The following is a 123,895-nucleotide window of genomic DNA, read 5'->3' on the forward strand; positions in this document are numbered from 1 at the left end:
TATATTCACTGACGAGGAAATAGATTTATTTCCGTTTTTCACCTTCATTAAACTTAGTGATGATTTCAAGATTTCCCCCGCGTAGTCTTATCATACGTCCTAGATTCAAGCCCGATCCGGAAAATTGTCTGGGATTAACTAATGCCCGAAATTTTAGGGAAAATGGAAGACTGGGAAATTTCGCTATGTTTGGTCAATTGCTTGGCTTGCAATTCTGTCTTGTGCTGATATTTATGAAAAAATCAGTAACGATAAGGTGTTCTTCGCAAGAATACTTTACACAGGAAGATAATTAAGACAATAATATATAAAAAAAATATTTTTTAAGTATAGAAAATGAGCATAATCATTTTAGGAAGTTAAGATTAGACTTTTCTTAACTTCTCAATAAACACACACACCATTCTTTAAAATATCCAGAAATTATGGTAATCCTACCCCGGGAGATTTTTGAATACACGGAGGGTGAAAGTAGCAAAAATACTGGTAAGCCACCGTGAACATGATCAGAGATATGTTTGTGGGGAAATACTCCTCCTAAACAACCCCTGAAATCACCACTGATTTGACTAACATTTATTTTACTGAAAGGCTAAAGGAGGAGTTTGCGCCCAAAGCATCATCATATGTGATTGCGACAATGTGTGAACTAGTGACCATTAAGAGAAAGCAAACACGACAGAAGATAATACATTTGGCTTAAAAATAAAATTTTGCTATAACATTTTAGCAATACCGTGGGTGATTAATATGGTTGAGGTGTCGGGCGTATACTATATCGTATGAAGAGCAAATTACCCTATTTGTACGTTTAAGAGCGTATCTCTGGCAACACTAATACACTAGTTGTTAGCAAATAACAAACAAGAGATAAAATTCAGGGAAAAATGAACGCTTTCTGTGTGGGGGGGGACCAAAAAGCAATCCATTTGTGCACGCTTTCCTTTCTCCTCACAAGTATAACTTTGCAATAACTTATCAGATAAAAAAAAAAGTTGTTTGACTAGTTTGGCTGAAAGAAGGAATCATTGGAGAGGTGAAGGAACCGAACTGTCCATCACTACTTTTGATAATACCCGAAACTTCGATAATACTCGAAATGTCGATAATACCCGAAACTTCGATAATACTCGAAATTTCGATAATACCCGAAACTTCGATAATACTCGAAATTTCAATAATACCCGAAACTTCGATAATTTCAAATACTCGAAAAGTTTCGAGTAACCGATGACAACTCGATAAATTTTCAGTCCCGAAGTTCGATAGGTCCTCAGCCTTATCGAACACCCCTAATCGGAACAAGATGATTGTTAATGATGATATGAAATTACACGTTGAAAGTGAAGTAACTTGTGAAACGTGTTATTTACATTAATAACTTGAGTTGTTCTTAAACCGCTGGTTTACAAGTTTGTTTTTTCTCCACACGAAACTACAAATATGACAGAATTCTCATATTCCCTATTTCTTTCAAAGCAGTCGCCATTACCTGGTCAAAGACTTATTTCCACCACGATTCATATTAACCAAAATAAATGCATTTTTCGGAAACGGAACTTTCACTTTCCGGGTTTCTGAAAATTGTGGAATTCAGTTAGACTCCGGAATTCAGAAGAATCCGGAATTCAGAAAATTCCGGAATTGAGAAAAACTCCGGATTTTTCCGAATTCTGGAATGTTAACGAAATCAGAAATTTCTAAATTCCGGATTTTTCCGAATTCCGGAATTATTCCAAAATCGGAATTTTTCGAATTCCGGAATTTGCCCGGTTTTACTTTTGGGAGTCCGGAAAGTAATAATTCCGGAATTTGCTATTCCTAGTTTATACACAACCTTTCAGAATCTAAGCTAGTAGCTGTCTACAAACAAACAAGTAATGCAAAGCATTTTGTATCCTGCAATATGTCATGTATTAAAATCCGACAGCAGTTTCAGTATCTAACCAGAAATTGCATGTATCTAGCTTCTGGAAGCTGAGGCATGAAGAATTGTATTGTGCCTTATACAACCCAGCAAACCACTGAATATCTAAACGGCTTTCGTTAAATCCAAGTTGTAGTACTCACAGTTACATCCATTTGTGTCTATATGATCGTATTACTAAAGCTTACTGTAGGATAGCGTTAGTAAGTCTTCCTCTGCTCTCCCGTAAAGTTGTGATACGATCTACTATAGAATAAAGAACCAATTATCAATTTAACCAAGTTGTTGTATTACTACACATCTGCTTCCGCCTCTGTCAACTCTGGTCGATCTCGTTGACGCGACATATTTGTTTTATACCCTTCGTTTTCTGAAATATACTACTGCACATGCCTCGTAGATAAATATTTCTGATGCCAATAGTTACCGTTTTGTCCAAGGAATGTTCCTTTTCTTATTCCCAGCATGGCCCTCTTATTACATTATATGAAGAGCATGTAGTTCTAAATACCTCATGTATTACATAGAATGTAGGTTTAACTCTTCCAGCGAAGAAGAAACATGTGATCATAGTATACAACCCACAGAAGTGATAGCTGGCAATACAGTGGTCGGAATCCCTAATGACACAGGGAGTAACGGTGCCCTTCCCGCTGGTCTAGTGGCTAGCACGTGCGCCTTTGGTGTATGGTGTCCCGGGTTCGATTCCCGGCGGGAGAGCATCTATTTTTAACTGTTCTCGATGTTTCTGTGTTCGTGTCCCTGTCGTTATAAGTTATTAGAAAAAGCAAGTTAAACGAGTGAAGGAAGTAAAATTAGCAATAAGTAAGTTACTGAAACACGTTCGGTGAGTCAGTTAAAAAAAGTGGACAAAGCACTGGCTTTTTGCGCCGTCCATGCGAGTTCGAATCTATCTCGGCTTGATTTTTTATCCATTTGAGAGAAAGTATTTTTTCTTTTCGCTACAGGTAGTCACTCTTTTCGTATTTTTCGCTGTCGTTCACAGTTAAAGTAACTGACTATTCTTATTCTTTCTACAAATGATGGATCTTCTCTTTGGCTTCATATCAAACATGCACACGTAATGAAAAGGCACTGTCGATAATAATAATAATAATATGAAATATTTCTAGCTAACTCGTGTGTGTATTTCGACAATATAATTTTATATTATTATGTGGAAATAAGTAAGGCTGGCTGGCGCCCCCCCCTAATTTTTTCGATGCGCCTTATGGGTCCACGGTGTCCAACGTTGGTTCCATCCCACTATCACCTCCTGTTCTCTCGATATAAGTTATCGACATTTTGCCTAAAGAGGGCTCTGCCGTGGCCCCATGACTACCCATGACAATGACTCTTCATTCATTTTGCATTGAAATCGCTTACTCTTCTGAGTACTATGAGTGCTTACTGTCCAACGTTGCTCCCATCACTCTACAATTTCCCGTTCTCTCGATATAAATTGCTAATATTTTGTTTGTAAGGGAGATATGGCGTTACAATCATTACGTTTGAAGAAGAATTGAGGAAGATATTGCCTTGCCACAAACAACGCCTATTATTATTATTATTATTATTTTACTTACCACTAATGTTGCCTACCTTTATTTGTAATGCAATGTGTTACTAAAAAGCAAATTAAATAACACTCCTCGCCATTCAGGCTCCCGAACTCGAAATACATGATTTACAGTTCTCTGTGTTAGGGGAAAGCACATTTATTATATTATTCTTTCAAATAACACGTTTCACAAGTTACTTCACTTTCAATGTGTAAATCCATATCATCACTAATAATCATCTTGTTCCGATACGAAAATAACCTCCTCCTGAAAAAAAAAAAGCCTGACCGTAGCGGAAGCGCGTGAACCTTCTTTAGGCGATTAATCGGGTCAAATATTTCATTAAGTCCCTGCACACAAATATTTCAGTAAAAGAGGAAAAGTTATTCAAACTTTCTGAATAAATATTTATGGGCGAAATTTGGTTCCCTTGGAAGTTTTGTAAGAGTTTGAAGGGCCGCCATTTTGAACATTTTCATCTGATTAATCTGGTTAACGAACTCTCAAGATATTTCAACAATTAATGTTTGTGTCAAGTTTTGTCTCAATCCGCTGAAAATTAGGGTGGTTATGGCATTCACAAATAGCGTTATATATATATGCAGATAGATAGATAGATAGATAGACACACAGAGGGAGAGAGTAAAAGTTTTTGCTCCCTTCTCGCACCTGTGGTGCGTCAGAGGTAAACCAGGCCCCTTTGCAAAACGTATTGACCAGCCTAACCTAAACACAAACCTCTTACTTGCTAACGTAGAAACGTGGTCGGAAGGTGTAAGGCACGTAGAAATTGTATTTTTAATAACCATGAGTATGGATTCGAACTCTCCACTTCCGTTTTTTTTTTTTTTTTTTTTTACTTTTAGCAGCTACATCGGAACGTTCAATTTTTATTCTTTATTAATTGCAAATGGCGTTTACATTCAAAATATGAGGAATTTTGGTGGCATTTGTTCGGATATTCTTCTCTTTCGAAATGAAGACAAGAATAAAAGCAATACGCAAAGACAAAAAGTATTATCAGTATTAAACATTACCAATGATAATTGCTACGAAAAACTAAATACCTCTTTTACCATCTCTCATGAGCTGTATGTATTAACATTTTTTTTTAAAAACGTCCTTGACGGAGATTCGAACTGGTGTCCTTGGCATTTGTATGCCAGCACCTTAACCACTACATCAAGATCTTGACATGGTGAACGTTTAGTTGTCGGCGTATTTATTGTATTTGTGTTCCCACTTCGACAATTTTTACTCTTTTTTTCTAAGTTTAACAGCTGTTTCTGGCTTTCTCTTTCGGTGTTGTCCTTTATTTATACTATGCACTGTTCGTATTCACAGCTTGTGCCCCTCTGCAATGTCTTATTCAGATTAAATTTTTCTTTTTGCCCCTCAGTAAACATTTGATTGATTTAATTCTCATAGTCTCCACGGATGGAGCGCAGGAATGCCACACTCGAAAAATAGGTGTACATTTACTTTCCTGACAGATAATACATAAACGTGTATATATCACTTGGGTAATATGTTTGTGCATATTTAGATAGAAACTTCTTTGAAATCCTTATGCGTAAAATTCCAGAGTTGCTATTAGTTTTTCCGCGCGCGCGTGTGTGATTATTATTAATTACAAAGGTAAATTCGCATCAGAGGAAACAGCATAAAGAATTTCAAAACTATAAAATCAGGTTTAAAGTGGATTTCGTTTGTATGATTCATCCGTGCTGAAATAAGGAAATCCTCAGGGAGGAAAATCTTTAAACCAAATACAGCAACAAAATGCAAACTATCATACGATGGCGATAGTAGGATGGAAAGGACGATGTGCTTTTAACAGTTCTAATGATATACATTAAAAGAATTAATTTAGTTCATATTCACATTTCCAGCATGGACAGTGAATATTTTAATTTTTGTTGGAAGAACACCTTTTAAAAGAGTCCGCAATCCGATAACGCTGCGCTAAATATCGCGTGCCAATGGCCACTGCTCCTGTTTCTCATCTGAAAAGAGCTGTAAGATCTATTTAATTAATCTTAAAACAAAATGTCCCTTTCCTCCTGCAGTTGTTTTCGAAGTACGCTCCCTTTTGCCAGCGACCTCGTATATAGTGTCAGTCTGAAAAAGGACACTTCCCCATTTCTGTCTCAGCAACTGCCTCCAGTGCTCTAAAACTATTTTTCATATGGTTTTGTTGTGAGGAAAAATAAAACTTAGCCACGACCTGTTGGATAACAAGATATGAGTAATTACTGGGTTATTTCAATTCTCACTGGGATTTTAAATATTAACCCTGCTGTTCTGTTCGGGTCTATTTGACCCGAAATGGATTTTGATTTCTCATAAAATTTATGATAATTTTCGTACTGCGGGTAAAGTTTGTGACTGTTTTATTCAATGCAAATTATATTTTCTGAAAATCTCAAACTTTTATTATTAACGGTTTTTGAAATTTTCCTATATATTACAAATATACTGTTCGGGTCAATATGACCCGAAGTTTTTCTGTGGTATGTAATTGAATTTTCACTGCTGTCTTATATTTCTCGCAGAACTCGTGTATCTACTTTCGTGATTTATGGGAAAAGTGGATGGAAGTTCTTCTTAAGCTATATTATCCTGATGAAAACGTCACTGTTGATGAACAATTATTAGAATTTCGAGGGCGTTGCCCTTTCAAGTAATATATACCTAGTAAACCGGCAAGATACAGTATAAAAATCTGGACGGTATATGATCGCAAAACATCTTACGTACTCAAGCAACATGTATATATATATATATATATATATATATATATATATATATATATATATATGTAAACAATCCGGTGTATATGCTGAGATGAACCAAGGTATGCGTCTTGTAAGTGATCTTGTTTCCTAACTAAGGGGATGCGGCACAGGATCGACATGGCACAGGATCGACACGGCATACGACCGACAATTCAGCTCAGAAACCTGTTTCGGTCCTGTGCCGTGTCGATCCTGTGCCGTTTCGGTCCTATGCCGTGTCGATCCTATGCCGTGTCGATCCTATGCCGTGTCGATCCTGTGCCGTTTTGCTCTCACGCCGCTGCTCTGAAATAATTTAACTTTTAACCATGTGCCTAAAAAAATAATATTTTTATTATCTGTTTAATCTTTGCTCTTACAAATTATAAACTCCTGTCGATTCTATGCCTGTGCAAGTTATATGCATAGAATACGTACGATCGAAACGGCATAGAGCCGACACGGCATAGGAACGAAACGGCACAGGATCGACACGGCACAGGATCGACACGGCATAGGATCGACACGGCATAGGAACGAAACGGCACAGGATCGACACGGCACAGGATCGACACGGCGCAGGACCGAAACGGCATAGGACCGAAACGACGCACGATCATCCCCACTGCGTAGTATCTATAAAACCAAATATTTATTTCTCATAAAAGCAATCAGAGACCTGTCAATTGATTTTAAAATATAAGAATTATAAGATATTTACTATATGAATATTAATAATTGTGAGTGACAAAAGAATGATAGTGCTAAATGGACAAAATATAATTTCTTGTGTGCTTGGTCAAAAGCATTTCTATATGTATGGAATACTTATATTTATTATTATTATTATTATTATTATTATTATTATTATTATTACGTTTTAACTCGTTTTGAAATCATGGCCTGATTCCACTAGAAAGCGAAAGCCATGAGAAATGTAAGCTAAGTAGTAATAGGGAATACTTTTAATGTTGCTCACTAGAGGAAACATGCTCGCATGTCTTCTCGTCTCGATATCGAGACCACAAGAGACTTTTTTAATAAGAAGCTCAGTTGGGAAGTAATAACTGAGCCGATGGCTCGAGCCGGTTCGCTTGGGGTGAACCATCGGCTCGAGCTGGCTTGGTTGGATGAACCATCTGCTCGGTTCGGCTCATCTGGGCCGAAGGCTCTTGCTGACACGGTTCGGTGAGCTGTTGGCTCGGCTCACTTCTCGGTTCGGGTCCATAGTGAGTGAGCTGTGAGCCCAGCTGCTCAAGTTGTTTACAATTGTAAACCCGGGCCGAACAGTTTTGAAGATATTTGGCCAGTGCCCTATAACTTTTAACAATGTTTGGCTCGAGCCCGAATACTCAACCTAAACCCTCAACCCAAATTCACAAGCTCGTGAACAATATCCTTGACTCCTAGAATTCACGACTACCGAGGTTAGCAATCAACTAGTTTTTTAGTATTCAAACACAGACCGCGTTTCTTTCATGTTTAAACACAGTGTTGTTATAATTATAATTATAATTATTATTTATTATTATTAATAATAATAATAAAAGTTGTACTAGTAGTAGTACTAGTATCATTGATAACCTATATTGTCTATGCAAGATACTTGAAGAGAATACTCGAAACTACAAACCAGATTTGTTTCGACTCGACCCGAATTCGAGTCGAGTTGGAGGAAATTTTTCTAATCGCGTTCAAAGATGTCTGTTTTTAGTCGAATCGAGTTTCAAAGAATACTCGCTCGTACTCACTCGTGCCCATCGTAGGATGACCACATTCTAACAATCGAAAAGTAGGACACAAGTATAATAGTACTGTATATGATATCTTACTGCGTCGGCAATACGCATATCATTATTTCAATTAATGTTAACCTTAAGTTAATGAACATTTTTGTTAAGAAGAAGCACTGAACAAAATTATTAAAGGAATTAAACACAACTCCAAATGCTTTGATGAATAACAAATTGGTTTATTTTATGAACGTACAGTCAAAGCTCGTGTTGGGCTAACTAATAATAATAATAATAATAATAATAATAATAATAATAATTATAATAATAATAATAATAATAATAGTAGGGTGGGGTCACTTGGTGCTGTTTTTTTTCCTACTGCGCATGCGCAAACCCTGGACGCTGATTGGCTGGCGCAGGTCACGTGACCCCGCCACGCCCCCTGACGCTGATTGGCTGGCCACGCCCCCGGCCACGCCCCTTCACGCTGATTGGTCGGTGCAGGCCACGCCCCCAGCCACGCCCCTTGACGCTGATTGGTCGGTGCAGGCCACGCCCCCGGCCACGCTCTTTTACGACCTCCTATCTACTGCGCCGATTGGCTGGCGCAGGACTCCCTTCCGATTGGCTGGCAGCGGACCCCGCCCCGTACGCACCGATTGGCTGGCGCAGGACCCTCCCTCTTTACGCTGATTGGTCGGCCACGCGCACGCTCTGCTGCGCCGCACACCGCACACATGCCACGCGCCACATAAGACTCGTCCCCTTTTATGAGCACTTTACGAACACAGAGCAGAGCAGATATCACATTCTCCATCCACCTATTTAACATAGCTCATATTACATAGCAGGGGTGTATCCGTTCCCTTTTATGACCACTTTGAACATAGCAGATATTACACAGAGACTACGAACACAGCAGATCGATAACACATTCTCCATCCGCCTATTTAACACAGCACATATAGCATAGCAGGGGTGTATTCGTTCCCTTTTATGAGCACTTTTTTTCAACATAGCAGAGAATAATGGGGGTGTATTCGCCCTCCATTTTGAGACCAATTTTTGACCTACTGCGCATATGCGCAAAACTGTTTCGATTTCGTCGTTAAAAAAAATAACAACACACACAGCAGACCGCAGACTGTTCCAGTTCAGGAGCAGATTACGGCTATGCGCAGAAACATAAAATAAGACATAACATCCCCGTTCCCTTTTATGAGCACTTTACGAACACATAGCAGAGCACATATAACATAAGACTCGTTCCCTTTTATGAGCACTCTTTTTAAACATAGCAGAGAATAATGGGGGTGTATTCGCCCTCCATTTTGAGACCAATTTTTGACCTACTGCGCATATGCGCAAAACTGTTTCGATTTCGTCGTTAAAAAAATAACAACACACACACACACACACACACTTGATTGCTTATGCGCAGTAAATTTAAATTTCCAATTAATTACACATTGCACGCATGCGCAGAAACATAAAATAAGACATAACATCCCCGTTCTCTTTTACGAGCACTTTATAGCAACATAATAGAGCAGAGAATAAAAAAATAACAACCACACACACACACACACACACACACTTGATTGCTTATGCGCAGTAAAATTAAATTTCCAATTAATTACACATTGCACGTATGTGCAGAAAAATTACACTAGACTACAGCCTGTTAAAGTTGCAGTGCTGGTCCCGGTTCAATAGAGCAGACTACGTGCAACAAGCAGGTCATAAAAGACTATGACCTATTTTTCAGCCCCTAAATAACATAGTATACACCCACACTTGGAAATAACACGCATGCGCAGAAACATTTACATTTCCGATTCGACCATGCTGGTAAAGAATACCACACTTATTTCTACCAGGGTCTTATAGTTTATGTGGCATATGCCCTTTCTATGACAATTTTAACCGATTTGGATGAAACTCGGTATATGGGGGTTTTCGACCATGCTGATTACCAATACCACACCTACTTTTACCTGGGTCTTATGGTTCATGTGGGATATGTCCTTTCCATGACAATTTTAACCGATTTGGATGAAACTCAGCATATGGGGGTTTTCGACCATGCTGATTACCAAAACCACACCTACTTTTACCTGGACGTCGTTTGTATGACAATTAAAACCTAATAACTCGAAAACGGAGCCACACATTGAGATGGTGTTTCCAAATCTAGTAATAGGTCATCAGGTACTACAAGTTCCAAAATAATGACCATCGAAGTCAAAGGTCAACACACTTAAAAACTAATCACTCGAAAACAGGTCCACATATTGAGCTGGTGTTTCCACGTTTAGTAATTGGTCATCAGGTACTACAAGTTCCAAAAAAATGACCATCGAAGTCAAAGGTCAACATACTTAAAACCAAATAACACGAAAACGGAGCTACATATTGAGATGGTGTTTCCAAGTCTGGTAATTGGTCATCAGGTACTACATGTTCCAAAATAATGACCATCGAGGTCAAAGGTCAACATACTTAAAACCTAATCACTCGAAAACGGACCCACACATTGAGATGGTGTTTCCAAGTCTGGTAATTGGTCATCAGGTACTACAAGATCCAAAACATTGACCATCGAGGTCAAAGGTCAACCTACTTAAAACCTAATCACTCGGAAACTGAGCCACATATTGAGGTCGTGTTTCCACATTTAGTAGTTGGTCACCAGGTACTACAAGTTCCAAAATAATGACCATCAATGTCAAAGGTCAACATACTTAAAACCTAATAACACGAAAACTGAGCCACATATTGAGATGCTGTTTCCAAATCTAGTAATTGGTCATCAGGTACTACAAGATCCAAAATAATGACCATCGAGGTCAAAGGTCAACATACTTAAAACCTAATCACTCGAAAACGGATCCACATATTGAGATGGTGTTTCCAAATCTAGTAATAGGTCATCAGATACTACAAGTTCCAAAATAATGACCATCGAGGTCAAAGGTCAACATACTTAAAACCTAATCACTCGAAAACGAATCCATATATTAAGATGGTGTTTCCAAATCTAGTAACTGGTCATCAACTACTACAAGTTCCAAAATAATGACCATCGAGGTCAAAGGTCAACATACTTAAAACCTAATCACCCGAAAACGGATCCATATATTAAGATGCTGTTTCCAAATCTGGTAATTGGCCATCAGGTACTACAAGATCCAAAACATTGACCATCGATGTCAAAGGTCAACATACTTAAAACCTAATAACACGAAAACTGAGCCACATATTGAGATGCTGTTTCCAAATCTAGTAATTGGTCATCAGGTACTACAAGATCCAAAATAATGACCATCGAGGTCAAAGGTCAACATACTTAAAACCTAATCACTCGAAAACGGAGCCACATATTGAGATGCTGTTTCCAAATCTAGTAATTAGTCACCAGGTACTACAAGTTCCGAAATAATGACCATCGAGGTCAAAGGTCAACATACTTAAAACCTAATCACTCGAAAACGGACCCACACATTGAGATGGTGTTTCCAAATCTAGTAATAGGTCATCAGGTACTACATGCTCCAAAATAATGACCATCGAGGTCAAAGGTCAACATACTTAAAACCTAATAACTCGAAAACGGAGCCACATATTGAGATGTTGTTTCCAAATCTAGTAATTGGTCATCAGGTACTACATGCTCCAAAATAACGACCATCGATGTCAAAGGTTAACATACTTAAAACCTAATAACTCGACAACTGAGACACATATTGAGATGGTGTTTCCAAATCTAGTAACTGGTCATCAATTACTACAAGTTCCAAAATAATGACTATCGAGGTCAAAGGTTAACATACTTAAAACCTAATAACTCGACAACTGAGGCACATATTGAGATGGTGTTTCCAAATCTAGTAACTGGTCATCAACTACTACAAGTTCCAAAATAATGACCATCGAGGTCAAAGGTCAACATACTTAAAACCTAATAACTCGAAACGGAGCCGTATATTGAGGTGCTGTTTCCAAATCTAGTAATTGGTCATCAGGTACCACATGTCCCAAAATAATGTCCACCGAGGTCAAAGGTCAAAATGCTTAGCAAAGATATGCCATTTTAGCTAGATGAGAATTTAAAGAAACAGAGGGAACCTACTCAATTTTCTATCAACGAGAAATGCCATTTCATCTACCTCAGAATTTATGTGCCGTTTTGTGCTAAGGTCTGTTTTAACTCCTCTTGACTAATTAAATAAACGAAGGAATATTGTACCAATGAGAAATACCATTTTTTCTAGACCATGTTCTAATATTTAAACAAACGAAGGGGTGAATTTGATTGAGCTATTCAATTTTGCGCTAATGAGAAATAACGTCCTATTTTAAATAAACAAACAATCGGATGAATTTAACCGGCTCAGAAGTGTACTATTTAAACAAACGAAGGTCTCTTGAGTGAGATTTCCAATTTTGTAGCAAAAAGGACTATTTTCTAATTAACTCAAATTTGGATGGAGTGTTTAGTTTTGTTCGAACCAGAAAATTTTGATTGGATTATTTCCTTATGTACCAACTGGAAAAAAGTGAAGGAATAAATTTGGGTAGAATATCTAGTTTTGTACCTAGCAAAATAAGAAAAAGAAGTGAAGAACGAATAAAATCTGGATGGGCTATTTTCTTATGTACCAACAAACAAAATGGAGCACCAGCGACTAAAAAGAAACCGAAGAAGGAATAAATTTGGGTGACCTATTCAGTTTGCAGAATCAGCATTCTATACTTTTTCTGCCATTCATTGGGGCTGTCCTATTTCTTTTTGTGACAACGAGACCATTTTTAACCGACATCGAGTTTGTACCAAACAGAAAAGAGGAGCTACACGATTAAACAGAGCAATCAATTTTAACTAGCTCAGAATTTATGTGTCTTTTGTAACGAAGAAACAAATTTGAAGGAGGTTCATTTTAACTAATCCTGCTGCGAGTAGATCGATTAGTACATAGTAAAAAAATAAAACAATGTGGCATTATTGCGACTTTCATTTTCGAATACATACGAATTATGCCACTATGGCAAAAAATTCTACTCTCTCCTTATGCTTTAGAAACCCGCTAGTAGGGCGTCGATTCAGTAAACTCTACATCTAGTAAAAGAAAACGAATAGATAATTTTGAGACAGTTCCATATGGGTAAATACAGTATTAGTAGAGATAAGGAGAGAGTGAAAAAAAATGGAAAATTAAATTTTAAATCATTATTATTATTATTATTTTAGAGGTCAAAAGGAAGAATAAATGAATTTGAGTGGCATATGTACGGAATTTAGTTTTGTACCGGGCAAAAAAAAATTTGAATGGAATATTTTATTTTGTACCAGCTGGGAATTTAGTGTTGTACCATTGTATCAATTTAAGTATTTTTGTACTATTTAGTACCACCGAGAAGGTGTAGAATATTTAGTTTTGTACCAAGCGGAAATTTGTTGGCTTCTTTATTTTGTATTAACGACTAAAACCTTTAACACATACTTGGTTGTGTGCATTATAATGGCCGATGTTTTTCATTTCCCCGTGGTACAACGTAATGGTCGCCCCGCTTATTCTAGGTCTACAGTTAGATATTTTCGATTGGATAATGGTATAAAGCCATGTTTTGTTGAGCACAATGCCCACTATAACGATGTGGTAGACAATTATTTGATGGATAGATACTTGTTTAATACTCGCTATAACAAATGGTATATGATAGAATCTGTTAAGCATTTATCGCAGGTAGAGGGTAATAGTTATACTGTGATAGCTTTCTTTCGCTATGGGGGAACGCAGGACACTTTGGATGAGTTATTAAAGTTTTGGAATCATGTGTGCGAGTTCAGGCAAAGTATCCAGATTGCGGATTTACTTGGTTGCTTTACACGGTGTGGTAAAACTGCCCTTTTTGCGGTATCTCCTGATACCTATCTGTTGGACCTCGCGGTATTTGGAAACTTGGTGAAAAAGAATAACAAATGGTTTTTCTCACAATAAAGCTATACATACAGAATTATCCATTATGGCAAAAAAAATACTACTTTCTCCTTATGCTTAGTTGGAGTAGACTTCGATACATTGTGTAAGAATTTCCAATTAATAGCGGTATTGCACTGTACTTAAAATAGTCTGTAATAGTGCAGTTTATTGTAGTCTACCAGCAATAATGATCTCTAAGAGAGTTATTAGGTAAAGATAACAATTACACCGCCATTCTGCGAACACATTTATAAGACCATATTCTGCTACTCAAACAAACGAAGGAATAAGCTCAGAATTTCTATACCTTTTTGTGCTATTCAAATAAACGAAGGAATAAACCTATTCACTTTTAGTTTTGTACCAACCACAAAAAAGGGAAGAAGGACCATTATAACAAGCTCACTATTTTTACTCTAATAAATTTGGGAGGTCTATTTTGATTTTTGTAACAACCAGAAGAAAAGTGAAGATGATACATTTTATACCTTCGTGACGGGTTAAAAAACGAGTGGTTCATTTAGTTGTGGTGCTACATTTTGTCACCAGAGAACAATTTAAATTGCCTCTCCCGTCACTATATGGGTATTGACGTGTGTTTAGCGAATTAGGTTTACAAAATACTAACGGCGACGCTAACGTCCAAAGTTTCCCAGTCACTAACTAAATTGCGTCATAATTCAATTATAACTTAATCCATAGCAATTAGCGTACTAAAGAAAACTGATGAAGGACGACGAATCATAACAGCATGCATGACCATTTTTGATCACAGTGGTGCTAGAGGAGAAAAGCAGAAGGAATCATATCAAAGTAAGAATCAGCTCATCAAGGAAAACAAAAATTTCATGTTCCACACCATCTATAAAGAGTGCGAAATTATTCATTCTGTTGCTGCAGATATTTAAGCAGCGTTACGAATGCGTTACCTAACACTTGTATTGCTAAGGTACTGCCTATTGCTCAACGATTCAATTATCTTTTAAACTTTCTTTCCTCGTCTAAGTCCAAAAAGACAAATATATATTTTCGCAGTTATGTATTTTATTATAATGGAATATAAGATTATGGAGTATATTTGGAAATAAACATACATCATGACGTTATATTAACGAATTATTTTGCATTGCCCTGAAACATATTATTAAACACGGAGAATGCATAGAATGCTTTTATTGTAGGTATATAAGTAGATATGTCACACTTGATTTGTTTTTGCGGAAGAGTAGAAAAATGACTAGCATGGAAATTGCTTATGTTTCACCTAGAGAAAAAGAAATTCAGTGTGAAAACGAGAAACCAATACTGTTAATCCAGCCATCCGACCCCGATTTGCCAGATGAATTACGTGATAAAGTGAGAATCATATATCCAACACAAGAAATAGAAGAAGTGTATTATTTTAGACGCTATAATAGATATAATGATGAAATACTCCCGGAAAGTGATGATGACAGTGTTTCAGATATTACCTGTTTTGAACTGGAAGCTAATGAGTGCGAGTGTACTAGTGAAAGTATTAGTCATACATGTGTTATACAATTATTTAAAGAGTATACACCAAATTCAGTATTATTATGTGAAGCATGTTCTAAACATAATGAGAATGAAAAAGATCACAACTGTTTGCTGCAGTATGATTACGAATTATTGCAAAAGGTGTGGACGATCTTAATTAAATGTGAAATGAGAGAGAAAATCTATAAACTCTATTTAAAGAAGCATTTTAAAGGTTGTAATATTAAGAACACTTATACTTTGGAGAAAAAATTTAATCTGGTATATGAATACATTACAGAGTGTGATTATTATATCAACAAAATAGTAGAAATGTTTTTAGAGAAAGATAAACAATTATTTAATTCTGTAAATGAACACTGAGCCCCCTGTTGCATATGCATTTGATTGTGTAAGAATAGAAGAACTCGAACTGTTAACTGGATCAATTTGTAGTACAGTAATATTAACAATTTAATACATAACTAACATTGGACTCTGGCAACTGAATTGTCAGGGAGAGTCAATTTAATTTGTTCTCTGGATGACACAAAATATACAAAATGTAACTCCACAAAGGTATAAAATTCTGAGCTGTTTTCTTCTGATTGTTACAAAAATCAAAATAGACCTCCCAAATTTATTAGAGTAAAAATAGTGAGCTTGTTATAATGGTCCTTTTTCCCTTTTTTTGTGGTTGGTACAAAACTAAAAGTGAATAGGTTTATTCCTTCGTTTATTTGAATAGCACAAAAAGGTATAGAAATTCTGAGCTTATTCCTTCGTTTGTTTGAGTAGCAGAATATGGTCTTATAAATGTGTTCGCAGAATGGCGGTGTAATTGTTATCTTTACCTAATAACTCTCTTAGAGATCATTATTGCTGGTAGACTACAATAAACTGCACTATTACAGACTATTTTAAGTACAGTGCAATACCGCTATTAATTGGAAATTCTTACACAATGTATCGAAGTCTACTCCAACTAAGCATAAGGAGAAAGTAGTATTTTTTGCCATAATGGATAATTCTGTATGTATAGCTTTATTGTGAGAAAAACCATTTGTTATTCTTTTTCACCAAGTTTCCAAATACCGCGAGGTCCAACAGATAGGTATCAGGAGATACCGCAAAAAGGGCAGTTTTACCACACCGTGTAAAGCAACCAAGTAAATCCGCAATCTGGATACTTTGCCTGAACTCGCACACATGATTCCAAAACTTTAATAACTCATCCAAAGTGTCCTGCGTTCCCCCATAGCGAAAGAAAGCTATCACAGTATAACTATTACCCTTAGTTTTCATGGCAAAAAAGGTAGCTGATTGGAAAAGAGTAACCAACGACAAAAAAGTCTATCTTAATATCTACCTGCGATAAATGCTTAACAGATTCTATCATATACCATTTGTTATAGCGAGTATTAAACAAGTATCTATCCATCAAATAATTGTCTACCACATCGTTATAGTGGGCATTGTGCTTAACAAAACATGGCTTTATACCATTATCCAATCGAAAATATCTAACTGTAGACCTAGAATAAGCGGGGCGACCATTACGTTGTACCACGGGGAAATGAAAAACATCGGCCATTATAATGCACACAACCAAGTATGTGTTAAAGGTTTTAGTCGTTAATACAAAATAAAGAAGCCAACAAATTTCCGCTTGGTACAAAACTAAATATTCTACACCTTCTCGGTGGTACTAAATAGTACAAAAATACTTAAATTGATACAATGGTACAACACTAAATTCCCAGCTGGTACAAAATAAAATATTCCATTCAAATTTTTTTTGCCCGGTACAAAACTAAATTCCGTACATATGCCACTCAAATTCATTTATTCTTCCTTTTGACCTCTAAAATAATAATAATAATAATGATTTAAAATTTAATTTTCCATTTTTTTTCACTCTCTCCTTATCTCTACTAATACTGTATTTACCCATATGGAACTGTCTCAAAATTATCTATTCGTTTTCTTTTACTAGATGTAGAGTTTACTGAATCGACGCCCTACTAGCGGGTTTCTAAAGCATAAGGAGAGAGTAGAATTTTTTGCCATAGTGGCATAATTCGTATGTATTCGAAAATGAAAGTCGCAATAATGCCACATTGTTTTATTTTTTTACTATGTACTAATCGATCTACTCGCAGCAGGATTAGTTAAAATGAACCTCCTTCAAATTTGTTTCTTCGTTACAAAAGGCACATAAATTCTGAGCTAGTTAAAATTGATTGCTCTGTTTAATCGTGTAGCTCCTCTTTTCTGTTTGGTACAAACTCGATGTCGGTTAAAAATGGTCTCGTTGTCACAAAAAGAAATAGGACAGCCCCAATGAATGGCAGAAAAAGTATAGAATGCTGATTCTGCAAACTGAATAGGTCACCCAAATTTATTCCTTCTTCGGTTTCTTTTTAGTCGCTGGTGCTCCATTTTGTTTGTTGGTACATAAGAAAATAGCCCATCCAGATTTTATTCGTTCTTCACTTCTTTTTCTTATTTTGCTAGGTACAAAACTAGATATTCTACCCAAATTTATTCCTTCACTTTTTTCCAGTTTGTACATAAGGAAATAATCCAATCAAAATTTTCTGGTTCGAACAAAACTAAACACTCCATCCAAATTTGAGTTAATTAGAAAATAGTCCTTTTTGCTACAAAATTGGAAATCTCACTCAAGAGACCTTCGTTTGTTTAAATAGTACACTTCTGAGCCGGTTAAATTCATCCGATTGTTTGTTTATTTAAAATAGGACGTTATTTCTCATTAGCGCAAAATTGAATAGCTCAATCAAATTCACCCCTTCGTTTGTTTAAATATTAGAACATGGTCTAGAAAAAATGGTATTTCTCATTGGTACAATATTCCTTCGTTTATTTAATTAGTCAAGAGGAGTTAAAACAGACCTTAGCACAAAACGGCACATAAATTCTGAGGTAGATGAAATGGCATTTCTCGTTGATAGAAAATTGAGTAGGTTCCCTCTGTTTCTTTAAATTCTCATCTAGCTAAAATGGCATATCTTTGCTAAGCATTTTGACCTTTGACCTCGGTGGTCATTATTTTGGAACTTGTAGTACCTGATGTCCAATTACTAAATGTGGAAACACCATCTCAATATATGGATCCGTTTTCGAGTGATTAGGTTTTAAGTAGGTTGACCTTTGACCTCGATGGTCAATGTTTTGGATCTTGTAGTACCTGATGACCAATTACTAGATTTGGAAACAGCACCTCAATATATGGCTCAGTTGTCAAGTTATTAGGTTTTAAGTATGTTGACCTTTGACCTCGATGGTCAATGTTTTGGATCTTGTAGTACCTGATGGCCTATTACTAGATTTGGAAACAGCATCTCAATATGTGGCTCCGTTTTCGAGTGATTAGGTTTTAAGTATGTTGACCTTTGACTTCGATGGTCATTATTTTGGAACTTGTAGTAGTTGATGACCAATTACTAAATGTGGAGACACGACCTCGATATGCGGCTCCGTTTACGAGTGATTGGGTTTTTAAGTGTCATACAAAGGGCGTATCCCACATAAACTATAAGACCCAGGTAGAAATAAGTGTGGTATTCTTTACCAGCATGGTCGAATCGGAAATGTAAATGTTTCTGCGCATGCGTGTTATTTTTTTCTTCTCTGCTCTATTATGTTGCTATAAAGTGCTCGTAAAAGAGAACGGGGGTGTTATGTCCTATTTTATGTTTCTGCGCATATGCTCATAAAAGTGCTCATAAAAGGGGACGGATACACTCCTGCTATGTTGTATGTGCTATGTTATGTGTTCGTATTCTACACAGCAATGTGGCATGTGCGCGGTACGTGAGTCCAGTGGGTGGGGGTCGGCGCCGACCAATCAGCGCGGTACTCCTAAGCGTGACCAATCGGAGTGAACGGGGCGGGGTCCGCTGCCAGCCAATCGGCGGGGGTCCCGCGCCAGCCAATCAGCGCGGTACTCCTAAGCGTGACCAATCGGAGTGAACGGGGCGGGGTCCGCTGCCAGCCAATCAGCGGGGGTCCCGCGCCAGCCAATCGGTGTGTACGGGGCGGGGTCCGCTGCCAGCCAGTCAGCGCAGTAGATAGGAGGTCGTAAAAGAGTATGACCAATCAGCGTCAGGGGGCGTGGCCGGCACCGACCAATCAGCGTCAGGGGGCGTGGCCTTCACCGACCAATCAGCGTGAAGGGGCGTGGCCAGCCAATCAGCGTCAGGGGGCGTGGCCAAGGGGGCGGGTCACGTGACCTGCCCCAGCCAATCAGCGTCCAGGGTTTGCGCATGCGCAGTAGGAAAAAAAACAGCACCAAGTGACCCCACTCTACTACTACTACTACTACTACTACTACTACTACTACTAATAATAATAATAATAATAATAATAATAATAATAATAATAATAATAATAATAATAATAATAATAATAATAATAAAAAATTTCGAAGCGTGGTATTATTTTAAGAAATGAAAGAAAATTTAGACCGGCACAAAGGAACTTCTATTTAACTTGGTTAGCATCACTGTCATAAGTTCAATAAGAAACCTTTCCTACTTTACCGATATCTTAACAAGGCCTTCTCAGTAAAAGCGATGTATTGTAAAAAATGGTTTGTTGATTGTTCTCCATCCCTAGTCTTCTGAGGAGTGTTAAAAAACACAGCGGTTCATCATTCAGGAAAAGAGTGTGTTTGATTCAAAATATTGTGAATAAAGAATGAAACATTAAGATATTGCAAATAAATTAACTCTGGACATTTCGCAGGACATTTTAAAGAAGAAGGATATTTCTCGATTTCCTAGACATCTTCGCAACACGCAGGACAGCTCTTTGAAAAAACAGTACTGTACTGCGAAAATCAGTACGTCTGGTTACCCTAGCCCATCCGTACGAGTAACGCAGTATGGCATTTTAGCCAATGTTACCTTATATGAAAATATTCATAACTTATAGCTGTCAAGTAAAAATGTGTCCTTGCATTTACATAAAGCAATTCAGAAAGGGCAATAATAATAATAATAATAATAATAATAATAATAATAATAATAATAATAATAATAATAATAAAAGCGATAGTAATAGTAGTACGGAAAATTGAAGTGATAACATTTGTTCACATATTCTAAGTTTCAGACCTAAAAGTAACGCGTTACTTTCGAAGTAAAGTAACAGTTACTTTTTGGGGGCAAGTAACGCGTTACATTTTAGGAAAAAGTAAAGTAACTTGTAACGCGTTACTTTTTTACATGTAACTTACCCAAAACTGTCCATGGGAAAATTGTTCACTGCTCGGGCCAAGATTGTTTCTGACTGTCGACAGATGGATGCCGTTTATGGCAGACCTTTGCCTGAAGTACTGCCCAAAGTTTGTAGTCCAACGGGTTAAGATCCGGGCTGCTAGAAGGCCAATCAATGGTAGAAATGAAGTGAGGGACGTTCCGCGACAGCCAGTCCTAAGTTGGTTTCGCTGTGTGGCCTGGAGCGGAATCCTGTTGGAAGGCCCACCTTTCTCCAGGGAACATGGTAGCAGATAGTGGTTACACTATAGGTGTTAGCACTGTGTTCTGGTATACCTTGGCAGATGTTTTAACACCTTGTTCGCAAAAATACAGCTGGGTTGTGCTTGAGTAGCTCACTCCCCACCAAACCATCACTGAGGCAGCATGATGTGTTGGGTGTCATCCAGAAGTCCTAAACGGCAGAACTCCTAAAAATATAGGCACTAGACCTGAATTTTAGTACTTCTGCAGTTTAGGACTTGTGGCACGGTATGATTTTTAGGATTTCTGCCGTTTAGGACTTGTGCCACGATATGATTTTTAGGACTTCTGGCGTTTAGGACTTCTGCCTTTTAGGACTTGTGCCGTTTAGGTCTTGTGCCTTTTTCATTCACTTGCTTTAGTTCTGAAATTCGCCACCACCCCACGAAATTGCGACGATGCAGCAACTAGTTGGCAATAATGTCACGAACGTAGCTAATTCCAACAATAACAGCTATATTTGTACTACTAAGATTATTATTATCACTATCTGTTCTGCACTTATACGTGAATTACATAATACAACTTATTTCATTCTAAGAATTAATTACATAATTAGTTAAGAAATTCGTTTCTTTCGAATGGAGATACGAGAATCCCAAGACAAATTCCTAAAACAAAAATAAATAAATAAAAACTTGAAAAAATGTTTAAAAAGCATATTTTACCAGACTTCTGAAAGAAAGAAAACATTCAGAATTTCAATATATACTGTGTGGAGCGAATTTTATTAAGAGTAAGACAAAAATCCACCAAAGTTTACTTAATTAAGACAAAAGCTCACTAGACATTTCACGAGTGAACATTAAATACCAACGATCAGTGGCGTATTTAGGGGGTGGCTTCCGGGCTTAAGCCCCCTCCGAAATCTTAGTTACTATAGTAAAATAAATGAAATATCTTGCAGAATTTTCACATTTCCAGGCAAAGCCCCCCCTGAAAGTTAGCAAAGCCCCTCCCGAAACAAAATCGTAAATACGCCACTGCCAACGATATACATAAAGAACGCAGTAGATTTAAAATTGAACAAAGAACATTTACTATGCAATACATTGGGTGACATTCATAAGTTCTAAACGGCACAAGTCCTAAAAATATAGGCACTAGACCTAAATTTTAGGTCCTGTGCCATTTTTGCAGAAATTACTACATAGTCATTTAGGGGTGTAGCCTGCAATTTTTTCTAGGGGAGCTTGATTTTTATATATTAAAAGCAAATCAAAAGTTTATTTTCAGATTACAAAAGCTTCAATAAGACAATAAATTTATACATATTACACATGTACATAAATACATAATATTATTGTATTTCCAGTTACTTCCTTTTTGAAACCTGGACCTTGACAGAGCGTAAATTTAAAACCACAGCTTGTGGGAAATGTACGAATAAGTTAGTTATAAGAAATCGGAAACTGTTCATGGAAGTCCATTTGTTTGACTGTATTTATCTTCTGTACTCTTATATAAAAGAGTAAAGATGAGTGATTTTTGGGCATACTACTACAAGTAGAGTCGATAAATTTTAGTTATAAAATATAATTTTCTTATGAAAGCAGTACATAAGAAAGAATTTTTGGAAATAAGTATCGTAAAAAGGATGGAGTAAGATTTTTTTAAAGGGTAGTGTATCTCGCAAGTTTCTAAAGCTAGTAAAATAAAACTTGGCATATAAGCTTTCCTATTAAAAAAAAAACAAACTGAAAATTGAAAATTGAAAATTGAACATATAAAAGGGAAAGATTAAAGGGAGCACATTTTTTTATGTTCGATTTCCCCATTACTTACTCAGAAAATATGTAAATAAATTAAGGAAGGATTTGTTTAAGCTAGTGCGTGAAACTCGGCATTTGAACTTTTAACTAAAAGTAATAAAATACTATATGTTTCAGCGTCTTGAAAATTACACTTCTAAGCGAAAGGAGGGTCAGTTTCTATAATATTAAAATATCCCACTGCTTATGAGATTTGGGCAGAAAACTCTTTTTCCTTTAGGCCTCGGTTCATCCAGTTAAGCAAACGAGAGTACAAAGTGGCTGATTAATTAGGTTCTTTTAATTATTTTAACATGTTGACGTAGTTTAATTCTTTTAAAACTGTATTCTTTCACATTCTATTATAAACATATTTCATTTGCTGTAATTATTAAACACGTTTAATAAACATAAAACAGACTAACCTCCGGAATGTGTTTTTGGTGTTCAGCCATCATTTGCCGTCCGTAACATAACCTTTGATTTAAACTTCACGTACTATCAAGACTCAAGTCTCAGAAATGTAGCATATATGAAATATACTACTTCTACTACTACTACTATACTACTACTACTACTACATATTATTATTATTAATAATAATAATAATATAATAATAATAATAATAATAATAATAATAATAATAATAATAATAATAATAATAATAATATGTACTTCTGAAATACATATGTATCTATGTGTTATTAATTCTTTCATAATCTTGAAAGAAACTTTTGATTTGTTTTTAGTTTGTAAAAATGAAGGCCCTCTAGAAAAACTTGCTGGCTATACCCTGAATGACTATGTATTGGTTTCTGTACACGTATTGTGTTATCACTTACTAGTCTAGTGTTATTTTTAGAACAAGACAATGGTTCTTGTCTTGGAATATTACTAGTTTGGTTTGGTAGTACAGTGATAGAGTGTGACCTATGATTTTATTTCCCTGTAGGGTATGCTATCTGCAATGCAATAAACTGTATATGCTTCTTCTTCCTAACAAGGCTGGGCGATAAGCCCCTGCAATTCCATTACAAATAAGGACGATATTATTTTATAAACTACTTGGTGAACCTTTGTTAATATAACGCTATTAGTTCTTACAACCTTTTGTTAATCTTATTTAACAATTGCAAAATGGAATAAGAGAGAAAATATATAATGATGATGATAGTTTATTTACATAAGGTATACATACAACAAAAGGGAATCTGTTAGTCACTACTGTGTATCTGCTAAACCAGGGTCAAACTCTGTGTGTCACAAAGGTTAGTTTAACAGAGTTTAAAATAATAATAGATATTTTGTTTGACTTACAAAGATTATCATATTAGCAAAATGATTTGAAATAACACGCCAGACATAGGATAAGCCTTGGGCTACATCGCTTAGAATTGTTTTAAGAGTAAATATATCATTTATGCATTAAATTTCATTACTGGCTACTTACACGTTTCGGCCTCGTATTGAAAGTCAGCTTCTCGTGTTCTTTTCATATTCCACGATAACTGTTTTAATTGCACACTCCGCCAAATTACCTTTCCGACCTTACAATACTTTCTTGGAAAACTTCGGCTAACATATATCACCAGACGTTTGGAAAACCGACATCCTTTACTTCAGGATACAATGCGTTATTTAGCATTTCACCCAACACCTCACCGTTACTATCATTCTCCACTTTCGCTCCTATAATCTACCACCGTTAGATCCCTCTTTACTTATCATCGCCGATTACGTCATTCATGAACATCTTCCTCTCATTCATCCATCATTTCCAGCACAGTGATTACCATTATTTACTAACATGGGACTCATTCATTTTCATCATTGAATAGAGCAGCCTCTAGGCTAAAGATAAGCTCATTTGTCTAACTAATATCACCCACGTGTTGTCCTGTGTATGCATCTCGCCACATCATTCACGCCCATTACTATATCATACGTATCGTGCATTCTATACCTAATCCTTCGTTATGATCATTAATGTTCTTTCCTTATAATATACTGCCTGATTATTTTCTTATTTATCTTCTTACTAATAACAATCATATATATGTAAAGTGGGTTCTTCCCAGTTGCGGACGTCTCAGTTGCGGACGCTGCTCTTATCTGTTAAAATCTTTCCCAGTTGCGGACGCACAGGTGTTGCTTGGAATTTCCATGACTCGATTACGAAGCAACCAGAATTATTAGTCCCAATTGCGGACGCGTGCGGGAAAAGAGGTAAGATATATTGATAACAAGCAGCAACGTTGCCACATTATTCAATTCATTACATTTACTACCCTGCCCTCAGCAACGAGAAGGACTTTTTGTTGCAAGAATACAATTTACTGAAAAGAGATTAATTCAGGGGTGTAGCTAGTAAGTTCTTATAGGGGCATGACTTGTTTAGGGGATTTAGCCTTTTTACAATGTCGAAATAAAATTCAATTGAACTGAAATATTCAATTTATTTCAAAACTTCAATTTATTTCAGATCAACTGAAATATAGTTTGACATAGTCTGTAGTACAGATTGGCTTTGCTAAGAGAATAATAATTATAATAATCTCTCCCATGGTTGAAATATGCTATCATAAAATCACGTTTCAGTGGTTTTAATGAATCTTCGGGGTGAGCTCTATCTGATTAAGCAGAATTATGAAAATGGGAGCGTTTTGGGTAGAATCATACACGGTGTAGTATAAAGTAGTCGTTTCTGCATAGCCGCCTCGTTCATCTATTTGGGTTATATTTTGTTCAAAAGGAAACATATTTTAGAGGTTCTCCTATTCGCGTTAGTGGATTTTTTTAACGTCACATTTCCGGAGGCACTATTTTTTCTTCCATTTTTTGTTACTTTACATGTAGAATGAGCCTACAGTTGAAGCTATTACGTTGTGTGTTGTTCAGTTTTTCATGGAAATGAACCTTTCCACTAAATTTCATTTTATTACTCTCCTTTTATTATTCATTATAAGATTTTGATTCTACATTAATATGCATAATTATGTCTCATATATACATGTATTTCATATGTAATTAATGGATAAACTAGGTTAGCAGTATCTCTAATATTACATAGCTTTATAATTATAGATGCTCGTATACTGACAGATTTGAATTCTTTATATCGAGGCAGGGTAGTAAATGTAATGAAATGAAAAATGTGGCAACGTTGCTGCTTGTTATCAATAGATCTTATCTCTTCTCCTGCACGCGTCCGTAATTGGGACTAACAAGTCTGGTTGCATCGTAATCGAGGAATGGAAATTCCAAGCAACACCTGTGCGTCCGCAACTGGGAATGATTTTAAGAGATAAGAGCAGCGTCCGCAACTGGGACGTCCGCAACTGGCACGGATTCATGTAAAGTAACTTGGCTTCAGTTATCGCATCCTTATTGGTATGCAACCGTGCACATTACATGGCATCAGTTTGAGGGAATATTATTGATGAATTGGCAATGGCTTTCATGTTCTTGACGCTAATCCTTACACTTCCGACGATTTGAACTCACGTTTACTGAGTATGAGTGCATTCTGGGGATTTTTCGTAAAGTGTTTCCACACATTTGAATCACCCTGCTTCACTGTTATGCTCTACCGACATTGCAGATGTCTTTCTAGAGCATTTGAGTACAAATTCGCTATACTTAATACTCAGAACATCACTGTTGTCCGGCATCCATACAAGCTTATCAATTCATATCCATTTAGACCAAGTTTCACTTGGAAGATTATCCGGGACTCCCTACGTTCCTTTGGGGAACCCTTGCGCGTGCATGGTAGGATTGTGAAACATGCAAAATTCAATGGAGCAGGTATGACTTCTTCAGTGAATTTTTTACCCACCCTCTTTATGTTGGTTAGTTTCCGAACTATTGGCGTCCGAAACTCATTTTTCCACGCTTTGTAGATCCGAAACTATGTCCGATAGCCGAAAGTTCAAGAGAACTTTTTTTCTTGTCTCAGTGGTAGGAGTCACCTCTCAAGAGTTGTAACACTTATTTTGCAACACTCGATATCTATCTATCTATCTATCTATCGGTTCATTCCCGTTGTGCCTACTTCCCGTTCTGCCTACAGACCCTCCAGCACTTTAAAGAAAATATTTTTAATTATCTTATCTCTAGGCAGAACGGTAATTCCCGTTGTGCCTACTTCCCGTTGTGCCTACTCTTTCGAGACGGGGAATTATGTGCAGGGAGGAATTTTTGTAGGGAATATTTCTTTAGTATTTCTAAAAGCTTCTGTAAAAACAACCACCACCTCTACAAGTTTCATCATACATGGAAAATTGGTTGACTCAGTTGCAAGAATGTTAGACATTGTATGTGAAACAAACATTAAAAAAAAAAAAAAAGATCTAATATCAAGCAATTTCAGAACAAAATTTTATTTGGGTTTCCAGTAGTTTACCTCCAGCATGCTAAGACTTGCAGTACTAAAAAATGCCACAGTTCACATCCCCAAGACATGTCTGGCCAACTATTAAACAAACAACGCAAGAGGATGCATAAGGCGGCCTTTAAAAAGAGTGTTTGTCTCCATCATATCTCTTTCCTCGAATTGATTGATTCAGTTGCCAGTAACCCGTTTGACATTGTATCTGTTGACATTGCCAGTAACCCGTTTGAGTTGAAACTCTACAAAAACATTCAATTATGATATTTGTATTTTGTATTCCTGCTATTTACATTGACAATATAAATATGAAAATAGAAGTATGTATGATATTATGGCATATAGTATAGAATCACGTATAGAAGACAAATCAGCTGATAAGGTGATGCCGAAAAAGTAATTTTAATGTAGGAGACTAAGACCCTTTCTTAAGGGCCCCCTTATGCATCCTGTTGCATTAGCCCTATTTGTTTAATATATGGCCATCAAACATGTCTTAAGGATGTGAACTGTGGCACATTTTACGTACTATGAGTCGTAGCACGTTGGAGATGAAATACTGGAAAACCGAATAAATTTTTTTTGTGAAATGACTTGATATTAGACCGAAGAAACTTCGTTTTATGTTCGTTTTCGTTTCAGTTTCAATGTCAAACTGTTTTTTTTTTTTTTTTTTCAACTGAATCAATTTTCCATTTTCCTGTAGGAATTAAAAAGAAATAATATTCATATTTACTAAAGTAGATGCAAACAACCCTGCTAATAACAGAACTATATCCCAGCAATTTTTCCCAGAAGAAAAAGTAGAATAACATCTAAAATTTATGATGAAACTTGAAGAAATGAAATGAAATGAAATTTTTAAGTTTTACGTCCTACGGTAATGCTGGCTAGGCTAAAGGAGACGGTGATGATGAGAAATGAATGAAATAGTGGAAAGTAGGAGAAAACGGTAGAACACCGAGAAAACCAACGCACACGGTGTTTGTCCACCACAAAGCTCACCTGGCTCGAGCTGGGATCGAACCATGGACCCCATGCACCAGAGGTGAACGCTCTACCCCTGAGCCATTGCGGTCCCATTTTTTTCTTTTTTTACAATATAAGTACGACATATTGCGTGTAATACAGAATCATGTATAGAGGACAAAGCACCTGATCATATATAGAGGTGATGCCGGAAAAAGATCTGTGATGTAGAAGACAAAGGCTTTTTTTAGAAAAAGAAAAGAGACCGAATTATGCATCTTCTTGCATTGTTTGGTTAATATATGGCCAAATATATTTTGAGGATGTGAACTGTAGCACCTATTACGTACTGCGAGCCTTAGAATGTTGGAGATGAACTACTGGAAAACTGAATAAAATTTTGTTGTGAAATGACTTGATATTAGAGCGAAATAAGTTTATTTTCTTGTAACTGAATCAATTAATTTTCCATTTCTCTGTAAGTATTAAAAAAACACATCTCTACTAAAGTAGACGTGAATAACGCTGCTAATAACAAAACTGTACCTAGTCATTTTTTCTGAGAAGAGCAAGTAAGATAACATTTAAAATATATGATGAAATTTAAAGGAATAGTTATTCTTCTTACAGAATCTATTAGAATTACTAAAGAAAAAATCCCTAGAAAAGATCCCTCCCTGCACAGAATTCCCCGTCTCGAAAGAGTAGGCAGAACGGGAAGTAGGCACAACGGGAATTACCGTTCTGCCTACAGATAAGATCATTAAAAATATTTTCTACAAAGTGCTGGAGGGCCTGTAGGCATAACGGGAAGTAGGCACAACGGGAAGACATCTATCTATCTATCTATCTATCTATCTATCTATATATATATATATATATATATATATATATATATATATATATATATATATATAGTAAGTAAAGATCTAAGGGTTTACTTGTCCCTACCATAAATCCTTCATTGTAACCAGATTCCGGCGTTGCCGCTCTAACTCAGGTAGAACTGTATAAAGCTCTCAGTATGGCTAGCCCCATTACGGTTATCATAGTAGCCCGAGCCCGTGCAGATCTATAAACATATTACCCCACAGAAATGAGTGCCATAAGTCCATGCCTTCTAAAGGCTGTTGCGCCATGAATTTAGTTATCATTATTATTATTGCTAATATTAATATGTAATATTAGTAATAGGCTTAATAAAGATTCTGCCTGTTTATGTGCTCTGCTTGTAAGTATATTATTTCTAACTTTAAGATATAGTTATAGAGGTCATTATATAATTGATCAGTTTCTTTCTAATGTGATTCGTCACGTATATAAAAACTGGACAAACTACAAATTAGGATACTGTACACAGGAAATTAATAATGATAGCTTTATTACTCAGATATTAACCTGCATACATTAATACATATGAGATTTAGATACTTAATAGAATGCTTTTTAATCATTTCTTTCTTTAAAAATAAAGTTTTAAATTGTCATTATAGACAGATGGCCTGTCGAATAATAATAATAATAATAATAATAATAATAATAATAATAATGTTTTCCCAGGACATTGAACAAAGTTACCGTGTCTTGCAAAATATTTTTGTTGGAGACAAAGATCATGTTGTCATCGAGATAGTTCAATCGTCCTCAGAAACTGAGGAAAACGAAAACGAGGACATGTTTTGAACTCTTGAAGTGTTAAGTTCCAATTGTTAATTTTATCTATTTATATGAGAATTTTCAAAATAATGTTCAATCAGGTCTGATATAGTACTTTATGTGAGATTGATTCTAAGTTGCATGAAGGGCATAAACAAATAATAATAATAATAATAATAATAATAATAATAATAATAATAACATTTATAAGACTAATATTAGTGCATCACGCTAACTCCTAATAGTAAATCACGTTGATGCTCATTGCAATCTTATATATAAAAGAGAACGCACAAATCCTTTGTTCCCTCATCACGCTAATACGGCTGAACCAATTTCTTTCATTTTTGGGGGGTTATTAGGATTTGGACCCTAGATGGTTTTTATCATATCACTTTAATTTTTAATTACCAGTGTCTTGAGATAATTGACCATTCAAGTGTGCATAACGTACAAATCCTTTGTTAGTTCATCATAGGTAAAAATAAACGTATTTATATGCAACCCGCATGACCGTGTCACTCGGCGGGTTAACATAAATGACAGGCGATATAATGTTAACATTTACTGCAATCTTCTATGGTTTTTATCATATCACTTGAAAGCGAAAAAGTAAAAATTATCTAAGTAACAAAGTTTATTGCGTTCCGGGGTGACCGCAGCGAAGCGGGGTGAACGCTGCTAGTAATATAATACAATAATTTAGATTTGAGCATTTATATTTATGTATCCTCAAGTTCGTTGGTCGGCTACCTAAAAAAAGAAAGAAAAAAGTGAATGCAAACAATTAGAGCTCTTAAGTATTGACTTTAACCTATAATTAGTGCTTGAACTTTTCGGGTAAACTGTATCCGCCCGATACCCATTGCGTTTGGTATACTCGATCCTTAGACCTGATAAACCCGTTTGACCCGTGTTTGTCCTGTTTGGACCGTTTGTACCGACAGACTCGTTATGAGTTCGTACATGATAATTAGAACAATTTGTGTTATGATAATAAAGTGAAACAACACATCATTTACCATAATGACAGACTAAGCTTGTTTTCATAAAAACGGGATTATCAGGTCATCCCTATTCATACGGTTCAATCGGGCAAACCCGATTCATACGGGTAAAAATATAATATCGGTCCAACGTGCGGTCCAGTTTCTATTCTATTTTCCGAGCATTACCGCAAATGCACAGTACCCGAAATGGCTCATATTATTATTATTATTATTATTATTATTATTATTATTATTATAGGACAACAGTGATGGCTTATTGCTTGCAGTGCCTAGTAGTAGTTGTTTCCTTTCATCTTCTCAGTTAGAACTTCAGACTGCAGGTCAAAGTGAGCTTCATGGATCACCTGCAAATGCATCTAAGAAGATAGTGTAGAATCCTTCAGATGATCTCCTGAACATGTATGGTTCTATCCAAAATCTGGAACTAGAAAACTGACAGCTCGGAAAAGGAAGAGATGTGCTATTCTTACAGACACTCTAGAAAAAAGTACTTTCGAAATGAAAAAGAAGCATCTAAAAGCAACCGAAAACGTAAAATCATCAGCTGAGAAGAATTTATTCTCAAGTCGTCTGTTTGGTTTCTGAAGAACCGTACGAAGAACAGGATACAGAAGAAGACTGGGTACAGTGTTTATGTTGTGAGAAGTGGTCTCATTGGTCGTGTTCCGAGAGAAATCCGTACTACATCTGTATAGATTATAGACATTGACTGCCACAGTGAAAATGAGTGAAGCGATGTTCAAGCTGTAGATTTGATAGCATTAAATTTCTGAATCAAGTCCGATTGTTGCAACTTAGCCCAGATGATGTTGCAATTTACCCCATGGGTGGGGCAAGTGTCAACAGTCGGACTTAGTTCAAAAAGTGGATGCTATCAAAACTGCCGTTCGATGTTTTGCACTTCTCTTTTTTTGGTATGTAGTTAAGGCATGTACCTTTTAGTACACTCAATATAGTTTTTATATCTATAATAATTTTCGAGTAAAAAAACAGACCTGAAAATTGTTGCAACTAGCCCCATCTTCCCCTACAATCACTTTTTCAAAAAAAAAAATGTATAAAGCCAGTAAAGCAATTAACATGTAGGTCTATTTTCGAATATAGGAATTTTTCGTGCTGCTAATTATTTATTTTTAAAAAATCAGATGCTGAAACCAATCGATATAGCGCAGTTTAAGCAATTCAGTTTGTTTTATTTAAAAAGAAAACTCTCTATTTACAAATTTGATTGTTCCTATGTATTAGAGCAGTCTTCGAAAAATCAGTGCCTATTGTATTTCTAAAATATAGCTGGAGCCGCGGTGGGTCAGAGGTAAAGCGTTCACCCCTGGTGCATGGGGTCTCGGGTTCAAACCCTGCTCCCGCCAAGTGAACTTTGTGGTCGATAAACTCAGTGTGCGTGGATATTCTCGGGGTTCTCCCGTTTCCTCCCACTTTCTTCATTCCACCATTTCATTCATTTCTCATAATCACCGTCTCCTTCAGCCTAACCGGCATAACCGTGGGACGTAAAACTCAAAGATTTCATTTCATTTTCTAAAATATAGCTGTATTGATTTATTGGTATATATTTACCTTCAGTTTGTTTGAGAGAAAATTATTACAAGAACTAAAAAGTGTTTCTCTAGTAAATACGTTTTCATAGTTTAGCTATTTACGTTACTAAACAAATTTGGTTTTTTTAATACATAAAATGGCGCCCGTATATATATAGGGTGTAACTTAATTAATATAACAAACGTCGTTAGGTGATTCCTGACACCGAAATAAAACAAAAACTATACAACAACCTGGGTGTAACACCCGAAAATTTGTCGGAAAAATGTATAAACCGCCATAACTCATGAACGAAACGTCGGATTGAAGTCGGGCAAAAGAATGTCCATTGTTTTTAGTCGTAGATTCGATTAGTGTACAGTGACGATGCAAGGATGACTTCCAAAGAAACTGGAGTATTCCTTTGAGTATTTTATCAAACGTTGAATGAAGAAATGATCAATCAAGTACAAGATTTAACATTAAAAAATAATAGTGCATCGTTCAAGTTAGAAGAACACTCAGAATTCGAAAGAAAGAGAGATACACATGTGTGATTCATCTATTTTGTCTCAGTACATAATGACGTCTCGGAAGAAGATTTTAAATGGAACGAAGTCTTTAACGTATCACACTTATATCTTCTAGGCTAATGGTAACGGATGATAAATGAACGGCTTCCTGTCCAAGAGTGTATGAAAAAGGAAAAATAACTTTGATCCAGATTAGGTTTAAAACGATTGTGCATAGGACAGTCAGGCGGCATGTAAATAAATATAACATCGAAAAATGCAAAGATCATATGTGATGAACGAGTGTACAAGGAATTCTCCACATGACCCAGGGATTCCAAATATTGTGTGAATAGATATGGGGCAAAAGTAAGCTGCATTAAACGGTTTCTTCCTCGTAATATGTAATTCCGTGGAATATGGTACTTCTGTGCACAGAAGCAACAAAAGTGGGGAAACAAGGGATGTTGTACACGTTGCATAACGATACCAAGAAGTGCGCTGGAATAGTATACTTGATTTATCCGTTAGATGAATCTTCTCCCAGGAATACTTTTGATGGCGTTTTCCCCTTCCTTCGAGTTGGCAAACCTCAACTTTTCCCTGAGCTATGAAAAACTTCATTGCTATTGTGAATATACCAAAATACTATCCTAGTGTAGACCACTTACATTTTGATTTCATCATTACCGGAGAAATTTTCTCAAAGGAAGCTCGTTGAAAGTACATTTTAAAAAAAAGGATAGTCTTTTTTCGACATTCTAATGTACATACCTTAGAGCTGTATGGAATACCTACACGGAGGAATACCTACGGAACTATCGTCCCTTGTGTGCCAATTGCGAGTGGCTTACAGAAGGCTGTCTTGAAGTTTTATTGTGGAATGGCTTCAGTTAGCATGGCTGAGTTGTAATAAGCATCTACGCAACTTGTGAGTGATATACATAGTCAGATGCTCTACTGTTACACGTGTAATTGCTGTATAACAGGATGGGAAATCTTGTGTTCAACGGTAGAGGGTTGTGTCCAGGTATTTAAGGTCGTGTAAAAGTGTAGACGTTGGTGTTTAAGTAAAATTGATTTTGTTAACCTGTCCACGAGCTGGCAGATATGCAACTCATTTATGGAGTAGCAAAGGGCAATAGCCCAGAAGTGAGGCGTTTATATCGTGACCGTCGCCCTCAAAAGAGAGTAACTTTCCTTGTATTTTTCCACGCCTCCATATTCGACTTCGAGAGAGGGGTCCCTTCGGTTTCTCGTACGTGAAATCGGAGGAAATAGCCCCATATGGACAGCTGAACTTGAAGACAGCGTACGTCGAATGATCAAAACCGTCTTGAAACTATCATGTGTATGGCGTAAAAACCCACATGCAACTCTAGTAAACGATCAGCAGCAGAAATTTGGTGTGGTGTGGTGGATAATTTTGTGGTAGGATCTTATTTATTATCGGTCTGCCTGTGTGGGAGTACGTATCTTTTATTTTTACGTAATTGTCTCCCAAAATTGATAGAACATGTGCCCTTGAACATAAGACAGCAGATGTGATTTCAGTATGATAGTACACCTGCACATTTTGACAGGAATATGCAGACTTACCTAAATGAAACATTCCCAGATTGGGAGAGAAAAACCTGTGTTATGACAACCTCGTTTATTCTACCTCACGCTGCTTGATTTTTTATTTCGGGGATACGTATGAAACTCCGGCCACGACAGTCGAAGAACTTGTAGCTCGATGTAATATAGCTGCGGCAATCATCTACGAAATTTCAGATGTGCTTGATCACAGGCGGAAAAATTTGCTTCGCCGATGTCATCTTTGCAATGCGGTCAACGGTCGACAATATCAGACTGTGAACTGTTATTCTTCATAGCTGTCTCGTGTACACATACTGCATTGCGCAAATACTGTACAAGGTACCTCTGAGTATTTCACAGTTATCCTACCTTGTACGAAACAGAATAAATCGATAATTTGAAATTGTATTTCTTTCTTTCCTTGTGCAACACGCGCAACACCTTGAGTATCGTCGAATTTCATTCCTTCTGTACTCGTAGTTATTATCTTCCACGGATTTACGCATTACGGGGAGGAAATCTTTTAATCTAGCTTACTTCGGCTCAAATTATATTCACATAATTTGTGGGAATCACTGTTGTTATGTGAAGAATCCCTTATACTCTAGTTCATCGTACATGATCTTTTGCCCCTGACTGTCTTATGCACAGTCGTTATAAACCTACTCTGGATCAAAGTTATTTTTTTCTCATTTTTACACACTCTTAAGTTGAACAGGAAGCCGTTGATTGATCATCCGTTACCATTGGCATAGAAGTTATAATTATGATAAGCTAAAGACTTCGTTTCATTTAAATTCTTCTTCCGAGTCCAGGAATCACCTCCAGACGTTCATTACATTAATGAAGTTACACACTATATATATAAAATGATAAAAAATAATACCGATATTAGTGTCGATGAAATAGTATTTGGAGTCACTCAGACGAACAGTAACACTCCCGATGCAGTTTAAATCCATACTCAGATTCCATTGCCCTTTATGCTCAAAATGAAACTATTCTCCCCGTGCGAAGAACGGGTATTCTGTTAATAATTTATTATTAAACATCACACCATAAAATACAAAGTGTATCACGTAATGTACACGTTATACTGTTACTTGCTTAATGTATAAATGGAGGATGAAGGACTATTATTGGATCAAAAGATCCAATATATTTCAGACAATAAATTTCTTGTAGGCTTTATATCTGGAGAACAACATATAGTGTACCCAAACCTAAACTATGACTGAACTCAGTATGATGTGCTTAGTGCCTGAATAAAACGAAAGCTCGATTTAGGGGCCATTCAAAAATTCTGTTGCCCTTGATCCAAAAAATCTAATATATTTCATTCAATAAAAAAAAAAATCTTGTACGTCTTATATCTGTAGAACTACATATAGTGCAGCCAAACCAAAACTATCACTTAACTCAGCATGATGTGCTTATTCCGAAAGTAATACGAAACCTTGATTTAGGGACCGTCCAAACGTTTGTAGCCCCTGATCCAAAAAGTCCAATATATTTCATTCAATCAATAATTTTATTGTATGTCTTATATATGGAGAACTACATATAGTGTAACCCAACCCAAGATATCACTTAACTCAGTGTGATATGCTTATTGCGTAAAAAATATGAAAAGTCGATTTAGGGACCGTCCAAAAATTTTGTGGCCCGTTATAAAAAAAATCCAAAATATTTAATTAATCGAAATTTTTCTTGTACTCCTTATACCTGGAGAACTACATATCTGGAGAAAACTCGATTTAGAGACCGTTCGAATATTTTATGGTAACTGATCCAAAAATTAATATTAGCCAAGATCATAATACTTTGATCCATTTTTTAGATCATTCCTAAAATTCTTGTTTTTATCCAATCTTTCTTTTAAACAGTATCACTCTCTTTGTTCTCAATTTGAAATTTATCAAGCAATTATAAAGCATTGCTTATTATCCAATTTGTATTCGGTGTAGAGCTTCAATTTTCTCAAAGGTTCAAATAAGATAATAAAATATGATTTACTATCGGAATTCGTGTCAGGTATTATTATTACTTTTATTGGTGTTTTCCTTTCTTTCAATTGTTAAAACAAGAAACTTCCTTGCACTGTCATAAAATATGTGCTCTTTTCCAATAGCATAATAAGTGCTCATATAATTTTGAACTTAAAATTAAGGATTGAATCAGTACAAGAAGTACAATTTGGATAACGAATGACTTATAATTGATGTTTAGTGGCGTACTGAAGTAAAGGGATTAAGGACTTTGAAACCCCCCTTGAGCAAGGTATTATGCAAAATTAAGCACGTTTATCATATTAGCACGTTTATATATATAAACACTTGATATTATATAAACTTGTGTTCCTAAAGCCCCTGAACCCCCTAAACATTTGCGTAGAGTACTGATTGTGTTTCTCTTATTATTTTAACCGTTTTATGCTTTGAACGAAATTTGAAGTGCAGGAACCCTGTGAAGGTGACCACCTTTACTATAAAAATTTCTTTAATGGTTCTTAATTTTTCTTCAAAACAATCAATAACGAACGAAAAATAAATGATTGAGTTTGATTTTAAATCGAAATTTGAAATACCACCAAAAAGTTGGCCCACCCAACCTTATTTTGTAAATGACTCTTAATAATTTTCAAAACAAACTATTTCCTCTTCAAACCAATCAATAAGAAAGGAAAACATGTTATTAGCTTGAGTATTGAATCGATATTTAAAAGCAGAAAAAACAGTATGAAGTTGACCACCAAATGTATCCTGGAAATAGATACATTTTACTGGTTGTTTTGAAACAAGTGATTTTTTCTTCAAAATAAGCAAACCGCCCCGAAACAAATCACCTTCATCAACATTATTTCTTAATTATATTCTTATGTTTTTCGAATCAAATTACTTTTCTTCCAAACAAGCAACAACAAATCCATATCAAACGATTGATTTTGGTCTTGAATCGAAATTTGTAAGTAAAGGAATCAGATTGAATTTGATCACATTCTAAATTTATTTTGTAAATCTCTTTCTCTATTTTTTCGAAACAAGCGATTTGCTCTTAAAAACAACCAATAAGAAACGCTTGGCTTCGGTTTTGATTCGAGACTTTAAAGTGGAGCCAATATGAAATTCCATCACCCATTTCTCTTGAAAAGACTCTTTATGTTTTTCGAAACAGACTATTCTTTTTCAAAATAATTAGTAGCATACGCATATCAAACAATTGATTTTGATTTTCAATCAAAATGTTAAGTGGAGGAACAAGGGTAAATTTGGCCATATACCAACTTTATTTTGTAAACATCTCTTTATGTTTTAAGAAAGATACGATTTTTAATATTTTTCTTCAAAAAAGTCAATAACAAACGAAAAACAAACGATTGGCTTCCGATTTCAATTCGAAATTTGAAAGGAGGCAACTTAACATAGGTGCATTGCTTCGCTTAAAAAAAAGAAAAATCCAAACGCAAATTCTAAGCCTACAGTTTTAAAATTGCAGTTACATGTACATACTTCAACTTAGTATACATAAAAAATTACAGCATTATAAAAATATCAGACAAATAATATTTTTTATTCGGTATTGAAAACCTCGAATCAACTATTGGAGTTATTTAGCGTATTTTTTTTTAATATCACAAAATTAAAGGTGTATTTATTACGGCATGGATATATTACGCACAATATTTTTATACAATTTGTATATATATATATTTTTTTTAAAAAATAGACCATTTAGAATTATTTATCCTTACAATTTTTTATATCCACAAATTCAAGGTGAGGGATATGCGATATTGATATTTTCAGAAAGTGTTGACCACCCTACAGAATGTCGATCCTGTGCCGTGTCGATCCTATGCCGTTTCGGTCCTGTGCCGTGTCGGCCCTGTGCCGTTTCGGTCCTATGCCGTGTCGATCCTACGCCGTTTCGTTCCTATGCCGTTTCGATCGTATGACGGTTCTCTCCTATATATCCTTGAGAAAATAATTGTTACTTAATATTGCGTAATTATAAAATAATGTATTTTTTATTATTTTGATCGTATGAAAGTTCTGCTGTCGATCCTATGCCGTGTTGATCCTGTGCCGTGTCGATCCTACACCGTGTCGGTCCTGTGCATGTAACCCCTAACTAATAGGTCATAATGTAATCTGTGTAATTTTTTCATCTCGTTCACTTTAGGACAGAATCTTCTTGGAAAGAAAATAACTATGCTTGGGACAAAAACAAACTGAACTTCTGAAAATTTTGTCGAACAAAGAACTGCATTCACCGTCGTTTTATTTTGCTAACAATACAACCGTTGTACATTATATCCCTAAGAAAATTAGAAATGTTGTGCTGATGAGTACTCCTTACACAGAAGAAATCAGCAACCGAGTTGACAAGAAACCCAACATATAATTGGATTGTAATTCAACTAAAAGAGCTGTAGACACTTTATATCAACTTGTGAACACATGTAAACGCAAAATCAACAGATGGCCCATGATATTGTTGTATAATATGATCGATGTATCAGCTTACAATGGATTTATTTTGTGGACTTATATCAATCCAAGCTGGTAGCAAGGTAAGCTATTTAAAAAAAAAAAAAAAAAAAAAAGATTGTATTTGGCAGCACTTGGAAAATCTTCATAATATATGGCGAGAAGTGACGAGTCTCAAAGGATTGTAATCAGAGCACAAGGAAGTGGTGAATCTGAAGCTACAGTGATAACACCTGAAACAGGTATTCCTATCAAGTGTGCAAGGTGCAGATACTGTCATTCATCTAACGACATCAAGACAGATTTGGTTTGCTTTATTTGCAAGAAACGTATCTCTAAATCTCGCGGTGTTTATCACTATCCGCGCCGTAAATAGAGTGGTATGATCGCGTCTAACGCTTACCAAATTGTTTCATGGAAGCTTATCAATTGCACCGCTTACCAAATTTACCAACAAGTATTATGCGTGTCTAATGTGTTATATTCTCTTTACTAATTACCAATCTTGTAAAGACTAAAAACAGTAAAGCAATGCAGAGACATGTGGGTTTTATGAACAGTTGCATAGTAATAAAATTCTTACTACCATAAGCCATCTTATTTTAGGCGAAAATAACTAATGTTCCAATTTAAAATACGGTAAACCATTAGCAAGTGTCCAATGTTTGTATCTAATTCAAAATTTCCTGCCCGAAGGCGGGTCTTGACCCGAAGGTTCCTGTGCAAGGTGAACCCACGACGGATTGCTATTGCCTTCCATGGGATGATGAAACATCCTAATGACGGGACCTACAGTTCAAAATGGGATCCCAACCACTTGTGTCCCTACCGGGAATCGAAGCCGACACCCCTTGATTATAAGGCAACGAGTGTAACCATTCATCCACCTGAGAAATTATGTACACTCATGTCCATAATTATTGTCGCATGCCTATAAATATGTTGTAAGAATATAATTTGATAACGAATTCACCCGGTATTTCTTAAAATGTTAGTATGTGCATAATTGGCAAAGGCATGTATGTGGCAATTTTCATGTCGAAAGAGCAGTAAATAAGAACAATAAAACGAAAATAAAACTTTCTTGTCCATTAAGTACGTGTATAGTAAATGGGAACAGAGCAGCAGGGTTAATATTGAAACAGCTGTGATCAAGGGCGCCGATCCCAGGCCCCCCCAAAGCTCATGTGGACCCCCTTATTATATTTAAGAATATACAGTATTTGGCAGAATTTCAATGCAATGGAGTGTTTTAAAAATCCTCATATATGCCTTCTATATCTGAAATATGCCCCTCCCCCGCAAAAAAAAAAAAAAAATCTGCGCCCTTGGCTGTGATATATAGCAAATTTATTCATGTAGAAACTTGGCAGAATTTCAAGATTCTTCCATAGTTGAGGAATGTTTAATATGAGTACTTCCTCGCAGTGTTTCTTCCAGACATGTTTTTGGGGATTCACTGCACTCCAGACAACACCAATATGTCTATAATATAAAATAGTACCAAAGTGCCCCCCGGAACATTTTTCTGAAAGAACGACTGTTTCCTTGTATCTCAGCACACAACAATCCTGGCCACTTAATTTTGCATCTCATAGATAACCAGTTTCCTAGAACATCTTAAACCGAACATTAATTGACTTGCCTATAGGAACTTCAATGCGGTATTTGGCATAAAATGGTCGTTGCATTCTCACAACTTACTCGCATTTAGCGAAGTCTAAGACGCAACAAGTCTTCTTTTTACCAGTGAATGCCACCAGCTTTGTTGTTTCCCGCTCTCTACTGATTAAATCTACAACCACTCCATGTCGCTCTTCGTTGATGCGAAGTGAGAGATTCTGCAACTTTCTACATGAACCAACTTGCTGTGTCACGGTTATAATCTGCTGGATAAAGATGAGTGAATATAATATGCAGGCTTGCCAGCGACCTGGAAATGTTAGGGAAATCGATTTGTCAGGGACATCCTGGAAATGTCAGGGAATTCTGTATACTAATGACATTAGTAAAAAATAAAATAAAAAAATAAAAATTGAAAAATGCCCATTAAAACACAAAATAGTGTGAAATCTGTCATGTCTATTTCTAAATAAAATTTGTACTAACCAAAGTGTAAGCGAAGGGAAGGTGTATAATGTTCTTGAGTAACTCTATAACAAGAATATAGTTGTAGCTGCCAAAGCTGAAAAGGTAAAACATCAATTTCCAAGAAAGAATTCGAACCATTTAATGTATACACAGATAGATTAAATGTCTTTTATTGCAATCTACTAGATAATTGTGAATTCATTGATTTGTGGGACATAATTACAATGTTACTTGTCCTTTCCCATGTAAATACTTCCGTTGAGGATTTCTCAGTTAACAATGACATGCTGGTGGAAAATATGCATGAAGAATCTGGTGGGTGAGTTTACGAGTTGTTCATGATACTATAAAATGTGCTGGAAGGCCCTTGGTATTTATATAGACAAAAATGCTTCAGTACGTACGTGGATCATATGCACGTTATGAAGAAACCATGCAAAGGAAAAAAAGCACCACAAACGAATTAAAAAAGGAAATTTTAGAAAAAAAAAAAGAAGCAAAACTTTGATTAGAGACTTCCATTAAATGCAAAACTTGGAACATGAAATTGAGACCTTCAAAGCATCTGTCTATAGGTAAAGAATTGTGGAAACTAAGGAAATATGCAGTAGTAATTTTAGTGTGAAGTTCAAAAATTATTTATGTACACTACAATCATAAGTACGGTACTGTAATTTTATTGTAATGAAAGAGATGTATCAAAGATCTAAAACTTATTGTGTATTTACAGAAAGGAAAAAGTGAATGGAAGGCAGTGAGTGCATGTTGTGGAAAGCTTTCCATTCATTCATTCATTCTTTGGAGGAAGAAATTATGTCTGGAAAATAATAGATCTTGCCTGGAAAACCTGGAATTGACAGGGAAAATTGATCTAAAAAATTCCTGGCAACCCTGAATATATCTACCTTTAAACCTTTAAAAGTGCACGTAGTACATAGGCAGTGGCTCCCATTTCCTGACTTGTCAACTCCACAATGTTCACGTTCTGCACAGGGTTACCAACATTATCGATTTCCTCTCAAATCATGCAGTTACTTCTCTCAATCACTTTCGCAAAATTCTACAGAGTACGCCACTTAACATTATTAATTTGAGTTAACAGCCTTGCTTGTGTGGGTTTGTAAGAGGGGTCCACTACAGTGGTGGTTGAATTCCGTATGGCTTTGAAGTCTGTAAATAAAAGTGAAAAAAGCAATATCATACTTTGTACGGAATAGTTCGTGTTAAGTAGGATTACCGGATTTTTAAGAAAAGAAAAAAGGAAGATTTTACAATTTTCAGGATTAAAAAAAGAAAAGGTGAGATTTACAATTTTACATATTACAAGCACAAACACACATGATTTCAAATACGGGGTGTGCACCAAACATTGGTACATTTTTTTTTTTTTTTTTTTTTGTCATTTCAGGAAAAACAACTGCGGCGTCAGAGTGTACCATCCTTCGTCTCTAAGCAGCGTAGGTTTTGTTTACTAGATGACAGCAGTTGAGTTATGGTGCCTGAACGAGTATAACGTGTTCCCAAGGACATGGAATTTTCGGTTGAAGAGCAACGGATAGTTGTGAAAATCCTCGCAGCTGGATACTACGCAGCCGATATTCAACCGCCAATTGGAGGATATGTGTAGTGACAGCGCTCTTGCAAAGAACACTTAAGAAGTGAGTGCATGAGTACAAAGCAGGACAAACGAAAATGAAATCTTTCTGTTTTACGTCCCACAATTATGTCGGTTAGGCTAAAGGAGACTGTGATTGAGAAATTAATGAATGGTGGAATGAAGAAAGTGGGAGGAAACGGAAGAACTCCGAGAAAACTCACGAGCACGGTGTTCGTCCACCACAAATTCCACACGGCGCAAGCTGGGATCGAACCAGGGACCCCAAGCACCGGAGGTGAACGCTCTACAACTGAGCCACCGTGGCCCCAGCAGGGCAAACGAATGTGAAAGATGAACAGAGGTTGGACAAAAACAGCATCAACTGACGCTAACATTGCCCGTGCTGAAAATTTCATTATGAAAGATAGACGTGTAACCATGCAGGAGATTTGTGATACACTCAGGCTAACAATGGAAACAGTAAAAGGAATAATTACAAACTAACTGGACTTGTTTCTTTTCGCTGAGTTTCACGAATGCTTAATGATAATCAAAGAGGGGCAAGGATTAGATCAAGTCTTGCACATTTGACACGTCTCAGAAGAGATACGTCATTTCCTGAGATAATGGATGAATCACACATTTCATTATTCAACCCATAAACAAAAAGGCAATGGAAACACGGATTCACCACTCCAAAAAACTTAGTCAGGTGCTATCCAATGAGAAGTGCTGTACATTATCTTCTGGGATTCCCAGGTAGTGATACTGTCCCTCCCTGTTCGGAAAGGCGCCACAATTACGGGTGAGTATTTTCGCACTTTTCGATACAGAATTTTCGCCAATATTGACTGAGAAATTACTGCAAATGGCAATTGCATCCTTCACATGAACAATGAACCGCCACACCGTGCTAATATTGACCTCATTCTTGGCCGACCACTCACCAAGTTTAGCCTCGAGTGACTTCTAGTTGTTCCTAAATCTCCAAGATTCTCTTCGTGAATGCAGTATTGCCGGTAGATCATCCCTGCGAAGTCCAATTTTCCAGTATCTGAAACGTATCCCCAAACATGATTCATACTAAACAGTAATGGCAACTGTGGATCAATAAAGAGGGAGAATTTGTTGAGAAATAGACACAAGTTAATTCCCTTTATTTCCTTGTTCTTGGAAATTAGAGCGAAACGGCTTTTGGTGTGCGGTGTGGTGTCCCCCTCGTACTAACGTAGAGCAACTTTAATTGGAAACTGGGACAGTTTCATTAAAAATAACTGCAAAACACAGAATATAAAAAATATATTTTAACTCCCGGTGGAGGAAGCTTACACCCTCCATTCCAAAAGAAACCGAACTTTTGAAAATAAATAGTACCACTAGTGCCATCTGTTGTAATATTTTACCGGTAGATGGCGTAGTCCCTCATTGACAACTGGTATAAATGTCATGACATTTGGATGCACGGCAACAAAGTTATTGCGTTTCAACTGTCAGTGTGTTGTGTACATCGGTCGGAAAATGAGTTTCAAACAACGAGCTGCAATTGAGTTTTGTGTTAAACTGGGTAAAACTTTTAGTGAAACGCACCAAATGCTACAAAATGCATATGGTGATGAGTGTCTATCCCGTACGCAACTTTACGAGTGGTTCAGGCGATTCAAATCGGGTAGAGAGACGCTGGATGATGGCGAAAGATCAGGCCGTCCCAGAACCGGATTATCGGAAGAAAACATCGAAAAAGTGAGTGAATTCATCAAACATAACAAAAAATCGTCGGTGAAAGTTATTGAAATGGAATTAGGCATTCCTCAAACAACCGCATACCGCATTTTGGGCCTTAAGAAGGTTAATTCGCGGTTTGTACCACACAAATTCACCGAAGACCAAAAAGTTGATCGAATTGCGCATTGCAAAGACATCGTTAAAAGTGCTCGGCAGGATCGAAACTTCTTGAAATCGATTGTAACTGGTGACGAGACGTGGTGTTTTGAATATGAGCCCGAAACAAAGCGGCAAAGTGCTGAATGGAGAGCGCCGGATGAAGGAACACCCAAAAAAAGTCGCTTGGTGAAGTCAAAAGTTAAGGTGATGCTGATTTGTTTTTACGATTCAAAAGGAATTATCCACAAAGAATTTGTTCAGCCCGGCCAGACAGTCACTGGAGAGTTTTACTTAGGCGTCATGAAGCGTTTGCTGGCAAGAATTCGTCGTATTCGGCCCGAATATCGCGAAGTCGGCAGTTGGACTCTTTTGGACGATAATGCACCATCACATCGTTCGCGACTTGTAACAATTTTTGGTCAAAAATCACATTATTCGGTTGCATCATCCGCCCTATTCACCAGATCTCGCTCCGTGCGATTTCTATCTGTTCCCGAAACTGCATTTCGCGATGAAAGGAAAGTGGCACGCATCGATTGATGCCATTGAGAAGGCGACGACCGCCGTCCTAAAGACCATTCCAATAAAGGACATGGAGAAGTCGTTTGACAAGTTGTTGGAGCGTGCAAATGTGTGTATCGATGCAGAAGGGGAATACATTGATTAATAAAAATGATTTGTTCCAAAATGTACATTGCTTTTTTGTTTTTCGGTTTCTTTTGGAATGGAGGGTGTATGTAGTTCGGATTCCACGTTAAGCTGTAGATCCAGGGACAATAAAGAAAATCGAATCAAATCACATAAAAATATTCAATGTCAAAGATTTAATTTCGTTGAACATTTGGTGATTATCGGCAACGTGGAACCTCATATTCAAGAAAAATAATTGGTCAGTGGGTTATGAATCTTAAGCACGACACACTACGTGACATCATGACTAGGATAGCTGGAGAGGTAGGGATGGTTTGACTGACATGCAGAAAATCTCCAAGATGTATTCAAGATTTAGAGCCTGTTCTGTGAACCTAAGACACTTATTACCTGTTCAGATGTATTAATTTCTGTGTACGATAGATGTGCTACCATACTTTTAAAATTAGTAATGTTAAATACCGCACCCTGTATTTTGTTCCAAATATTTCTTTATGAAAAATGAAAGTGTACAGACAAGTACTCCAATCTAGTTCGGTAGACCCTATGGTTGTTCTGTGCTCAACCTATATTCATCCCATTCATTTTTTGGGAGCTTCCTCGTGGCTATATTGATCGTGTACGAGCTTTTGATGCATTATACGAGGGGGGAAAATGAAATCCCAGTTTAATGGCCCTTTAGACTAAGGGAGACGGGTGATTAAGGCAAGTGAATGATGGAAAAATCGCTCGAATGAAAACGTTGTAGGAAACTGGAATATCCCGAGAAAACCGACAGACACAATGCTGTCCAAAAGCATTATACAAGTGAAGGTACAAAGTTCTTATCTTAATTATGACAAATGTGCTACTAATCTAAAAATATGCGCAATGATAGTTTGTTATATCTCTAATACATGTACTACTTTGTGCCTTTACAAATCCTGTTGAATTGAGATTATAGCCAGGAAACTAGTCTACAGCAGTATGTTGGATAAAATCTAACATACCGAGTCGTGACTCGGTTTCTCCATCTTCAAGGAAAATCAGCACAAACGATACATGAAGAGATGACAGCTGTGCATGTGAGGAATGCCCATTTTACGACTCAGTGAAACTCTCACCCACGCGTGGTGGTAAAAAGCAGAGCAGCTAGTGTTTGAAGATAGGCGTACTGATCAGTTGTTTTGCTAAGGAGGTTAACAGTAGTAACGAGTTGGTTTACACTAGGACATTCTGCATTTGAACAAAGTGACAATGTGTGTTTTCTGATTTTTGATACTTTCACAAATACAGCGATATCTACATTTAGGACATTTAGGACATATACCACAAGAACAAGGATGCTTTAGTACACAGAATAGTGACTGGATGAATGCTGAGTATATCTAATTGACCCTGAAACCAAAGAAATGAATTTCATGAGTGAAATGGATTTCAAGAAATGAAATTAATGACTCGTCACCCACTTCGAAAAAAGTCAAAGTGCAGCATTCACCCAGCAAGGTCATATCCATTTTTGGATCATAAAAAGATGTGATCTTGACTGATTACTTACAAAATGGAGTAACAATCACACAAATCCGCTGTGAAAGTTGCTGGATGCAATCAAACGTAATGAAGGATTTGCTCTTGAAAGATGTTTTACGCTAACGGTCAATGTACCGGGACATTGAAGAGCAGGAAGATGCACTTCTGTGCCAATGTGGCTACGAACCTGTGCTGCATGCACCATATATCAAGGTAACCAAGAAAGTTCTGTCGCTTTTTGTGGAGATCCGTGTTCAAGTGGCCTTCACCCCGTGAGCTGAATGCGAATGGGGATAAGGCGAAGGTAAGTTGTTGCTGTGGGTATATCCAACATACTATCTGGTTATGACACTTCAGTTACATCGCGAACTTGCGTAAGGACAGAGTGAACATGACACCTCCACAGAATGTCATTAGGGCGTGTATGCTGTGCGAGTATAAACGGGTCAAATGCCGCTGCAGCGGGGCAGAAGATATGCCAGGCCTTTGGTGAGGGTGTCGTGACTACGCGGACAATGCAGCGGTGGCTTAACAAATTGAAGGACGGTGACGAAACACTCGAAGACGCACAACGTGCTGGAAGACCAACACAACGTACAAAATGAAGATCTTCAGGCAGCAATTCAGGCGAACCGTACCCAGACATGTGAGGAACTGGTACTACAATTCAGTGAGTGGAGAAACCATTCGGCAGCACCTCCATCAACTTGGGAAGCATTACAAGTTGGGTCGATGGGTCCCACATGATTTGACTCCGCGCCAGAAAGCAACGCGAGCAGATACCCGTGCTTGTTTGCTCTCTCGTCTGAGGAAGGAGCCATTTCAGGACAGGGTGTTGACATGTGATGAGAAGTGGGTTCTGTGCGAAGCTCCACGTCATCATTGCTTAGCATCCCATGAACAGATTCCAATACAGCCGAAACCAGCACTGCACAGAAAGTCCTCCTTTGTGTTTGGTGGACTGCTCGCGGCATCGTGCATCGGGAACTGCTACCAGCTGGTCAGAGATCAATGCAACTGTGTACTGTCAGCAATTGAGCCGTGTTTAAGAAAAACTCAAAACTCTGAAGCCAGCACTTCTGAATCGCAAAGGGGTCCTTCTGTTACAGCAGCTCTCAAACGCATTTATCAGTTACTAAAGGAAAGCATTTAGAAATTATACCTATATTTGTTAATTTAAATGCTTTTCTACTTTACTAAGTTTCTGCTCTGAAGTCGGTCAACCGTTATACCGGACAACTTCAAGTGAGAGAAATTTCTTTCTCGTTAGGGCCCTTTTTCAAAAGCAGTTTTACATTAACTGCACGACGCCTCGAAATTTCATGGTTTTCATCTTCAAGTGGCAGAAAGCTCCCACCACCACCACCAATTAAATTTAAAAATAAAAAAAAAAAAAAAAAAAAAAAAAAGTAAACGAGTCATTCCTATGCTTATGAACATAAAGACCCCCAATTCTGGGATTTCTAAAAGAACGATGAGAAACCCCTTTCAAAATATGTTCCTAGATCCACCACTCTTGACTCAAATTGCTTGCGGTTAATGTAAAATTATCTTGGAAGGTAGATAACAACAGAGCAATAAGAAAGTTACTTTGATTCAAACAATTTGTAAAAAGATAAAAATATCTAAATAACATACACACACAACATTGTTCTTTTATGAAGAGTTGTCTAAAAAGGCATTGCAACATTTGATGCCTTTCCCTACCACTTACTTATGTGAGCAGATCTTTACTGCTCTTTGCAATATTAAAATCTTAAAACGAAATCGTCTTAATGTGGAATCGGACCTAAGATTGATGATGACAAAACTTATTCCAGATTTCAATGCAAGTATGGAAAAACACAAAGAATATCATTCCTCACACTTAAGAACATTGTTTAACAAAGAGATTTCCTTTAAAAAAAAATAGTTACTTTATTTTCAATTGAAAGTTCGTTCAGTAGTAAACAATTGTGCATCTTTAGAATAAATTACTTATTGCATTATTTTTCTTGATCTTTTTCTTGTCAGTGGTAATTCTAATTCATGTATTTTTTTTAATACTATGTGAAATTTCAGAAAGCATTGCAAGGGGGTCCGCAGATCACTTTTCGAATGAACAGGGGGGCCGTGTTATCGGAATGTTTGAGAACCACTGTGTTACAGGACAACGCTAAGCCCCATGTGACTAGGATGACCCAAGACACCATTCTACGCCTTGGATGGGAAACACTATTGCATCTGCCATACTCTCCGGACATTGCACCATCCGATTATCACTTGTTCAATTCCTTGCACAATCACCTTAGAGGACGCCAGTTCAAATCCCTAGTAGAGGTGCAAAATGCACCTTATATTTTCTTCGATTCATGTCCCATCAAGTTCTACCGGGATGGAATCCATGGCCTTCCAGAACGTCGACATAAGGTCATCGATGCTGGTGAAGACTATTGTTGATCTTCCAGGTACGTCGTAGGTGACATCGATGTTCGAAGGTGGTGGATGAAAAAGTAACAGAACTTTCTTCGTTACCTTTATATTTACTCAATCTGGTTCCGTTTGATTACTTTTTTTTTTCCACAAACATGAAAAACAGTTCTTTTATAGATAATGAGGTCATTAATAAGGTGCAGAGTTGCCTTGCTTCCAACTCCGCAGACTTACGTCGCATCTCTATCATGGTGAGTTAAAAAATTTCTGGCCTCCCTCATACACTAAAAGTTCCAAAGCACATTTTATTACTGGATTTTCAGCATGATACCTTTTTGACACATTTGTTTTAAATATATAAGACTTACTCAGATTAATTCAGCACATTTTCGGAGGAGTAACTGTAGATTTTAAATTTTAACAATTGGCAAGTTTGGTTCTTTCAACTAATGAATTCATTGTCGTTTGTGTAAATAATTTCTGATAGACAGGTTGACTATTTTTGCTTTATATCAACGTAGTTCAAGGAAAGATAACATACTGAATATAGAAATTAATTTACTCACCTGATTTAGTTTTCAGACTATTTCTTTTTTTACAATCAATTTCCTAGTGGTGTTTTCAGTTTTTCAGCATATTTTATTTATATTCTTGACCTTGTCGTGAAGTTAAATTTACACGACTTAACTGGTGTTCGGTATTTCATTCTAATTTCTACATACATTATTACAAACCTTTCATCAGCGCCAAATTTCTTGTTTTTTAACTTCTTTTAAATGAATAACTTAGCTTTAAAATTAAATGCTCTTACATGCACTTTAATATCACCTGAGAAAAAACAACATGCAAATGTTGAAAAATTGCAAGGAAATGCCTTTACATAGTTCATTACCATCCTATAGATATTACTACACTTAACTAGAAAGGCGAAGTGCTAGTTTATTTTTTAAAAAAAGTCATTCATTAACAAAAACTCACTTGCTCTAACCTAGGAACACAAATGTTACACTGTAACTTATTCAAGTATTGACACATTCAACAATTCTTAATAATATAGTGTTTACTTTTTTTTTTAAAAAAAAAAAAAGAAAAAGAAAATATATATATTCGAAGGGGGGGAAAAGCACTTGCAATTTCATTTACTCACATGTTATAACAATTCTCTCTCATTTCTTTCTTTTTTGCATGCAGAAGAATGTCACAGCCAACGTCTTGAAAAGTTAGTCACCAATTAAAATGAAATGAAGCCATATTTACTAAGTTATTACAGTGATTTGTTTTTCTTCTCATTTTTCAGTTTTCTTTTTTCTTTTTTTGACTTCCTTTACAAAGAAGAAAAATACTCACAGGACAGTCTTATACTTCACTCGAGATGTAATGAAGGAGTCCAGCATTGAAAAAAAGTTCTGATTTGCGACTGTATCTTTATTTCGAAGCTACAAAGAGAATAAGTGAAGAAGAAAGAGAGCCAACTTCTTATAGTTTAGTACAGAAAATCCTTCAGGAAAGCCTGTACTCTCTTCCTTTGCTTATGAAACAACATTTCATCTATTGCTATTAAAAAAAAATCTTGAAAGGAAAAAAAATGAAGCTGCATTTAAACTTAAAAAAAAATGGGGAAGAAAAAACAAAGTAGTGCATTGCGATGTTTTTTTTAAATATATTATTGGAAATTACGATTTTTTTAATTATTTTTTTGTCTAGGTATGTTCTCTTTTTTTTTTGGCATTTTTAATATTTTTTTCTAAGTTGTTGCCCTGTGAAACCTGCCTTCTGACGCATAATACTTGGAGCTGGTATAATTTACACAGTTTTGTCTGTAGAACAAGTCCTACTTCGAACCTCCCTACCGTGTCCTTTCAGGAGTAAATTCGTCCATTCAACAGGATCTAGCGAAGCTTCCAAACAAACGAACGAACGAAAGAGACACTATCTTGGCATTTACCCACACAACTGCTCACCACCTTTTAACATAGCGAGATGATAATGAAAAATAATCCACACTGATCCGTTGACTGGTCCAAGATTCACCGTTGTTACTCACTTCAAGAAATCACGAAATCATCATTTTTAACAAGTAACATACAACATTCAAACCCACTGTCCTCGCACTTAAATATATTATTACTTGGAGCGCATAAAATTTCCTCCTCTTCCTCGTTGATTGCCTCCACGTCCAGATCCGCCGCGGGGACCTACAATGAAAAAACAACTTTTACTTCCGCTTTTTATATAGCTACATGGAACATGATGGCTGTTTCAATAACTGAATTCCTCTTGTAAGTATACAAAAGTCATAATCTAAAAGTTTATCTGGTCTAAATACGAACACCTTTGTATGAATTCAAAACTGTCACAAGGTCGTATGAATTATTTTCCCTATTACCTTTAAAATAAGTGTGTGTGTGTGTGTGTGTGTGTGTGCTATCTTAATTACCAATTTTAAAAAAGCAACATTATCTGAATTTTAATAAACTCAAAATTTAGCAACACTGACATGTTTGTTTCAATTACTAAATAAAAACAGTAATAATGATGATAACTTGCAGTTTTAAATGTTATATTTTTTATCTTTCCTAATTTTGTACCGTGTATTGTAAATTTTCTGCTGATGTGTATAACAGTAGTACACCATGATACTGAAATTGCGTGGAACATTTTTGCAGAGGAAAAATTCCACACAATTGTAATAATATACACAATGAAACATTAACGTGTCAATCTAACTCGGAACCAATATTTATGAACCTATAATTCAAGATGGCCACTTATGAGACTAAAATACGTCTGTATTTGAGTGGTGCATGATTAACATGTTCTTCTCATTGCTTCGACGCAAAGAACTTCAATTCCAAAATATCATGAAATCCATTCAATTCAATGGTCAAGTAGGGATGCCCTCGATCAAGTAGGAATGCCCTTACCAAATTGTATTTATGCTTGTTGCGAACTAGAGTAACAGCTTAGGATTTATTGTAAATTATGTTACTATCTTCTTATTAATTTCCAGTAATTAATCATATATATATATATATATATATATATATATATATATATAAAATCTCAGGTGGTAATGAACTAAACCGACAAACTGTAAGAGGTGATTCCTTACATCAAAGTAAGAGAAAAAGTTCATTATGGACGTGTGGGAAAAAGTGCATAGTTTCAGAGCTAGGGATGTAGAAAATCGCGAGAAAAAAAATTCAAGCGTTCCTATTTCGAATTCGAGAAACTGTGGATGGTCGTCGTCAACGGCATAAAGGAACTCATGCATACGCAGTCCAAAAATGCACAATTCATTAGTGTTCAATAGGTATACAGAATATTCTTTGCAGGGTGAAATTCCCAGACTGCCATCTACCGAATTTTGAGATATGCTCTGACTTTGTGATTGGTTCAAAGTAGGCAAACGGTAATACTTGATAGCAATGAACACGGAATACTTTGGCGGAAGTGTTAAGGATCGACAGCAGGACTGTCTCTCGTACTCAGGAAAACGCATACTGTAATGTTTTCTTTCACGCTTAGAAAGTGAAGAAAACGTGAAATATACCATGACGAAATACATCGCATCACACTTGGCACTTCCGACTTCCCTCCGAAGCACTGGATTTTCATTGTTGTCAAGACTTACCCTCCTTGAAATCATGATATATCTGAAACCTCTATTGAGAGCATATGTGAAAACTACACCCTGTAGGGAATACCCTCTACACCTATTAAAAATTGATGAAATATGCACTTTTGGATTGTGTATGCGTGACTTCCTTTACGCTAAGGATCACCATCCAGTTTCTGGAATTGGATATAGGGCCTGTTGAAATTTAGCTTTTACGCGATTTTGGACAGCCCTATCTGTGAAACTATGCACTTGCTTTTCGCCATAGGTCCATAGGAACTTACTTTCTTATTTTGATGTGAGGTATCACCTCTTACAGTTTGTTTGTCGGTATAGTTCATTAACACCCTATATTATATTATATATATATATATATATATATATATATTTGTAATCCAGATGGCTTTTGCCAAACAATAAAAAAAGGAAGCGATGGGCACACAAAAGTAAATAATATCTGATTTTGGTATTTCTTCAAGTTCAAAATGTAAATAAAATAAAACAGGTTTGATGTTCCGAACACAATAGCCTAGTACGTTTAAAATTCGGAGTAGTTTTAAAAATTCAACTGGTAAATAAGTGTTCTTGTATGTGAAAAAAATTATTTTATGGACATGAAATTTACAATTTTCTACACTAAAATTGCATTGAATTTATTTATCTCTTGCCAATTTTCATGATATTAATACAAAATCATTACTATCTCTATTACTCTCCGTCTAAGTGTTACTGAGAAATAAATCAGATTTATTTCAAGAATAGCAACAACCTAAATGTTCGATATCTAGTATTTTATGTAGACTTATTTGTGTCGATTTAATTGAAATTATTATTTAATGAACTGGCAGGATGCATATTGAATAATAAAATGTTTTGAGCCCTTGAACTTGTCCATATATATATATATATATATATATAATGATTGTAGATGCACAAATAATCAAAAAATTCCATAACGGATCCGCAACTGAGGAAGCACGCAGTCGTTGAAACTTACACGAACCAAGTTAAAATCACGAATGCTTGAGAGTTCAAGATTATACTTTATTATTCAAATTATTATTGTTAATGTTACGTAAGTGTTCTGATAATCACGGGGAGCCCATTTGAAATTATTCTAAGTTAGGGCATTTAACTGAACAAATTCCTTTAAGAGTTTTTGAGGCCTAGGGTCATGACCAATGATATCATTGAATATTAAACATTCTTCTTTCTTTCTAGTGTATTGATGAAAAAAGTACATATTTTCTTAAAACTGTACCTTTTATTCGCCAAACCCCTAGTAGTGACATCTTACGCTGCAAATTATTATTTACGTACATATCATTTGTGAAGCCATCAAAGACAAACATGCGAAATCTTCCGTAGAAGTGGGTGAAAATATGCAAAATTTGATTTAAACGGAAATAAAGTACAAGAATAAAACCATGTAAAAATATTGACTCCACAAATGTGGCGTATATACTTCATATTTAATAGCAACGGATTTAGTATTTAGAAAACGCCCACACTTCTAAAGAATTTGCTTCACTAAGTTGCCAGTTAAGAAAGCTGTGAGTTGTGTGTGTAATGTCGAATTACAAAAACACTCCAAGCGAATTCTTCATGAACAAACCACTCACAAACACATTTATCTTCCCCTATTCAATTGAGTTGAGTTGATTTTAGTTTAGCGTCCTGTTCAGCAGCGAGGCTATATGAGACGTGGACCTACTGATTAACGTGGAATCCGAACCACATGAGCTCCCGCCGGGAATCGAACCCGGGTCTCCCACGCCAAAGGCGCGTACGCTAACCGCTTAGCCTTCCCCTATTCAAGTATATGATGTTGCGACAGTTGATGTACACAGTGAAATGATTGTGATATCATCTTAATTCATATTGTAAAGAAAAATAAAAGTTGCCTATAAATTGCCAACGAGTTGCTAGAAGACCGTAATGAAGGTGATCAACCATATCCCATCTACAGTATATGTTCGAAGGGGGCGGTGCAAGCCAAGTAAGCAGTGGTATCCCTTGCTCCTGGAAGGCGCTTATACATTCAAGATTATGTGGCCAAACTTGTCCTGCTAAAAATATATGGTATCCTAAGTTGTCCAAACGTAGGCTATGACCTCGGTCACAACTTCCCTGATATAACAGTCCCTGATTATGATTGTCCACCATGAGAAACAGTCGATTACTCAATTGTATCCCACACCATAATACCTGTTGTCCAGCTACTATAACACTCGACAATGTACATTAGCAAATCACATCCAACGACTGCATCTAACACATGCAGCCATTACCGTAATACAAATTGTAAGCGGAACACGCACATTACTAATACGTTTCTGGTTCTGGGTCAATGGAACCCAACACAAGGGTATGTTTGCGACCAGTTTAGCATTAAGCAGACTCCATCAAACTGTCTATACAGGGAAGTGAATACACACTAACGTCGAGCTAACACTGAACGATTCGTCATGGCAAAACAGACAAGAAGTGTGTCATTCCGTGGGGGATTTACTGCCCGACTGGCTTGCGAACAGTTCTGTTCTGTCCATGGTTTCAACATACATATTTGTTATGGCCGTATACCCTATACGCGCACAAACTTCACAGTACGAGAAACTCCCATTCCTTAGGATGACCACGCAGCCCCGTCGAACACAGTTATCTCTGTTTATATTGGGCTCTTTGACGTCGACGAGAAATAACAGTTGTTCACGCTCCATTAATACTGCAAGCATCAAACTAAGATTGCAGCTGGACCCATATATCCGCCATGCCACTGTAATAACAATCATTCGTATGCCATACCCTTATGTAGAAATCAGAGTTTGGAGCCCCTCAATCCTACCTGTGTTGCAATTTTCACAAGAATTATTGTCTGTCACTATTGATGCTGTCTTACTTGATCCAAGAAATCAATTATTTTCAGGTCAGAATCATAATTGAAAAACTTAATATTTTGTAAGCTGTAAAGTTGGGAAGATGAAATATAAAATCCTGAATAAAATGAACAGACACTTACCACACATCTCAGAGTTTAATAAAATTCTAGTATTAAGGGGGCATATATCCATATAGATAGATATCTATCCGTCACATTGTAAGCGATGTTGTCTGACTGCATCACGCTTAACAGTTTAAAATGAATTTTGAAATATAGTTAGCACTTATCTCGAGCTAGGTTTTTATTAGTTTAATTCGAGAAAGTATGCTAGGGGAGGTGTCATAATTTATGCCAAAAAATTGAGTATCTCGTGAACCCCTGAAGTTAGGACGATGGAACTCTGTACATGAATCCCTCATTAAAAGTGAATGTGCCCCCCAAGTTTCCAAAATTCCGATTTTACGTGAGAATGGGGAGCAATTTTTATAACTGTTTTCGCCACATTGAAATCTATGCTGTCTACTGCTTGTGATCGCATCACGGAAAAACGGCTGACCGTTTAAAATTAATTTTGGAACATAGTACCTATCTCAAGCTGAGTTTTTATCACGTCCCTCTGAAGAGCGTACTAAGGAGGATAGGTGGTTCAAAATTTATGCTAAAATAGAACATCTTACGGGTTTTTATCATTACAATTCAAATGAAATGGCGTATCCTAAGGAGGGGGGAGAGTTCAAATTCTTTGCACAATGCTATTCTCCCCGTACCAACAACAGACATTTCAGCTAGTTTTGCTATAAAGAAGATGCAATGTTCCCTAAATCCTGAGCTACTAACAGCATACAGGAAAACAGGAAAGACGCAGCGTGCAAGTTGGTAATGGAAATCTTCCATCCCCCCCCCCCCCACATACACACGAAAACTCAGACAAGCAGTCAAAATAAATGAGTACATGTGCCTTACGTTCTTGTATTCAAGTCGTTAAGGGCAAGAAAACTAAGATTTGAATCATTACTCTGGTTTGTATCCAAGGCATTGTACTCTTAGAAGGCTTTGACCTACGAACGCTTGCACCGGAATATTTTCAATCAACAAAGCGAAATTGAACTGAACTATTCTAATAATTCATACACTCGATGGAGTTTTTATTATTACAGCAGATTTTTTTTTTTTTTTTCCAATTTCCCTTACCTGACCACACACATATCTGGGCTTCCTTTTTAACGGATTAAATTTTGATATATAAATCGCACATATTTCCTGATGTGACTAACTTTCCATTCTGTATATAGACTTCAGAATTAAATTTATTATACGTACAACGTACATATAATACATTGTATTACATAAATACTACTCTGCCAGTTTTTTTTTTTTTTTTTCAGTTAATAAAGACTAAGGAAACAAATGCCTGGTCAGTGCCATATAAAGAAACAGGAGAGTGAGAAAATCAAAATTCAGGGAATATGTACGAGACTAGGAAAGAAAAGTAAGGACTTGATTAAGCTGATCCGGTTTTCAAAAAACAGGGTAACAGATATTATAATGATTCTGTAACAAATCAAGTATCAAAAAATCAGAGATTTCAAAATGTTGGATTTCAAGATGGCGACGGAGGTTCGTGATCTACTCTGTCCATTCTTATTTTGCCAATATGTAAAACTACCACCGTTTGCATTGTCTATCTTTCATTATTTTTACGATTCAACAGTATATCTGATGTATTTCTGTAACAGCATAGCGCTTCTCCCACCAACTTTGACTCCCTCCCCCTCCGTTTCTTATGGCGCTCAGCCGCTATAACTTTGCACATACATTTTCACATCCTTTATCAGGCGCACTATGTCTCATCCCGCAACTCCATTCGTCCATTTGGACCCTTTACTTGTCAGTGGAAGCATCATTAAGACAAAAACGAGATTATAAAAAAAAAAATCCAACGACAAAGTCCATATGGTTAAACAGAGCCTGCACACAAGAAGTTAACTACTGTGGAGTTACAGTGTCCCCTAGTTTAAAAAGCTCTTCATTCAGAAGCAACTTCGCTATCTAATAACACTAATATAATTTAGAACGGAAGAAATATATAATTTTGTAAGCCAGGCCTTAATACGAGAAACTTACTTTAAGTATAGAGCCGACGACGAGTTTTAGCAACGACACTACATAAAATGTGAACCTATAGTTTAAGGTGAAATCAGGAATCCATTCAAATTTCAAGTCTCTCCCACCGGGAATCGAACCCGAAATCCCATGCATCAAAAAACGTGCGTGCTAGCCACTAGACCAGCGAGGAGTGCTAGAATCTTGTGTATACTCCTTTAAGCAAAACTTTCTCGTTCACAGCAAATTAATGTAGTGATTGTAACGACGCAAAAATACATCTAACGCAGCGCATGAAGACTATGTACTTTCCTAACTAAACCGAAAACTATACTACTTCGTAACGTTAACAGAATCAGTGTTTAGTTGGTCTCTTAATAAGAATAGAAAATAGATGTGTACAACCATTTACTGTATCATCAGATTGCCAACTAGAAGACCATAAGGATAAGCTCTGGCAAGAATCTATCTTAAATTACAAGTATACAATTTTCTGCACCTGATCTGCTACTTCACAGATTATTAATCAACTACTAGCATCAATCACCCGCTTCGCTGAGTTAAAGAAAAAATAGTAATACTTTCGGTTAGTATTTACTAATAAAGCGTTCTGATATAGGTATTTTCGATCATTTATTATATATATCCCCTCGTCCTCTCCCATGTTGCGTGGCTGAATTTAAACGGCCTTGGAGTGTCAATGTTTATCACAGCCATCCCGAAAACTATGGATTCGGCACTAAAGTGCTTTCAAAACTAGAAACAAATTGACAGCTCAAAAACACATGCAGATTTGTTTTGAAGAAGGAACGCTACGTCACAAAGTTATTGCGGTAACTCAACGAGGGTCCAATCAAACTTCTTTCTAGCAAGAGAGGGTGGAGGGTTTCCCTGGTAACAGACCTCAACATTTCAATGTTGCAGCTAGTAAACGTATTTTCAGAAGGAAAGAAGGTATTTTAGTCTTTTGTTTCTTTGTGCGTGGAAGTAATTAAAACACAGACCCCCTTCCCTTCCCAACATGCAAAAACTGGGACCACAAACATCCTTTCATCTATCCAAACAAACCAATATTTAGAAGTTTTCGTTAAGACTCTCAGGACAGTTCCAGCTGATGACTCACTGGGATGCGCACGAAGTGACAACAGTGTACCATGTGCTTCTCCAAACGTCAATTTGTTTCTAGTTTTGAAAACACTATAATATAGGTAATTTCAATGATTTTTATACATCTCTATCCTCCCCTCCCCATGTTGTGGGGCACGTATCGGAAGTGTCACTGTTCATCTCAGCGACCTCGAAAACCATGGATTCGACACTGATGTCATTTTTCATCATATTATATATATATATATATATATATATATATATATATATATATATATATATATATATATTCCTCCCCCTCCTAAGCTGTGGTTCTGAATTTGAATTTAAACGGGATCGGACGTGTCACTGTTCATCTCAGCGACTCGAAAATTATGGACTCGACATGAATACTGGTCATTTTTTTTTATATATATATATATATATATAATTTTGATGTACCCCCCTCTTCCTTTCCCAAGCTGTATGGCTAAATTTACACGTAAACGGGAACGGAAGTGTCACTGTTCAATTCAGCAGCTCCGAAAACTATGAATTCGACACTAATATTGGTCATTTTTATTATTTTTATGTCTCTCTCCACCCTCCCCCATGTTGCGGGGCTAAATTTGGACGTAAACGGGACCGGAAGTGTCATTGTTCAACTCAAACTATCGATTCGGCACTAATATCGGTCATTTCTATATATCTCCTTCATGCCCCAAGTTGCGGTGCTGAATTTGGTTTTAAATGGGTCGAATGTGTCACTATTCATCTTAATGACCCTGAAAACTATGGATTTGACACTAATATCGGTCAGTTTCGATCATTTTTTACATGTCTCTCCCCCTCCTCCCCCTAAGTTGCACCGTTAAAGTGAAATTATAAAAAACTTTCCGGGCCAAACTTCATCTGTGTTGAAAATTTGATCGAGATCGGTCGGGTGGTTCAAGAGTTAATAACTTTTATTTATTTTTATATATATATATATATATATATATATATACATATTATCTATATGTTGCACCGTCAAACTGAAATGATAAAAATCGTCCAAGGCCCGAACCTTATCTATGTTGAAAGTTTGAGATCGGTCTGGTGGATCAAGTTTTATTCATTTTTATATATTTCCTTCCTTCACTCCTAAGTTCTACCGTCAAAGTGAAATGATAAACTTCCCAGGCTCGAACCTCATCCATTCTGAAAATTTGATTCTCAGTCTGGTGGTTCAAGAGTTATTAACTCATGAACATAGTCACTGTTATTTTTATTCACATTGATTTTTGTACATCTACCCCTCCTGTACGTTGCTTCATCAAAGTGAAATGGTAAAAAGCAACCCAGGAAAGAACCTCATCTATGTTGAGAATTTGAACGAGATTGGTCGTTTGGTTCAAGAGTTATTAAGTTTTATTTTTTTTATAACTCCCCCTCCTCTAAGTTACACCATCAAAATGAATAAAAAACACTCCCAGCCTCGAACATTATCATAGGGTGGATTGATTTAAATCACTGATTTTTTTAAAAAAAATAAAAATCGTTGATTTAAATCAAATTCCAAAATAAATTAAAGTGAAAATAAGTAAAATCCCGTTTCTGTTCTGTTATTTCGATTATGGGAGAGAATTATAATACAATAAGACCCAAATGTATGTATAGCACAGTATGAAAACGAGTGTCATGCAGGGGATGATTAAGGAAAATCCCGTTTTGAACGGATAACTGAGGAATCCTGCTTTCTTCATTTTTTTTTTTTTTTTTAAATCGTTAACTATTACAACGGGGAAATCACCATAGCCATTTAAGACCAAAATTCTTTTGTGTGCGCGTCTGTTCCCAGATGATAGGGGCGTATTTAAAGGGGTCCAATTATTTTTTTTAGATTTTATAACTTTAGGCAAAATGTACGTATTTTATATGTATTTCGTGCCACAAGCTAGTTCAGATTTTTTAAAAACATGTCCCTGCTAAATATCAGTAATTAAAAAAAAAAAAAAAAAAAAGTGTCATGTTGATAAACATTGCTGTACTTTTTCCTTACTGTTTCAACCCCCAATACTTTCATTTAAGTGGTGTATGTAACACTTAATACTAATCTAGGAGAAAGATTTGATTTAAATTTTAAAAAATCGATTTAAGTAAAAAGAAATCAACGAAAACTTTTTTAAAATAAAAAAATCATGATTTTCCCCACCCTGCTTATCAATGTTGAAAATTTGATCGAGATTGGTCGAGTGGTTCAAGAGATTAGGAGTCTCAAACAGTCACTCTCAGTTTTATAATATAGATAAATTACGAATTGAGAACATACATCTGTCTGTGACTTCGGTCAGAATTTGCCTGGAGGCACTATCCAAACTGCGAGTGTATTTACGTGAACGACTTGTGTAAACATTTATCACACTTTCCACATATACCATTTATATTCATCACCGAATTTGACCAGAGTTGCATTTGATTCCAAGTTACTGAGAATCTCCCATGTACTGATATATATAACATTATTTCTCTTCCTCCTAAAACAAGGCCATGTATTATAGTTTATATGTAGTCTGTGGGTAAGGGGATGAAATACTAATATTCTTTACATCATTATGTTTGAAGCGAGAAAGCAAACCGGCACAATTACTGAAGGCAAATTCTATATTTTCCTCCCTAGAACATACAAACATCGTAATATAGATGATAATCCATGACAACTTGGATTACACGACAGTGTGTTCTCTATTTTTTTTGTATTTATTATGATTTTCGTATTTATTGAATGAAATTATTCTATGGGTCTAGGTCACATATGCCACATCTCAAAATCGGTTATAGGAGCTTGGAATTACGTCAGAGAAATCTGTCATACAAGCCACATTCACATTCAATCATAGCCGCCACATCACACAAAAGTTTATATAACACTGGTCGTACAAATCATCAATCGTAGATGGCAACGAACATGGAAGACATACGTGCAGTATTGCCAGAATATAAATGTATTGTTCCTTCGCAAAAACAATCTCATACACTAGAGTCCAGTTTAATCTAATTTGATGGCACCGATGGTGATTCGTTCGAAGAAAATTCGGTTAAACAGTAATAAAGGTTATTTATAGTATATATACGGTACTGTATATTTGTACACAAATCTCAACTGGCAGGTGTCTCTTGACTTTTACAGTACATTACGTGTGCTAAACATGGAGTGGGTAGGTACAGACAGCGCATTGTAACAATGAACTCTGTCTCTGATAACTGTTAGACCAAAACAAATACTGTACTCATTGTTTTGATAAGTCGCGCACGACCTTTTTAATTCGGTACCCGGGAAATTCGATTAAAAGGTTCTGTAGTGTACTTCAAAAAAGGCCCTTCTATTCCAGGTTCTATATTTTCACTGCTACCATAGATAAATGAGTGTTCCATAACAGACTGCTCATTGTTCTACAGAAACAGCCTTCAAATGTAATAGAAACTTGCCACTAATAAACGACAACTACTAGCGATGCTAATCTAAACTTATCTCCATCAAAGTTTTACTTATTTAACAACAAAACTTCGACCACAGAATATTTCCTAGTGATTGGGAAGACATAATTATGATAAGCATGAAAAACAGCCTGCAATTATTGTGCCTGTGTGGCTCCCGTGTCAGTTTCAGTTTATGACTAGTAGGTCAGTGGCGAGTGGCTTACCTGCAAATTTCCTTGTGTTTACATTTGTTCTGAAACTTTTTATTGACTGATTAATTTAACTTCACATACCTTTTCAGCAGTGGCTTAATATGGGACTTATGACATCCTACTACTACTACTAATTTCTATCCATGAATTAATGCCCTATCGAAGATTGAACCCAGAACTACCCGCGTTTAATGCTGTAAAATTAAATTATGCATGTGTGGTTGGGGATCTTAATTGCTAGCAACTCTTTCACACATTTAATTTCTCCAATCTTAAATAACGTGTTTCTTTATTCCTCAATGTGTGTATCTTCCCAATATACTGCGAGCTTTAAAAATCTCATTGCGCAGTTTTCAAGTATTTGTACGATTTAGCAAAACAGCCGGAATTTTCCAATTGTAATTTTTGATAAAGAGTAACAAAATGCACATGAAGCTATAATTTACTTGGAAAACATTACTCCACGGTACCGTATTGTGATTATTAAAAATTAGACAAAATTATATTATTATTTCTTTGAATGATACACTGTTGTGAAAGAGGAAGATTGAAGAACACGGTTTTTAAGTATGGACATTCTACTGCCTCCTGAAGTTCAGATTTGCCATCTTGCCCTCAAACTGATACTTTTTTCCTGTCCAGCAGCATACTTCCTATATTTGTAATTCACCCCATTCCTAATTGATTATTTTAGTTTTTTTCTGTTTATGCGAATATTTAGCAGGGCAAAACTCATAACACAATGTATGCAGGAAGTTTATTTTTCCTTAAGCTATTAACCCTACAAATTCAATAAATAATTTAACGTCTCATGTTCTGTAGGCTAAAGATAACTCACAAATACAAATTCACAACAACGAACCTCAAAAAAATCACACAATATAACGTTGTACCAAGTTCGATCCCGTGAAGAAAAAAAATGTCCAACGCGTACGACCTGTATCTGAAGAGATTGATAAATTTAAGCGAATTATTGTGAAAGAATGGAATATAAAGTGTGAGAAAATGTAAGAATCCAGAAAGAACATGAATAATATGGTTTTCACCATGAAATCAAATAGGCTGGTATCAAACCACGGATCCATTCACTTAGGTTAGCGTCCTATCCCTAAATCGATGTACTTTCTAGTGGGGACTTAAGATCTCGCACAAAATTGTATCTCCGCATATTATGCATATTAAACTAAAACAAAAACAAAAACTTAAGTTTTAACTAATCCTAATTACTAACACAAACTAACGATTTCAGAGGGTTGTGGAAAAAGCGAAACCAAAAATTAAATTACTACAATACCGATACAAAACATTTAAAATAATAAAATGGAATAAAGATTCACGTGAAGATTTCATTCATATACCTAAGTCGAGGATAGTATATAATCCAGATTGCAAACAACTCACCTGAGATTGAACATAAAACAATTGCAGCCTCGCGAGAACAAAAACTAAGTTTAACAAAAACCAGATCGGTGAGAGCAGGAAAACTGTCACGGTGCAACGCTTTCGCAGAAGGATAACTGTACTCGGAATGCAAACTGCGCTGAACGAGCAAAATACCACATCACCATGTGAAACTACACTAATGTAGTGTCAACCACGAAAGAACAGGAATGTATTCAATCTGGCAATGCTAAGTGTGCGGCACAGTTTTTCAACCATCCTACCTTAAAGACAATACCGATCACAATTACCTAGCTTGAAAGAAACTATTTACACCATGACTACGATCAACATAAACATTTGATCACATTAAAACAAATAAGTCTTGAATAATATGCTATTTCCAAACAAGTGAACTATTGTAACTATCTAGCTTTAAAACCATCTGTACCAATATCAATGAGTAAAATTTGGTCAATGTAATCGCCTCTCTATTATTTCATAAGTGATAGAGTGATGGCCGTTCAGACTGGAAGTGTAGTAGAATTCGCACGGTAAGCCGGAGACCTAAGTTCGATCACAAAGAAACGACTGCTAATCGTATCATATGAAGCTTTTGAGCCTTCATTCCAGAAGGAAGTGATCAGTCATAACCACCTTTCAAACCTTTGGTCATTTTATCTAAATTTTGTAGTAATCGATATTACTATTCTTTCAAGACTATTCTTCCAAGACCACTATTCTTCCAAGACACGGTCAATCATAACTAACTCGTTTTAAAATAATGTACAATATGATCTCTAATACAGAAAAACTTTGGATCAGAGTAGCTCCGACACACCTGGAAAAAAACAGCTAAGAAAAGAAGGTGGTAAGTGGAAACACTAACCTTAAACGTTAAAATATATTAACTACGGTTGTATCACACATGAATTCTCGTATGAGTACAACTTTTCAAAATCCTGGTCATCCACCTCGTTAAAAAGGCACACCTTGAACATACATATGACAATTTTAGCTTGAATTAAAAAGCCTGAACAGTTAAATGACTTATATTTGTTTTTTTCATTTACTTCTTATAGAGTACAGAGCTTCTTTGAGTGGTCAAAACTATTTAATAAACAATACCTAACATGACAAAATTATTCAATTTTTACCTTAATCAGCAATCGAGCTACTACTTAGTGCAGATGTTATAGATTACCAGAGAATTTTGACAGACTACGTTTGTTAAAATTACTGAAGCTTCAGCTATTATATATATGTGATATATATAAATGGGACTTGCTGCTTGTTACGATAAACTCGAGATTTTAGTTTCAGGAGCAGTAGTCATGAACTTAATAATTACAAGGTTCCCACAGATTTTTGTGAATTGTTTTCCCTGACTGTCCCTCAGAGTCCCTGATTGATTTTTCTGACAAAAGTTTAATTCTTCCGCTTTTTAGTATCCCCAGTAGACACCTAAACTAAAGACAAGTTACTAACTTCATATAAAATAGATCGGCCTAGAACATATGCGTGACCCCATATATTTTTAATCAGTCTATGCAATACGGAATTATTTCATGGTGTAACTCCAAAGACTGTCATTACATCATGACAAAGTTTACATCGAACCTGTGAAAAAGTATACTCTTTGAAATTAAAAAAATAATAATCATAACCAGTACATCTGTATTCAATTTATGCGTGAGCATGCACACATGAACTTATGTAATATGATTAACACTACCAGTCATTGAGGAGTTTCATGGTCTAGTTCCGATGACTATCATCAGATCCGCGAGAGCATACTTCTTCAAACTAAAAGTAAATTAACAAAACTGGCGCGCCTACGTCACAATTATGTATAATCATACATGTTCAGGATGTTATTGTTTCTAACGGTTTCTACAATTCAGCTCACATGAATGTTGTTTTCCTGCAAGCAACTAAACTAGTTTTTAAAATTATTACCATTGTTTCCCTCCCATACCCGTCCATTATAGTATGAAAACTGTCAGTCAGAGGGGTTTCATGGTTGTTAGATCCTTAAGAAAGGGTCTTTCCTAGTAAGACAGTGAAATCGGCCCTTGATCCCAATTGGGTCGCTATTGGCCCAAAAGGTTACCCTTGACCTAAAACTACATAAAAAAAATTGACCCCCTCCCTCCTCCCCTTACCAAAATATCGTATCATACATGCTCAAAATTTAATATTTTCTAATTTTGGTGGGGATGGTCGAAAAATTTTGAAAGTTCCACAGATTGTAGATACTATCTAGATGTAAATGTGCAATCTTTTTTTCAAAACCATCGATGCGGTTTTTTTTTTTTTGCGTGTTGAAATTTTTAAAAAATTGTAGCAAATAATTGGGGGGAGAAAACGTCTCTGATTTTTTGGTTAAAAAATTTGTTATACCCTTAGGTACAACATACTGTATATTTTTTCGGGGCCTGAAAGTGATGGCAACATTGTCAAAAACTTGAAAACAAACATGTTTTTTTGCAGTTTTCCCATCATTTTAGGGACCTCAAGGTGAGAGCACCTTCAAACAATCCTTTACCAAAGTTCACAATCATCATTTCTCTTGCGTTCCTTTCGCTTCTGTCATTCTTCGGCTGCTTCGATTGTGTCCATTTCGGAACAGAAACACCAAATGTCTCCGTAACAGTGCTTCCACTTCAACGGACTCTTGCACAACAAAATCACAAAGCTCGCGGTAGAGAGCGCTACCGATAGAGCGTCATTGTGTGGTCAGTGAAGCAAGCACTGATAGATACGAGGAGCGACGCGAGGTGTGTGTAACTTCGTTGTGCAAGAGTCGGTTGAAGTGGAAGCACTGTTACAGAGATATATTTGGTGTTTCTATTCCGAAACGGACACAATCGAAGCAGCCGAAGAACAACAGAAGCGGAAGGGACGCAAGAGAAAGGAAAATTGTGAACTCTGGCAAAGGATTGTTTGAAGGGGTCTTCAGCGAGAAAACTGCGAAAAACACGTTTGTTTTCAGTTTTATTTCTTTTGGACAATGTTGCCATCACTCAGGCCTAGGAAAAAAAAAATACATGTTGTACCTAAGGGTATAACAAATTTTTTAACCAAAAAATAAGCGACGTGTTCCCCCCCCCCCCCTTCCAAATTTTTTCTACAATTTTTTGAAATTTTCAACACGCAAAAAAATAAAGAAAATACGCATCAATGGTTTCTAAAAAAAAATTGCACATTTACATCTAAACGGCGTAACGAACATCTTGGCATTTGAAGGCGGCGCTCCAAGTTCCCTTTAAATGCTGCTAGCAAATGAGAGGCCAGCGGTAATGCCACGTTTTTTTTGCACACATCCACGTCTATTCCCTGTCACCTGATCGTGCTGTAGTTTGTCTGCTTAGCCATAGCCACACCCCTTTTCCACTTGGCAACGTCGTGTCAGTGCTTGCGTTTTATTCGTTTAGATGAAATGCCAAGATGTTTCTCACAGGCTTAGATAGTATCTACAATCTGTGTAACTTTCAAAATTTTTCGACCACCCCCACCAAGATTTAAAAATATTCACTTTTGAGCATGTATGATACGATAATTCGGTTTTATTATTATTATTATTATTATTATTATTTTAAAGTAGTTTTAGGTCAAGTGTGACCTTTTGGGTCAATAGCGACCCAATTTGGATCAAGGGCCAATTTCACTACCTCACTAGGAAAGAACCTTTATGTGGAACCATGCGAAAAGAATCATCTTTCAAACGAAAAAAATAAATAAATAAAAATAAAATAAAATCGGTGCATCTTGATCATACATGCGCAGAATAAAGTCCGTACGGTTTTTACACTGCATTGAGGTGTTCCATGGTTTAGCTCCAAAGACTATCATTATATCCTAAAATTTATCTGGAACCACCGGGAAAGTATGCTCTTTGAAACAAAAAAATAATCAAAATCGGTGAACCTATATCTAAATAATGCGTAAATACACACGTAACATATAAACAGGTCGAACTGAGAAACATTTCCTTTTCATACGTCGGTTATAAAAATATATGCATCTCAGCGCAGATCAGAGACATTGCACATTGTCTAGATAAGAATTCAAGATGCTATCGCTCCACTGATTTCAAATTTAAAAACTTAACCACAAATCATGGCACAACACCTTGATATACAGTATCGTAATGCATCTGTACTTTATTATTCTGCGTTATTATGTTGCATGACCTCCGAACTCCAAATAATTATTTCAAAGTTGCCTTCATTATTGAGAACAACTGCTTAGTTTCTCTGACAAAGAACTCTGCAATATTCCTGACAAATCAAAGTGCCGGAAATTTCCTGATTTTTCAGGTCTGTGGGAACTGAATTAATAATCATTCTTTGAATAATCGCAATTAATGAAGTTTAATATTGATTATTGTTTGTATTTCTGTAAAGTAAGTGGTATAAATCAAGGCTTTATCTCTCAAAGACAACGTTGATTAGTAATTGGGTATAGATAACGCAGGAGTATTCCAATGACAAATATTCGCAAACAGCTGTATTAATAGGAAGCTGTAGTCTGTTATACAATATTCAAATTATTCTAGATCTCTCGGGTAGCCTATTCTAAATAATACTTGTCTTCGATGAGTGTGACACTGATTTTGTACGAACAATCACTTGGTCAACCAAGAAAGAAAGAAAGAAAAAAAAAACTGTTAAACTAATATAAGGCCTGAGAAATGTTTAAAGAGGTTTGAATTCCTGTGGATCTTTCTGAACGTAAACATTATCACGCGCAAGTTATTGCATTCCAATTTTTGAAAAGAAATTAACATGACACGCAAATCTAAAAATTGGTGGAAAAAAAAAAAAAAACTGAACTTTTGCCCCCAGCATACATTTGCCAGACATTCTACGCATAAGACAAGAATTTATGGTTACAATAAATTATAAAGCAATGCATTTTCAGATTTAAAAATGAAACAATCTGATTTATTTTGCGCTATACTGTACAAACGATAACAAAATATACTGACACACATTTCTCATGTTGGCATGTTGACTACAAAAAAACGAACACACTATTTCAACTATGCCGGAATAAATATCCACAGAAACGGCCTAACAATCTCTCAATCTTGATTGTGGTCTGTGTAGCACACATGTCACTATTAAAGGAAGTTCATACGTCATTCCACACATCACCAATCAATTGGTTCAAAACCATCCTACAGGAAACGCTGAAAAGCAAAGAAACTGCTAGAACAACGGGCTTCAATGAGAAATTTTGATATTACTTTTACGAAATTAATCCAGTGACTAACTCAGGCCACCACCTGATTGATAGCATGCATAATTGTTTAGAATGATATGAGGTCATTACGAAAAACATAACACGGGATTGATTTATGAATCAAAAAACAAAATGCGGACGTACCAATTCCACTTTATACTATAATCCATCATAAAAACCACGAATTTTCTTTCTTCAAGTTTAACATGAATTATTTCTCTCCGTACTACACTGAATTTGTCCAAGTAAAACTCGTGCCATTTTACTTTCTTCAAAAATATGTCAAACAATACGGAAAATATAATATCTGGAAAAGAAGATATGCTGCAACTTACATTAGAAAGTACTTTAATATTTTAAATTTACTTTCAGTTTCCCGTCATGCGATTCTGCCTTTTGGTTACGGAGACTACAAACGATCAATGATAAATAAGAGGTGAAAAGAATAATACGTAACACTCCTACTTTTGAGGGGGATTTAAACCTGTAATAGACACGTTTTGAGATTACCAGCCAAATGCCTTAGACTGCTCGACCACGCCAGTAGGGTAATAAAGCAAAGAAATGTCTACTAAAATTACGTTTACTGCAAATAAATACGTAATGGGATATTAATGACTTTCTCATGTAAGCAGGACATAGTTCTTAACTAAAAATTTCACAAAATATATCCCGTCCTAAGACAGAATATTTTTCAAGTTTTGATTAAGAACTTTTGTTAATTTATTTCGAAGTAAAATGGCACATTCCCGACTCCCTAACATAATATAACCTATCCAACCACCAATCCCGGTATAAAGCCAACACCTACCTCCTCTATTCATTCCTCCTCTGGGAGCACCGCCTCTTTTATAGCCACTGTTGAAATTATTGTTGCCAAAACTTTCTCGCTGATAACCATTCTGGTAGAAATTATTCCCCTCTTGTTGGTTACCACCGCGGTAATTATTATAACCTGCATAAAGAAATTACTACAGTGTAGAAACAAAAAACGTGATAAAATACAAATGTACACTCATGTCCAAAATTATTGTCGCATATCTATAACGGTCTTCTTGTAAGAATATAATTTGATAATGATTTTGCAGATTCCTTTTAATACTGTTACAATGTGTATAATCAGGAAATGTACATTTGTGGTATTTTCACAGGAAAAGAGTTATAAATTCGAAAATTATAAGTAAAATAAAATGTTGCTAAATGGACAAGAATTTTATTTTCCTTTTATTGTTCTTATTTACTGCTCTTTTGACACAGTACTTGAAATTTGCCACATACATCTGTTTGCCGATTATACACATAATAACATTATAAGAAATAACGAGTGAATCCGTTATCAAATTACATTGCTAGAACAACATATTTATAGACATGCGACAATAATTTTGGACATGAGTTTACCTAACAAATAAAAACAGCTGTTATGCAAACAGCTATTATGCATATACCCTAAGTTTACCATTGACATGTTAACATACCCACGCTTTTACTACTATTTTACATTAGGATTCATATATTTATATTGCAATTCTTCGTTAAGTAATTCCTTCGGGGAATATTGAATGATGAACAGAACAATGGATATCCACGATTCTTTAAACCGGATAAATACTCACAGCCTTTACAGTACATTTGATACAACTTGTCCTTTCTGACAGTTGCTTTCCTGTTTTTTTCTTTCCTGCATGTGGTCATAATCAGGCAAGAACTGTTTCTATAGCAACGGCGCATTCAGTCAATAATAGTGGCTTATTTCTCTCGTTCTGCAATGGTGAACATTCCACCCTTTCCACACGTTGCCAATTTGAATATAAACAAATGCACATTGTTTTAGTCGAATGTCAACTTTAGTGAAAACATTCCTTTTAGTTCTCTTTTGTGCCATTTAATTTCATGAAACAGATTTATTTGCAGTGAATAATTTCGTGTTTCAATACCCGACGCAAAAGCTGACAACGCAGCATTGATCACCACGTGCGCGCAGCGAGCTATCAAAAAGGGCAAGTAGTATCAATTGCAGTTTAAGTATTATAATCGAAACGACAAATTTAAAGCAAACCCACTTAAAAATTACCAAAGTTTGATAATAATAATAATAATAATAATAATAATAATAATAATAATAATAATAATAATAATAATAATAAAATGTTCACATCTCAATATAATTTTTAAATTATATTCTAGTACAAAACTGCCCACAATATTGAACTCAAAATTTAAAATCAAGACTCAACAAGGCCATTCCATACAACTAAACCTACACTCCTCTGGGGATAAATACAATACTTTAACGCAGGTAAGTCCGGCACATTTTTGTTTAGATTAACAACCATTAATCCCTTTATATTACCTGGGAATACTAATCGAATGACAGTAATAAAGGTGGATTCGGAAATTGTATCTGCTTCAGAAAGTAATCTTTCTATTAGAACTTCCAGGGCGCATTAAGATTTGTCAATCATTATACAGCATGTCTGCGGATTATTTACGTCAGTATTATGAAAAATACCAGGTATAACCCCGCTGGGTTAGATCTGAATAAGGAAAGGAAAGGAATAAACACTAATAAGAGTCGAGATTGAGATTGGGTGAGTTTTACTGTCAAAGTCTTTGTGCACCCGTAAATGTCTGGAATTCAGTAATAAGTCTGCCACGAAAGACAATACAAGAGGGGGAACACCAAACTCACTGATAAGAACATTAGTAAAGTAGAATCACAATGCTGGTAGAACATAAGGGAGATAAAAACTTGAGAGATCATTCGATGGTAACTTCTGAGCAGTATTGCCAAGTCTGCTCGGAGAGAAATTCAGCTTAGACCTGAGCATGAGGACGATGAACTAGCAGATGAATTCTCTGCCCAGCTCCATAGGCCGCACACAATGGCGAGTCTTTGCCACGAAGGAGAAATGAATGTGTTAAGTGTAAATTTCCGATGCGAGGTCTAGTTAGAATTCGTTCCTCCTGTTGTCATAAACTCGTTTGTACATTATTTTGGCTGTATGCGGCTCAAGCAGTTTAATTCTCTCTTATTTTAAAAGAACTGTCACTTGCAAGCAGGCTACGTTTCTGTGTGTGTGTTCTCGCTCAGAGGATGCAGACCTACTGGCTTGACCTTGGCCAGCGCTTCTCCAGCCAATCACAGCTCTGTCCGCTCTTACGTCACCCAACACGAGAAACTCACGCGAACAGCGAGAACTAAAGATAATTGGCGGTAGGCAGCACTAATCGGCGCGAAGACAAGGACAGGATAACAGCTCAAGAAACCCTGCTGCAAAACATAATCTCTCAATAATGTAATCTATAATTGTATCAACATATATTTCATTATATAGAAAGAATCAATATAAAAATCTTAGTGTAATACCCAATACCTAACAGCAGGGATGTAAGATGCTTAATTATTAAAATTTTAAGTCCATTTGTGCGTATTGATTGTGATTTGCATGTCGTATCCTCAAGCCTCGTGGTAATCAATTTAAGTGCACGGTACTGAAAATAATTCTTACTTATTGTTTGTGGTGTTTATTATCTTTCGAAAAATATGATGCTGAATCTTTGGTGTGTAAACATATTTAAGGTTGTATTTAGAATCTTTGCTTATGTGTAGTTGGCGTTGAAAGGAGCTATTACTTATAATAACTTGTTTCATCGTCAACGCTCGAGCAAACATCCTATTTACGACTATCTAATGTAATGTTTGTTCTATTTGGATTACCATCCTATGGAGTAAACGTTATACTGTCGAGAAGATCTTTAGCTGGTGATCCAGACAAAAAGTGCAGGTTTAAGTACAAAATTTATTGTTTACACTTCTTGAACCATTTGAGCGGCCAGCCTGATGTAACTGAACAGAATATCGAACGCATATCCGTGCGGGGTACGGGGAGACTGAGCTCTCTTCCTTCGCGGGCAGCAACTTTCGCTGCACGGTCTACTACTTCATTACCAGCTATGCTAACATGGCTTGGAACCCAACAGAGTTGTACCGCACATCCCGATGCGAATAATCTATGACATGATCTGGACAAAAGGATGTTTACACATCAAGGAGGCTACTCAGGGCCCTTTGTGAGAAACAGATTCAGATCTGCAGCAATATAACGTAAAGTTTGTAAAATTGCACCTAGCTCAGCAATGAATACTGAAGAAAAGGTGTGCAATTTAAAACCATAAATACGGGTAGATGTTAAAGAAATCCCACAGAATCAGCATTTATGGAATCAGTGAAAGATTAGGGTAATCGTGAAATTGCTAAGAGGGAGGGAGGAAACTAGTTGAAATTTGTCGGGGCTGGTGTTGGACTTCTCATATTGGGCAAGATTGAAAGAAATAGCTGGACAAAATATCTTCCATGCAGGTGGAAGTAAAAAACCCAAATGGCAATAGGAGAACTTAGATGGCAAGTTCACCCGAAAGTATCAGAGCACAAATTCCAAAAAGCCTGGTAGCGTTGGGTCGTGCCTGATAATACTGGTAGCGCTCTCCAGCTCCCAGTGCAAAAGATGAGGCATTGATTTCAGATAAGAGAAATACAGCATCAACTGATAACTGCTATGAGTTAAAAATGGCTCGTCTCTTTACACATTCAAGTTGGGAATAGATCTGGTACGGAATGCACTAATCGCCAACCGTATGCCAAGATGGACATCAAGTTCAGTCGGTGTAACGTGGTAAGTCTGGTGGATCCATATACAAGGCAGCCACGGTCCGATTGAACGGATTAATAGTCTTAGGACAATACGATCAGAACATCAAGAAATATGGGACAACGCTTTCAAAAGTTTGATTACTCGTAGACAGTTATATTTTAGCTCTTGTAAATTGACTGCCCACGACAGCTGACAGCTGATAAACTGAAGGTCCAGAAATCGGATGTTGTTAACAAAAGAAAGTGTACGGCCTAGATGTGAATGATATGCCTAACTGCAAGACTCAGGACAGGAGTCAGCCTTTTCGATGGAGAAACTAAACCCAGTGGTCGTTGAGTAACGTAAAAAAGCCTGTTCACAGCGAGTTGTAATTATCTAGCAGCAACATAAGATCACAAAAGCGGCAATAAATAGCAGGTCGTCCACATAAAGCATTCCATGAATGGAAGCTAGTATCTACGTCATAGCATCATTCACCATCACAGCAGTCATACTTAAGACGCTGCTTTGTAGGGCACCATTTTCTTGCAAGAAGTTATCGAATAAAGTGGATTCTAATTGGACTCTAAGTCTTGGATTCGTCAGTGAATGAATACTTACGTCTAAGAAGATTTTTAAAACTAGTTCAAATCTTTTTTTTTTTTTCTTTCTTTCAATTAGCTGCCCTCACTAGCCCAAAAATTAGGCAAAGTAAACTTTTCATTAGTAAGATTGAAGACATTTTCCGTAAATCGCCAAGGTTTAAACAATTGTTTCCATTTAGCACCTGAGGCGTTCCGGGCAGCAGGTGCGAACTCAAAGACTTATTTCCTGAAAATGCATTCTTGAACGGTCAAAATTATGCACGAACTATACATAGCTGCAGAGCAGTTTGGAATTACTTCTTGAACACATCAAAATGTAATTTCCGAGCGTTCAGACTACACGCAACTTTTGAGTTCGCCCTTAATACCCGGAACGCTTAAAAATTAGATTACTGTTCAACTAACTCGGTGATTTGCTGAAAATTACTGCAAGACTCTTAAATAGTTTTTAGTAGTAAAGTTGCTTTACAAGATCAAAAGTACACAATATGAAGCTTACAAATTCAAGTTAATTCAAGTTTTACCATATTTTCGTGTCTAAGAGAAAACTTCTATTGATCTTTAACATACCACCTCTTCCATTTTGATAATTTCCGCGACCACGTCCTGAATACCCATTGGATGATCCACGGCCTCTATTTGATCCACCTCGTCCCCGACCACCGAAGTTTCCGCCTCGGGAACTATGATTCTGGCTTCCATACACTACAAGAAAAATTTTGAACTTTTAAAGAAGCTTAGAAACTACGAAGAGTATAAACATTAGGTAAATGCACAATAGTTATCAAGTTATCAAAATAATGCCAACATCTTTCGTCTAAAATAAAATGTGTAGGGTTGTAGCATTGTGGATGTGTGCAGTGCCTGGGTTTTGTCAATGGTAGTTAGGTAATCGTCTGTAGTGCGTCAAACAAGATAGAACGAAGGCGTGCGTTGAAGAGGATGAAAGTACTCTTTAAAAAAAACTAAAATTAAGTTTATAGTTGAACGTCCCACAGGTATGCTTCGAGGCTAAGGCAGACTGGCCATGATAACTAAACATGAGGGAATGAAGAAAATAGAAGGAAACTGGAAAATCCCTAGACACCCACGCATACAAGTTTTTCCATCACAGTTTCATTGGTGCGAGGTGAAATCCCATGCACCAGAAATCAGCGATCTACCACTGAGCCATTGCGACCCCTCTGAGCTTCAGAGACCAAATTGTGGTTGATTACTGTATCTAAAGTGGTTGTGTATGAGGTATGTTTCGAAGGACACTATGCAAACGGATGACGTACAGAAATTAAGGCAAAACATCGCCCAATAGGATGTAACAGCGGACGGAAGAAAAGCTTCAGAAACAGGAATAGATCAGTACTGAAGACTACTGCTATCAAAAGCCGTAAATCAAATGCGACAAAAGTGCAAAATTCTTAACAGCTGAAATAGCGACAATCAATTCGATCCGAACTGCATAATCTAAACATCCGCAGTCGAATTGTAATTTCCAAATGGCTAACACTGCGAACAACCCTTTAGTGCGAAGAAAATTGTACCGAAAACCTGCAAAATTGACCGGACTCATAATATGGACTGTTCAGTCCTACATTATTTCCAATAACAGACCATGTTTATGTATGGAGGCCAACCGGATAAGCTTAAGCTATGACTTCTCTCTCCTCTATGCAAAACTTTGTTTCGGCTCTATGATGCTGTGAGCTTAAGTTCCCTGGTATCTGGTGACGCTCACAGCACTCATTTGCTGGTAGTTATTCTGTAAGCATCTTAGGTAGCCACGTGCATCCTACGATCCAGATGTTTCAGCCAATGACAATATTCACATTACTGGAGCTGTTTGAGCGTGATTTCATCAATATTGGGACGAATCTGCCTTAGCCTAACCAATCCCCAGGCCTCAATATTACTGAATACTTATGGTCAGTTATGGACTCTTGCAACAGAATCTGAATTGAGTGATGTACTACACAAGAAAATAGCACAATACCCTGCAAAACCATTTATGACACATGATGGATCAATTGTTCTCCACGTTAATGTCGTTTCCTTATAGCCAGACTAGAAGGACTCGGATTAACTAGAATTATAGCTAAAAATGCATAAACAGTTACACAGTCAAATAAGGAAAGCTATAGAAATAATTCATTCTCGGTCAATTACTGTTAATACATGTCAAAACGTTGAGCTCTTATTTCCTGCAATTTCAGCAATTCAGGCATCAGGTCACTGCTGTCGATCTTTAAGGTAAGTTACTACTTTCTGCAGGTCTTTCCATTATTTTGACAACCATCACATCTCTATGTGTAATACATATACCTAGTTCAATTCTAGAAATTACAATGAAAACATCTGTTTTTCCTTTATATATTAAAGCACAGTAATGTTTAGATTTTGTCCATTTTTACGGGAGTTTTAATCTCAAATGATGTTGCTGAAATATAGATAATACTTTAACTGAACAATACTATTCGAATAAACTAATAAATTCAACACTGTTCATGGATATATAAAGTAACAGCTACAATTACGACATTCTCGTAAACAAAATGACATTACAAATTTAATCGTGACAACCGTCAGCGTTCTAGTTTCTAGTGCAAAACTTAATATTAAGGTTCACTCCTCTGTGGGAGTTCACTTAATTTGTATCATATTTTAAATAGCCTCAGGTTTCACTGACAAAGGAAACTTCACACAAACTACTTTTACTGCTATGTAAGATGATAGATGAGTATCAAAAAATTGAAAACTCAATGTAATAGCAAAAATGGTAACACGAACTTAAAAGAAACTGTAAATTTAATTCCTATCTTAGATTTGGAAAAGTAAAAAAAAAAAAAAAAATAGTACTGAACAGGATTCATGAAGGCAAAATTTAACTAGTAATCTATCAGATAAAGATTATAAAATTCACGAGTCTCAGTTTCACGGATTAACGCATTCGTCAAATTTAAATTTCGAAAATTATTTTACTTTTTAAATTTTAAATACGAAAAAAAAAAAAACATTCCATCCACTTGAAAAACTTTATGCTTTTAAATCAAAATATAAAAATAGACAAATTTTGCTGTACTTTAAAGGAAAATGAAAAAAATTAAGTTTTACGTCGCATGTTTATGCCGGCTAGGCTAAAGGAGACGCTGATAATGAGAAATGAATGAAATGGTGGAATGATGAAAGTGGGAGGAAACGGAAGAACCCCGAGAAAATTCACGCACACGACGTTTGTCCATCACAAAGCTTACTTGGCGCGAGCTAGTATTGAACCAACGACCCCATGCGCCAGAGGTGAACGCTCGATCACTGAGCCACCGCGGCCCGAAAATGACACTCAGTATAAGCATATGTGAACAACGAAATATTCAGTTCAACGTTCTATGTTTATCCTCTGTATGTCAGAACCGCCCATAAGAAAGCAACCTTGACAAATGTCGGAAGGGGAAGGAGTGCGTGAAAAAAGCCCCTCTCTCTCAATCGTAATATTTTGCAAAGTTGAAACTTCCCGTTGAACTGCCTGTAGTGCGCGATCATATTTACAGCTAACTTTGCCAGTGATCCTCTTCACAGCAGCTGTTACAATTTTAAAATTTAAAATAATGAATAATAAATTGAAGATTTTTAACCCTATAACTATCAACATCAATTTTACCACAATTATGAAGCCGATACTTTTTTCCACGCTTGTCAGCAACAAAATAATTTGTCCGAGAGCCCAAAACTATAGGCGGCCGTATGTACGCTAAAGCAGACGAATGATATAAAGGAAAGGAGAATGATCATGAAAAATAAAAATGTAGGAGGAAGTGGAAGAAATTCGAAAACTCTCGGGTATAATGTTTATCACACTCTTATGACCTAGGATCGATCCCGGGATACTTTTCCCCAAACATGAGCGCTCTACAACTGAGACACCGTGCCCTCGATATAAATTAAAAGCATCTACATTTGTTTATGAAACGCTGCTGCATAAGCTATTATATACATTTAATTTCCACAAAGTAGTACAAATTATTTTAGGACACTAAAGTTTATATGCTAACTTTTGCTAAACGCTTCATCGGATAGGGACGAAAAGAAGCAGAAAGCATCCAGTTTGCACAATGTTAGAAATACTATTAAAATATTTTTTTTTTTTTTAATTAATAAATGACTAGTTTTTCATGCCACTTGCAACAGGTGTTTTCCAGTTGCAACCAAGATATACTATTTTTTAAAGTAAGTTTTTATTAAAAAGAAGTTTATCTTACCATCATTTTGACTACTCGTTTGGCCCCACGTACTACTTGTCTGGTTGCTAACTTCTTCACTCCAATCATCAATTGGTTCTGTCGTGTCGAAACCACCTTTGTCTCCCGCTGAACTTTCATTACTTTCATAACTGCTCGTCACCTGGGAACTCGTCACATTCTGTTGATTGGCCACACTGGAAGATGTCTGTTGTGAAGTAAAAGCCGATGACTGCTGCTGGGGTTGTGAACCAAAGCCTGTGTGCACTTGCTGCTGCGGAGATTGGTTGCTGAAGCTCGCCGATGTCACTTGCGTCGAACCAAATGAACTATTTTCGAAAGTCCCCGATGATAACTGGTTTACGAACTTCCCTTCCTCTTGAGCTCTCTGGGCTAACGGATGTGCTGCTGGATTGCCTGTATTATCACCTGCACCAACAGCTGAGGGAACTCCACTCTGAAAGCCAGATTGGGCAAACCCAGGGATATGACTGGAGGTTTGGGGAGGGATCTGCGTTGAGGAAAGAGACACTGTGGAAGGCTGGCCGCCACTAGGTCTGTTGGCTTCTCCATAACCTTGTGGTCCTGTTAGATTGCTTGGCGGTCCTGTTATATTACTGGGCATTACCGTGAAATTCTGGTTTGTGAATGTTTGAGTTGGTATTGTTTGGCTGAACTCTGACACAGGAGCCGAATGTTGTTGCGTTTGTGCTTGAGTGACTGGAGTCAAAGATCGGGGAGATGCAGCCTGGCCTGGTTGCTGCTGCGCAGCCTGTTGCCCAGGATATTGCCCTCCACCGGGCTGTACCAGTCCCATAACAGTCAAGTCAACGTGGGGGGATTCCATTTCAAGCTGGGATTCTTGCAAAAAATTGAAATTTCCACTAACTGAACTTATCACTTCATTTAAAGGACGCTGCTGGTTGGCAGCAGCAAATGGAGCTGGTGCGGAACCTGTACTGAAAAAAGAAGTTTCGTTTGCCGCGGGTGGTGCTTGTGGAAGTTGTGAAGGTACAGGCGCTGATCCCATAGTCGGAGCGGGACCTGGAGTGCCACTACTGATACCTGTCATGGATTGCAATTTAGTAGCATCATCTGGAATTACTGGTTGGACTTCTGGTGGTTGAGCTCCTAAAGTCTCTTGAGCATCACTGTAGTCTTCTTCTGGTCCGTCCTCTTGGATCGTCCCCGTATTTACATCTTCGAAGGTTTCGGCCTGGAATTAAAAATCAATTCATTCAACGGCTCTTATACTTATTCAGTACAAATTTCAAATCTATTTTATTGAAGAAGAAGCAGTATTGTTCCGCAGTAATGGTAAAAATTAAGTCTTAAGTCTTAACAAAAATTCACGTAAATAATGTTCAAAACCAGTCCTGCGTTGTATCGAAAGGTATTCCTCTACATATGTGACTAAAAGAAGAAGACACTAAACTAAAGATAATCAATAAATATTTCCACTGGGTTTCGAATCTAGTACCTCTTGATTATATTCTATACTCTGCCTGAATAGACTAACTTTTCGTTTGACCGTAGAGTCTTATTCAGTACCAAGGCTAACAGATTTAAATCTACGTGGGATTCAAATCACAGAACTTCCACCCGCGAATCAATCCCAGGTCTTCCGCGCCGAACACGCGTACGCTAACTATATACCAACGAGGGAGTTCTTTCCGCTCTTTTCTTTGCATTTATCGACCATGGTTATGTATCGAGACTAAGGGGCACTATGATAAGACGAATAATTATGAAATGGAGAAAATGGGAGGAAACAGGAGAACCTCGAGAAACCCACTCACATGGTGTTTTATATCATGAAGCCCACTTGGCGGGAGCTGAGATCGAGCCAAAGACCTCACGCACTGAGCCACTCAGGAACTTTATCTCCCATATCAGACATTTTAATCACAGGACCTATTTGACTGGGTGGGCTCTGTAATTCAGCCTGAGTGCAATCCCTTTTGGTGATTTCTTAATTCTTCAGTTCAAGAGGTATTTCAATAACTGAAAGAAACAGTTTAACTAGAGGTTTTGTGGTTGAACCTCAAGGAAGTTTTACCCGCTTTCACTGTTTTCTAAAATATTTAGAACGTTCTCGGGACCCGTTTGGATGTATCCATATGCACGTTGCACTACATTCAATTTATACTGTTTCCTCCACATAAATCTTGTATTTAATTTTCTTTACCGCCACTTGCACATAGTTCCTTGAAATTAACTTCCTAATTCTACACATCACGATTTTATCTTTTAGGCTACAGGAGATGGACAATTAACGAAGTGAACGAACGAAGGAACTGGAAAAACCTGAGGAAACTCGGGAAGTTTTCCACCACAAACCCACCGTGAATCGAACTGCGTCAGGTTATAGTTTCTTGTAGCGCCTAAAATACAGCTTCGTATTTTCTAAAAGAATCCACTATTCGCTTTAGTTCTTGTATAAGCTTCTTTTACAGCAGCTTCTGTTGATACATTATAACCACTATATGGCACTATCATTCATTTAGTACAATGCAAAACATTCTGTTATTCAGGAATTTGACTACGCAGTTGATATTTGAAGGCTACAACTGTTGAACATATAGTACACTCAAATATCTCAGAAAACTTCCTTTAATATTACTTTATATTAAAATATTTTTACGTTTTACGTACCACAGTTATAGAATTAAGCTAAAAGAGGAATGATTATAAAATAACTGTTTAATGAGAACATGGAAAGAAACAGGAGACTCTCGACACAACCCACAGACACTATGTTATCCACCACAAACTCGTGTGGCCGAGGATCAAACTACGGCCCCCTCGCATCAGGTGACCTGTTCTACTATCGATGCCCTCCTAAAATAATTAGATTTGAACTATACGTTATCAACCTCATTTTCCTAACTCTTATGCATGTCACCCAATAATTTCAACGTCTAACTTAAAACCTTACCTCTTGTTCTGTTTCTTCTCCTCCCGTTTGGTCGAAATACCCACAGGAATGAATGCGATTAATGAGTTCCTTCAGCGCCTGGTATGTAGTTCCGACAACTTCTTTACTTCGCCCCTCAACCAGATTTACTAAATGTTCCGCTGCTTGGCCAGCCTGTTCCTGCAAATTAGAAGCAGCTTACAGAAATACAATGTAAACAATTATTTATACGACAATAACAATGCTATATTTGCGGAAGAGTATTCCTAGTATGAACAAAAAGTTGCTCAGCACTTCAACTGACTCCGATTCCTGCTTGTTTTAGAAATAAGAGCTTGTAAATCTCTCTCTCTTGGAGCATAGTTGACTCAATTTTCACAGAAGAATTAAACTATTTTGAAAGACTTACTAATAGTTAATTTTGGTCAGAGTTAGGTACATTATATTTACTTTAAGATAGTTCCGATCAAGTATGTGTACGTATTAATTATCCCTTCAGGACCATAAGAATTATAAGGAGAAAAATACTTTTTGAGCTATTTACGCTACAGCTGACCTGCAGATTTTAAAATATAGTCTTCGTAAGCTTATCACTTGAACAGTTACATGGTCTGGACAAATATATCCCTATGGTCAATAAGGGATTTTTTTTTTTTTTAAATAATCACAATCAGTTTGTTTGTTTTATTCTAAATTCCTCTGAATAGTATTAGCAATTATAAAGTTTGTATATAACAATAGCAGTGCTTGCTATATACTTTATAAATTATGTAAGCAATTGGTAAAAATTCAACAAAACCAGAGGCTGATTACAAAATTGGTATAGAGTAGCACACTTGCGCCTTTCCGCTTTTTCTCATTGGTATAGAGTAATTTATATTAAAGCTTATTTACGTAGTTTCTGTATCTTACACACCCAACACAACAACTCAAACATTAAATTAAATTAAAAGAGAGAGAGAGAGAGAGAGAATAACAGATTGGGATTGGGTGCGTTACACTGTAAAGATCTTTTTGCACCCGTCAATACGTTAAAATTCAGTAACGAGTTTGGCACCAAAAACAATACAAAAAAACGTGCAAAAACAGTGACAAAAACAAGAGTGTAAAATTAGTCTCAGCGGGATATTAACCTTTTACCGATACTACGCAGCCAGGGCAAAGAAAGGCCCTAGTTAATATGAAAAATAAAAAGAAAATCAAATACATGTCGAGATTGTCACTAAAACTGGAAACTAAGAATGCACTGAGTGACAATGGACAAGGGACAAATAACAGCAGGAACTGAGAAATGGGAAGTATAAACATTAGAACAATCAAAAATGAGATTAGAAAACTGAGGTGGCGAAGAAAAATTTGAGTGATCGTTAGGTGATCATCTTCGAACAGTGTTGGTAAGTCTGCTGGTACAGCAAAGTCCGCTCTAAGCCGAGTATAATTAGGCAATCCACATGCAGAGGTTGAATACTTTGTCTAGCTCCACATTACACACAATGGTGGGTGAAACATTTTAAATAATTCAGCAAAATTTCAGGATACTTGAAGAACAAAGTGGATTTTTTTTTTTTTTTTTTTTTTTTTTGTTTAACATACAGCGGTTATACCCTTTACGCTAAAGGAGACTGATGATTAATGGAAGTGAATATTCATGAAATTAAGTTTTTGTGCTTCCATCGGGAATTGAACATAGGACCACGCACTAGCCACCAGGCCAACAGCAACGACTGATAGTTTAGAGACATGGGACAAATATATCCCCTGGTCAGAGTTAACTTCTAATAAACTTTCCAGATTACACTACAGGATAAATATAATTTCACAATCTTCCAACAAGACTTCGCTGTGCTGTTCTATTTAAATATTTACATACCGTGTAAAAAATCTGTCCACAATAAGTTTTGTGCAAATCTATTCACTCCACCAAATCAAAACTAGATTCTGTACTTGTAGTAGTAAAATTAATTCAACGGATCATACACTCTTACCACTGTACACAGGCTTTTGTTTCAATTAAGCTATCTCAACAGTTGTTAAACAGATTTCCTTACATTTGCAACGGATTTATCTCTTTTGTATGACATTTCATTACAATCTATAAACTAAGATGTTCCTAATTACCAAAGTAGGTCAATAATCTGACCAAACTGAATGTTTACACACATTTTCTATTATAATCCTAAAGTTTACACTAATTTAGAACTTTTCATGAGGATGGAGAGAAAATGTTTCCCTGATACCAACCAAGTTTACAAAGGCAAAACTGGACTTTTATTAAGAACTGAATTACTTGCAATCGTAAATCACCCAACCCTCTACAAATAAGAGAAAATGATCATGGTATATGTATATAAGTGTAACACTTTCCCGTAGTTATTAATTTAAGTGGAATTACAATACCATTTCAAAATTCAAGAAACTAAAGTTCTATCAAACCATCAAAGTTCATTATATCAAACCATTATTCTGAAACTATGAATCGTGATGTAATTTTGAGTAAAGCGTCCCTTTCAACAAAGGGGGCTATAAGAGAAGCGACCCTACAGCTTAACGTGGAATCCGAACTATGTGAGTTTCCGCCAGCGATTGAACCCAGTTCTCCCAGGTAAAAGGCGCGGAAGCTAACTACTTAGCCACGACGGAGCTACATGAAACTGAAGCATTACTAAAGCGATGAATTGGTTCTTGTTTGACATAGAAAATTCCTACAAAGTACAGCTTTCTTGCTCGCCAGAGTGTAATTCCCTTGACTTTCAAGCAAGTGAACCGCTGCGAGACTCGGGTCAGAATATAAAGAGTTTGTGGGGTACAGTAGAACTAAATTAAAATATTTAGTAAATTGAGGAAAAACTGTATAACACTAATTTTACTATAGACGTGTAATAACGTTTAAAAAAAATGCATGATTGAACAGTTCTTCGAACCGGGCCTCTGCTTTACTTTGCCAAAACGTTAACCAGTACGCTACTCAAACCAGTTCTCTACACAGTCGTTTTTTTCTCTCTCTCTCTCTCTCTCTCTCTCTCTCTCTCTCTCTCTCTCTCTCTTTTTCATATTCCAAAAATTAAAATAAGTAGCATTAGTATGTTATGGAAAATGGACTATGCACTGTAGCTGGCATGAGTTCTGTAATAAGTAAAACAGAAGTATGTGGAATTGCTATTGTTCATATGTTTTGTTAACCATTCAGGTTTATACATATCCGAAAACATGGAAATTGGACATATAAAAACGGGACGTGACGTTTGGGCGCCGCCGTTTGGGCGCGGACGTTTGGGTCCCGCCGTTTGGGCACTGGACGTTTGGGCGCGAAGCCATTTGGGCGCCAGACGTTTGGGCGAGAATTAAATTAAAGTTATTATGTTAGGCGCTGAGTACTAAGTTCGAATAAAGATATCACAAGGTGTCTACTGTAGTAAAAGTCCTTGAATTATACTGGATTTTGTTTTACATATTAGAAATAGGTCTACTGGAATTTCAAAATTCTAAAAATTCAAAATTGAATTAACAATTAAATTTTGTAAATTTAAGTTTCAACCGAAGTTAAGTGTGCTTTTTATTTGATAACTTTTCAAGCCAAAAGTAAGTAGACCAGACTAGATATGATTGACTGCATTATATATAGTGAGCCTATTCCATTAAACTTAAAGCAGACCTTCTACTGTAGTTATGCAATAAGTGTGAATGTCAAACACATTTCTAGTGGCTAGATGAACAATATATGTACACTTAACTATTATTTTCAGTTTGAAATAGTTCTTTTTATACCGCCACTTTCTTTAATCCATATTAAATGCTTACAATGGGACGAAAAAAAAGTGTTAAGTTTTGACTTTTATATTGGAATGTTAATTAAAAAAAAAGTGATACCAGAAATACGGCATACTGCAGTTCCTAAACTCAATGTCTTAGACACCCTGTATGCGAAGTATGTCTTAGACACCCTGTATGCGAAATATCTTTCCGTCAACTCGATTAGGATTTAGGATTTTTAGATTTCTGGGTTCTCGGCATCTAAAGCCATTTGGCCCGTCACGTTTGAGGGGGCACACTATCCGGGGAAAGGGAAGGAAGAAAGCGGCCTGGACCTATAAATTAGGTACCACCCCGGCATTTGCCTGGTGTGAATGAGGAAAACCTCATTCAGGGTGTCTGGCCTGAAAGAGCATGTTACACTTTTTCGACTGAGTGCCCCACCGGGAATCGAACCAGGGACCGCTCGCACCGAAGGCGAGAGCGTTTGCGACTACGCTACACGGGGCTACTTTCCTCAACTCGAGTGCGCGGAAATGTTTTATTGGTAGTTCTTTATTGGACTTAAGAGAAGAGTTTGGCAAACGTAATACGAAAGGAAACAAATTTTAATATTCATAAATATATAATTGTTAACTTTTTTGAAAAATACAAAAATTAAATCAATATGTTTTAATTAACATTAAGAAAATTATTAACAGTTCGTCTGATTCCTTCATTTCCTACCTTTCTTATATAATATAAAAATTAGATCAACATTAGATCAGAAGTACAAGAATCGTGAACAAGCGAAAAATCAATCCATAACGAGGTCAGGTAACAAATGCCACAAACGCATTAAACTATTTAATTTAGATGTGAGATAAAGATAGAAGTGTAGGAAATGTATAAATCTTGATTCGCGCTTAGTTTTCAGTGCCTAGCTTACTTTATATGTTGTAACTTGTGATTTTTACTATGTACCTCGCGCCCAAACGGCAGCGCCGAAACGTCCGCGCCCAAATGTCCTGTCCCGTATAAAACAGGGTTGGTAAAAACCACGGTTTTTATTGAAAAAACCAATAAACCAGTTTTTTTTTTTTTTTTTGTTTAAATAATTTGCTCTATGTATTTATATCACATATGGACAAAAATAAGTGTTTCGCCTTGGTGTTATTATGCAACCGGGTTATGTTGGAAGGGGTCACATAACGCTTAAAGCGGAAACCAACCGCTTCTCGGCTTGCATCCGAAGGAAATTGTCCTTCACTTGGACTCGAAACCGGGACTAATTGGCCACAACTGCGATACGTCTGCCGACTCACTCACGAAGGACTCCTGATAAAAATACGTTGTACTGATCTTTGCATACTTGTTAATATAATTGTCAAGAGTCATTTCAGAAGGACAAAAAGATAAATAGTTGAACAAGTGAAACCATTATACAGATTTACATATGGACAATTTCAAAATACTGCAGAGTACAGAAGAACTAATTTAGTCCAAGTTAGTTCACTACGACTTTTATTAGTCCAAGTTAATCAAATACGACTTAATTGGCGTATCAGTACGAAAAGTAAATAAAAATACGAATTATTTAAATCCACTTTGACCCATATATACGTAAATAGATATCAAAGACTTCTGATTTCAATAAATGCCTCTCGTGCGGTTTGTATTACCCCCCCCCCTCCGCCCCGAAGTATGGCATTTCGATGTATTTTATCAATAGTAAACATTAGTAGAACGAAACAATATTTAGAATTTTTCTTTATTGCATAATAATAATAATAATAATAATAATAATAATAATAATAATAATAATAATAATAATAAACTATAAAAAAATCACAAACATTCATAAACTTATACAAAAGCGAAAGTTACTTTTGTAGTATAATCCCTTTGAGTAATGAATGGGAAATTTAGGTCTGAATATAATACGAATAATATACGGGAGTGAAACATGATAACCCATAGTGTGTGTCCATCAAGATTTTACGAACACACACTTTTACGAACATTTTTCCCTTTTTGGTTTAAACCATTTTTTTTTTTTTTTAAACCAGCTGGTTTAAACCAGCCAACCCTGGTATAAAATAAATATTAGTGAGATTGTTAAACTTAACTGTAAATTTAGGTCTTTTAGTTGATAATCAGGGTGGATTGAATTAAATCAGTCTGATTTAAATAACTTGATTTTAATAAAAATCATTGATTTAAATCAAATTTCGAAACAAAAAGTGAAAATAAGTAAAATCCCGTTTCTGTTGCTATTTCGATTATGGAAAATAATAATACAATGAGACTCAGATGTACAGTGTATACAGTACAGTATGAAAATAAGTGTCATTAAGAGGATGATTAGGGAAAATCCCTTTTTGTACGGAAAACTGAACAATCCTACTTTCTTCTTTACGTAACGCTAGGTTTGAGTTTTTAAATCGTTAACTATTCCAACGTGGAAATCACTATCGTCATTTAAGACGAAGATTTTTTTTTTGTGTCTGTCTCTTCCAAAATAATAGGGCGTATTTAAGGGGTCCTATACCCTCTCCGAAATTTTTTTGATTTAATAACTTTAGGCGACATTTCTGTATCTCGTGCCGCAAGCTATTTACGATTTTTCAAAAATATGTCCCTGCCAAATATCAGTAACTTTTGTGAAATAAAAAAGTGTCATTTTGATAAACGTTGCTGTACTCTTTCCTTAATGCTTAACCTTTTAAATTATATCACCTATTTTTAGGTGATAAGGTAGAATCTTCATTATTCGATTAAAGTACCAATAAAGATTTTTACTTAGGTTTTTTTTTCTCCAAGACTGGAGACATTGTAGAGCACGTAACATATGCTTTCACGCCTTTCTACGTAGACACACAGGGTGAGATGACGTCATATTTAAAAATATATTTTTCGTTATGCCTATTATTTTTTGGCGGGCTTACATTTTGTATTCAGAAGACTGAAATTTTACACTCTCTTCAGTGCACTTACAAGGAGACTTACGGAAGTGTCACTCACCGATTTGAATGAAACTTTGCACAGTTTTAGAATATCGAAAAATAATCGACACGTATTTCGTTTATTTCGGCAATGGTGCGGGTTTAAGGGTGGAAACCACCCTTTGAACGTTAGGGGTGTTCTCGAAGCATATACGGAAAATAATCATTTAATCTAGAAGAAGACAATGCCAGGGGTTTTTAGAACAGCTGATTCAGAATCTGACGTCAAATGTACAAAATACAAAATGGCGGATCCAATATGGCGATTACAGTTACAAAAGGTCTTCTACTTTCAAATGCTGTGCGGTTAACCAAGAACAATCATAGTTGGCAGGGGTTACTGCGAAAAGGTTGCAGACCGATCTGAAACCCCGTGCTGTAATTATTGTAACTTGATATTTGATTCAAGTGAGTCCCCGCATCTCTCACTGTTCGAGGTACTTATGTAAAGTGAGTTCTCTCGCCTCTCATATGTCAGAACTTCATACATTCTCAATTGTTATAATTATGAATTTATTGAGAAAAAAAATTGCAGTAATGATATTCCGTTAAAAAAGAAGTGTGAGATCCATAAATATTGTTTACACCACCCACCCACCCACACACACACACACACACACACGTTATTACAGCAATAACTGTGCCTAAATCGCAAAATGCTGCACAATCTTTGGAACAAAATTTTATGTGATTTTCAAATGTAGGTGGTTTTTCTTTCAAATAACCGCATTTGTACAGTCAGCAGCAAAAAACCTGCAACATGAGCATGTAAGTTTATTGTGAAACCTTAGTTTTTTTGCTCCAAAATAAGTGTGCAGGGGAGGAAGCCGAGGTTTTTCCTGGCGTGATATGTGCCACTTAGATTATGTTGATTCCCTGCGCTGTTAGGCGTAGTTTCACAATAAACTTACATGCTCATGTTGCAGGTTTTTTGCTGCGGACTGTTCCACGCATACCTCTTAAGATTTGCAAATCTGGGAGAAGAATACTGGTTATCAATCAGTGATTGGATCTTTGTTATATTATTACGGAGATGTAAATGTTATAGTTGTTGAAAACGACAATGTCAGAAAAGTGTCTCAAGAAGGTTTTTCTGTCGACTAAACAACAACACATCAAGAGGCTGAATCCTACTAGTTATTCCTGCAGGAAAGGTTTCTATTTTGAGGTACTCTTTCTTAAAATAGGTTCAAAAGTTGATGAATTGAGACCACTCCACGAATCTAATAATAAAATCGACTTTGTATAAGACGCTGTAATAAGCACCCGGAATAGTAAGAGGAGAGGGGACTAACTAAATAAGCACCCCGAATAGTGAGAGGAGAGGGCTCTCAATAAACACCCCGAATAGTAATAGGCAAGGGGACTCACTTTAATCAAGCATCTCGTTAAAATAACTACAGAAGGGGGCTTTAAATCTGTCTGCAACCTCCTCGCAGTAATCCCTGCCAATTATGATTGTTCTTTGTTAAATATACAGCATTGCAAACTAGAAGACTTTCTGTAATTGTAATCGCCATATTGAATCCGCCGTTTTGAATTTTATAATTTTGACGTCAGTTCTTCAGCTCTGATTCTGAGTTAGCTGTCTTAAAACTCCCATGGTAGTATGTTTTCTTCTACATTAAATGATTGTTTTCTGTCTATGCTTCGATACCATCCCTGACGTTCAAAGGGTGGTTTCTACCCTTAAACCCGCACCATTGAAAAAAAAAAAAAAAAAAAAAAAAGTCGATTATTTTTCGATGTTCTACAACTGTGCCAAGTTTCATTCAAATCGGAGACGGACATTTTCCGTTGTCAGTATTTTTCAGATCTCTGCGTGAAAACTGGGGGATCCAGAGGGGCAAAAATGTAAATAGGATTTAAAAAAAAAAAAAAGCTTTTCGCGGTTTTTCCGCCTCAGATGGAGACGTATGAATGCTATTGTTTGAAAGGCTGTTCTATTTTGAAGAGAATGATGTACGAACCATAATCTTAGGATAAATAGGGATGTCTCAGGAAACTGTTACCTGAGATCCTGTTTTAAACGGAAATCTGGGGGACATTTGTCGCGGGCTTACTTTTGCACCTAGAAGACTGAAATTTTGCACACTCATTCAGTGCACCCCTTAGTACTTTTTAGATTTGTTTCAGTTTTCCGTCTTTAAAACAGTGAAGGGGGGGGGGGGGTACAGAGGGGTAAAAGTAAAGTAAGAAAAAAAAAAGCATATCCGTCTTTTCGTGATTTTCCCGTCCCAGATACACGATGAAGACATTTGAGTGATACGTTTTGAAAATAGTTTCATTTTGAAGAAAATAATGTACAAATCATGATCCTAGGATAAATTGGGATGTCTGAGGAAATTTTTATATTGCATCCGAGTCATCTGGGCATTGTGGGGATATTCCTCGCTCATTGTTAAATATTTTCCCCACCCTTTCAATTAAAGATAGAAACTTGAAATTTTATACACCCCTTAGTGTTTCCCAGTTGATTTTGAGATCTGTGCATTAACACAGGGGAGTCCAGAGGGTATCAATATTTGAAGAAATGAAAAAAAAAAAAAAAAAATCAGAAAAAAAATCCGATTTCTCTTAAAATTTCCCACTTCAGACATAAACAAATGTGAATGTTATAGTTTCAAAGGCTGTCCTATTCTGAACAGAATGAGGTATGAACCATGATCCTAAGATAAATAGATATGATACTGTAACTGCTTGATTGAAAGTCTATAATTTACCTTTAAAAAAAATAAAATAAAAGGATTAACATTGTTTGGGATTGATATAGGTTAACGATGGGGATTAATTCAAAATTCAACCCTAATACTTTCACTTAAATGACATAATTAGCATTTAATACTAATTCCTAATGATATTTCTTCAGTTCGCGACTTATATTATATGAGAAAAATTTGATTTAAATCAAAAAATCGATTTACCCACTCTGTTAACAATCTTCATATCTGTTGACTACACCTCATACTGATAGCTTCCTTGCAGGGGGGAGTTGAGTTTAACGTTCCTTTCAGCAGCGAGGCTATATGAGACGTGATCCTACTGATTAATGTGGACTCCGAACCACATGCGCCTCCCACCAATAGCTTCCTTGCAGTTGCACAATCTTGTATTAGGAACAATCCCTTACCGATATTTAAGTAATTTTGGTCTTGTTGAACAACACTATCTCCCACTTCTATTGGACAAAAATACATATTTGGAAGAGAAAAATATTAACGAAACAAACATGCGCACTCCTTGTCAAAAGTACTACTTCAAGATTAAACGCTTACCTGATATGATGGTGCTCCTTCCTCTCCACCGCGCTTTGGAGATACTACGAGATACAAGTCATCCAAATGCTTCAGATCTTCTTCACTCAACTGCACAGCGTAATTACGACCAGCCAAAAAGTCCTCTCGAACATTCTCTTGACCCATATTTTGAAGAACATCCTTTTGGGAAAATGAAAAACATTCGTGATAAATATTGATGAATGAATGAAAGTAATAACGCCCTGCAATATTCATCAGTGAATTCTTAAAGCAAAGACTCGTCAGAAGAATTGTTTATTCATATCTTTAGTGTTTAATTCTAGATAACATCTACTAACATGGAGATAAGTGACCTTATACGGTTTGGATCTTAACTTAACGTACAGTTAAACTTGTCTCAATAATAAAGTTTATAGACCATTCTAGTTTGATCTTTATCTCTAAAACTGGTGACTAGCAACGTGTTAATTATTATTCTTGAAGTAACATTTCAACCATAATAATAATAAAAATTTAAATGTCCCTAAAGAAGAAAAAAATAGGGAAAGTGAAGCAAAGCTTACGTGCTACCGAAATTGCAAGGAAAAAAATCGCTTATCTCAAATTCTTGTCCTAGATCTGGGATATTTCAGAAAAGATTAAACGAAATCAGAATTGTAATTCAAAATATTCCTGATGCTGAATTTTATAAAACCTCAACGTAAGATTTTTTTCCTTCTCAAGTTAACAAAACTGATTTGAGGTATCTTTCTACTCTTCCGTGAGCCAGATTTCATTTCTATCTACCTTTTCTTCCCTACATCTTGTATTATTTATTCGAAGTTTCAACCGCGGCTTTTCTTTATTTTCTCCACAGCTAATAACATGATTCCTTGACGTCTCGTACGTCCAATCCTAATCTTTTCTATTCGAAATATTCTTCATATATTCCTCTTTTCCTCTACTTTTCAACACTTTTCCCCCTTATCCACACATTAATTTTCAACATTCATCTATAGCAACGCATTTCGAAGCCTTTCAACTTGTTTTTCTTCTCGAGTTCACACTCATAAGACGAACTCTGAACACATGCTTTAATCAACCTTTTCTTAAAAATTTTCTAAGTTTCCGGTTAGAAGCTTTCGTCTTATTTCGAATGCCTTCTTCGCATGAGCTATTCTGGATTTTACACCTTGTTTGTGCACTTTTTTTTTTTTTTTTTTTTTTGCGTTATTTTACTTCACAAATAATAGAATTCAGCACTTTTTCCGTCAGTTGACCTATTTTGATGTTAATTTTTCTTGTTTCTTTTCTTGAGCATCTCAAAACTTGCGTTGTTCTTGCTGATCTTCGTACTGAATCTTCTGGTAGACACTCAGGGTTGGCAAAAACCATGGTTTTTATTGAAAAAAAAAAAAAAACGCTTTTTTTTGTTTAAACCAGTTTGTGTGTGTGTGTGTGTGTGCGGGTTTTTTTTTTTTTTTTTTTTTTTTTTTTAATAATTTGCTCTATGTATTTATATCACATATGAACAGAAATAAGTTTATTTTACCTTGGTGTTATTATGCAACAACCGGGTTATGCTGGAAGGGGTCATATAAGCTTAAAGCGGAGTCCAAATAGTTTCTCGACTTACATCCGAAACAAATTGTCCTCCATTTGAACTCAACACCGGGACTAATTGGCCACAAATGCGATACGTCTGCCGACTCACTCACGAAGGATTCCTGACACGTTGTACTGGATCTTTACACATCTTGAATATAATTGTCTAATTGTCAAGAGTCATTTGAGAAGAAAATGATAAACAGTTGCACAAGTGAAACCATTATACAGGATTACATATGGACAATATCAAAATACTGCAGAGTACAGAAGAACTAATTTAGTCGAAGTTAGTTCACTACGAATTTTATTAGTCCAAGTTAAAGAAATATGACTTAATTTGCATATCAGTAAGAAAAGTGAATAAAGATAAGAATTATTTGAGTCTACTTTGGCTCAGAACCATTTATACATAAATAGATACCAAAGATACTTCTGATTTCAATAACTGCTTCTCTTGGGGTTTGTATGATCCCCTCCCTCCCAAAAAAAGCACGGTATTTTAATGTAGTTTATCAATAGTAAATATTATCAAAACGAAACAGTATTTAGAATTTTTCTTTGATTGCAACTGCATAACAAAATAATAAACTATATTAAAAAAAAACATTTATAAACTTTATATTATATATATATAAACTAACATTTATAAACTAACCCTGTAGGTACTTCTTGCATTCCATTTAGATTTGCCTCTCGTTTTCTCTCACCGCCTGCCAACAGATTTTGTCCGCAAATTTATTTATTTTTTCATGAATAGTAAAAAAAAAATCTGAGTTTTACGTCCCACGTTTATGCCGGTTAGGCTAAAGGTGACGGTGATGAGAAATGAATGAAATGGTGGAATGAAGAAAGTGGGAGGAAACGGGAGAAGCCCGAGAAAATCCACGCACACGGTGTGTCCACCACAAAATTCACTTGGCGGGAGCTGGGATTGAACCCGGGACCCCACGCACCAGAGGTGAACGCTCTACCACTGAGCCAGTCCTTGATTTCGTTTATTGCTTTTCAGTGTAAAGATTAAACAAAACTAGTAGTGTGTGTGTTATATATGAAGTGCTCATTGAACTGCGACCACATACCTAATACTTTGTTGGTTCACCTTTTCCTTTAAGGACACCCTGAACATTGCATGACATTATTTCTGTAAGTTGCTGATATGTTTCCACGGAGACCTGCCACCATATTTCTGCTGGCATGCCACAAGGAGCCCACAGATATCGATGCATAAGTCATGGCGCGAAGAGCTACCTCCACTACATCCCATAGATGTTCTATAGGATTAAGATCTGGTAAGGTAGGGGGCCAATTCATACGCTACAGCTCCGTGAAATGTTCCTCAAACAAAGCAAATACAATCCTGGCTCGGCAGCACTGTGCACTGTCGTCCTGGAAAATGCCGTCATCGTGTGGAGAGAAGTGTTGTGTTGTAGGGTTCACGTGATCTGCCTGTATATTACACACCATGCACAAAGGGGTCAAAAGCTTCATCCTGCTGACACCGTATACGCACGCGCCCGTCTGACAAACTGTGATACATCGGACCAATACACCCTTTTTAAAATCATCCGCGATCTAATTAGCGTGCTAATGTGTGATATCGTGAGGAATAGGTGACGAGCGGGTCGTCTGCTCTGGAACTTCATGCCTGCCAGTATATGTCGCATAGTTGCGTGGAATATGGGTGTTGTGCATTCATTACTGTATTGGTGAGTAATTCCAAGACATAGATGATTCCTATGGCTATCACGAGCTGTTTGACGCGACGCTCGCCCCGTAATGTGATCTTTCGTACGCCCCTGTAGTTCAGTCTCTCGGAGGCCGTTACCCCATTTTATTGCCACTCCTTGGACACCTTCACAACACTGGATCAGGCGCGTCCGACAAATGTTGCTGCCTGGCTTACTGATGCATCTGTTGCTCGGGAACCCACAATTCTGCCCTTCTGGAATGCGGATCCTGCCCATCTCCCATTGAAACAATGCGCTGTCTGCCAACACGTAGTCTCATGTGTGTTCTTTCTTTGCAATACTCCCAGTCAAGGTAGTCATGTTACCAGCTCGGCTGCTGGTCACACCTTCTTGTGTGGAGGACTGGTCGCAATTTAGTGAGCACTCAGTGTATCATCCCTCACTCCTTATAGTTTATTTCCGATTTCTTAAGAATCTTAAATATTTTCCATTCTACATTACCAACCGCTTTCTCTAAGTCCACAAATGCTGAAGTTTTTTTTTTTTCCTAAAATTGTTTCTTTTACTATCATTTTAGACGCACAGATTGTTTCCCGCGTTCCGTTATTCTTCCTGTAACCAAACTGGTCCTATGCTAGTACTACTACTATTTTTGTAAAGATTTCTGAGGCATAAGCAAGGATGGTTTTCACTAATTCTCGTATCTATTGTTTCTGATATTTCAAGTATCTTGCTTTTCTAGATGTCAATTGGTATTCTGTTTCTAAAGTTGACATTAGGGATGACTTTCAGATTGTCCAGGAGCATAAAATTTTACATATTTTTGTGTTATTGGAATTAATCTGCATATTTTATAAAACAGATCAAACTAATGAAAAACTTCCCATCCAGGGTATAATTACTATTCTTGAAATTTTGCCCGATAATCCTTTTTCTGATATGGAAGGTTTCCTAGTTGGCGATGACAAGTGAAAATTACATCTTTGACACGGTATGTAACATACATTGAGACATAAGCATAAGCTGTTTAATACCTGCCCTCTCAGAGGTCCGTTCTTTGTTCGAACTACTTTTCTTCTTTTCACTTTACAAAGGTTGCTAAAAAGAAAAAGATTATATGCGTGACGTAAACGCTAAGGGAAATTTAAGATAATTTGGGAAAGTTTCCTCCATATTTCCCTTTCAGAAAGTTTTGCAACTCTTCGGCCTGTCCCAACTACAAGAACCCGGATACACTACCTAGAAACATACTCCTGTCCCTTCGTAACACATCTGCCAAAGTCATATTGCAATATATTAAATAGTTATGAGGGAAAAATATTTCCCCAATCCTATTAGATGATCCAATATTTGATACGGAGCAGGGTTGGAAAATATTTTTTCCCCTCGTAACTACTAAGGTATTACAAGGTGACTTGGCACATCAGTTACGAAGTGACAGGAGTATACTCTGAAGTAGAGGATTCAAGTACGTGCAGCCGGAGCCAGTCCAGGCGCGCAAAACGTCTTGATAGAGATTTTTTTTTTTTTTTTTTCAAGGAAATTTTCCGATTTTCCCTTTTGCGTCCGTCACGGACACATACAGAAGATACCATCTGAAAGCTTGTTTTATTTTCAAAAGATAACTTATGAATCATGATACTTGGATGAATAGTGTTGTGCTTAAATTTTATTTCAACTAGAATTTTTTCTTGTTTGTATATGGCACTTTAGATCTTCCAACAGGACTGGGAAATATTTTTCCCTCGTAACTATTCAATGTACGTATTGCAATGTGACTTGGCACATGAGTTACGAAAGGACAGGACTATATTTCAAAGTGGAGTATATCCAGATAAATGCAGTCGGGGCCAGTTCAAAGGGCTAAAAAAATACATGAAAGGGATATTTTTGGAGGGAATTTTCCGAATTCTCAATTTTCACTTTTCCTGTATGTCATACATTCGCAGATTTGCCTGCATTTAAAGCTTGCTTTATTATGAATGAAAAAAAAAAAGTATGAACCACGATACTAGTATGAATCGTGCTAAAAGATTAGATATATAACTTAAAATAGAGGTAAAGCCTGACGACACCTCTGGCCTTTAACCCTTTTAAATTCTCGCCTTTTTAGGCGTTTTTCTTGAATCTCAGATAATCAGCAACAGCGTCATCCCTATTTATCCTAGGATCATGGTTTATACCTCGTTTTTCCCAGAATGGAACAGCCTTTCAAACGGTATCACTTACATGTCTATAATATGCCAGAAGATAATTATTTGAGGGAAAATCGGGATTTTTTTTTTACCAAAAAAAAAAACTTCTTCAAAGTTTGGGGCCCCCTGAGGTTCTACCGGGTCTGCGCACAAACTTCCAAATATTTGGAAAAATACTACGTAGTGTACTAATTACTTGTGACAAATTCGAATTTCCTGTCTTGAATAGTAAGGGCGGGAAAACTTTTTACCCATGTTGAGAGAGCATCAAAAAAACGCCCAAAATTTTCCTAACATGCACCCTACAAATTTAAAAAAAAAATTTCTGACACGCCCCTAATAATCTTCAAATTATGGTTCATACGTCGTTTTGTTCAGCATGGAGTAGCCTTTCAGATGGTATCAACCGCATGTCCCTCGGATATCCCTAAGGAGGGAAAAATTGAGGAAAATATGGATTTTTGCTGAAAAATCCCTTTTTTCCGGTTTGGAGCCCTTTGACGCGGCCCTGGGTAAAAAGAGATCAGGAAATCACTTTCAAAAATATTACATAGTATACTAATTGCTTTGCCAAATACCAATCTCGTATCTTCAACACTAAGGACGGGAAAAATATTTTCCTCTTCTGGGAATATTCCCAGAATGTCCCAGAATACCCTATATAAATTTCAAAAATTTCTTGACACGTCCCTAATTATCGTAGGATCACGATTCATACACCATTCTCTTCATAATAGAGCAAGGTTCCAGATTGTATTACCCTCATATCCCTCGGACCTCCCTAAGGAGAGAAAGATTGAGTAAATAGGGATGTTTGCTGAAAAATCCTTTTTTTTTTTTTCGTTTTGGGGCCCTCTGGTACGGCCCTGGGTAAACATAGAGATCTGGAAATCACTTTCAAAAATACTACGTAGTGTACTAATTGTGCCAAACACCAATTTCCTATCTTCAATACTAAGGACGGGACGGGAAAAATATTTCCCGCTTCTGCGAATATTTCCGAAATTTCCCAAGGATACTATACAAACTTCGAAAATTTACTGACACGTCCCTAATTATCGTAGGATGATGATATATACGTCGTTCTCTTTAGAATAGAGTAGGCTTATAGATGGTATCACCCGCATGTCCCTAGGACGTTCCTAAGGAGGTGACAAGTGAAGAAAATAGGGATTTTTGCAGAAAAATCCCTTTTCCCCGTTTTGGGGCCCTCTGGCGCAGCCCAGTGTTAACATAGAGATCTGTAAATCACTTTCAAAAATATTCCTTATGGTACTAATTACTTGTGCCAAATACCAATCTCCTATCTTCAATACTAAGGGCGGGAAAAACAATTTCCTCTTCTGCGAATATTTCCGAAATTTCCCAAGAATACTATACAAACTTCAAAAATTTCCTGACACGTCCCTAATTATCGTCGTAGGATGGTGATTCATACGCCGTTTTCTTCAAAATCGGGTAGGCTTTCAGAAAGTACTACTGAAATGTCCCTATCATGTAGCCGAGCGGAGCAAGAATCACGAAAGTGCGATTTTTGGTCAAAAATATCCCTTTTTTACCCTTTTGACCCTCTGAATCCCCCTTCTATGTTGACGAAGAGATCCGAAAAAATTCTCATAAAAACTAATTGGTCCACTGATTGTTCAGAGAAAATGTTAGGATTCTAGGATTAAAGAGAAGCTAACCAAAAAATGTTGAAGTTAGACCTCAGTAAAAAAAAAAAAAGGGAATTTGTAAAATGATGATGTCATACCCCCCCTATGTTCTGACGCTCGGAAGCGTATAGACCCTTCCAAGGCTTTCTTGAATGCCTCCTCTCTTGGAAAATTAACGAAAAAAAAAAAACAACGAAAAAAAACTAAAAAAAAAAAAAAAAAAAAACAACAACGGAATAGCATTTTTAGTTCTCTTTTAATCGAATCTTTAAGACACTACAATATCGGTCGAAAACGACCGAAAAAACTTAAAAGGGTTAATGACGACCTGGGAGTACATGCATGTCAGAACGCGAGAGGCCGTTTAGAAATTCTTAGGAAGATAGATTTAATGGAATAAAGACAACTGTTACTTTTACTTTCCTCAATTGACCAAATCCTATTTTAAGCAGCTTTTATTGTTTATGGCTCGTTACTAATGTAACAATTATTTACGCACTATTAGTAACTACAATACATAAAATATACTATTTAATATAAACACTATATTAAATACTATAGTATGTGGGTAAGCAAATGAGTATTGTGTCTTGACATGTACTTCCAAGAATTGCACATCCTCCGAAAATCCAGGAGGATGCTGACCCCCACTGCGGTCGACCATGACTATGTATTGTCCAAAAGTTCCTAGCTTCTTTGATTTAGACGTTGGTCAGTCAACCAGCTGGGTTCTCTTTAACATACATATATTACTCGTTAAGCTAAGGGAGGAAGATAAACAATCAGGAGTAAGAATAAGGTGCCGAATGAGCCCAAGCCAGTGAGACACCGATTTTACCCAGATGTTTTTCTCTCCTGAAAAAATTTCGTCGTATTCTCTTTTTAAAGACGAACAAGATTACGTATTTCTCAGCTGTAAAGAACACGATACAAATTATTACTGATCTATTCTAATGTCACCATCTAAGTTCTACAGCGCTATGTCCAACATATACTTTATTTTTAATTATTCTGAAACGTAATTAGCACACAATACCTTGAATGATTTTTGATAAAACATGCTTGCAAAAGCATACACCAATCAAACAAATCAAGTAAATCAATACATATTAACTGAAAGAAGGTAACATTTACCTGAATAATCAGAATTTCTTTGATCCTATTGTGTTCTTGCTGCGCTCTTTCTGCCTGCTCCTTCCTTTGTTGTTTTTTAAGTTGTTTCCCTGTGTCCACGGCAAGAATATTAAATTGTTTCGACAAGTCTTTCGCGAATTCCAACGTCTGGATAACCTCATCGTATTTTGCTACTGCCGCCAACTGGTCGCCGTTCAATTCCTTCCCCTTCTTTTGCTCTTCTCTATATCCTTCAAGTCTCGACTGGAAAGATTTACACATCAGTAAAAAAACGCCCTGAACAATATAGCTACACAAGGTGGAAAAATTTTATCCCTTTAGCATTGCTTTTATTTTCACAAAAAGCCACCTTTCATGTATCAATAATTACCTAAAAAAAATCAAAACTTTCGATGCAAACTTAAGTTGTCACTTAAGTACACGAATAACATGTGGTTTTTACACAAAACTCACTATTTATCAAGTTACATTAATTCGCTGTTCCTTATAATTGCCACCTGTCCTTGATAAAGAAACACGTTTATTGAATTGTTGTTATAGATGTACGATCAATGGTTAACAGTTTTGTGGGGATTAGATATTGATATTCAATATATAAATCCTAACAAATTTTTTTGTACACTTGAGTATCTTACTTCATTTAAATTAATAATAAAACAAAGATCATGCAGTTTGTAAAATGAAATTTTGAAAGTTCGGCGGTTATGCATGATTAGGTTGAAGGGAATCGATGATTAATGGAAATGAATGAGAATACGAACAAAAAATAGAAAACGGAAGAATCCTGCGAAACTCCACGAGTACGATTTTCACCACAAATGCAATATGGCTTGGAATCAAAACCAGGGACCATTTCGCAGCAAAATGAAATGAAACGAAATCTTTCAGTTTAACGTCCCATGATAATGCCATTAGGTTGAGAGACATGCGATTGAGGCACGTGAATGATGGAATAATTAGTAGAATTAAAATGTGGGAGGAAAGGGGAGTACCAGAGAAAACCCACGGATACGATGTTGTCCACTACAAACTTGCTTGGCCGGGAATCAAACTAGGGATCCCACGTACCAGAGGTAAATCCTCTAAGTCATCGCGTCTCCACGTAGATCGGTCTAGACTAGTAGTGGCCAATTTATGAACTCAAGGCCTATGAGGATAAGGACAAACTAACTTACCTAAGAGCCAAACAAATTTAAAGTAATACCACGACATTAATACAACGATAGCAATTTACGAACATATTATTACTCGAATGTATGTTTAATGCACAATAAAACAAGCACAGGTTTTAATGGGAACAATGAGGTTCGTCTTTTTCTTTTATAGAAAAAATGAAATGAAATCTTTAAGTTTTACGTCCCACGGTTATGCCGGTTAGGCTAAAGGAGACGGTGATGATGAGAGATGAGTGAAATGGTGGAATGAAGAAAGTGGGAGGAAACGGGAGAACCCCGAGAAAACCCACGAGCACGGCGTTTCTCCACCACAAAGTTCACTTGGCGAGGGCTGGGATCGAACCCGGGACCCCAAGCACCAGAGGTGAACGCTCTACCACTGAGCCACCGCGCCCCCACGTTTTATTTTATAGAAACATGAGACGTACATTTTCACCTGCGGGACGGACGAAACATACTCGCGAGCCACTGTTTGACCATCACTTAGACAATTCGTCGTATCTTACTGAAACAATATATTTCAACATTAGAATTCATATCATCACAAATGGTTTTGCTTAAGAGTAAAAAGTAATATAATTAATAAATTAAGATGAAGTTCTATTGCTTACAAGTATAGGAGGAAGCAAATATCCTTAACGTACGCGGGTGGGTTAGCTGAGAAAGTACAGTTAGTTAACAGACCATATACCAGGGGTGCCCACAAGGGGGGGCTATGACGCAAACTGCGTCATTGAAATATTTGGGGGGTTAAAAATCTATATAAATATGTTTGAGGGGGAAGATTTTTTTTTCATGGAAGAACACCTACGGATAGACAATTGAGGGGGGTGCGTCATGGAGTTGAGGGGGGGCACCACTGCATATACGGATTTTTTTTTTTTTTTTTTTGATAAAACAAGTTAATATTTAAAATCAAGAACTAAATAAATTGAAGTAATAGTGCACTAATACTACGAAAAGCGGAACAAATTTTCAACAGATTGCTGCACAAGTACGCTAACTAGCGTCAGAACACGATAATTTTGTACGTATTCAAATTAGAGTACAAACGGAACAAGGCATAATAAAATTTTCTCCTTCTCGACTAAATTCCATTTTGGGTAATTCTAACTTTACACCTATATTTCGGAGTCTCGACTAGAAGTACCAGGGTTACCATAAAATAAGTATCGCTGTTCAGAGAACGGCGTAACTACTCGACAGAATGCAACCAACTTGGTAGGAATATATTTGGAAACATGCAGAAGCGATCGGCGTAGAAAATAAAATTAGTTCCAATTTTCTCCACCAGAGGTAATTGTGGCGCTGTACAACACCAAGTAAGTGCAGCGTAGAAGAAAAACGACATTAGTGATGCTAAATGATAAGAAAGATTGTAATTACCTCTCCTGTAGGTCTAGTTGCATTGATTACCATGCTGTTAATACTCCGTGGTCAGTGGCGGATTTACGGCCAGGGGCTTTTGAGCTGAAGCGTACCTTTAAAATTCTCGGATATCTTACAAAAACGAAGTTAGATGTTAGTCTTTCCTGTGCTTATAAACTGCAGGCTCCCCAAAATTCGAGAAAGATTAGTGTCAAATCTCGCCTCCACAGGCTACTGTGTTTTTGTACAGTGTTAAGTACGGTAAGTGTGTTATGGACGACAAATATTATTGATATTCAATGAAACAACGGCTTAACTGTGTCCCCTGCGAGTCATGGCATTGATTTGTACTCCTACTCTTCCCGTGGTGTACTGATGTGTTGTGGGCGATGATGGTGAGGCAGGTCTTTGACGTGAAGATCTCTGGGCAAGGAAAATCCATGGTGGCTACTACCGTGTGAGATGAAGACGTTCTAAAGACGGGGCCTACAGGTTAACATGGGATCCGACTCAAGTATCTCTTCATTGGAAATCGAACCCGGGACCCCTCGATCACAAGGCAAAGCGTAGGAAGAAAAAAGCAAACATCAGATCACCATCAATTCACTTCTGGCACATAGTGGCCTCCAAATCCGTATCACTGAAACACATGCAGGAGTGAGTACGCATCTGGAGAGGTAATTACAGCCTTTCTTATTTAGCATCACTAGTGTCATTTTTCTTCCACATTGCACTTGGCGTCGTACAGCGCCATAATTACCTCTAGTGGCGAAAGTAGGAACTAATTTTGTTTTCTACACCAATTGTTTCTGCATGTTCTCAAATATACTACTACCAAGTTGGGCTGCATTCTGTCAAGTGATTACGTCTCCAGAGTTCTCTGAATAGCGATACTTACTTGTTTAGAAGTGTAAAATCACCTGACTTCGGTTTTCGTAAGTATGTAAGATAGATGCAGTCTTCTAAAAACCAAGGTATCATATGCCATACCATCAACCAGATAAGGGGATTGATTGAAAGGGTGTGGCTGAGCGCGTTGTCTTCAAGGTAATTTGCGCCCTTCTGTGACATCAAAAGCAAGAGAAAAGAATAGAAGTACAATATCCCAGGAAAATGACAAATGCAAAGCGCAATCTATAATAAAAAGTGACTCTAGGAGATAAAATATAGTATTTAAGAAATGGGCTAACTCAATACACAAACATAAGGACGGGTTAAAACACATAGGCATGTTAATTTTCTCTGCCGGGGCAGATCGGCAATAGGTAAACGCATATGAGGCCCCCCTTAATTAGTAGTGGATATGACGGTCGAGGATAAGAAGACAACGAGAAATAATTAAAATGAGGAAAAAGCTCTCAACAAAGCAGTCACAACTTGGGCATGTTGCAGAAATGAGAGTAGCATCATCTTCAAGCAAAGTATGCAGATCTGCAAGCAACCAGATAAAAGGAGTAGGTAAGTTTGTGAAGATTTATATCGGCAACGATATATATGGATACGATACTTAAAATCTTAGAAGATAGTACGATTGTTTTATTATCTATCTATTAAAATGCTACAATACCAATTATGAGCAACTGAGCTCCAACCTATAACTTTAGCTTTCAAACCTTTGACTTACGGTTATTTGTGATTTTACATTTATAACAGACAAATATTGTTAAAAAGGTGTACTTTAAATAAATAACTTAAAGAGATCCTTTTCACAAAGTTTATCCTTTTAAATTATTGTTCAAAGCCTTTGCATTTTAATAAGCCTTCTCCGAAATAAATGCAAATGAATTGTGCTGCCATCTCTGGAGTTTTTTAAACTAAAGTTTGTGGCAAATCCTTTCGACAGCGAGATCTCTGAAACTACAGGCTCTAGAAAGAACGTTTTCACTGGTCGATTGCAAATTTTGCGTACATTGTCCAGTTCTAATATTAAAAAAAAAAGGCTATTATTTATTACATTTTTACGGGTACACTGGAAGTGTTGAAATTAAAAAAAAAAAAAAAAAAAAAACTAAAGCATCATATTCTACCTATTATACATTCCAACACCATATAATTGTATATAGGGGCTGCATATCTCTCAGGTGTTAGTTTCATGGTCAAATTATAATGAAAAACTAAGAATAACCATTTCTTCATGTAATTCGAATCTTTATTGTTTGGAGTGTTTTGCCCAATGAACACCATATATTACTGACATAACTGATTTTGTGTGTAATGTATTAGCTTATTTTAAGATGTATAGAGCGATAATCATGCCCTGTTGTTCTGTATGGTTGCGAAATATGGCCTCTTACACGGAACGAAGAACATAGATTGAAAGTATTTGAGAACAAGATCCTGAGACGAATATTCGGACCCAAGAGAAACGGGAATAGGGAAGGGCGGAATCTTCATAACTAGGAACTACACAATTTATACGGTTTATCCAACATTGTTAGAGTTATCAAAATCTAGGAGGCTCAGGTGGGCAGGTCATGTAGCCAGGATGGAAGAAAGAACGCTTTCAAAATCTTAACTGGAAGACCAGCCGGAAAACGACCATTAGGACTTAGGTGCAGATGGGAGGACAATATTAAGACATATTTCGCAGAAATAGAAATACAAATTAGAAACTGGATCCAATTGGCTAAGGATAGAAGTCAGTGGAGAGCTTTTGTGAACGCGGCATTGAACCTCCGGGTTCCATAGGCCATAGAGTTACTTAGTTTATGTATTTGCTTATTACATACTACATGCAAAAAGAAAGAAAACACAGATCATACATGAATTAAAAACTGCAACCGGAAGTAGGCTCAAATCTTGCAAACGGTACGAGATATTGAAAAAGTAATCGAAAAAAATATCCCTTTTACGGTATCTCTTGCCGATTTTTACCAAGACTTCTTTCACTTGTGCCTTCAAAGGGACATGTATAGATGTGAGGAATAACAAGGAGATTCATGTTCATATATGAATGATGCGCTGTGTAAATAGCGCAGGTTCAGCTAGTGTATATATTAAAATGTTAGGTTTATATGTTTGTCTCCAATCCTTTCGACAATGAGATCTCGAAAACCACAAGTGCTTGAAACGTGCCGTTTTCGCTCGTCGATTCCAAATTTTGTGTAGATTGTCCAGCTCAAATTGATTAAAAAAAAAAAAAAAAAACTGCTGTCATTATTTCTTTACTAGTTTTTAGGGGTACACTAGAAGTGTTGAAATTTTAAAACCGTAAAGCATCATATCTTACAAGTTATACATTCCAACACCACAATTGCATACTGGGTAGCATGTCTCAGGCGTTTGTTTCATGGCCAAATGATTAAAAAAAAAACCGAAGGATAACCATTTTTCCAGGCTAAGATGAATCTTTGTTTGGAGTGTCTTGCACAATGAACACCATATATCATTAACATTATAATTAATTGAGTATGTAATGTACTTGCTTATTACATATGCATGCAAGAAAGAAAACTCTGAACATACATGAACTGGAAACTCCATCACGAAGTAGGCTCAAATCTTGCAAACGTCTTGCAAGGTGTGTAGCATGGTAATTCTCATGGTCTTCCTAAATATCCTAAAAATTCCTTAAGTACTTTCCGCAGAGTGCACTTCCCATTCGTGAATAAACTATCTTTCCATAACTAATCGAGGAAAATTAAAACTGGATACTACTATTTTTTTTTTTCGTAGTATCTATAAATGTGACGTCGAATTTCATCCTTCGCGAAACCTACGGTTAGTTTTAAACTTGCTCAACACCAATTTCGACTTTTTTACTCCTACTACTACTACTACTAGGTGTGCTAACTGATACAAGTCATCGTTGATGCCTCAGAGTTCTTCTGCAATCACGCGAATGACAGTTGTTTAAGTGCTTTTGATCATTGTTGTATGGGGAAAAGGATGCCTTTTAATTCCTTTCTAGTCTTCGAAATAACACCGTACGTTATATATAATTTCCTGTACGTACGACTGAGTGCTGTACATTGAATGTGTTGTTCCAGTATTTTCAGTCCTATTGTAAGCACAGCACACAAAACAATCAACGGTTATCAGTAACCCAGACAACACTTAAAACAGCACTCAATAAAAACTTTTAGACAGACGCTCCTGTATCACAACACTACTGGGAAGAGCGCAGTCAGTGACCTTAGTTACCTAAAACAGCGTAAAAGAATACTGCAGTGATTGGCGAACTTTCATTTCGTTTACACCACTGAAATTCTGTCGGAGGTCAATTTCCGTTAATTGCACCTTATGAATCAATATGGCATTAAAACTTTTAATTCTGTTCAACGATAAGCTTCAAAAACAAATCGAAGATTCGTTGTAACTCTTATCTCCTTATTCAATAATGAGCACCAGAAAAGTAAATCGTTACAACAGACAAGTTTGTAAATAGAGTGAAAAAAGGACATAAGTAAAACAAGTGGGACTAAGATGCTATATTTCTTTCTTCATTATTAGTCAGTACATAAAATATCAGTTAATACTTAAGAGGAGCATCTATAGGCAAACGGGTATTATGAAAGAATCGGAACTAAGAAAAGTAATCATCCAGAAGATAATGGGATGTAGTTCCACGACGTTAGTTCTCTGAAAGAAGGCTTTTATACTTGTTTATTCATTTATTTTATTTTGCCAAAATTTGAATAGTTGACTAATTCTGTGTATTTTTTGGGGATTAGTATTTATAAATAAGCTTTTACATAGTTAGGAAGAACCCTTAAAAAGTTTAAAATAAGAATTAACCAGCATGGTACTTAAAAACCAAGTGGATAAAAGTTATAATAGTGTTTTCAAAACTACAAATTGACGTTTGGAGAAGCACGTGATACGCTGTTGCCACTTCGTGCGCATCCTAGTGAATCATCATCAGGAACTGTCCTGTTAGTCGTAACGAAAAGGAAAATTTCTAAATATTGGTTTGTTTAGACGGATTAGAGGATATGTTTGTGGTCCCAGTTTGTGCATGTTGCGAAGGGGGGAGGGCGGCTGTGTGTGTGTGTTGTTTTTAACCACTTCCAAGCACAAAGAAACTAAAAGACTAAAACAGCTTCTTTCCTTCTGAAAACATGTTTACTAGCAGCAACAATGGAATGTTAAGGTCTGTTGCCAAGGAAACCTTCCACCCACTGCTGCTAAAAGGATGTTTACGATTCGACCCTCGCTGAGTGATTGCAATAACTATGTGATGTTGATTCCCTTCTTCAAAACATATCTGCCCCTGTTTTTGAGCTGTCAATTTGATTCTATATTTGAAAGCACTTTAATAGTCTACATATTATCAGCTTTTCTTTCTGGAGTTGGGAAAACTAAAATTGAGTTCTGACAGATAGCAATTGAAAGTGAGAACGGTACTCATACCTAAAACGCGCCACTTGTTACGGTGAAGTACTTACTACACAGTATTTCCACATATAAATTCACTGTTCAATATTTCACCTGTTATGATTATTTGCACATACTCCCTTCATGGTAGTAAACTACAAATGGGCACATTTTTTTCATACCTTATCTGTCAGATGGAAAAAGAAATATCATACCTTATCTGTCAGATTGTACTGTATGGGGCGGAAACATGGACATTACGTAAAAGTGATGAAAAACGACTGGAAGCATTCGAAATGTGGGTGTGGAGAAGGATGGAAAGAATTAGTTGGGTCGAGCGGAAAACGAATGAGTGGGTGTTAGAAAAGGTGGGGAAGAAAAGAACACTTTTAGATATTGTTAAGAAGAGGAAGACAAACTGATTGGGAGATTGCCTAAGAAGAGATTGTATCATGAGGGACGTCATGGAGGGTATGGTGGTGGGAAAGATAGGCAGAGGGCGAAGGAGGACTACAATTAATGGATGATATAAAAACAAAGATCATACGTGAAGACGAAGAGGTTAGCGGAGGACCGTGGAGCATGGAAACTTCTCAGGTGCTGCAAGTGACCTGCCAGTAAGGGCAGAATACCTATTATGATTGTTATCTGTCAGAACTAAACTCCGACTGTATTGACTCAAGAACTAACAGTGATAGACAGACAAAAGGATAACGAAACAAATAAGTTATACTGTTGCAAATTTCAACTTTTGGACAGTTTTGAGATGTTCCCAAGGTAATGGGAGATATCAACATAGGAAAGGCAGAATTTTCAGTGTATCATTTCGCAAGCGAGTTACCACGTAGGCTACCACACTTCAAAGAATATGGACAATTACTACATTATAATTAGATGCCGGATGTTAGGCAAAATGCCTATTCTTTAATATTAAAGATATGATCAAAAATAAGGTTTCGAAGTTTATATGGGGTTGTAGTTTCAATTTACGCAAATTTTATTTTCCTATTTTGCTTATTTCGCTAATTTCTGCCTATATATTTGCTTTAATGCATAACCTTGCCTATTTATGCATTTTCTTCAAAATAAAACTTAATTAGGGGAAAATATATAATTTAGTATTTTACGAAAGGATTCTCTCTCTTCTGAGAAATACAACTATTGTTTGTAGTAATAAGATGTGGTAAAACTTTGTACTGCTGTGTGTAGTGACAAAGTGCTGTAAAGAATGTATGGTATGTCAAGCTTCGCTTTCATATATACAGTAAAGAACGATATTAACAAACAGGTATGTTTCTATATTCTTTGAACATTATGACCTGAATTTATTTTTTAATTGTATTAAGTATTTATCTTCATTATTTCGAGTTACATTTTAGTGTCCATTTTTTTTTTTTTTTTTTAATTTCAAGTGCCTATTTGCCATGTTTTTAATGCCTAAACATCCAGCCTAATCATAACTAAACCTAATTTAACGTTATCTTATTAAACTGATGTAGCAGAACAAGCGGGTAAACTTTACAATACACGCTCCAGGTGCGCATCGATAAGTAGGGCCGCTTTAAAAGGGTACAGAAGAGTAACGTAAGGCAAGGTCGGATTAGGGAACTTTGGACCCCACTTTGTTAAAATTGAGTGTAATTTTTTGTAAGGAAACTAACTTGAGCGGGTATTGTAAAGTTAACCCGAACAAACTTTGCTGGTACTGTAAGATCAAATCTAACTTAAAAACAGGGTGGAAAAAATCATAATTTTTTTTTTAAAAATCATTTTTGTTGGGTTTTTTTATTTAAATCAAATCTTTCTCCTCGTAAATTACAAGTCGCGAACTGAAGAAAAAGCATTAGGAATTAGTATTAAATGCTAATTATGCCATTTAAATGAAAGTGTTAGGGTTGAATTTTGAATTAATCCCCATTTGTTGACCTATATCAATCTCAAACAATGTTTCTTAACCCTTTTAAATTATGACTTTCTTTAAAGGTAAATTATAAACTTTCAATCAAGCAGCTACATCATCATACCTATTTATCCTAGGATCATGGTTCATACCTCATTCTCTTCAGAATAGAACAGCCTTTGAAACGGTAACATTCGCATTTCCCTATAGTGTCCTTGAAGCGGGAAATTGAGAGAAAATTGTTTTTTTTTTTTCTTTCTTCAAACTTTGATCCCCTCTGGACCCCCTTGTGTTAATGCATATCTCAAAATCAACTGGGAAATACTAAGAAGTGTAGTAAATGTGTATATAAAATTTCAAGCTATCTTGAATAGTAAGGGCGGAGAAAATATTTAACAATGAGCTAACATCACCACAATGTCCCAGATAACCCACATGTAATATAAAAATTTGCTCAGACATCCCTATTCATCCTAGGGTTGTGATTTGTACATTATTCTCTTCAGAATAGAACAGCCTTTCAAACGGTGCCATTCATATGTCTCCATCTGAATCGCGAAAAAAACTGTTTTGTTAAATATCTTTTTTTTTCACATTTTTCCCTCTGGATCCCCCTGTTTTCACGCAATCTGAAAACATCTGAAAAATACTAAGGGGTGCACTGAACGAGTGTGCAAGATTTCAGTCTTTTGAATGCAAAATGTAAGCCCGCAAAAAAAGGCATGACAAAAAAACTTTTTAAATTTATGACGTCATCACACACTATGTCTCGACGCGGAAAGGCGTGAAAGCATGTTCTATAATGCCTCCAGTCTTGGAGGAAAAAAAAAAAATTAAATGAAGATTATATTTTTAATAGAATAAAAATAGGTAATATAATTTAAAAGATTAAGCGTTAAGGAAAAAGTATAGCAACGTTTATCAAAATGACACTTTTTTTTTTCACACAAGTTACTGATATTTCGTAGGGGCATATTTTTAACAAATTGGAACTAGCTTGAGGCACGAAATACATAAATTTCGCATAAAGTTATAAATCTTTATATATATTAAAAAAAAAAAAAAAAAAAAAAAAAAAATCGGAGCTGGGAACAGGCGCGCACACGAAAGAATTTTCGTCTTAAATGTCGATGGTGATTTCCCCGTTGGAATAGTTAACGATTTAAAAACCCGAACCCATTGTTACGAAGAGAAGAAAGCAGGATTGGTGTTACCCGTTCAAATCGGGATTTTCCCTAATCATTCAGTGCATGACACTTGTTTTCATACTATGCTGTACATACTGTATATTTGAGTCCCCCATAGCCGAAATAACAGAACAGAAACGAGATTTTACTTATTTTCAATTTAAATTGTTTTATTTCGGAATTTGATTTAAATCAACTATTTTTATTTAAAAAATAAAGTGATTTAAATCTTGATTTAAACCAGACTGATTTAAATCAATCCACCCTGCTTAAAAACAAATCAATTACTATTACACTTCGGCAGAAAAAAAAAAACAATTAAGATCAATGTAAGAGATACTTCACCAATAATAAATTTTACATTTCAGCGTCGGGTCTGATACACTCCCCGCCATATACAGTCATAGTCATAAGTATTCGTACAGTGCAAACGTTGAAGAAAAGATATTCCACATATATCTGCCATTAGGTATATAATTAGACGCATGTGTTGTGCGAGACATATGCTTCATTCAGCAAAGCATATGCACAAAATAAACGGAAAACAAAACAGATTGATTTGCTACAACAATGAAAAGAAACAATATGAACTGTGTGCTGGACATAAGTATTCGTACAGCAAACGAAAAGTTCTCTGGTTATGAATGACAAACCATAAATATCTTGCCTTAATACTTCGTACGCATGCCTCGCTTTCGAAAAACCTCCCTCAATCTGTTGGGCTTTGAATGAACAAGAGACTTAGTGGTTTCACGTGTAATATTCTGCCACTCTTGCAAAAGTATCTCTTTCAGTCTAGTGTTATTAGTTATTTCATGTTTTCGTATGCGCGTTTCCAATCCACTCCACAAATGTTCAATGAGGTTCAGGTCTGGGGACTCCGCTGGGGTTTTCAGGGTACGAGGCGTGTGGTATAGTAACCACATACGCACAAGCTCGGAGGTATGTTTTGGGTCGTTGTCCTGTTGGAAGTAATAATCTTGTCCAAGACCCAATTGATCCACACTCTTCCGCAAATTTCGTATTAGGATGCCTAAATATACATATTTATCCATCGTTCCGTCAATAAATACAAGCTGTCCAACGCCCGCAGCCCCAGACCATCACCATGCTTAGCTGTCGCTTATATATTCTGAACCTGAAGCTCAGTATTGGATCTTCTCCACACTAAAATTCTGCCATCATTGTGGAAAATATTAAATTTACTTTCATCTGTAAACAATACCTTATCCCAAAAGCCTGTACTTTTACTTACATGCTCCTGTGCAAACTTTAAGCGCCATTTCCTGTCTTTCTTATTGATGAATGGTTTTCGTCTCGGTACCCGCGCTCTGTACCCAGCTCAATTGAAAAGTCGCCGAATAGTTCGTGAGAACACTTGTTTCCCGAAGTGTTCATGTACATATGCCGCTATCGCTGACGATTATACTTTCGGGGTTTTCTTCATAATTCTCAACACTACCCGTGTTCCCCTCGTAGCGAGCTTTTGTGGACGACCCACCCTTTCACTGTTTATGTACTGTATATTGTTTTTCCTTTATATCGTTCTACTATACACTGTACAGTCGAACGACTTCTGTCCACTATTACTGCGATTTGTCAATACGATTTGTTCTTCTGAAATAGTGATAGAATCAGTTTCCTTTCCTCGGGTGTGGTTTCTTTCCTTTTCCGCCCCATTCTCTCTTTCTAGGTTACAGCGAACACCACCTCACACTTCGAGCGTCTCAGTAATTACTACCTAGTCTCTGCCTGCTGGCAGCAGTGATTTGATGGTACTTGTATAGTATTATTCTGCGGTGTACGAATGCATGTGTCCAGGCAAATATCGCTCTGCCCAAGCATTTCCTTTATTTGTACATTCCATAGTAAGGATATTTCTACGAATTCGTGTTGCGTCTACTCTTCCAACTGCAGAGACATGTCTGTGTTAGAGACATAACTCTCTCATTCACCATTTGCCTGCCAATGCATTGTTAATTCTGGCACAGGTGCTCTGTGAATACTTATGTCCAGTACTGTAAGTCTACAATCTACTTCCTGAAAAGTATATTCTCTAGAATCGATACCGACGCAGTTGATTAGATTCATGGACTTGTAAAACTTACAGGACAAATAACTAAGTTAATTCAATAGAAAACTGTATAAGGTAATCTAAATACTATTTGAATCTTCCTTCTGACACACCTAATAATGTAGAAATATGTAATGCAAAATATACAGTTTTAACTATGCTTTATCCGAGTAGGAACTCATGACGGGAAGATGTATTATGTGAAGGCAATGTTCGAGTGCACGGTAAGTTCTTAATTTCATCTTCTATACATCAGTGGGGCAAGGCTCTAGAACACAGGTCCTCCTTCCCATTTACCTGCAATTAAGGCAAAAGACATGTCCTGCGGGGCTCTAACAGGCCTTCACTCGCTAACGCTCGCTCAACAATACTATGTGAATTAAAAAATTATATTCTGGTACAGAAGGGAACCGAACCATCTACCAAGCTATATGGTAAGGGGGACTTGTGTTCTAGACTGTCCACGTCAGTAGCTTTTTAAAATATATGAAAAAAAATGCCAAGTATTCCCCCTCCATGCGCAAGACCATCAGCTTTGTCCTGCCCTGACTTTTTTAGATACAGTTCCTTTTAGTGACCACCTGGCACAAGTTGATTTTTTGGGGGAAGGGGCACTATTGTATATGGCACATGTCTGGCTCTATAAGCGTTAACGGATAAACCTTCCTAAAGTGAATCTCCACCAGGAATGCAACTCCTCCCGTGAGAAACAACGCTTCAAGGTAGTAGAAACAGATTTCCGGATTAAAGCAGCACACATACCTATCGGTCCATAAACTGCGTCTACATCCTGGATTGAATTAACTATTATTCTTATTGTTTAGAAATTTGTAGCTCCGTGATTCCAAGAATTACACAAAAAAAATGGAGAACCCAAATTCTTGAATAAAACAGGTGAATTTTGAGGTAGGAGTAACAATCCTGAAAACCCTCTTAGCCAAACTAGTATTACCCAAACTGCTGAAATGAGAAAAAAAAAATACATGCACCCATGTCCAACATGAATCCTTGTTAACGGAATATTAAATGTTACATACATGTACTAACGAAAAATAGCACAAGGTGTAAGTTGAAACGAAAAATTGCTCAAACTGCGCAACTGAACGAATAGTAAACATATTAACTACATTCTGCGGTAGCAATTTCCTCTCCCATACACCCACTGCCCTTTACGTAGTTATTGCCTACACAACAATTCCTACAATCTCGTTAGAAATTTATAAAAGTTCGTACTGTGTGCATGTTACTAGAATTATGCTTTAACACACATATTTAAAATGTGTTCAAATAACGGTATCTTAAATAGTTTCACAAAACTATTGTGAACGTAATATGACAGGTTCTTAGTGCAACAAATTCGAACAATGAAATCATAGTCAGCTGATAAGTTTATGTATCTAGAAAATATACCAAAGCTGTTCATATAATTAAAATATTCAGGTAAAAAAAATAAGGCGAAGCTATAATTTTACAATATTTGCATGCTGCAAAAATTTTGGTGGTCCCGATTAATCACTGCCTTTATTGCCACCCATTCAGTTCTTTGACTAATCCACGACGGCCATTTTTACTACACCCGTTCTCACATTAACTTTTAAATAATAAAATTTATAATAACTTTAGTAACACATGTTTTTCTACTGCAATAAAAGTATATTCACTATGGTCTGTTATAATACTTAGGGTAGAAAATAAGGCTGAAATATAATTTGTAACATTTTTGGTTTGAGAGCACATGGCTATTAAACATGGCTGCCAATGTTTTATCTTTCATAATTTGACAGATAAATGAAACTTGTACTTACTTTTCTCTTCTCCAAATTTCTTATTTTGTGTTCAATAACCGTGATTGCTTGCCGGATTGGATCGACAGCCTCCGAAGAGGCCTGTTTTTCTAGCTTGGCTGAGGCAGAAGGCATCCTTCAAAGGCAACAACTCTATAATAAAAATCAGTCGTAAGCAATTTCTGCGCAAGAGGCGCTATCGGAAATAGAGAACAATCGCGATGCGACATACTTGTGCACTAAATAGGTTGCACTAAATGAATGTACTTTGCGTAAATTTAAAAAGATTTTATTTATCATTTATTTTTCATTTATGCTCTTCTTTAAATAAATGTTTTGAAATTTTTATTCATTGTTTTATTACCTGTTAGGATATAAGTTATGCAATGCGGAGGTGGAATACAAGTACAAAGGAAAATACTTTTAAAAAAATACAGACGAGCCTCAGGCCACTCAGGCGATGAGATTAATTTTACCTCCTTGTGCGCAAAGCACAAAAATGAACAACCCTTGAAATACACAATTAGGTGGTCCTCTCTCTTTTATTTTAATTAGTAATAACACTCACAAGTACTTAAAATTAATTATATATATGTATATCACCTCCAGCATTGATAATGTTTAAGAGAAATCGACTGCCATTCAAATGTAGCTTACATATTACGTACTGTCCAGCAAATTAATTTTTAATTATATATTTTAGGCAATATTAATGTTTATTTTTTGCATTGTTTATTATTGCCATTATAACAACTCGAATAATGGACAGGAAAGTGATTTATTGAATAAGAGTAATGATTTTAAATACAATTTGGAATTATATAATTCACGATGAAAAAATGTTTTTCTGAAGTAAAAGTACTTCAAAATACAGTAAGCAATTTCTTAGTAAAAAATAATTTATGAACTACTGTTTTATGAACCTGAATAAGGTATTTTTCTTCCACTGAAAAAAATTTACGGGAATATACGGGATACTAACGTAAGACATCCAGAAGAGGCATTTGGGGGAAGGGGGCTTGCGTTTCTTTACGATGAACGTATGTTCGAGATACGGAATGCAAGTTTTACATCAAATTAAAATAAAATAGTGCAATATATTATCAATAAAAGAAACGAAAAAAATAATGTAACAAATGACATACAGTAGATTCTCTACTAACTAGTCTAGTTGTAAAAAAGAAAAAATCTTCGTAATAAAATTAGAAATACTTTTTTTCTGAACAATCAATTTAATTTGTAACGCCTTCATAAAATCATGACTTTTGTCAGGAAAAAAAGCAGTTATTTACCATTATAAAAAATAACTAAAAATTTTGACTCTTTTCCCATTTGTGTAATGATTTATTAATGAACAATAAAACAAAAAGTTTCAATGATTTATCTAAGAATTAGATATATGTTTTAAGTTAACGTTTGTTTACTTTAAAGTTGTATGTATGTACAGTATACATCATTGTATGTTTCCTGCAATTAAATTAGATATTTCAAAATTTATCTTAAAATGAGTACCATAGTTTTATTCGCGGACTATATATATTACAAAAAAACGCACGATACAGTACATAACAAACATTAATAAAATACTGGCATGTAGTCAGAAAATTTTAATAAGAGCGGATTTTTGCGTCAAAAGAGTACCTATATTTTAATGATATTGGTGGGGAAAGAAGTAATTATAGATCTCTAGCCTATCCGGCCTGCCCTTCCACCACATTAGCCGGATAGTCAGAAGTCTACTATATGATTTATATTTTTGTTGGAAGCTTTTATATACAATATGTTATAATAACTACAATTATAGGTATGCTTATAATAGTAATTTATATAGTTAATAATACTAATAGGTTGTGCATTAGGATTATAAGTATACATTAGGACGTTATAGCAAAAGTGACTTTCAAAAAAAAAGAAGAAGAAGAAGAAGAAGGTAAGATGCGTAAAAATAAAATGTGTCACTGGTCAAGTGGCTAATGTGTGTGCCTTTGGTGTACGATGTTCCAGGTTCGATTTCCGATGCGATAACATCGAACAACCTACAGTTGTTTAGATCCTACCTTAAACTGAGGGTCGGGGCCATAGTGGCTCAGTGATAAAGCGCTCACCTCTGGTGCTGGAATTCCTGGTTCAATACCAGCTTGCAGTAATTTGTAAGAGGGCTTTGTGGTAAACAAACACTATGCGGGTAAGATTTATCATGGTTCTCCCATTTCCTCCCACTTTCTCTATCCCACCGTTTCGTTCATTATCATCGTACCGTCTCTCCCTTAGCCTCGAATTGTAATTGTGGGATGTTAAAAAAAATCAAAGGCTGTTGATCTTCTTTTTTATATAGCCTCACTGCTTACAATGATTGTAAGTACAAATCAATCAATCTCAGTGATGTTTTAGATGTTTTTGAAGTCCCCCCCTATCTTTTTTAAATTAAGGAGAAAGGAATTACAATTGCACGTGTATATTATTCTTCGAGCCCCGTGTCCCTATTCTTTTCTGTAACATTAGATTAAAATATACATTTTTAATCCAGAGTTTGAGACGTTTCATCGTCCTTCTTACAGCTAATAGATTGAATCCTACAAAAGGACGTTAAATAAGTCTTGCACAGATGAGTTTAACATTTTTATTAGTTGCAATATGATTATGAAATTTTAGGTGAACATACTTTGGTCCTTTGGCTTCAAAATGGTAATATTTGTTGTTTCCTATTGTTCATAGGCAATCCACAATAGACACTGGAGTAGACATCAGGGCCCGACTACGGTCGGTAATGGAATTCTTGTTCAAAACCGGTGATGAATCAACCACGTCAATTCATAGAAAGTTACTGTCTATGCTATATATCTAGGCTAGGCTATATACTAATACTTTCCTATGATGTGACTCATTATTTGTAGCTCATTTTTCTTACTGGGCATGATAGGAATTTTCTGATAGTAATGTTAGTGAATCTATCTTATTTTGTGTAAGTTTATTTACGAAACACGAAAGAAAATTAGCTCGTTTTGCTTCTTGAGAATGTACTAAATAATTTAATAGAAGTGCAACATATTTTTCATATCCATGATATAGTCCTCTATCCTTGTGTACTAAGTAACGCACGCATTTGGATTTAATTAACTCTGGAGGGTGTGCATATTTTGTGCATTGGTTTTACAGCTTATCAACGTGTATTCTCGTATGTGACTACATATATTTACATAGAATTTTAAGCACATTAGTGTTCTTGAATTACTTCGCAGTCTCTCTCATTAAAACCTTGAGGTTTCTGTAAGCCACATTTACAATCCGATGTCGAACGAGAGATTTGATCTTATTGACACACTAAGATTAGCTATACAGTCAATTCTTCACAATTGTATGCTATTTAAATGACATTCAAATTCCAAGCATTTCTTCTTTCTTGTACGTAGTTCCTTTATTTTGCACCGATTAGAAAGTGCACTAATGTTAGTTTGGAAATTGGTGCAGTCCCTCTCTGAACTTATGGCACGATAAAATTTAGGGTGAATCAGAAATATATATGTAGGGTCCAACAGCTCGTTGTTTACAACACTTGAAGGGAGATTCTAGACATGAATACAAGGAAAACTATCTATCTAACACAAAGTCGAATAACGCATCTATTCGGAGTTAGGGCATCCGAAAGTGTGAAGAAATGAACGTCCACTTGAAATTGTTGCAAAATGACGAGTCATAGAACTGCGGCGTCAGGGGCACACAAAGAAACAGTACTCAGAGAATCCAAAGGTACAGTAATCGCTTGTGTACACCTACCACTGAGCCACCACGCCCCCAAAAGTACCAAAAGAGTAACAAAAAAACTGTCAAGATTTGTCAATTGACTGGTGATAAGTGGTAATGAAAAGATGGTATAACGCGTAGTAGAATTCTGTGCTCACATATTTAATCTATGATATCCCCAATTAATCAATATATTCAGGATTTTTGTTACAATATATTCTAATACTATGTTAGTAAATGGTAATGGAAATAGTCATAAGTGACAGAATATAAACATTACTGAATTATTAAATACAAAATAATATAATCATAAAACTAACTAACTAACTAACTCTATGGCCTATGGAACCCGGAGGTTCAGTGCCGCGTTCACAAAAGCTCTCCACTGACTTCTATCCTTAGCTAATTGCATCCAGTTTCTACTTTGTATTCCTATCTCTGCGAGATCCATCTTAATATTATCCTCCCATCTGCGCCTAGGCCTTCCTAATGGTCGTTTTCCTATGGGTCTACCAGTCAAGACTTTGAAAGCGTTTCTACTTTCTTCCATTCTAGCTACATGACCTGCCCACCTAAGCCTCCTAGACTTGACGACCCTAACAATGTTGGGTAAACCGTATAAACTATGTAGTTCCTCGTTATGGAGCTTCCGCCATTCCCCATTCTCGTTCCTCTTGGGTCCGAATATTCTTCTCAGGATCCTGTTCTCAAATACTTTCAGTCTATGTTCTTCCCTCAGAGTAAGCAACCATGTTTCGCAACCGTACAGAACAACAGGCATGATTATCGTTTTATATATTTTAAGCTTCAAATTCCTCGATAGAATTCGCGACGACAAGAGATTTTGAACCGAGTAGTAACACGAATTCCCTGCTTTTAGTCGACATTTAATTTCTTCGTGAATATGATTTTCGTCTGTTAACATTGATCCTAAATATTTGAAAGTATCCACTTTATCAAAAGCATTATTTAATACTTTAACGCCTCCACAATTTGCCGTATTACGGTCCCGACGTACTTCCATGTATTTAGTTTTCTCTGCATTTACTTCTAAACCCATGTCCCTGCAAGCGTTTAATAAGATCTCTGCATTTATTTCTACTGTTCTCCTATCCTCCCCTATTAAATTTACATCATCAGCATATGCCATAACCTGGTGAATGCCGTTCAACTCTAAGCCCTGGTTGCTATCTTTGATTTTCCTTATGGCGTATTCCAGCACAAAGTTAAATAATAATGGCGACAACGCATCTCCTTGTTTTAGGCCATTTTCGACGTGGAAGCTCGTGGACAAAAATTTTCCTACCCGGACTTTACTTTGGGATTCACTTAAACATATCTTAATTAATCTAATTAGCTTTCTCGGTATTCCAAGTTCTGTAAGAACGTTGTATAATGTTTCTCTCCTAACCGAGTCGTAAGCCTTTCTAAAATCAATAAATAGTTGATGTACCGGGGTATTGTATTCCCACTTCTTTTCGAGTATTTGGCGAATGGTAAATATTTGGTCGATAGTTGATCGATTTCGTCTAAATCCGCACTGATAATCTCCAATAATTTCATCCGCGTATGGGGTCAATCTTGCTAACAGAATATTTGAAAGGATTTTATAGGATGTTTACAGAAGAGAAATGCCTCGATAATTATTACAGTAAGTTTTGTCGCCTTTCTTGTGAATTGGAACAATGATTGACTCTTTCCACTCTTGTGGCAATTCTTCCTTGTTCCAGATAAAGAGAATGAGTTTGTGTATCTTGTTCCACAATTTTTCGCCTCCAGCTAAAATTAACTCAGCCGGAATTTCATCTACACCCGGAGATTTGTGTTTCTTTAATTTCTTTATAGCGGCTTCCACTTCTATTCGATTGGGTTCTGGAATATACGGTTCTGCGGTGTGTATCTCCTTTTCTCCACGCACATTAGTTTTTGGCTGCGTGTTAAGCAAATCGTCAAAGAAATCTTTCCATCTATTTAAGATGCTATCCGTATCAGTGAGAACTGTTCCGTCAGATTTCTTTAATATATAAGCACGAGGTTGATAGCCTTTCTTAAAATCGTTGATCCCCTTATACATGTCCCGAATATTTTTATTTTTACTATTATCTTCAAGTTCTTTAATTTTAGCTTTCAAAAAATCCCGTTTCTTTGTTCTAAAAGTTTTGGAAGTTTCCCGCCTGATATCTGCGAAATTTTGTGTAGTTATTTCATTCGGATTTTGTAGCCACCGTAATTTTGCCTGTTTTCTCTTCTCTGCTAGTTTAATGCATTCTTGGTCGAACCATGGTTTGTTCCTACGTATTTCCGCGTGTCCCAATTTTTCTATTGCTGAACTTTTAATGCTATTTCTAATTTCAATCCAAGTATCCTCAACACTAGTGCACTCCGAGTCTTCTAAGACCGAGAATCTATTCGAGACTTCAATCTGGTATTTCTCTCTTACCTGGCTCTCTTCTAATTTCTTTAAATTAAATCTCTCCGTTTTCGGACATTGAATATTACCTTTATTCAACGATAATCTCTCCCGTATTATCGCTACTACCAGGTAGTGATCAGTGTCACAATCAGCCCCTCTAAACGACCGGACGTCAATTATGCTAGATTGTCTTCTTCTATCTACTAAAACGTGATCAATTTGATTATGTGTTTTTCCGTCTGGTGATGTCCAAGTGTATTTATGAACGTCGCGATGTGGGAATTTTGTACTCTTCACGATTAGGTTTTTGGATGTTGCGAAGTTCACGAGTCTAACACCGTTGTCATTACTTTCCTCATGCAAACTTTCGTTCCCTATAATCGGTTTGAAAATATCCTCTCGTCCTACCTTCGCATTGAAATCCCCTAATAGAATCTTCATATGGTATCGCGGGAGTTGGTCAAATATCCGTTCCACTTCTTCGTAAAAACTATCTTTTATATCGTCACCCTTATCTTCAGTTGGAGCATGTACATTTAAAACAATAATATCACACCACCGTCCCTTAAGAGTAATAAAAGAAAGTCTGTCAGTAACAAATTCAACCCGTTTAATTGCTGGTAATATTCGTTTGTGAACGAAAAACCCTGTTCCTAACTGGTGATTTTTATTTCCTTCCCCGTAAAAGAACGTAAAATTTCCGGAATTCTCAGATCCATTTCCTTCCCACCTAACTTCCTGAACTCCTACTAAGTCCATCCTGTATTTCTCTAACTCACTCGTTACAGATTTTAACGCGCCTGCCCTATAAAGACTTCTAATATTCCATGTTCCAAATCTCATGTCCATTTTCTTTTGCTGATGTCGTGCCAAGTTATCAGTCCTTGTCCGAGGCTTTTGTGAATGTTTCTGAACAAGTACCTTTTTTTACAGGATGAGGGTGTTAGCCTTACCCAAACCCCCAAGCTGGAGGACCACTCCTAGTCGTCTGTCCGCGACTGCTTATTCAGTATATTCGCAGCTAACCTCTATATCTAGAGGCCTTCTCCTCGATCCGCAACCTGAGGACGCGCCATGCCGTGGTGACAGGAACCCACGTTACACGGATATAATCATAAAACAAGTGCGAAATCTGGAAACAATAGTAAAAAAGACAAGCAGGAGAGAAATATTCTAGCGCTTAACTATTCATTGATATTTCGGTAAAAGCAGCGGGACTAAATCGATCGTACATTATCACTGGAGAGAAACCGAATGTTAAAGTGAATGGGGCTAATTGTAGGAAGAAAAATCTAATCAAATAAAACCCATCTAACGTAAATTCAGACAGGTGAGAAACTATGAATAAACTTAACCATATGAGAAATTGCGCAGGAGAAAGACCAGAGGCGAGAACCGAACAAAAATATTCTAGAAAACAGAGCATACATTTAAAAATCGCATCGGTTATATTATTATTTGCAATTTTTGTAATATCAGCTCATTGTTACGTTTTGTACGTAAATTTGTCTCTAACTGTATTATTAGGAGCATTACTTCCACTATTCCATCTAATTACAGTACGCGTTGATACTACGATAATATAGGTGTAGGATAAATTCTGGGTTCTTGATTGTTACGTTTCTGTTGTGAGTTGTAATCAGTGACGACGCCAGAGGGGGGGCTAGGGGGCGAGCGCCCCCCTGGTGACTACTTCTGCCCCCCTGACTGCCATCTAGACTGCCCCCCCAGACTCTTACAATCATAAATCATTCTACATATAATATTTTATATCAGTATCATAACCAATCTCATTGTCAAATTGTAGTCTACTTTCCATGCATTTACTATATGGCAGATTAGTCCTCAAGTTTTCTTCTTTGAGCGTCTGGGTATGAACGCATATTTTTGTTTTCTAATTTAGCGCCTTTTCCGGTAAATTTTAGTTACAGTTCTTTCTTATGAATTTTAATTACTGTGCCTAGCGAACAATAGTAGATTTGGTCGACTTCTTTTCTTCTCATTGGATCAACTTCGATTAGAAACAAAAGAAAGGTAAAACCAATTACATAACATGTTTGTATTTATCCAGTTTTGAAGTTTTCAGTTTTACATTTTGTTTTATTTAAAGGTTTTATACTTCTATTTCCTGGAACATTATTCTCGGCTTTCAATATTCGGAGGATGGGCTTATAACAGCATAATTTGCGACTACCAGGCCTTAATTTTTTGAAGAAAAAAAAAAGTTGTGTTGTCCCTTCCTCCAAATGATAATAATAATAAATGTATGGAATTAAATCGATTATTTATTTAGCTCCCAATAAAACGTATTTTCAGAGTGTTGATCTTTAGTTAGTAATGGTATGCACTAGTGCTCCCTTACTTATTTTGTTTCAAAGTACTGACATGACGTCTACCATATTGACTAGAAATGTACGTGGAGCTGCTGAAAAATTCGTAGCCCAACCCAGTGCATGTGGAATGGTGGAGTTTTACTTCTTCTACACTTCCCCCGAGAGTCAATATACTACCTTGTACAGTGCTCCAGTTCTGCAGAAGTTTAAAAAAATCTGGAGACTTCCTCGCACCACTGTTCGTAACACTACCCTTATCAGATCTAAAGTTCAATCAGATCTAAGTTTAGGAAATAAATACAGGCAATAGTTAGACGGAACTAAATCTGGGGAATAAGGATGATGATCTAGACATTGAAATCCTAGATTATGCAATGCTAATTGTGTTCGCAGGGGTTCGATGGACAGGTGTATTCTCTTAAAGGAACACAATTCCTTTCTTTTCATTTTCCGCGGTGTTGAACTTTGAATTTTTCTTTCAGTTTTGTGAGTAATGTAGAAATTCTGAATTAAATATCTGGCCGTTGCGGAGGTAGTCTATGAGTACGACTAGAGATGCGCACGAGGCGAGTCGAGACAGGATTTTCCTGACAAAATTCGAGTCGAGACATGGCTCTTCCAATAGAAAAATATACATTTTTCGAGTCGAGACATCACTTTTACAGCACATTTTCGAGACGAGACAGCCATAAATCTTGTCTCGTGCGCATCCCTGTACGACTCTATACTTATCCCAGAAGAATGTTGCAAACAGTTTTTCAACCTACTTCTGTGTCTTGAACTTCTTGCGAGGGAGAAATGAGTGCTACTACTCCATTGACTGTTGTTTATTTTCAAGATCATAGTGGAACAACCATATTTCGTTCATGGTTACTATTCGTGAGCGAAATGATCGGCATTACATTCAAATTGGAAGA

General features: G+C 36.4%; 1 protein-coding gene across 2 annotated transcripts; it reads right to left on the reverse strand.

The window, feature by feature from the left end:
- Positions 1-50,145: 50,145 nt before the first annotated feature.
- LOC145680718 (uncharacterized) lies at positions 50,146-114,699 on the reverse strand. Of its 2 annotated transcripts, none has more exons than XM_081751653.1 (8): positions 114,513-114,698; positions 99,688-99,930; positions 91,447-91,608; positions 81,459-81,617; positions 78,542-79,736; positions 74,865-74,999; positions 69,867-70,010; positions 50,146-51,260 (listed from the first exon to the last, which is right to left on the reverse strand). In XM_081751653.1, exons 1-8 carry the CDS (start codon positions 114,624-114,626, stop codon positions 51,190-51,192), a joined length of 2,223 nt encoding a protein of 740 aa, XP_081607779.1. In that variant the 5' UTR covers positions 114,627-114,698; the 3' UTR covers positions 50,146-51,189. The 2 variants fall into 2 exon arrangements, with proteins under 2 accessions (XP_081607779.1, XP_081607780.1); XM_081751654.1 differs by lacking the exon at positions 50,146-51,260 and adding an exon at positions 68,753-69,002 and having other exon boundaries at positions 114,513-114,699.
- Between the last annotated feature and the right edge of the window lie 9,196 nt (positions 114,700-123,895).

This window comes from Thermobia domestica, chromosome 3, assembly GCF_964235325.1.
Source record: "Thermobia domestica chromosome 3, izTheDome1.hap1.1, whole genome shotgun sequence".
NCBI lineage: Eukaryota > Metazoa > Arthropoda > Insecta > Zygentoma > Lepismatidae > Thermobia > Thermobia domestica.

Bases quoted from the DNA above. Each gene is read 5' to 3' on its own strand.
- LOC145680718 (XM_081751653.1), bottom strand. From the start codon at position 114,626: ATGCCTTCTGCCTCAGCCAAGCTAGAAAAACAGGCCTCTTCGGAGGCT. The intron at 91,609-99,687 runs GTAAATGTTACC...TTTTCCCAAAAG, and splicing joins AAGAAATTCTGATTATTCAG to GATGTTCTTCAAAATATGGG. The intron at 79,737-81,458 runs GTAAGGTTTTAA...TTTTAATTCCAG, and splicing joins GAGAAGAAACAGAACAAGAG to GCCGAAACCTTCGAAGATGT.